This window comes from Bidens hawaiensis, unplaced genomic scaffold (assembly GCF_021521415.1).
Source record: "Bidens hawaiensis isolate Kalapana, Puna unplaced genomic scaffold, B.hawaiensis_p1.1 tig00051294_1, whole genome shotgun sequence".
Lineage (NCBI taxonomy): Eukaryota > Viridiplantae > Streptophyta > Magnoliopsida > Asterales > Asteraceae > Bidens > Bidens hawaiensis.
In genome coordinates this window covers 1-119,559 of record NW_027499183.1, presented here as the reverse complement: position 1 = coordinate 119,559, position 119,559 = coordinate 1, and the positions used below count along the sequence as shown (strand labels likewise).

The 119,559-nt window shown below is 36.3% G+C and overlaps 9 protein-coding genes and 2 pseudogenes across 9 annotated transcripts; 5 read left to right on the top strand and 6 right to left on the bottom strand.

Annotated features, from left to right (window-relative positions):
• Nucleotides 1-2,222: 2,222 nt before the first annotated feature.
• Nucleotides 2,223-12,645, bottom strand: LOC143598938 (uncharacterized; annotated as a pseudogene).
• Nucleotides 12,646-27,287: 14,642 nt separating this feature from the next.
• Nucleotides 27,288-29,219, bottom strand: LOC143598937 (chloroplastic import inner membrane translocase subunit HP30-2-like). Its single transcript, XM_077077021.1, has 5 exons — nucleotides 28,956-29,219; nucleotides 27,876-27,991; nucleotides 27,669-27,783; nucleotides 27,426-27,574; nucleotides 27,288-27,342 (listed from the first exon to the last, which is right to left on the bottom strand). Exons 1-5 carry the CDS (start codon nucleotides 29,217-29,219, stop codon nucleotides 27,288-27,290), a joined length of 699 nt encoding a protein of 232 aa, XP_076933136.1.
• A 6,244-nt stretch (nucleotides 29,220-35,463) lies between these two features.
• LOC143598936 (pathogenesis-related thaumatin-like protein 3.5 pseudogene) lies at nucleotides 35,464-36,782 on the bottom strand (annotated as a pseudogene).
• A 3,227-nt stretch (nucleotides 36,783-40,009) lies between these two features.
• On the top strand, nucleotides 40,010-43,485 carry LOC143598943 (uncharacterized). Its single transcript, XM_077077026.1, has 4 exons — nucleotides 40,010-40,254; nucleotides 41,112-41,689; nucleotides 42,527-42,613; nucleotides 43,003-43,485. Exons 1-4 carry the CDS (start codon nucleotides 40,012-40,014, stop codon nucleotides 43,244-43,246), a joined length of 1,152 nt encoding a protein of 383 aa, XP_076933141.1. The 5' UTR covers nucleotides 40,010-40,011; the 3' UTR covers nucleotides 43,247-43,485.
• A 4,299-nt stretch (nucleotides 43,486-47,784) lies between these two features.
• On the top strand, nucleotides 47,785-52,282 carry LOC143598944 (NAC domain-containing protein 91-like). The gene is made up of 6 exons (XM_077077027.1): nucleotides 47,785-48,551; nucleotides 49,783-50,066; nucleotides 50,404-50,652; nucleotides 50,742-51,107; nucleotides 51,302-51,586; nucleotides 51,949-52,282. Exons 1-6 carry the CDS (start codon nucleotides 48,386-48,388, stop codon nucleotides 52,138-52,140), a joined length of 1,542 nt encoding a protein of 513 aa, XP_076933142.1. The 5' UTR covers nucleotides 47,785-48,385; the 3' UTR covers nucleotides 52,141-52,282.
• An 8,051-nt stretch (nucleotides 52,283-60,333) lies between these two features.
• On the top strand, nucleotides 60,334-61,992 carry LOC143598942 (peroxidase 5-like). Its single transcript, XM_077077025.1, has 4 exons — nucleotides 60,334-60,555; nucleotides 60,626-60,817; nucleotides 61,348-61,510; nucleotides 61,583-61,992. The coding sequence occupies exons 1-4, from the start codon at nucleotides 60,334-60,336 to the stop codon at nucleotides 61,990-61,992; spliced, it is 987 nt and encodes a 328-aa protein (XP_076933140.1).
• Nucleotides 61,993-62,748: 756 nt separating this feature from the next.
• On the bottom strand, nucleotides 62,749-65,025 carry LOC143598941 (nascent polypeptide-associated complex subunit alpha-like protein 2). The gene is made up of 4 exons (XM_077077024.1): nucleotides 64,934-65,025; nucleotides 64,753-64,864; nucleotides 63,480-63,598; nucleotides 62,749-63,260 (listed from the first exon to the last, which is right to left on the bottom strand). The coding sequence occupies exons 1-4, from the start codon at nucleotides 64,979-64,981 to the stop codon at nucleotides 62,910-62,912; spliced, it is 630 nt and encodes a 209-aa protein (XP_076933139.1). The 5' UTR covers nucleotides 64,982-65,025; the 3' UTR covers nucleotides 62,749-62,909.
• A 1,281-nt stretch (nucleotides 65,026-66,306) lies between these two features.
• Nucleotides 66,307-68,339, bottom strand: LOC143598940 (RPM1 interacting protein 13-like). Its single transcript, XM_077077023.1, has 3 exons — nucleotides 67,969-68,339; nucleotides 67,234-67,320; nucleotides 66,307-66,580 (listed from the first exon to the last, which is right to left on the bottom strand). Exons 1-3 carry the CDS (start codon nucleotides 68,233-68,235, stop codon nucleotides 66,449-66,451), a joined length of 486 nt encoding a protein of 161 aa, XP_076933138.1. The 5' UTR covers nucleotides 68,236-68,339; the 3' UTR covers nucleotides 66,307-66,448.
• A 16,119-nt stretch (nucleotides 68,340-84,458) lies between these two features.
• LOC143598935 (uncharacterized) lies at nucleotides 84,459-84,967 on the top strand. The gene is made up of 2 exons (XM_077077019.1): nucleotides 84,459-84,635; nucleotides 84,713-84,967. The coding sequence occupies exons 1-2, from the start codon at nucleotides 84,459-84,461 to the stop codon at nucleotides 84,965-84,967; spliced, it is 432 nt and encodes a 143-aa protein (XP_076933134.1).
• Nucleotides 84,968-86,191: 1,224 nt separating this feature from the next.
• On the top strand, nucleotides 86,192-88,456 carry LOC143598934 (uncharacterized). Its single transcript, XM_077077018.1, has 3 exons — nucleotides 86,192-86,704; nucleotides 87,795-87,991; nucleotides 88,207-88,456. Exons 1-3 carry the CDS (start codon nucleotides 86,192-86,194, stop codon nucleotides 88,454-88,456), a joined length of 960 nt encoding a protein of 319 aa, XP_076933133.1.
• A 13,309-nt stretch (nucleotides 88,457-101,765) lies between these two features.
• On the bottom strand, nucleotides 101,766-110,984 carry LOC143598939 (protein DOWNY MILDEW RESISTANCE 6-like). The gene is made up of 4 exons (XM_077077022.1): nucleotides 110,672-110,984; nucleotides 110,015-110,262; nucleotides 102,135-102,459; nucleotides 101,766-102,062 (listed from the first exon to the last, which is right to left on the bottom strand). Exons 1-4 carry the CDS (start codon nucleotides 110,867-110,869, stop codon nucleotides 101,820-101,822), a joined length of 1,014 nt encoding a protein of 337 aa, XP_076933137.1. The 5' UTR covers nucleotides 110,870-110,984; the 3' UTR covers nucleotides 101,766-101,819.
• Nucleotides 110,985-119,559: the final 8,575 nt, after the last annotated feature.

Genomic DNA, 119,559 nt, shown 5'->3' with positions numbered 1-119,559 from the left:
AGGGTTTGGATTGCATACCTGCAGCGGCGAACGAAATGAAAGATGTTGAATGTGTAAACTATTTATATTATAGGTCAGGGTTTTACTATTGGGCCTTTCGGTTTATTTGTAAGACCTGGGTTTATGTGTATGAAGCCCATTTAAAATATGGTAAGTTGTTATTGGCCTAACTTATTCGCTCAGCTAAAGCCCAAGAGGTCCAAACGTTTCGCTCAACTCGGCTCGTTACATAGAGCTTGAGCTTAGCTCGATTTGAGCTCTATTTCAAAAGCTCGAACTCATGAAAATATGGTCTCCTTGGAACAAATTCATTTGAAATGCGTCTTGGCAGACGTAATTTAAAAAGCACTTTTCTCAAAAAAAATTAGAATTTGTTCGGACCAGATAAAAACAACATAAAAAAAACCGTCTGGGAAGACTGTTTTTTACCAAAATATTTAATGAAAAAATTTGTACGACACCCCCAAGATTTTTAAAAATATGGTCTGTCTTATCTGTTTTTTGTCACATGTTACCTTTTAATTGGTTTAGATATCTCGTCAGAACAAATTCCAAATGTTTGCATCAGTACAAATTTCATGGGACATTTTGGGAAACTTGAATTTTTATTGGTCTTTTTTCTCTCTTATCAAAATGGTCTTTTTGGGAATTCTCCCATGATTATAGGAGCATTAAATGGGTTTGTGTTCAAGGGTTGGCAGGCCGAACTCGTCATAGACCCACAAATTTTTTTTTCTTATTTTATTATTTTTTTTTATAACCCAATTTTCTTATTGGCTCCTTTTATATTTCATAGAAACATCCAAACGATTTACAATGAAGTGGCAGGTAAGCGGGCAACAAGCTGCGCCGCAACCCTCTTTTGGATAGCAAACCCAATCCGACTAAAAATAAAGTTTTGATTCTAATAGGCTGATACGTTACTATACACAACTTTCTGAACCCACAAATGATGATGAATATATGAAGCTAAACACAACACTAGTTTTAATGAGTTGAAACACAACCATCTTTTATTTATCTTTTTTAGATATTAATACTCTTATATTGCAAGTTAAAAAAAATGTAAGGTAGTCATGTTAAAACTACAAAACATAATGTTTGCTTCTCCTTTTTACATTTTAAAATTTAGCACAAAATATTAATTTGAGTTATAACATAAACCACATTTTTAAGTTTTTTTTAAAATAAGCAGGACACAGGACGACCCAAATACGACATATTTAGCTAAAAATATTCGTGAAATTGACTTGAACTCACCCGAATCTTGTAAAAGTAAAGCCGAACTCGTAGTTTTCGTGTTAAGTTTATATCATAAGCATGTTGATAAAGGGTATATTAATAATCAAATGGAAGGGGGCATAATACCATTCAACTAGGGGTCAGATTATTATTGTGTTATTAGTCACTTGTCACTATGAACGGCCAAGAAGACAAGATAATACATTGAACCTAGACCTTACAATGTATGCTTATAAACAACCCAACTGTTATTCTGTTAAGTGTTAACCAACAACACATCAATCCAACCTTGCACAATGGATGAACTGAAGAAGCGAAACAAAGAACTCGAAAAAGAATTAGTTAGAAGCCTCCAAAAGGAGCAAAACACGAAAGCCGAGCTGCAAAGGTTGCGTGAAAAAGTGCGTGTGGCTGAGGACGCAGAAGAGCGACTATGCGCAGAGCTCGGTGACCTTGAGGCCGAGACAGTTGATCATGCCCAACAATACCAGGCGCATTTATCGGCCTTGATGGAACAGCTTGAAGCCGCTCACAAGTTCATTGAATCCGCATCCTTTGATCCTTGAAGTTGTGTGTGATCTTTGTAAAAATGTAAACCATATAGGCATATATCAATAAAATCATCATCATCACCATCATCGTACTCAGTAAATCTCATCAATAGCAAAACTATGCTAGTGTCTGAGGTAAGATGTAGGCAGCCTTACCTCTACCCTATAGGGATAGAGAGGCTGCTTCCGGTGAGACCCCCCGGCTCGATAGTAGTTTTGCATCAACCTTGGACATAAGGTACATAACACTCAACCATCGGGACACCCCAATTGATGCGTGTATCCTTGTCTTTCGACTATCAACGCCACCCACATGATGCTTGATTAACCTTCCGACATTTTTAACTTTATTTTCACGAGATAAGTAAAATATCGTCAAAAGTAGTGCAATTTCACTTTTGCCCACCCGAGGTTCACACATGTGATACCAAAATAAGTTTGCTACCAAACAATAAGTCTTAATATTAATAGTTAATATCATAAGGTTCCTACATTTAAATCACTCTCTAGTCTCTATGCTCTCCACCATCTCTTTACCTTGTTCCTGCATAATCGAGTTTTAACGCGTTAAGAACTAATTTAAATAATGAATGTTTAACTTTTGGGAGTACCAAAACAAAATATACCTTTGGATATGATCAATAATCAAAAGTCGTGGTCCGGGTGGGATTCTTACATCTTGCAAAGCACTGATTCATATATTACAACGTTAGAATAACGAGATGTTTGACATGGCAAAATGAGTAGGCGAGCTACTTGAGCTCAGATCGATAAATAGCTCGCAAGGAGGCGAGCCCAAGCCTCAATAAAAGCCCGCTCAGTTATCGAGCCTGAACTCGAGCCGTGTGAATTTTAAGGTTCACCCTCTTTTGGACTTCTATATATTAAGTTAACACTTCACAGCCGAACTTTGGCTCGTTTGAGGTACTAAACTAGCTCGAGCCGAGCTTAGGCTCGTTTAAAGTTTTTCTCAAAATATATATATATATATAAAAAAAAGGTATACAAATATATATTAAAACTTTATACCTGTTTAACCCGTCAAGAGAGAAAAATAAGATTCTGAAGAAACACTAAGTGACCCCGAGCAGATTACGGATAATCTGTGGGTTAAATAGATGTTTCCCACGAGGGTTAGTTCCGGCAAAGATGGTTATTCTTCAGATGACCTGCAAAACAGACACCGTGAGCTCGTCACTGAGAAGGGGGGGTTCCTCCTTGTGACCACCCTCCGGCGTGAGAATCAGACTAGATTGCTTTGAATATAAGTGTATATTAAGAGAAATAGCTAGTGAAGATAAGATACCAGATAATGATACCGTTCCAAGGTGTTGGAGTATTTATAGCCGAAGGTAGGTTTCCAAGCAGGTACAGCCAGCTGTATAATATTCCTTTTCTACCAACTGTGGGCTACGCACGTGCCATGCTGGTAGTTGGTGGGTAGGCAGCGGCTGATAGTGACATGGCCGGCTGTGTACTATTCCTTTTCCGCCGGCTGTGTACTATTCCTTTTCCGCCAACTGCAGGCTATGTACGTGCCACGACAAGGGTTGGTGAGTAGGCAGCGGCTGATAGTGACATTTTGTACTAGAGCGTGCTCCTCGTACTGTTGTCGGTGAGCTGTCACCCTGTGATTGGTTCATGGGCTGCTTTGGTCAGATCTTGTCTATTTTGTCCATACCTTGGCAGGTATAGTACAAAAGATCTTCCAGAAGCGTACGGACTGGCTCATTTGGCGGGAGTATTCCCGCCTTGCTCATTCCTTCATGTGACACTGAATTATTGAGAGTTAGTGCCTTGTGCGTGTAGCCTTGCTATTAGTGCGGGTAGCCTTCCCTGATGGCTTGTATCCGCAACTGCGGGAACAGGCGGGGTACTTCACCACTGGGAGGCTTTTCCTGCGGGAACAGCTGGCGTACTGCGCGTAAGGTCTTCATCTCTGAGCATGGTTGGTCCTGCGGAACCAGTTGGTCCTTGCGCAGACGTCCCTCTTCAAGGTGAGTCTTGCGGGTCCAACTGGGCTCTGCTGGGACCTACCTCTTCAGATTCGAAATGGTAATACTCTTTTTTACGATTTACAAAACTTGCCTGTCGGTAGGCAGAGGCAAAGTAGGGTCGGTTAACAAGCCTTTCTTGAAGTTTTTCTCATACTTTTGAAGACTGAGTCTAGACAACATGGATTTAGTTTCACGGTATAACACATCTTCAGCCGACGGCTTAAGAACTTATCCCCCAACTGCAAAATGGTTATTATATGAAACTGATATCGCGACTTAAAATCATAATAATCATAAAAAATTAATAATCACCATGTGGAGTCCACCAACAGAAAGCGCACATAAAACGCCCGATGAGAAGACATCAGCAGCCGGGTTAGGACCCCCCGGGCCACTAACCAAAGAATACATAACTCCCGACCCGAAAGCCGCTACCATACTGCAATTATAGATTTTAATAATAACATCAAAAAACAAAGCATGAAATTGAGCTTTGAGCTTAAGAAACATTTACCTTGTCTGGATATCGTCCTTGCCCGTTAATCTTTTCATGACACAAAGTAAGCCCGCGTTTACACCCGTCATGACAGCAAAATTACGGGCCTTGATTAAGGGCCCGCCTGCAAGAGCCTGTAATACGGTAATTAGTTTAAGAAGATCAGTTTGGGCCAAATCGCAAACTATGGTTTTGGAAAACAAATGAACAAACCGTTTTAGCGATTTGAACCGACAATTATTTTTATTTTTTTTTTCAAAATCGAGCTTGTATTAAAAAGTTTTAAAATGATAAAACAAGATTAATGAATATATAACATCTACATAATTGCATATTACAAACAGAAAACAAAAAAAAACGAATGAAATAAAATTGAAAATGACAAAAACCTTGAATTAAAACCGCATAAATATTAAACTGTCAAAACTGGCAACTTGCTTTGAGCCGCTCATGAGCTACTCGAAATCGGATCGATAAAAAAGCTAATTTAGTTATAGAGCCTGAGTTTTAGCCTTGTATGGGAAGCTCGTTTAGGCTATTGTTAGAGCCAGCCTGATCACTCTTGTAGGTCCGATTTATTTAAAAAAAATATTATATACATATTTTAAAAAGAAAAATGCATTCTTAATGTTTAAACCCTATTACTCTATTCATTTACACCCATTTTTATAAAAACAAATTTGCACAACCAAACCCAAATCATAACCAATAAGCCCAGTTAAACATTTAATTGTTTAAGCCCAATAAAAAAATAACTTTTACTACTAAAGCCCAAATCGTTTCTCCCCTTCGGCCCAAAATTTGCACAAACAAACCCAAATCAGAACCGGGTTTTTACAACCCGTACCAGTACCCGCCCCTACCCGGAACCGGAACCGGACCCGATTTCTAATCGGCAATACCTGAAAACTGAAACCGGGTTTTTCCAATACCCGATCTATACATGAAAAGAACCTAAAAAATACCCCAAAAATGTTCAGCACCTTAACAAACCCAATCTATACCCGAAAAAAGATTTTTTTCAATATCCAGAAATAGGGCATTCAAACACTCGAGCCGAGTCATGCTCGGGTCGTTTACATTGACAACAAACTATATTTTTCAAAAAATTTATTGAAAGTAATTAGAAATTTATTAATAAACTATAAACGAGCCAAACTCGAGATTATTCGAGCTCGGCTCGTATACACCGCTGGTTTTTTTATGAATTCTTATTCTTAATAAACATTATAAGACATATCTTACAGAAAACAAATATCAAATAGATACAAGTCATAAGCCCATAACTTATAACACAATGTTGCTATCAATTCACAAACAGATCATAAAAATGTATACACAAATCTATTATAATATTCACACCAAACAACATTTTTTCACAAAATTAGGGCAAACAAAAATAATAATAATAATAAAACTATGTAACCACCCATAGTAAAAAACTATGTAACCACCCATAGCAAGCTTAAGAGTCGAACATGGGTAGAAGGACTCACAAAGACTTAATATGTTAAACCTAACCATCAAGGCAACAAAAGAGCATTTATTGGTGGCAGAAAATAATTAATTTAAAGTCTAAGTATAGTTTCATGCACAAAGTTTGTGGCACCGACAAGTGCTATTTATCTTATACAAGAAGTAGAAGGTCATATGTGACACAGATATTTTGATAACTCTATATATATATAATACACCCAATTGAATTAAGGTAATCGGTCAAAATACCCGAGACCCACCGGGTCTTTTTTCTTTCTTCGGGATTAAAGCAGCCCTAACTAAATGAAGAACCCAGATGTTGCACCGGCCTGATGGTGTAGTCAGCAAAAAAAATTACCTTTTAAACGTCCAAATATAACAAACTTATATTAAAGAAAAAAACATAAACCGCTTGTTGCGGCCGCGAACCGACGTGAATTCGATCAATATTGGCATTAATGACAATATCGGGCGCTGCGGCCGAGAACGGGCCGGTACAAACGATGTAGACACTAAATCGTCAAACAAAAAATGTCTTAAATAAACAAAATTTTAAACAAAAGAAACACAAATAAAAACAAAAAATAAAATAAATGGCTAATCAGGTGCCGCCAAGTGGACCAATTCGATACCAAAACTAAAACAATAAAAAAACTCGTATAACTTCTTATACAAAAAATGACATGTTTAAAATGAAATTTATACGGTCGGTAAAACCCAGACGTTACAGTGAGAACATATTTAAAACAACGTTTATTTGGTCGGGAAAACCTAGGCGTTGTGGCGGTGCTCGACTCGAATTTAATCGGTTAAGTTTTTTACATCACTGAAATTTTAAAAGAATTACATATTAAAAAGGAAAAAAAACAGAAAATTAATTTCAATATGTAAAAAATGTTTCATGCGCAGCAAGAAGGCAATCAAAGGAGCCTTGAGATTTACAACATCAACCAACACAACACACCACACACATCACTTGGTTAAATAGCGCCATCTCCACTTTGGTGGGATGGTAAAGGCTTAGGCCTTTGGGTGAGAGGTCAAGGTTCGATCCCTGACAATGGCGGTTTATTGTAAATAGTAGGAGGCAAGCTTAAACATTCAGAAAAAAAAAAAAAAAAAAAAAAAAAAAAAAAAAAAAAACTTGGTTAAATAGTCAATTGAGTTATTTAAATACTGAAATAAGATATTCTGAAAAAGTAGAATCAATTTGTGGCACCGACTTTTTGATAATTATCTATATAGATAATACATAGTGTATTATAAATATATTATTTGTTGAAATTAGTTTATGACAATTATTTGAGACATTTTGTTTTGATTGTAATTATTGTTGCCTTGTTGGTAATTGATTACAGGGCCGTTCAAACCGTTCGTCGCTCGCTCAGAAAATGCTCGCTCGTTTTTCGCTCGATTGAAAATGAGCCGCTCTGCTCGGTTCGGTTTGTAAACGAGCCATGCAACGAGCAAAGTTCCGCTCGATTCGGTTCGGCTCGAATATTTTTAATTTATTCTATATACAATTATATATGAACAAATATATAAATATATAGAGAAAACACATAAATATAAGCTTACAATTATTTTTTACCTCTTTATAGTTTTCATATCCCGTCAATTTTATAGTTTTATTTGTTCGTTTCAAGTGTTTAGAATATTAGAAGCTTTTTTACATGATTATTATATTTCACTTCAAACTTATTTTGAATAAAAATTTACAACCTATTACACGTTTGCCTAAAAACAACTGAATTATTTATAAAATATATTATTTACAACATTCAAATTCGTTTCTTATTGAAAATTTTAAAGTGAAAAGAAACAAATAATGCTCAAAATCGCTCAATGTTCGATCGAAAAATGTTCGATCGAAAAATGTTCGATTCGATTTTGGCTCGTTTCGGTTTTGGCTCGGTTCAAATTTCAGCCGTTCGTTCGGTTCAGTTGTAAACGAGCCAAGCAACAAGCAAGCCTTCGCTCGGTTCGGCTCGGCTCATAAACAACCCTAATCGGTTAGTTATATTTTGTCAAAACCCAAAACCCGAGAGAAACACGATGTGTTTTGGGCCAGGTAAACCCGACGAGTATTTGGTCAAAACCCGATAAGAGACCTACAACTCGGCAGGTTTTAGACGACCTTTAATAATCGGGTATAGGCTTTAGAATACCTAAATTCGACCAAACCTTGACTCATTGTCATTCCTACACCCTCAGGAGGAAACACACTCACGTGAGAAAAACCTTTGGTCCAACTTGAGCCCCCTATTTTTTGTCTCAAGTGGTACTTGAACCCAAAACCTCTGGGTAATAGTGGCAGTCCTAGCTACACGTGATGTCCCGGTCATCAGTGAAGAGTTTTACAAAATATTTTATAGTGGGAAAACTAACATGTCAATCATTATAAATTAAATTAAATATAAATAACTTAAATATTTGATTTGTTTAAGCTTGTGGGAAACAAACAATCAAGGATTTAGTGGATGACGTTTCCTACAAAACGCATGAGGCCATAACTTTAAAAGAGGGGGGGGGGGGGATAGTGTTTATACAGTTTTGAGGTGAGAAACATCCACAACAAATGATATAAAGTAACATTACATCATCTTATAAAAATGAATCATACCATCATTATATCGAACACCCTTACAAAGTGAAACTAAAAAGAGATGTCATATGTATTAATAAAATATTTTTTAATATTTGGATAATACACCATGTCATTACTCAAAAATAAGTTTGCTACTACCAAACCATAAGTCTTAATATCACAAGGTTCCTACATTTGAATCACTCTCTTTCTTCACCTTGCTCCTGCATAATCGAAAGTAAACGTGTTTAAAACTAATTTAAGTGATGAATATTAGCTTAAGAGGCAAGATTCTTACTTTTGAACATGATCAATGATCAAAAGTCGTGGTCCGGGTGGGATTCTTACATCTTGCAGAACACTGATTCATATATTACAAGACAATAAATAAAAGTTAGGATAATGAGACGTTTGATATGGCAAAATGGGCGGGTCAGACAGGTTGGGTAACGGGTATGGATCAAAACGGTTACCTTTTTAGTATTGGTTGGTTTGGGTTGGCCCAAGACATTTTTTTATTCATAATTTTGAAGTTCCAAATAAACATATAGTGTCAACTATGATTAAAATAATTACTTGAATAATAATATATTTTTCTTATAGAATAATTTAGAAAGTTTTATGCATAAAAAATGCAATTTAGACAATTTTTTACATGTTTAACCCGTTAAGAGATTAAAGATAAAATTTGAAATGTTAACACATTTTTTACGATTTAAAAAACTTGCCTGTCGGTAAGCAAAGGCAAAGTAGGGTCGGTTAACAAGCCTTTCTTGAAGTTTTTCTCATACTTCTGAAGACCGAGTCTAGACAACATGGATTTAGTTTCACAGTATAACACATCTTCAGCCTGCGGCTTTTTGAACATATCCTCAACCTGCACAACGGGTCAAAAAGTAATTTTACTTTACCCTTTGATAATATGAAACTGATATCGCGACTTCAAATCATAATAATCCTAAAAACTTGATAATCACCTTGTAGAGTCCACCACTACAGAGTGCTAAGGCAGCGCCCATCTTGAAGACATTAGCAGTCGGGTCGCCACTAACCAAAGCAAGCATCGCTCCTGAACCGAAAGCTGCAACCATACTGCAATCATACATTAATATTTATTAGGACTATTGGTTTTTATTGGTCCCAAGTATTTCATTTTTGCCGGCGCTGGTCCCAACTATCACTTTAACAGCCAACGGTCCCAACTTTCACACATGTGTCTGCCACCAGTCCACGACTAACCGAGTACTAACTCCGTTATGTTTTAGATGACGTGTCCATCCTACGTGTTAAAAAACCTTGACGTGGCTGCCTGCGTGTTAATTTCTTTATTGTCATCTTCTTCCTATTCTCATCTCACGTCGCCAGCTGTTAAACGGCTTGCTGGGCCGCCACTGAGCCGCCACCAACCTCCACCGGAAAGTCATTAATGCTTCTACTTCTCTCTTTTAATAATAAATTCATCTCTAAAACAGTAAACCAAAAGGGTCAAACCGTGAAAGAAGTTTTGATTATTATATTATAAACAAACTTATTGCATTCAATCTCACATACACCGGCACCACCGCACAACTCGTCGCATTTTTTATTGTTTAGTCGCTGCTCAATCGATGTTCAAGAAGACAAGACTTGAAAACTTAAAGGTTGTCTCGAATTGGGGAAACTGCAGCCGGAGCCTCCGTGGTGCCTTTCCGACTCGAATTAACCGATCCTAAAGCTACCGAACTTGTTCCTAATCCACCGCCATGGTTTCCGGTAACCGAACCTGAGTTATTAACATTCTGAGCTTCAGTTGGTGAAATTAAAGTGATATTTGACGTATGCTTGACGACGATGATGTTCGTATTTTGAAGCGGATGGTTTAGGTTTTGTTTTGTTATCGTATTTGGCGCAACAAGTTGTTACTAGAACGGGTGGATCTCGGATTGTTGGATCCGTCAGGAGATGAGGTATCGGATGATGATTGCATGGTGGTGCCGATGTCTGTGAGGAGTTGTACGGTGGTGGCGGTGGCGGTGTGTATTAAGAGAGACGATGGGGTGTAGGGGACCTGGGGTGAGAGAGACGATGAGAAGACATATTATTATTGTTATTATTATTATTATTAGAAAAAGCCACGTCAGCAACAAAAATGACACGTCAAGGTTTTTTAACACGTAGGATGGACACGTCATCTAAAACATAACGGAGTTAGTACTCGGTTAGTCGTGGACTGGTGGCAGACACATGTGTGAAAGTTGGGACCGTTGGCAGTTAAAGTGATAGTTGGGACCAGCGCCGGCAAAAATGAAATACTTGGGACCAATAAAAACCAATAGTCCTATTTATTAACATAAAGAAAAAGTCATCATAACTGCAATCATACATTAATATTGAACTTAATGAACATTTACTTTGTCTGGATATCATTCTTGCCTGTTAATCTTTCCATGGCACACTCTAAACCTGAGTTTACACCTATCAAAACTGCGAAAGTACGGGCCCGGATTAAGGGCCCACCTGCAAAAGCCTGTAATACAATAATGGTTAAGCCTTATTGAGTCTGAGCTCCAAATAAAGCTCGTTTAGTTATTGAGCCCAAGCTTGAGCTTTGTATGGGAATATCGTTTAAGCTCATCGAGCCTTAATGAGCCTAGTGTAATTTTTAAGTTTTAACTAGTTTGGACTTCTATGTATTAGTTTCACGCTGCACAGCCGAGCTTATGCTCATTAAGGTTTTTTCTCAAAATATATCAAATAATATAATAAAAATAATTAATAAATAATAATCAAGCCAAACTCGACCTTGAAAAAACAACGAGCCAATATCATGCTCTTGTATGTCAAATCGAGCCGAGCTCAAGCCTAGTCGAGCTTGGGCTCAGCTCACTTACACCCTTAGTTTTAGTCATGTTGGAGTTCTATTAGGCCATGTGTAGTGGGCTACAATTTTGGGCGACAAGGGACGACTAGGGGCGAGAACACCGCCCCCGGGACCGATAACATGGGCGACAAAGAGCTGGGCGACTAGTTTTTGTCGCCTGCTTGTTTGTTTGGAAATAATATTATTATATTATTGTGTGTGTGATATATATGTATATATATATATTGGGCTACAACACCATTACATCCCAAAAACAAAAACCTTTTCTTTGCTGACTGAGCGTCACATGGCACAAAGTGACAAAAACGTCCCATTTTTTAGTCCCTCCACTACACATAGCCTTATGGCTTCTTAAATAATATAAACATATCTCACAGAAAAGAAATAACAGATACAATTCATAACACAGTCTTTAACAGTTTTGCTAATAAGCCCCATGGTCAAATCACTCCATCAATCCACAAATATGTTCGTTTATGTCTTTTCGTTAAAAATCTAAACGAACAGTTCATGAACATGATTGAACAAACATAAACGAACACAAGAAAACATGAATAAACACAAACAAACATATATAAAACAAGCATTTTAGTACATGATATAATACATAGTTAAATCCGCTTGGGCTGCTTCCAGAGAGACCCTTGGCTCAAAAAACACACAACAAATAGATATACAAAACATGAGGTGTGTGGTGAAAGGCTGCATGGAAAAAATAGACAAATATAAACATCAAAAACAACCAGTAACATAGATACAAGAAGATAATAACATGATATAATGCATACCAGCAACCAAACCCGGTAAATCCCACAAATAGCAAAGCTACCAGTACGGGTCTGGCTTGGGCTGCTTTCAAAGAGACCCTCGGCTCAAAAAACACACAACAGATAGATATACAAAACATGAGGGGTGTGTGTATGTGTTTATACATGCAGCTGCCAATAATACCATATGTGGTGATTGGTGTAAGACTGCATGGTAAAAAAGACAAAGAATAACATGATATAATAATACAAACATTATTATTATTTTATATTAATACTCAAACAAACATAAACGAAGATAAATGAACGTCACTTTCGTCACGTTCGTTCGTTTATTAAACAAAGAACGTAAACCAACTTCCCACCGAAACCCTAAAACAATAATAATAACCTTGGAATTTTGCATGGCATGTGGAAGAAGGGTGGTGATGGGCCTGATGGCGTCCTCCCAAGTTGAACCCATTAACCCACCGGCAAATGCACCGTAGGCGGCGTAGCTGACGGTAACAATGGCGGTCTCAACCGGTAAAGATTGCTTAGCCAGCCAACCTTTAACCCCATTATCAAACTCTTTATACTTGGTATTCATGGGTTGTTCTTCATGAAATCTTTTGCGATTATTGTTAGTTGTTCTTGCTTTCCTTTTCCTGTCACCATTGTTAGGGGTTTTGGTTATTAATATTATTATTGAAGTTTAGTTTTTGTGTAGATAAATAAAGCTAACACGTTTTATGTTAAAATGGAAAAGTGTTGGGCTAGGGGTGTGAACGAGTCGAGCTTAATCGAGCGGATCGTGAGCCTAAACGAGTCTGTTATTTGTATAATTTTAAAATATATATTTAATAGTTATATATATATATATTTATATATATATATATATATATAATGTTATGAAAAAATAAATAAAACTAACTAAATAATATATATTATTCTAAACATAAAATTATAATAGAAAAATATATAAAAATAATTATAATTATAATTATATAAAAATAATTGATTCATAGTAAACGAGTCGAGCCCAAACCAAGCTCGAGCTTTTTAATCTACTCATGTGCCGAGCTCAAGCTTTGAAAATAGAGCTCGGAATGAGCTGAGCTCGAGCTCTATGCAAGTTAAACGAGCCGAGCTGGAGCCTGGTCGAGCTTGGGCTCGGCTCGGCTCGTTTGCACCCCTAGGCTAGCCCAGTGATTACTGTAATGACGTAATGATGATAAAAACTAGGTCTTTTTTTGTTGATTTATCATGTTTGCGTTACGCTATAGAGTTTCAACTTTTGTGGTGGGGTAACTGTTGTCAAGTGACATCATGAGAGAAGGTTCCTCTGAGGACGCAAAGAGGACCCGAGACCAGGGGATTATGCCCTTCATGAGATATTCTCTGGGGGCTCCAAACTGGGATCAACTGTAACAACCCTAAAAATAGGGCTAGATTTTTTTTTAAAAGAAAACTAATCATGAGATATCGAGTGCAATGTTGGTGGAATAGTCGAAGTGACTCGAACTCGATGGGCTTGGCAGGAACCGTCGAGATAATAAATAATGGGTGCGACTCGATGATTATTTAGAACCCAATAGAGATACGGATGAAGCAAATAATAAAACCAAATTTAAAAACATGGGCTCCGCCCCAAATTAATAAAAATGAAACCGAGGCTCGTAACCCGAACTGATAACTACAAAATTATATGAGTTAATTCGGACATATTAAATTTTACGGGGCATCCAAAACATATAACTCAAACATCGAATGGTTTCTTATATTACCGTCCGGTCACCCAACCAAACAGAAAGGAGAACCGATAAACACGATTTGTGACAAACCGGTTATTATTTAAATTTTCTAAATCTATGTTCTTATTTATTTAACCAGCCCCTAAGTAATTTGTGAGAAAGAATTAATAGAAGTTAATAAAAATGACATAGATATTATCAAAAATTTCCAAAATCAAATCCAAATCCCTCTATCAGTTTTCATGCATTTCTTCTTCACCTCACAACTTGACTCTCTCTTATTAATCCCTTTCATTTCCAATCATAATGCATAATTTCAATCTCTGCTCCCCTCTTGAAGAAATGATTTCTGTCTCAATAAACAATCTGCCTTCATGAATCGGGTAAGGTTATGTTCATACAATCAATCTCGTATTCTATAATCCCTGATCGGTCATAAAGTCTAAGCAATAAACTCTACATTCCGCAGGAGCCAACTGTTGTTAGAACCCATGCTCGCTTCCAGCAAGAGGACTCGAGGAGGTACCCAAAAACTCCCTCCGTTTCGTTCGTTTTGTTTTAATTCTAGAAACACAGGTGTTGTTCTTTTAGTGACCAACCCGATACATGAAAAGCCACATTCATGCACAGGTCATAAACCCAATCCAGAACCTTAACTTATTACCAGCTACAACTACAACTGAATATTTACAAGTTTAAAATTCTAACCGAAAACAAACGGGATACAAACTAAACCATTTAACTTGTTAAACTAACCAGAACTCGTGGAGATTATAACTGTTTTTGGAACATTAAACACCACACTGTGTGCCGCCCGAATACCGTGGCAAAATTTATGACCATTCGGTAACTCGTTTACATGTAAACTAGTTTGAAAATAAACCTGATATGCGACCATATTAACATCTGGATATTTAACATGATATACTGAAGTTAAAACATGTCTATTTAGGTCTCCAAACTTAGCAAAGACCAGCCCCAAAAGTTAATATTAAGCCGAGTAACAAAAACCATGCGAACCGACATTTTGGTGACCAGTGATAAGAAATAAGCCATGCAACCAAAGTAATAATATGAAATCTTTTTACAGCATTAAAAATAATATATTGGTGGTACATAATCTGACCCGGAACCATTTTACACGAGTCTTCTCTTTAAAACCGAACGGGCCGAAACCGGACCCCTACTTGTAACAGCAGCCCTCAATCAACTTTTTAAAACCCATTAATTGTTAAATCAACTTATTTTTATGTACTATAACAGGTCCGAACATGTTTGAAATCCAGAATCGAGTTTTGTCAAAAATTGAACATAAAGGTGCTAACGGGCCTAAACCGACCGAAGCCATTGTTTGGGTTCCGAGCACCCAAGTATCAATATAAAACTTTTAATAAGTCATTACTATGTACTATAACATGTCCAAAGCTGTTTTGTGATGAAAAACCAGATTTAAATCAATAAACGTGGCTGAGGGCATTTTTGGAACAAAAGAGAAACCGGTTACTTCTTATAAACTGAAAATGCAAGAATACACTTTTAGAACAGAAAAGTTTGAGTTAAAATGGCCATAAATTTGTTACAAAATGTTAAGGATAGGTGCATTTAGAAAAGGGGCCCGTTTACAAGCCTAAACTCGTTATTTCGTTAAAACCGATGAACGGGCCGCCTGTTAAAGACTAAAATGCTTCAAAAATAAATATGAATGTTTTTCCAGAAATTATATAAAAAAAATAATACTTTATTATTGTGTTGTAAACCATTTCAATATATACAACACCACTTTCGTAAAGATTTAGAGTTTATACGCGAATTACGGTCGAACCGACATAAACCGAACGATCTTTTTGAAAAGTAAAGAAATATGAATTTTCTGATTTTCAACAGAAAGTATAAGCTAATAAAACCATAATTTGAGTTTTTACTTATTTTATGAAAACTAGTTAAGTCTTTACCCCGATTTTTGCCGAAACGAACGTTAAAGGAAAGCATGGGGACTAACATTATACAACACCAACTTACTGAAATAATAGACCTGGAAATTAATTGTATTTATAATATGTATACCTCTGGAAAGTTTGAAGTTTAAATTACATGGGCATTCGATTATATTACTATCGTTTTGAGACATATCATTAAAAACCGACAACACTAGTGATACCGGTATTGTTAACTTTTGTAATCCCGTGATCTGATGTTTGAATCAAAAATCATTATGCTACTAATATAAATAAGTTATATTTATTCTCTGGTCATACGTTAACCCGAAACCCAACCGAAGGCCCGTACTTTCCAAAGCAGAAACTTTATCGAAACTTGACCAAGTGAATTGAGGTAACTAAAACTCTCATACATATACCTAAACACATAATGCCAATATTATAAAACTATTTAAGTGTAAACTACTCCTAAAATGAAACTTCATTAACAGGAAACCAAACACTTTAGATAACACAAAGAATCAACTAGCACACAATACCCTTAACGAATTTACATTGTTGTCCAATAACTTATTGTTGATGAATATATATTCTAGGCGTACTTGGTGGTTCCTAGCGTAGTTGCAAGCTCATAGATCTCCTTTCATATACAAATTGCATACGGACCAAGGTGAGTTTCGTGCTGCCCTTTTTACTTAAACTTTTTGGGCTGGATACATGCTGGTTTTACTTATGGTGTGATATTTATCAAGAGGTGTTTTACTGCTAAATTTTGTCCCAACTTTTACACAATCATTAGCCCGAGGGAATGGGCCGGAGGCTTGTATGGGTAGTACTATTTGGGAGACCCCCACACACAGTGACCCTATGTTGGGTAAACCACACTGAGATCTGCGGATCGTTGCGGCATATAACCTACGTGTTTGACTATTGCTTTTAGCAGGGTGATAGTCCGGGACGGTTTAACTTCTAGTATGAGTTGGGGATGCTTATGCTAGTTGAAGGTTTGATTGTGGACTTAATTGATGTGCACCATGCTTTATACTTACATACACGCAAACTTGCACGCTTTTATAATTTAACTCTTTAATGTGTATGTGAGCTAAACTCACGAACTCACCAACTTTTTAGTTGACGCTTTTTAGCATGTATTCAGGTACTATGGGGATTAGCAATTTGGATTAGCTTTGTAATGAGAATGCTTAAGGATAGAGGCGTATGCCAAACATGAACTATGAAGATTAGTAGAACCAACCTCGGGATTGTAGCAGTATCAAAGAAGAGATAGTTGTGTAGTTACACCTTGTCATATATCTTAGTGCAAACATTGTAACTAATTTTTATCAATAATATTCCGCTGCTTACACTTGGTACCAATTTGTCTTTGAAACTCCCAGGCCCCCTATTGGCAGGGTGTGACATCAACCACAAGCTAACCTGTGACCACCCAGCCATACCGTAGATGTTCTTCGTTCTAAAACATGTGGAAATGAAAAAGTGATCAATGACAATTAATATACTCAATAGTTCTATTTTTGAATATATATTTTTTTGGAGATGTTAGATGTCTCATTTGAGATTTTTTATTTCAGGTTGTTAATGGTTCGTCACTTGAGCTTTGGCCAATGGTAAGAGGTGAATCCTCTTGGGTGGATATCCAAGTTCGAACCTGGTTGGTGACAAATTGGTGTAGAATTGTAAATGATGGGGAAAAAAACTTGGTTGTTAAAAAAAAAAGATTGTCAATGGTTCGGTTTGATACGGCAAAAGTTTTGGTATCTAAAGTTATATAATTAACATCATCTTAAAATGAATAATACCATCATTATATCGAACACCCTTACCAAGTGAAACTAAAAGAGATATCATATGTATTAATAAAATATTTATAATATTTGGATAATAATAAAGCACCAAGTCATTACTCAAAAATAAGTTTGCTACTACTAAACGCGTTTAAAACTAATTTAAGTGATAAATATTAGCTTCAGAGGCAAGATTCTTACTTTTGAACATGATCAATGATCAAAAGTCGTGGTCCGGGTGGGATTCTTACATCTTACAGAACACTGATTCATATATTACAAGACAATATATAAAAGTTAGAATAACAAGACTTTTGATATGGCAAAATGGGTGGGCCAGACAGGTTGGGTAACGGGTTTGAATCAAAACATTACTTTTTTAGTATTGGTTGGGTTGGGTTGGCCCCAAGACATTTTTTTATTCATAGTTTTGAAGTTCCAAAATAAACCATATAGTCAACTATGATTAAAATAATTACTTGAATAATAATATGTTTTTCTTATAGAATAATTTAGAGAGTTTTAAGCATAAAAAAATGACCCATTTCCTTTTATACGGTGTTTCACCTATTTGCCCGGTTAGAAACATACGCGAATCGAGCCATTCATAAGTAAATGAGCCGAAGTTATAACATTCATTATTTGAAAGCTAAAAAACTGCTTAGATCAATGCAATTCGGGCAACTTTTGACCCGTTTCCTTTACACTATCATTAAAACTTTATACCTGTTTAGCCCGTTAAGAGAGAGAAAAATAAAACTCGAAATGTTAACACTCTTTTTTACGATTTAAAAAACTTTGTAAGCAGAGGCAAAGTAGGGTCGGTTAACAAGCCTTTCTTGAAGTTTTTCTCGTACTTTTGAAGACCGAGTCTAGACAACATGGATTTAATTTCACGGTATAACACATCTTCAGCTGGCGGCTTTAAGAACTTATCCCCCAACTGCACAATGGGTTAAAGGTTATTATACTTAAGCTTATTATTTTATGGAACTGATATCGCGACTTTATTTCATAATAATCATAAAAAACTAATAGTCACCTTGTAGAGTCCACCAATAGACAGGGCTAAGACAACGCCCGATATAAAGGCAATAGGACCATCCAGGCCATTAACCAAAGCAAGTGTCACTCCTGAACCGAAAGCTGCAACCATACTGCAATCATACATTAATATTTATTAACATAAAGAAAAAGCCATCATAACTGCAATCATACATTAATATTGAACTTAATGAACATTTACTTTGTCTGGATATCTTCCTTGCCTGTTAATCTTTTCATGACATACTGTAAACCCGCGTTTACACCCATCACAGCTGCGAGCTTACGGGCATGGATCAAGGGCCCGCCTTCAAAAGCCTGTAATACAATTATGCTTATTAAAGTTTTGTCTTAAAATATATCAAAATAACAGAAAAAAATAATTAACAAATAGTAAACAATCCACAAACATGTTCGTGTTTTCGTTATAAATCTAAACAAACAGTTCACGAACATGATTGAGCAAACATAAATGAACACAAGCAAACACAAATAAACACAAACAAACAAATATAAAACAACATTAAGTACATGATAATACATACCAACAACTAAATCCCACAAATAGTAAAACTATTGGTAGGGCCTGGTATAGAGAGGCTGCTTCAAGAGAGACCCTCGGCTCAAAAAACACGCAACATATAGATATACAAAACATGAGGTGTGTGTGGCGTATATGTGTGTGTATAGGCCGCTACCAATAAAAATACCATATGCGGTGATTGGTGAAAGACTGCATGGTAAAAATAAACAGATATAACATAAGACGTGTCTTGACAACCACGCTGCCTGAAACTATGGAGTTACTTAGCTGAGGTCAACGGGCCATACATAGTAATGTTATCACTACAAGATCAGCCGATATAGTTTTCAAAAGATTGAGTTTTACAATTCACAATGGGACAGCGGTGTTGCGTGTTGCCGGTTTGCCTTTTGTTTCGATGTAATCACTACTTTAGATTGAGAATCATATAACATAAAAAACAACATGTAACATAGATACAAGGTGATAGTAACATGCTATAATAATACATATAAAATACAAATAATATTATTATTTTATATTAATGCTCAAGCGTTAATGAACGTTAACAAACATAAATGAACGTCAAATAGATAACATAAACCAACTTTCCATCGAAACCCTAAACCAGCAATAAACAAATAATAATGGACTATTGGTTTTTATTGGTCCCAAGTATTTCATTTTTGCCGGCGCTGGTCCCAACTATCACTTTAACTGCCAACGGTCCCAACTTTCACACATGTGTCTGCCACCAGTCCACGACTAACCGAGTACTAACTCCGTTATGTTTTAGATGACGTGTCCATCCTACGTGTTAAAAAACCTTGACGTGGCTGCTTGCGTGTATATTAATAACAAAAAACCCTTCTCCTCTTTGAATATATAATAATATCAGCAGATGACAATTTAATACATATCCCCAAATCGATATCTCCAATCGATCGAGAACCCAATCGATCAAGAACAACCCCAAATTAAAACCCTAATTCAATCATTGAATCGATTTCACTCCTAAGCCCTAATCCTAATCACACTCTACTCGCAATGAGTTCATCATCGTCTTGTACATCTGCTAGTAAGAGAAACCCTAAAATTGTTAAAATTGATTTACAGGGCAATGTCTACTGCCACCACGATTTAATTGCAGTTTCTAGGATTGTTGGTCATAGAAGTTCTCGAAATGGGGATGAATTCTACGGCTGCCGTTTATGGCCTGTAAGTACATTGTCTAGTTTACTGTTTTCAAGTTAAATTTATTACATGAATTCCTTCTTCTGGCTAGAATCAAGACTGCAAAATGTTCATGTGGAGAAAAGATTTTGATGTCTTCTTAAAGGAATACAGTTCAAAAAGAGATCAAGAGATAAAAGAGATGCAAATAGAAAATTTAAAGCTAAAGAACATGGTGTTGGAAGAAGAGAACAAGAATTTGAAGCTTCAACTCTCATTGAAAAGGTCCAATTGGAAGAGTAATGTTGTTTTAGGTTTAGCAATTGTTGTCATAGCACTATGGTGGAATGTAAGATGTTTTCTTGGGACCCCTTGGCTATCAATTTCATGTAATTTGTATTAATGTTAATGGATGTTGTTGTTCTCCATATATAGACTTGATTTGTAATGGATTTTGTTGCTATCAAGTACATATAATCTGTAACAATGTGTTGGTAACCAAAATCAAGAAAATGTAACACTTTATGCAACCAAATCAAGAACTGATTGTTAGCATGTTATGTAACATTACTGCACAAAATGGTCAAAATTAACTTCACAATATGACCAAAATGACCTGGTTTGTGTGTTTTGTGAGCACATAAAACCCACCATGAGTGCTCATGTCTGCATAACAGATTGTGCATAAAGTCAACTGCATGACCAAAATTGCATATCAGACTATAATATGACCAAAATAAAAATATGACCAATACCACAATATGACCAAACTGACCAAAATGACCAAAATATGACCAATACCACAATATGACCAAACTGACCAAAATGACCACAATATGACCAAAATGACCCAAATGCCCAAAATAACAATATCACACTATGACCACAATATGACCAAAATGACCAAAATGCCCATAACAGATTGTGCATAATAACAAGTCTGCAACATTAACATTAACATTAACCAGTCTGCAACATTACTTAAACATAAGTTTTTGACATAGCTAACCATTAAAATACTTAAACATTCCAAAATACATTACTTAAACATTAAGAAGTCTGCAACATAATCCTTGTCATATATTAACCATAAACCATCAAGTAGCTTTCCCCTTGCCTTTGGCCTTTGTGTTTCCCCGTGGCCTTTTAGAACTTGTTGATTGTTGTGTTGGTTGACTTGACTCGTTTGTCATCCTCCGTGGCCTCTTAGAACCTGTTGACTGCTGTGTTGGTTGACTTTCTAGTGTGGCTTGAGTTGACCTTGTTGACCTTCCCCTTGCAACAGTTTCTGATGTGGCTTGATTCTTAGATGTCTTAGGCTTTGTACAAGTTCTAATGTTATGACCACTTTCTTTGCAGTTGCTGCAACTCATTTCTCCTCCATGTTTTGTCAATTTACATGGGTTCTTAGGATCTTCATGGGGATCTTTCTTTCTTTTTGTCTTGGTCTTCCAGGTTGACTTTTGATGGGAGGAGGGTCCAAAGGATAATCAACTTTTGGCCAATACCTTTCACTAGGCAAGGGTGGAATAGTGTATGAATATGATCTTAAATATGTATCCTTAAGATAACAATCACTAACAAACTGTTCAACATTTCTTCCAAGAAACCCAGCAACTGAACACACATGCTTACATGGTATACCTGTAAATACAATATTTGTTATTCACCTTTGGAAGACCTGTCATAAATAACTTAATTATTGAATTATTGAACGATAGTTAACATACCTATTAAGTCCCACTTTCTACATGAACATGTCCTGTTATTCAAGTCCACAGCAAGATCATCAGCAAAATCTTTAACTTGGAACACATTATATGCTAATGGGAACACTGTACATTTATGGGCCCACTTTTTTGCTCTATCAAGTTTTTTTTGTATCCTTGGGCACACAACCACATCTTCAGCTAACATTTCAGAATGCTTAGTAATTATCCTAGTCATTGTTGTGAGCCTAATTGATTCTAACATGTCTATAATATGCATAGCTCTTGCCTCAACTATGGTTCCATTAAAAGTCTCAGCCATGTTACTCACTATGACATCACAACATGTATTACCCTTAAGAAAGCACCTTACAAAGCAATTAGGATTATGTTTCATGAAATCATCCACTGCATCATTTGATATTGCTCTCATCTCCTTGATAGCATCATTAAAGTCAGGCTCATTATAAGCCCTACATGTCTGCCAATAATATGTCTTTAACTCTTTACCCTTAAACTTCTTTTTCCAATTTGCAAAGATGTGCCTTGCACAGTTTCTATGCTCTGCATTTTTCCAAATCAAATACACAGCATTCACTAATACCTGTCATATAAATATAGAGAAACTTTAGACATCTAGAACTTACAACTTATAACTTAGATATTAACAAAGTAAGGTCATACCTTTTGTTAGTCAGAGATAAGTGTCCAGTCCTTTCCACCATCTTGGACATCTAGGCATTTTCTTAGTTCTTCCATGAACCATTCCCAACTATCATTAGACTCACCTTCAACAACAGCCCATGCCACAGGGTACATTTGATCATTAGCATCTCTCCCAATTGCAGCCAACAACATACCACCTAAAAAGGTCTTCAAAAAACAACCATCCAAACACAAAATCTTCCTACAACCTTCCAAAAACCCCCTCTTCACCCCATCAAAACACACAAATAACTAAAAAATGTCTCCAAGTTTGAACCTGGGTCCTGGGTATTAAACCCTGGTGGAGCAGTTACCAAATTAAAGGTTGAAGTTGGATTTATTTGTTTCAAAGCTGCCAAGTAGGACCCAATTTTACTGTAGTGCTCCCTCATTGACCCGTGAAGCATCTTAAATGCACAATGCTTGGCATTGTAAGCCAACCATTTACGTATAAGAACCTTATATTTCTCTTTAACTGCATCCTGGATCTCTTTACCTTTCCATAGAGGTTTAGCTTTGAATAAAGGCAATAAGTCTTTAGCTATAAACTTAGCAGTCAATTGTCTATTCTTTACCATGTTTCTCTGACAGTTGTGCTTACTATTAACAGTCTTAACCATATAGCAACTCTTGCCCTTGTGAAATGAACAATATAGACTAAATGGACACCCTTCCACACATTTGACACCTACATGTCCCCCTCTACTCTTGTTACTTGTAGCAATGTAAACATTTCTACCATTTGTGACAGCATAATTTGAAACTGCTTCTTTGAAAGCTTCCCTAGTGGGGAACTTTATCCCAACAACCCATTTAAACTTAGACCAATTAGTTTCTTCACTTACAACTGGAACATTTTTTTTTTGTTTCTTCCCTCTTATGTCATCATCTTCACTCTCTCCAGATGTGTCACTATAAGCATCAGAATCTTCAGCACTACTAGATGCTTCTTTAATTGCATCAGCGGATTGTTTTAGACACTCTTCAAGTAACTTCTTTTTTGTTTCAAGATCTTTCTCATTCATCTCTTGTAACTTAGCAACTGAACCTATCCACTCATCATCATCTTTCTCAGATCCATCATCATCCAAATCATCAAATTTATAAGACTCATCATCAGAATCATCATCTTCTGAACTTTCTAAATCTGACCTACCACTCTCTATTTCATCTTTATTTGTGTCAATTGGTGGTGGTTTAAGTGTGGTGTCTTTAACCTTAACTGGAGATCCAAGTGATAAACTAGTAACCTTAGCTGGTGATTTAAGTGTTGAAGTTGGTGGAACTTGTTTTCTAGCTGTGAGCTTGGAGTACCTCTTAACCTTTGAACTAGGGCTCAAGCAAACTTCTGGTTGGCTAATGGGCTGGGCTTCATATATATTTTGTTGGGCTGGAGACTTAATGGGCTGGTCATCAGAGATAATGTGCTGGGCAGGAGAGTTAATTGGCTGGGCTTGAGGGTGACTAGTATCGGTTGTGGTTTTCCTTAACTTATTAGTTTGAACATATAAAACCAAACCTTGTGCAGACCTGGAACTAGAACTAATCAAAGACAACATCTCAAATACTTCTTTATCACTAACTAATAGCTTTAAACGACCATCACCAGGAATCTTGCAATACAACCAAAGACCATCTTTCGATTTGTATGAACCAAAATCCTTTGCATAATCCAATAACTCAAAGTATGAAAGTTTGTCAACATCTAACATTAATGAAGTTTTTTTTCCACCAACATACCTTAAAATCGGTGGTGCAACTTCAAATGCCCCATTAGTGTGGAAGGAAATACGTACTTGATTATCCATTGTTAAAATTAGGGCTTCTAACCTGTTCGATCGATTGAAGATGATGATTCAAATGCCCCACAACAGATTTTGTAACCTGTTCGATCGATTGGGTTCTTGATCGATTGGGTTCTCGATCGATTGGAGATATCGATTTGGGGATATGTATTAAATTGTCATCTGCTGATATTATTATATATTCAAGGAGGAGAAGGGTTTTTTGTTATTAATATACACGCAGGCAGCCACGTCAAAGTTTTTTAACACGTAGGATGGACACGTCATCTAAAACATAACGGAGTTAGTACTCGGTTAGTCGTGGACTGGTGGCAGACACATGTGTGAAAGTTGGGACCGTTGGCAGTTAAAGTGATAGTTGGGACCAGCGCCGGCAAAAATGAAATACTTGGGACCAATAAAAACCAATAGTCCGCTACCAAGGTAGGGCCTGGTATAGAGAGGCTGCTTCAAGAGAGACCCTCGGCTCAAAAAACACGCAACATATAGATATACAAAACATGAGGTTTGTGTGGCGTATATGTGTGTGTATAGGCCGCTACCAATAAAAATACCATATGCGGTGATTGGTGAAAGACTGCATGGTAAAAATAAACAGATATAACATAAGACGTGTCTTGACAACCACGCTGCCTGAAACTATGGAGTTACTTAGCTGAGGTCAACGGGTCATACATAGTAATGTTATCACTACAAGATCAGCCGATATAGTTTTCAAAAGATTGAGTTTTACAATTCACAATGGGACAGCGGTGTTGCGTTTTGCCGGTTTGCCTTTTGTTTCGATGTAATCACTACTTTAGATTGAGAATCATATAACATAAAAAACAACATGTAACATAGATACAAGGTGATAGTAACATGCTAAATAATACATATAAAATACAAATAATATTATTATTTTATATTAATGCTCAAGCGTTAATGAACGTTAACAAACATAAATGAACGTCAAATAGATAACATAAACCAACTTTCCATCGAAACCCTAAACCAGCAATAAACAAATAATAATAATAATAATAATAATAATAACCTTGGAATTTTGCATGGCCTGTAGAAAAACGGTGGTGGTGTCCTCCCAAGCTGAACCCATTAACCCACCGACGAATACACCGTAGGCGGCGTTGCTGACGATAACAATTACTTTTCAATCTCACAATTATTTATAAAAGTGTAACTTATGAACTTCTCATCTCTCAAACACCTTATTACTTTTCAATAATTTTATAAGTTAGTGAAAATAAGCAATTCCAAACACCCCCTATATTCCCCTATATTGTATTTTGGGCTAATTTGAATTACTGCCTCACCTGATAAGAATAATAATAAACCCGAACCTAATAGGAAAACCCGAAACTCAACATAATTGGTTAGGGTTTTATTATTTGTCGAAACTTATTTATGACAATTATTTGAGACATTTTATTTTGATGGTAGACATTGTTTGTAATCGATTAGTTATATTTTGTCAAAAACCGATAGAAACCCACCGTGTTTGGGCCAGGTAAACATGACGGGTATTTGGTCAAACCCAATAAGAGACCCGAAACCCGACGAGTAATTACCCGATTAAAACCTGACTGGTTTGGGATGACCTTTAATAATCGGGTATGGGTTTGAGAATACATAAATCCGACCAAAACCTGACTCATTGTCATCCCTGCACTTTAAGGAGGAAACACAACAATAGGTGAAAAAAACCCTTGGTCAACTTGAGCCCTCTATTTTTATTTTTTTTTTTGTCTCAAGTGGTGTTTAACCCAAAACCTCCAGGTAAAAGTGGCAGTCCTAGCTACACGTGACGTCCCAATCAACAATGGAGAGTTTTACAAAATATTTTATAGTGGGAAAACTAATATGTCAATTGTTATAAATTAAATTAAATATAAATAACTTAAATATTTGATTTGTTAGAGCTTGTGAGAAACAAACGTGATTGGTTGAAATATTTGGTGGGTAGCGTTTCCTGCAAAATGCTTGAGGCCAAAACTTGGGAAGGAGAGGGGGGGGGGGTAGTGTTCATACGGTTTTGGAGTTTTGAGGTGAGAAACGTCCATTACATGGTCTAAAACAACATGTATGCACTAGAATAACTAGATTAAGAGAACAAAACTAAAAAAGATGTCAAATATTTACATCATCTTAAAATAATATTTTTAATATTTGGATAATAGTAAAGCACCGTATCATTACTCAAAAATAAGTTTGCTACTACCAAACCATAAGTCTTAAAATCGTAAGGTTCTTACATTTGAATCACTCTCTAAGCTCTCCATCATTTCTTCACCTTGTTCATGCGTAATCGAAACTAAACGCGTTTAAAACTAGTTTAAGTGATGCATACTAGCTTAAGAGGCAAGATTCTTACTTTTGAACATGATCAATGATAAAAAGTCGTGGTCCGGGTGGGATTCTTACATCTTGCAGAACACTGATTCATATATTACAAGACAATAAATAAAAGTTAGAATAACAAGACGTTTGATATGGCAAAATAGGCGGGTCAGACAGGTTGGGTAATGGGTATGGATCAAAACGGCTACCTTTTTAGTATTGGTTGGGTTGGGTTGGCCCAAGACATGTTTTAATTCATTATTTTGAAGTTCCAAATAAAGATATTGTGTCAAGTACTATGATTAAAATAATTACTTAAATAATAATATGTTTTTTTATAGAATAATTTAGAAAGTTTTATGCATAAAAAAATTGCAATTTAGACAACTTTTGACCCATTTCCTTTTATATGGTGTTTCATCTATTTGCGACACATACCCGGAAATCTATTTGCGACACATACCCGGAATTGACCTATTTATAAGTAAATGAGCCGATGTTATAACATTCATTATTTGAAAACTTAAAAACAAACTATTGTCAACTATGACTAAATAACTGCTTTGACCCGTTTCCTTTTACAAGATCATTAAAACTTTTCACATGTTTAACGTGTTAAGAGATCAAAGATAAAATTCGAAATGGTAACACTCTTTTTTACGATTTAAAAAAACTTGCCTGTCGGTAAGCAGAGGCAAAGTAGGGTCGGTTAACAAGCCTTTCTTGAAGTTTTTCTCGTACTTTTGAAGACCGAGTCTAGACAACATGGATTTAGTTTCACTGTATAACAGATCTTCAGCTGACGGCTTTTTGAACATATCCTCGACCTGCACAACAGGTCAAAAAGTAAATTTACTTTTGATAATATGAAACTGATATCGCGACTTCAAACCATAATAATCATAATAAGCTAATAATTACCTTGTAGAATCCACCATGAAGAAGTGCAAACAAGACGCCCGACATGATTACATTAGGACCGTCCAGGCCATTAACCAAACCAAGCGTCACTCCTGAACCGAAAGCTGCAACCATACTGCAAGCATACTCTAATATTAATTAACATAAAGAAAAAGCCATCATAACTGCAATCATCATACATTAATATTGAACTTAATGAACATTTACTTTGTCTGGATATCATCCTTGCCTGTCAATCTTTTCATTACACACTGTAAACCCGCTTTTACACCAATAATAGCTGCGAAATTACGGGCCTGGATTAAGGGCCCACCTGCCAAAGCCTGTATTACAATAATGGTTTTGAGAAGATCTATCTTTTAAGCTCGTCGGGTCTTAATGAGCCTAGTGTATTTTTAAGTTTTAACTAGTTTGACTTCTATGAATTAGTTTCACACTGCCCATCCGAGCTTATGCTTATTAAGGTTTTGTCTTATAATATATCAAAATAACAGAAAAAAATAATTAATAAATAATAGCAATCCACAAATATGTTCGTTTATGTCTTTTCGTTATAAATCTAAACAAGCAGTTCACGAACACAAGCAAACACGAATAAACACAAACAAACAAATATAAAACAAACATTAAGTACATGATAATGCATACCAACAACTAAATCCCACAAACAGTAAAGCTATTGGTAGGGCCTCGTATAGAGAGGCTGGTTCAAGAGAGACCTCCGGCTCAAAAATCACGCAATAGATAGATTTACGAAACATGAGGTGTGTGTGTATGTGTGTATATAGGCAGCTACCAATAATAATACCATATGTGGTGATTGGTGAGAGACTGTATGGTAAAAATAGACAGATATAACATGAGAAGACGTGTCTTGACAACCACATTGCCTAAAGCTGAGGAGTTATTTAGCCAAGTTCAACGGGTCATGCAAAGTAATGCTATCACTGCATAATCAGCCAATGTAGTTTTTAAAAGATTGAGTTTGCAATTCAAAACAGGTTGTTGCCCGCTTGCCTTCTGTTTCGATATAATCACTACTTTAGATTGAGAATCATATTAATAAATATATCAAACATGTAACATAGATACAAGGTGATAATAACATGGTATAATACTACATATAAAATACAAATAATATTATTATTTTATATTAATACTCAAACATTAATGAACATTTACAAACATAAATGAACGTTTACAAACATAAATGAACGTCAAATAGATAACATAAACCAACTTTCCACCGAAACCCTAAACCATTAATAAACAAATAATAATAATAACCTTGGAATTTTGCATGGCCTGTGGAAAAACGGCGGTGATGTTCTCCCAAGCTGAACCCATTAACCCACCGACGTATACACCGTAGGCGGCGTAGCTGACGGTAACAATGGCGGTCTCAACCGGTAAAGATTGCTTAGCCAGCCAACCCTTAACCCCATTATCAAATTCTTTATACTTGGTATTAAAGTGTGTTATTGGGTTGTTCTTCATGAAATCTTTTGCGATTATTATTAGTTGTTCTTGTTTTCGTTTTCCTGTCACCATTGTTAGGGGTTTTGGTTACGGGAAAGAGAAATTATTATTGTACTTTGGTTTGTATGTAGATAAATAAAGATAACACGTTATAAGTTAAAATGGAGAAAGTGTTGGGCCAGGGGTGTAAACGAGCTGAGGTATTCGCAATCTACTCGAGATCAGCTTGTTAAAAACTCGTCCGAGCCCGGGCTCGAGCCTAAAAGTAAGCTCGTTTAATAAGCGAGTGAAGAAGCATGGATCTACTCCCCTTAACGGGTCCTAGATCCGATGAGTCAACATGGTAGGATACGGTTAACTGCTGATACGATACGCCTTGATCTTCTTCTCCGGTTGATCAGATCTGCCATGGAAAAGTGGGGGAGTGGAGGTGACTGCTAAGAGAATGAACTCTTGTTTACAGACACAAAAATATGTGGGAGCCAAGGGTCCAAGAGAAGGTCCTTTCAATGAATGATAAAGGCTCCTTATATAGGGACTCCATGGCCACCATCATGAACCCTAACCTTTATTAGGCCAGGCCCGGTTAGGGGTTACCTCCACAAACCCCTAGCCCAATGGGCCTAATTAGTAGATAATAATAATGTAATAAACATAATATATTATGTAATAAATAAAAGGTCGTACCGGGTTTGACGTACCCTACACCTACAAGTCCCCCAGTCCAGTGCTTCTCCTGGACGTGCAAGCGGTTTGGTGAAGTGCTGGACTTATAAGGAGTGCTCAGGAGCGAGGAGTAGTGCTTTTTTGACCCAATGCTTTCTATATGGACCTTTTTGCATGTGCGTCTACTTTGCTTCGGGTTGTAAAAGATTTTAAATCATGATGGCGATTTTGGCGCGTGGGCCTTTTTATCATAAGATGATTCGCAGGTCATTAATTCGGCGCGTGACCATAAGGGTTTTTTTTAAGGATTCCCAACCTTTAATTTAGCACTGGCGTTGGCATTAGCCTGTAGCCGTGGCGTTGGCATTAGCCTGTTATTTGGACGTCTTCCACCGTGCTAATGTAGTGGTGATATACCACGATAGTCCTCCAGTTCATTATTTTTTGAGAACCAACACCGTCTGATGAGGAAAGCATTCCATAAGACAAAACGTGTTCCGCGTCTCTTACGCGAGTGATGCTCTCTATAGCTGACTCCAACCTTTTTTATACTTTTAATAACCTTGAGGGGGTAAAATGTCAATTGTTCAAACCCCAACTTGGTTAACAAAATAAATATGTCATAATAGTTGAGGCACTATTATGAAAATTGAGAATTAAATCCACTTTTGTTTCCATACTTCCTCCACCACAGCACGTGTTACATGACCATTTATTATTCAAGTGTACATATGTAGTGTTTTTGTTTATTCTTGATAGAGGTCTTCGTAGAACTGTGGAGAGTAGCATGGCGAGGACGGTGAAATACAGCAGAGTGCTTGGTTCTAGTCGGGAATCGTATGTCATCCGCGGGTGACCATTTGGCACATCTAAGCGCCTGCTTGTATACGTGACCCGCATGGCAATCATGCGGTCGTGGTGGGTGGGTTAGGCTCGTGGGAGTTGAACATGTATCATCCTGTGAATCACGCCGGAACGCGGATGCAGCTGTGGAAGCGGGTGTTGACCTGCCAACGCGCGGTAAGGACCTGCAACTATTGTTGGTAAGTAAATGACCCGCGGATGACACTCATGTGGCGTATCTAAGTGTTTGCTGGGCTCGTATAAGTGACCCGCATGGCACTCATGCGGCCCGTCGGAGTCCACAATCTTTGCATGTAAGGTCGTGATTAACCTGCATGAGCATATGTTCTGCTGAAGCTTGTACGTGAGGAAACTTTGACCCGCAATAGATTGAGTTAACCCGCCAGAACGAGCAAGTGATGCACGGAATGAGTATGGATCCCGCGGATGCGGGCTGGTGCGTTTAATGCACGTATGTGGTATGCGGTGGCAAGTGTTAGTCCGTTGGTCCATTCGCATGACCCGCAATGGTCACTGATGACACCCGGGTAGTGTAAATACACCTCTCTTTATTATTGTTAATCATGCCGGAGCACGTAAGTGACCCGCCAATCCCGCATGTCACAACAGAAGTTGAAACTGATCCTCCTTAACCTGTGGTGGTCCGGGAATTACCTGCGTTGGCTGAAACTGAGCCTGCTGTAACTTTGTCCGGAGCTTTCTCATGATCCGCGAAAGTCGTGGTGTACCCGCAAGGTTTTTCTTGCCAAACTTGAATTGATCCGCGGGGTAGTTTAAACGACCCGCAGGGGCGAAGTTCATATTCTGAAACGCGTGTTACCCGCGGTGATCATGTCGGAGCTTTTACATGGCCTGCGGGAGCCGGACTTGACCCGCTGAAACTTTGCTCGTGGGTGCGGAAGCCGGATTGACCCGCCATCTCTTTGCTCAGAGCGTACACGTGATCCGCAAAAGCCGGATTTGACACGCGGAAGCTTTCTTGTTAGCCGCAGCGGAGTTTGTCCGTTGCCCGCGGGTGTTGGGTTTTGCATGCTGCTCGGAGGAGCTAAATTTTGATCTAATGGGTTTTGCAAGGAGCTAAGTATGTCCGGTGATGTAAATTTTCTCGTGGAAGGTATCTTCACACATCCCATGTGAAGAGGTAGGTCCCAGCAGAGCCCAGTTGGACCCGCAAGACTCACCTTGAAGAGGGACGTCTGCGCGAAGACCAACTGGTTCCGCAGGACCCACCATGCTCAGAGAGATGAAGACCTTACGCGCAGTAAGCCAGCTGTTCCCGCAGGAAAAGCCTCCCAATGGTAAAGTACCCCGCCTGTTCCCGCAGCTGCGGATACAAGCTATCAGGGAAGGCTACCCGCACTAATAGTAAGGCTACACGCACAAGGCACTAACTCTCAATAATTCAGTACGTGCAATATTTATAAACATACATATCATACTTGCCATATTTATAACGTTACAACCTGACAGTACGTGCAATATCCGAAGATCGTTCACGAACCATCAAGCAATCATTCATACATATCACATATATCACATATGGCTTTATAACGTTACAACCTGACAGTACGTGCAATATCCGAAGATCGTTCACGAACCATCAAGCAATCATTCATACATATCACATATATCACTTATGGCATACACTTATCACTTAGGATAAATGTATTAACAACACATCAAGTATGCACACAGCCCCGAAAACATAACAAGGAATGGGGCTAGAAACTCACCTGAATCCTGTTACGCTCGCCGTTGATCGTAATTCCTTTCTTTAACTGGGCTCGGCTAACTGTATAATATTTACACATATCAATTAACTACTACTACTCGTTTTGTATTTCCATCTATATATGACCCACAACGAACGGGGTCCAAGGGGCAGCGCCCCTGGCAGCGGGGTTCTAGGGGCGGCAGCCCCTAGCGGGGTCCAAGGGGCAGAGCCCCTGGCTGGGGTTAAGCTGCCAGGTCAGCTTGGAAAAATTTTATTTTCGATAACTGCCTTAACACATTTTCCATTAGGTTTTTAATTTATTTTATAAACGAACTTCACTTCAGGCGAAGTTAAACCTTAGGCGAACTTGGCTTCAGGCGAAGTTAAACCTTAGGCGAACTTGGCTTCAGGCGAAGTTAAACCTTAGGCGAACTTGGCTTCAGGCGAAGTTAAACCTTAGGCGAACTTGGCTTCAGGCGAAGTTAAACCTTAGGCGAATTTGGCTTCAGGCGAAGTTATACCTTAGGCGAACTTGGACGTAGGCGAAGTTATCCTTAGGCGAAGTTACGCTTGAAGGCGAAGTTCATCAGGCGAACTTAATCTTGCAGGCGAAGTTATCGCGCTGCAGATCTGTTTGCCCATAACTCCTTCGTTTCTTAGCCAAATAACTCGATTTTGGTACCCACGGAATCGTATGATCGGCGCCTACAAATCCCAACCATCAAATCGGCCTAAAATCGACGTTTTAGGGGTCCGATTTGGGCAGTTTGGGTTTCGGGTCCGGTTAACCCAACCAATCCTAACCATTTACAGTAATAATAGCTTTGTTGGATTGTTCTTACCTTACCAACTCAGATCTATCAACAAAATCTCGGGTTTCGGCTTCGAATCTTGATCGGTTAGTATGTGTGTGTTTTGAGGAGTGTGTGGAGTGTGTGTGTGTAGTTTGGTGAGAAATGAGATATTTTGGGATTTTGGGGGTATTTATATCCCTGAAATCCCATTCTCATTTATCCTATCTCAATTAATCCAAGTCCATGACCCGCTCCTACTCGATATTAATAATTAAAAAACGCGAAATCACTAAACATAACTTTCTTTATTTATAATTAAAATTTTAGGATGTTACACTGTTGGATGGAATGTAAGCGTTCGTCCAACTCGGCTTGGAATTCCTTCTGACGTGCTTCCGCACACGCTTTAACTTGTTCAAGTGTTTGGCGGGGGAGCCTCGTCTGTTGTCTTTCCACCTGGGTATCAATGAATCCCAGGGGATGATTGTTTACTGCACTTGCCCCGGCTTGGGTAACCGGGGTAGTGTTCGTAAAATTTACTGCACTTGCCCCGGCTTGGGTAACCGGGGTAGTGTTCGTAAATATTGTGTACTCGCCGGTGTTCCCCCAGTAGCTGGGGTTGTGGTTACCGGGGTTTCTTGGTCACTTGTTGGCTTTGGCAACGGAGTAACCTTAACCATCTTTTCAGAAGTTTGAAAAAAACTGAAAAAGATTCAAGTTCTAGCTTTTATGCACGGATGGCGCCAATGAAGAAACACTAATCGACCCCAGGCAGATTACGGATAATCTGGGGGTTAAATAGATGTTTCCCACGAGGGTTAGTTCCAGCAAAGATGGTTGTTCTGATGACCTGCAAAACAGACACCGTGAGCTCGTCACTGAGAAGGGGGGGGTACCTCCTTGTGACCACCCTCCGGCGTGAGAATCAGACTAGATTGCTCTTGAATATAAGTGTATATTAAGAGAAATAGCTAGAGAGAAGATATGATATTAAGATATGATACCGTTCCAAGGTGTTGGAGTATTTATAGCCGAAGGTAGGTTTCCAAGCAGGTACAGCCGGCTGAATAGTATTCCTGTTCTACCAACTGTGGGCTACGCACGTGCCCTGCTGATGGTTGGTGGGTAGGTAGCGGCTGATAGTGACCAGGCCGGCTGTGTACTATTCCTTTTCCACCAACTGCAGGCTATGCACGTGCTACGACAGGTTGGTGAGTAGGCAGCGGCTGATAGTGACATTAAGTAGTAGAGCGTGCTGCTCGTCGTACTGTTGTCAGTGAGCTGTCGTAACTTTGGTCAGATCTTTTGTCCATACCTTGGCAGGTACAGTTAAAAGATCCTCCAGTATCATACGGACTGGCTCATTTGGGCGGGAGTATTCCCGGCTTTGGGCGGGAGTGTTCCCGGCTTGCTCATTCCTTCTTCAGGTGACTACTGAATTATTTGAGAGTTAGTGCCTTGTGCGTGTAGCCTTGCTGTGCGGGTTGCCTTCCCTGATGGCTAGTATCCGTAGCTGCGGGAACAGGCGGAGTACGTCGACCATTGGGAGGCGTTTCCTGCGAGAGCAGCTTGCGTACTGCGCGTAAGGACGTCGCGTCTCTGAGCATGGTGGGTCCTGCGGATCCAGTTGGTCTTTGCGCAGACGTCCCTCTAAGGTGAGTCTTGCGGGTCCAACCGCGCAGACGTCCCTCTGAGGTGAGTCTTGCGGGTCCGACTGCGCAGACGTCTCTGTTTGAGGTGAGTCTTGCGGGTCCAACTGGGCTCTGTTGGGACCTACCTCTTCAGGGTGATATCTAAATTTTAAATAAAGTTTACATATTGTACCAAGCAAATTTAACTAGTGATGAGGTGAACATGACAAATCCATATCCATATATATATGTGTACATACATGTGTGTAACTGACTAACTGCTCTCGTGTTTTCTCTTGCTTTTGACATCTTGACACATATTTTGAGTGAAACTATGAAAAAGAAAGTAACAAACGTTACACATGTACTAAGAACAACGATAGAAATGAAGCTACAACGAGACATGTCGATATATAAACTTGTAGATTGGCGTTTGACGGTGTGGTTGTATGCATAGACCCTCCCGTTTGGCCATTTTTAATACGTGGAACTATCAATGGGTCGGGTTTGGGTGTTTCTTCCATACTGCATTGAAAAATCAACAAAAGATTCTATTTAACGAATTAGAGGTAAAACTTTAGTTCAACTTGTTAATGAATTGCGTCGATGTGTTGACTTAATAAAGACGCATAAGAGATTTGTAGAAGTTACCTGTTATTGTTGTTGTTATTGGGGCAAAAGATGATGACATATTCATACGCGTTACAAGTAAACGTGCTGGTACAGTCATCAAATGCGTAGCTATAAGCACGAGGACAAGCTCGTTTAAAGATACTAGAATAGTAAGACGGTCTACATGTGTTTGGATTTGCATAATGCCCGCTACAACAATATTGATCCATACCAAACGCACCACAAGCGCTATTGCAAGCAATAACGCCTCCTGCACCTCCACCACCATCACCACCCACCACCTGAAGCTCTTTCGGGCACCCTATAAAACAAAGTTTTAACTAGACCAAACGAATGAAAACAAACACTTAAGTGAACAACTTTTCTTGTTGGTGTTCCTTTATGTTCGATCGTTAACATGTAAGTGAACAGTTCACGAATATAAATGGACATAAATGAACATAAATGAATGATGATAAACCAACACGAGTTAAAATGTAAATGTTAATGTCTAAATTATACTTATTATTACATCAAACATTTCATATTTAAACAAATATATCTAAAAAGGTTTTAAAATATGAAAATCAACTTGTTTTCAAATTATTACTATTAATAATAAATAAATTTAAATGGATATTTAAACAGACATAAATGAACAAACAGATATAAACGAACATAAATTCGTTCACGAATGCTAATGAATAAATAGAACATTTGTTCACGTTTGTTAGTTTAACTAAATGAGCAAAAAACTATGTTTATAGTCGTTCGTTTATTAAATAAACGGACATAAATAAACTTTAGACTCACCCATGTTAATGTCCGACGCGCAGCCTGTCGCGTTACACCCACCCGATGTGGACCGTGGCACAACAATAAGTGGCAGATTGTAACCATCAACAAAACTAACATCATAATAATCTAGATTATTATACCCGCCAATCGTTATCTCGAATAGCGACGCAGGGGGCGTTGCTCCCATGCCACTACATTCCATCTTACCACCACAATCAGCGGTTTGGCATTTCCCTACACCCGTTGCATCAAACGTGCACCCGGTTCTAGCCCATACTCTCCCTGACCACTTTGGTGTCGACGTAGGGATTTGCGCGCTTTGGCCCGAGTTTAACTGGAACCCCGAAGTTGGAAGCGGGGTTGATCCTGCACCCGAGAGGGTAGCTGGCCATATTGTAAACGGGCAGTTGTTCGTTATGGTGAACACCGAAGCCGAAGAACACGCGAACAACGAAATAGTATAGGTTAAAACAATGAATCTATAGGTTGATAATGATGAATTTGATAATATTGTAAGCATGTTAAGCTATTGAATATATGTTTGTTATATTGTTTTGTGTTATAACTTATAAGAGTGGTTCATGTATATAAATAATATGGGCTATGAAACTTATGGTTGCTTTGATATAAAGGGTGTGTAATGTGGGTGGCCTTTGAAACAAGTAATTCCTTTCTTTAACACCTGAAGAGTGTGTTAATGTTGGGAAAATGTGTTATTATTATTATATTGGTAAGTTGAGTTATCCTGGAGTGGGGTATAGGTTAGAGGAAAAATAAACAACTTAAAATATGACCTAAAAAAACTTAGAAACCAGGTTTTTTATATACCCGGGTTTTTAATACCTGAATTTGTACGACCCCACCCGTAGGTTAGTAGGCATTTCAGTATGAAAAACCCGTACCCGGTAATACCTGAAAACCGGAACCGGGTTTTTTTAATACCTGAAACCGGGTTTTTCAAATACCCGATCTATAGCTGAAATTATCCAAAAAATACCCCAACAAAGTGTAACCCCTTAAAAACCCCAATCTATACCTGAAAAATAGTCGAAAAAAGCCTGTAAAACCCGAAAATATGGTTTTTTTCAATACCCAGAAATATGACATTCAAATAAAATCCGAATTTAGGGTTTTTTCAATACCCGGATATACGGTAATCAAACACCCGGTTTTAGAATACTCAGTTTTATACTCGACTCGAACCCGATGCACAAGATATGATTTTTTTGAGACAATACCGAACCCGACCCCGGTATTGCAAATACCCGATTTTTCAATACCCGTCATACACAACCCGTATCTATACTCAAACCTGGGGATTTGAAAAACCCGACCCGTATCTATCCCAAACCGTATTTGAAAAACTCGATTTCTATACCTCTAGTATAGGTAGCATAAAGATGGTTGTGAAAAGGGTAATCTAAAGATTCCTAATCCTTACATCTAAAAAAACACTATTTTGGGAAAAAAGCAAACAAAATTCGATTTTAATTTTTTTATTATTTAAACTAATAGATCTATAAAGGGTTTTATTCTTCGGCCCATCCCATGAAACCTTGGTATCAAACCATCGTGGCCAAAAATAGTGTGAACATTGCAAAAAAGAATAAGTATGAGAATAGTAATAGATACCAAAAATAGAGTGTGGTTAACTCTATCTACATGATCATGCTAGAAAGATTTTTTTAAAAGTAAAATTATTGTAAATAACTTATAGTGAAACTTATAATTGTAAAATAATTTGATTAAGGTTAATAACTTGTTTTTGAATTTACACGGTTGATCTAAAAAGAAGCTTAAAATTCAGTAGTGGAACACAATCAAGGTGTTATGCCCTTCGATTACCTCGTTGTAGTGATGATGAAGTTCTTTTGACAAAGAAAAACTCGATAAGTAGCATATAGTTCGAGCGTAAGCTAATAATTAGTTGTCCATAAAAGTGATGTTCGCATATATCTTGTTATTTCTTATAGTGAAACTCTAACTCCGACGGCTACAAAAATAAATATATGTTACATACGAAAAGAGGATTGCAAGTAGAGATAACAAAAGAGCCTCAAGGCGTTGAGAAACCCGAAACATTCTGGAAGAGTATTTGTAAAAGAGGGTTTTGTATTAGATGGTATCCATCCGACTGTGCGAATTGGTTTACACACACCAAAATCGAATATATCAAGATATTGAATAAAATTAAAAGACGTAATAACATGAACCGACACATTACAATTGTATGGAATCAAAACTTGCCTCTTAAATAAGTTGTACCAATATTACATTAACCTCAAGTGTTCTCAAGTGCACTAACAATGCAACTAAATTACCTTATGAGATTATTTACACCACGTCTATTGGTGACCATGACTTCCCTTTCATTTTTTTTGTTAATTTCTTTTTACCTGTCATTTTTACCCATATCAAGATCCAATTAAAACAATTTGCCATTTTGTTTCATTCTTAACCCGGGTCGTTGTTTCAACCATAATCGAGCAGTGATAAGGCTAAACATGTTGTGGGCGTTAAATGTGTGCCTAACACATGTCTTTGCCAAACACCAAAACAAGCTTGTGAAATTTTGGACGTGAAACCCACCGATGCCAACCCATTAATGCCCAAATTGTATCAATGAGACAACGTTCATCCCAAACCGACCAATCACAGTTTTTTTGTCAATTGTTTCCTTGTACATGTCGGCTTGGATTGGAAGACAGGGTGGTCGACGACCCCGATCACCCTGCTAGGCCCGAGTTATTAAAAAATATTTTTATTTATTTTTATGAAAAAAATATATATTTATTTTTAATGTTTCCAATTATTCAACTCATGTAAACATATTTTTAGAAACAAACTATTTTTTACATAACCTAAATCATAATCAAGTAAGTAAATTTAAAATTTTTAATTATTTAAACCCAATAAAAAACTCTTTTACTCAAGACCTAAAATTTTTTCCGTCTTCAACCCTAATTTTTTTAACGATCCTCAGAGACGGCACTGCTCATTAATCATACCACGACTCCCTAAAAGCCCTGTTCAGTGAAAACAAAAGCCTACCGGTCGCTGCTAGCACCATTTAGTGAAAACAGAAGCGACAATTTTCAAACGAACAAATGAAAACCATGAGTAAAAGAAGACTAGAATGAGTGACCCACCACCTTAACAATCCCACGACTCCCAGATAGCCCCGTTTAGTGAAAACAAAAGCCCACTAGTCACTGCTAGCTTTGCTCAGTGTAAACAGAAGTGACACTTTTCAAACGAACAAACGAAGGGCCAAACGAACAAATGAAAACCATAACGAGTAAAAGATGACTAGAACGAGGGACTCACCTCCTTAATCAGCCACGAGTCCCAGATAGCCCCCGTTTAATGAAAACAAAAGCCCACCACTCACTGCTAGCCCTGTTCAGTGAAAACAGAAGCGACACTTCTCAAACGAACAATTGTAAACCACAACGGGTAAAATAAGACCAAGATGAGGAACTCGCTTCCTTAATCATCTCATGAGTTCCTGATAACCTCGTTTAATAAAAAAGGGAGGAAATAATGTAATTATTGAATGAGAGTTGTAGACTTTTTATTATTACTTTACTTTTTACAACATTCTTTATTAATGACGGGGACGTCACGTGTCATATAACGCCCATGTACAAAAAGGGGAGCTGGAAATCCACACTAGATTCGTTTCTTTTGTAAAACGACACTCTTTCCAAAAGCAGTAATCACTAATAATAATAAACCTCCAAAACCGTTAAAAGTACCACTATTCAAAACCCTAGATTCAATTCATGATTCTGAAACGTATTCTTCTCTTCATATTCATCTTCCTCTACACCTTCTACGATAACTGGCTTCCAACACCCTCTTGCACCCTTGTTCCAGGTCCAAACGACCCACAAATCAACACCCTACAGGTTGAAGATGAGCTCAAGGTTATCATGGTTGCTGATTTGATGTTACCGGGTCGTGAAACTGGATCTGGGTACTTGGATATGCAGTTTATGGAGTTCTATTTTGCCAGGTTTTTTAAGGTGTGTTGGTTTTTGAGGTGCACACCAAGTGTTTGATGAAATGATTGTGTGAATGTTGTTATGTTTATAATTAAATATTGGGTACCCTTTTGGTTTTTGAAGTTGATTATGAAGCTGGTTATGATCTTATATTGGTTCGGTTGTTGAACTGCACAACAAGTGTTCGATAAAATGATTATATCAATGATCAGTGTTGTAGAATTTACTAGGTGCTAGTAGGTCGGTGGGGTACTGGCTAGCGATCAATCGGATTGAAATTTTTATTCAGTTACCACACACACACACACACATTTTTATATGTTATTTACGGAGTTTGGCCAGAAGTTGGCTGGCGGTTTGATCCGACTTGGCCGATTAGCTAAAAATTAATCAGTTGACCTTTGACTACCAACTAGTCGGCCATTTTTTTCCCGCTTTTTCCAACATTGTCAATGTTGATAATAATCTGATAAAAAATTGGGCACCCTTTAGGTTGATTAGCGATTGAGCTTGATTATGAAGCTGGTTATGGTTTAATTGTTGAATAACACACCAAGTGTTTGATTAAATGATTATATCGATGCTCATTATAGTCCTGATAGAAAATGGGATGCTCTTATGGTTTTTGAACTTAATTATGAAGCTAGGTCCGGATCCTATATTGGTTCATTTGTTGATAATAGTCTGATAATAAACGGGGTACCCTTTTGTTTTTTGAACTTGATTATGAAGCTAGCTGTGCATCTTATATTGGTTCAATTGTCGATCTAACTGTGCTCTAAATTTCTAATAATATTGATGTTTTCCTTTGAAGGATTCTGACATTTGAATTCTTGAAGCATCATAATCTGATCTTCACATGTTAATATTTCAACCAGAAATCATTTGAATTCTTGAAGCCTGATATGCTGATTGTATTAGGAGACTTATCTTCTCAAGGATCAAAACTGAGTCAAAGAAAATGGTCATACGTGGTGCAACAATTTCACAACTTATTGGGCCCGTTTCTTGATCTGACGTATCATGTTGTTCCTGGAGATAGAGACATTGGAGAATGCAGTAAGCTGAATGAACTATCTGCTAATAAGATAAGTAGAAGTTTTCCAGGTTTGGATTCTTCCGGTTGTGGATCGTTTGATATTGGAAATGTTAACTTTGTTTCGCTTAATTCAGTGGCGTTATTATGTGGAAACAATGATTTACGGTTTAGTGTTGAGAAGGCGCTGGAAACAGAACATTTAGAGTTGCAAACAGAAAATAAAAGAGTGACAGATGTGATTAACGAGTCTTCTGGAATCAAGATTCCTAAATATGAGTTTCATTGGAGAGAAAACACTATGTTATCTGGATCGGGTCCTGTGCTATTGCTTCACTTTCCGTTGCATCAAACAACAAACAATGTTCATGATGAAAACTTTGGAAGCACGCGCGATAAAGCAGAACCGTTGAGAAAAAGGTAGTATTAAATATCTAGAGAAAAACAGGGCTAATTGACTAATATTACGCCTGTAAACGAGCTGAACACGAATGAGTATGTTTGTGTTTGTTTAACTTAGCCGACCAACGATTGAACACGAAGAATTAAACAAACTAGGTTTTCTTGTTTGTGTTTGTGCGTTAAGAAAACGAGCGTGTTCATGCTTGTTTATATTCATTCGTTAACACTATGAATGAACTGTTCACGAATGAACATAACTGAGCTAAAACCGACTAAAAAGTAAATGTGAATGTCAAATATGTTGGGCCGAAAAAGTTATTAAAATCAGCCTAAATTGTAATGGGCCTAGAAATTTAAATGAATATATTGACGAACGAACTTAGATGAACATAGACGGACGAATTTTAATGAACGCAAATGAATGTAAACGGACGAAACGAATGTAAATAAACGTTCACGAACCAGACATGTGTTCATGTTTGTTTGTTTTAACTAAATGAAGAAAGTTTTTTGTTCATGTTTGTTCGTTCAGTAGATAAATTAACTTGTCAAATGGTCCTAAATGTCTAATTTGTTTACAGGTCTAAAAATGGTCCAATCTCACGTAGTACCCTGTCATGATATTTTAGGCCACTACCTCAAAATTTTTATTTTTATTTTTAACCCATGATGGTTTTTTCTAGGTTAAAAAGTTTGGTTACTTAGGATAGGTTTACACCAAAGTCGGTTAGCTTATCATGCAATTAGCCCTGTATTTGTCGTGGGCCAAGTGCATTACGGGTCTTTGATATTTTATACACATGTGAAATATAAACGCGTTTGATGTTTTATCTAACATAACTTGAACCTCTTTAGGCAATCGGTTGAGGATGGACCGTATGAGTTATCACAAACGCTTCCATCAAATGCTACTGAATATATATTCCATGCTCTTAAGCCCAGGTGATAGTCTTTTTTGGTTCTTGATTCTTAAAATATAGTTTCTTTGTTTTTGATTCATAAAATAACAATTTTTCGGTTCTTGATATATATATAATAGAATTTCTTTTTGTCCTTGATTTATAAAATATAACTTTTTTGGTTTTTGATTCATAAAATACATTTATTTTGGTTCTTGATTCACAAAATTTTATAAAATATTCTGTTTTGTTCTTGATTCATAAAATATAACTTTTTTGGTTCTTGATTCATAATATACAATTTTTCTGTTCCTGATTTATAAAATATTAAATTTTTTTGGTTCTTGATTCTTAACTTTTTTTTTCTTGACTCATAAAATATAATTTATTTGGTTCTTGATTCATAAAATATAATTCTTTTCTATTCTTCAGAATGATTTTCAGTGCACACACTCAAACATTTTCGGATCGCGTTCATCCAGACGGGACCCGGGAGATAGTTGTACCCGCCATGTCGTGGGATGCAGGAAAAAACCCTGCTTTTGTCGCTGTAACTTTTAGAAGAAACGGTACTGTTGCTATCGTTAGCCACTGCAGGTTAGCTGGAAAATTGCATGTAGTACTGTTATATACATCTCTTTTTGTTATCTTCATATTAACTGTCAAACATCCTTAAGAAGCTGATATCAACCTTGTTAAGGTTGTTTCTTTCATAGTATTCTGCCATAGGACTGTTTTTTTTTAACGTCGTTTGGCTTGTTCTTGGATGTTGTATACTAATCGGCTGTTTTTAAGCCGCTTATTTTTGAAGTAATTTGTTAAAAGAAAAGGGGGTTAGTGTAAATGAGATCTTGATTTTGATGTATAACTTTTTATTGATGGTTATTCAAAGAATTGCTGTTTGTTTGGTGTAATTAAATAAACAAATGAATTTAAAACATGAAAATTAGATTTTAATATTCTAAACCATGATCTATTGGCTGATGATAATTCATACTAAAAGTTTGGTTTTAGTATTGGCCATTGACAATCCTAACTTTCACTTTTCTTGTTAAGAACAATCTCATTAGCATAATCATCAATAATTTACACTTGATTTCGCTTGCGTTTTGCGAGTTGAACATATCACATATGGACTATCATTGGCCAATGGGTCATAATTTGGATTATTAGAATCTAGTATTCCTAGAAAACAATCGTTTTACTTATTCTAGCAATCTTTAACAATGAGGTTGTATGACAATCTTGTGCTTAATCATTGAGAGACCTGACTAATTAAGAGGCAACTTATGTATCATTAAACATGCATTCAAACTTACCTTAGAAGACTTCATGAACCATTAAGAGGTATCATTTAGTAAACCAAACATATTCTATCTTGATACTTCTAAGGCTCTAACTTATTCAAAGGCAGTTTTTTATTGAAATCATTAAAATGCTACTAAACAACCGTGTCTATAGACTTGATGTGCTTCAAAGCCACAAGTCAAGTTTGTTGTGATTAGATAACTAAAAGTAGGTTTGTGGATGCCATGGCATTGATGATATATAAAACATATATATATGCTGTGCACATGTGTGGGTGATTTAATTCCCAACAAGAAAACACAAAGATGAAAAAGACAGTTATACCCTTATAAGACAAATTAGGGGATTTACCACTAAGGCTGAGGGGTGCGGAGCGCGAGAAGGGGCGCGAAAGCCCTTCCGCTCGCGCCCAGGGGCGCGAGCACCACACCACCGAGGCGCGAGAGGGGCGCGAGCGCGGAAAAAGAGGCAGGCGCGGATGGGCTAGCGGCTGGGAAGAGCGTGGAGGGTTCTTGGGTTGCGTGAAAAGAGCCGTTGGGCTCGTTTTTTATTAAAAATTTTTTTTTTTTTCTCTATATAACATAAATCAAAAACAAACCAACAACAATATAACATACAATCTTTTCTCTCTATTAAACCTATATCAAACCCAAACCAACACTAATATCACATACCAATATCACATACCAATATCACATACCATACCCAAAACCCAAAATCACCCCATCTTTCAAACCTTTTTTAAAAACATGGCTGGAAATTGGTACCCAAACCTAGATTCAGATTACAGTTACGACGATTTATGGTCGGCACCGGACCAAGCGATGTTTTATTCGGGGTCGCAACAATCAACCGGCTTTCAACCATCCAACATACAACCGTCTCCTAACTTTGTAGTTCCGGAGACACAAGAACCAGAAGGTGAAGCTGCGGGACAAAGAAGACGCGTCCACCGGAAAAAACAAGTTGCAATGGACGGGTCGGGTTCGGGTTCGACTGGAAGGACGAAACGGAAAACCACTCCGTGGTCATCGGATGAGAAGGAAGCCCTGTGTCGGGCTTGGATAGTCATTTCTGAGGATCGGCGTTGCGGTAATTGTTTTAACGTTTTTAAAAATGATTTTTAATAAAAAAGTTAAATAAAAAAGTTAAATGACTTACAAATTTATTTATGCATTTTGCAGCGGACTACCAAAAGAGCAAGGTCTTTTGGACAAAGGTTAGGGAGACGTTCTATTCGCTCGTTGGGAGTACAGAGCGGACCGCCGATATGATTTCGGGTCGGTGGACCGAAATCAGAAAATTTGTCGGCTTGTTTACTAATCTGTTCAACAGGAACGCCGGTCGTATGAGACCAAGTGGCAGTGACGATTTGGCGGTTTATAATTTCATTGTCGAAGAGTGGAAGCAGGAGTGCCTGCGGAGGTATGGGACGGTGAAGACGTGGGACGGTGTAAAGGTGTGGGAGAGGTTGAGAAGGTGTTCTAAGTGGGTTGAGCTGGTGGCGCCGGACCTTGATGCGGAAGTAGGGCCGAAACGGACTAAAACTAGTTCGTCTGGAGCGTATAGCACTTCCGCCGGGTCGGATTGCCGGGTTGGATTCGACCTAAACGTTGCGGGGGAGGAAACGTCTTCACCGCCGAGGAGGCGGCCATTGGGAAGGGACGCCAGGGGCAAAAAACCGGCTGAGGGGGAAGCCGTAAATATCAACGATCTTGTTGAATCCCTCAATAAATTCAACAAAACCATGGAGGTGGTCTCTAATGACAAAAAGGAAAAAAAAAGAATGAGAGATTTGGAATTCCTTACAAGAGACTTCAGTAACCTAAATCCGGTCGACCAAATGCTGATGGAAAAACAAAAGGAACGTATCCGGAAGAGGTTGATCGAAGAAGACCAAGCCGAAGAATAAGAATAATGTTTTTTTTAGTACTTTAATTTTTTTTTAGATATTAATGTGTTTTTTTAATTAATGTGTGTTTTTTTAAATAATTTATGAGTTTTTTTAATAATACGTTTTTTTAATACATTTATAAAAAAATAAAAAAAAAACCGCTCGCGCCCCCTCTCGCGCCCCTCCACACCATGTCCCGGGGCGCGAGCACCACAACCAACACCCATCTTATCAAGTTTCTCTCTCTGCCACACGTCACAATATTATTGGCTGGCGCCCCCACTCGCGCCCCCTCTCGCGCCCCACACACCCCTCAGCCTAATGTAAATTATGGTCATAGTAAGAGCCAAAACTATTACAAAGTCTCAAAAGTCAAAACTAAAGAAAATTAAGTAATTTGTAATACTTAAAAGATTAATTTTTTAAAAATAATTCATGATGCTTGTAGTTTTTCTCAGGATGTTCATGATGTTTGATAGTTTTTTAGAAGTTAAAACAAAGCGTAAGCCAAAGGTTAGTAACGATTTTGTTAAGTATAAACTAAATTATAGTTTTGACTAATATTTGTTTTCACCGCCTTTTTTTTGGTTTTCTAACTATATTTTTCTCCTATATGGGACTAAATGAACCGATTATATACCAAAGGGCATTTGACCTAATGGTTATTGGTGCATCATAACTCATAAGGAGCTTCCTATTTTTAACGTTAAAGGTTTGAAACCCATGCTAGAAATATTGGTGTAATATTATCAGGAGTAGATTATATTGCCGTCTAAATAAAAAAATGACCGATAGATACTACGAAGCGGGAAATGGCCGAGAAATGCCATCATTGTTTTCTTCTCAAGCAAACTCTCCCAATATTGCTATGATTTCAATATGCTTTTGATACTACAATTAAAATTAATAAAGACTTATCCTCACGATCACTCATGGTTAGGTAAACACGCATGAAAAAATAGTTAGATATTTATTTAATTTGCAAGCCCTAAGATTGTACAAATAAGAGAACATTAAAAAGTATCCGAAGCACTACCGGAAATAGCCTAACTAGTGTAAGTTAAAAAAAAAGTAAAGAATCATAAAGCCTATTATCTTATAATCGGGTTTTTTGCTATCAATTTTTGATCAGAACTGATAGTTCACTTTAAAATTTTAAGTTTTAAGTTGATAGACTAAAAATTATAATAAAGGCTAACCACAAAATAAAAGAACAAAATTTTAATAACAAAAATTGTGTCTTTATGGGGTTTGAGACTTCTAGCACATATTTATTACTTCATATATATTAATTATCAGGATTGTATATTGTATATATATTCTATTTTAAAAGAATAGTTGTAGAGATATGATCCAGATTTATGGGTAAAACCTAACCCATATTATATTCGTGGATCACAAAAAGACAAAAAGAATATTTATCTTCATCCAATAAAATGCATAGTGTCACTAATTCACTATCACGTTCTGTGAGACCGTTCGCCGTGTGGGGACGCCAACAGTGACATTAACCCTAATTCACCTAGCTACATAGTAAAGACGAAGAACTCATGTATGCTCTCACTCTCACTAGTATTCATGCTCATACTCAAGTACAAACACAATTTATGTTTCTCTAAACAACCAGATACTTATTTCACGTCAAGTGGTGGTCCCCATCCTATGAAGAGGACACTCATCAAGAACACGCTCAATTATAACAGAGTTTTGAACACTGTTTATCTCATATTATGAATTCTTCCTTTTTCAATAACAAAATTATACAAATTCTTTGTAATTCTTTTTTATCTATGATTAAGTCAATAGTATTTTTCTTATCTTCCACATTTTTAATTCTCATCATAAAATATCGAACTTCAACCTATGAAATAGTGAAATAAAATAATACATAGATTAATCTTAACTTCAATAAACATTTTTAATTTTCACAAAAAAAAATCATTTTCTAAAAAATTGTGTGATCATCCATACCCGTGTTGACGTGTCGCAATCTCATTGGCATTATGACTTTTCCTCTATATCTTCCCCATTAAGCCTTGATAAACCCTCTCCCCATTTTACCCCTACCCACCTTCTCCCACAGCTCCAAACCACCAGTGGCAAAACCGTAATTAAACCCTTAAATCTGCCCATTTGATTCACGCGGTATATACACAGAATTATAACAGTCTTTCTCTCTCTTTTTGAAACCCACTACCCACTTTCCTCTTTATCAATTTCAGCTGACGTTTTCACTCTCATATAACATCATAAATCCAATCTTTTTCACAAACCCATCAATAATATCCCAAGATTTCCAAAACCCATGTTTTATTTTCCTCAATAATCACTTTTTTCATCACAAATTCTGAATCTTTTTGGTCAAAAGTTGGTTAAAAATCCAGTCTTTTCACAAACCCATCAATATTATTCCAAGATTTCCAAAACCCATGTTTTATTTTCCTCAATAATCACTTTCTTGATCACAAATTTTGAATCTTTTGGTTAAAAATTGGTCAAAATTGGTTAAAAATCCAATCTTTTTCATAAACCCATTAATATTATTCCAAGATTTCGAAAACCCATGTTTTAATTTCTCTCATAATCACAAAGTTTGAATCTTTTTGATAAAAAATGGAGGTTTTGCCTGTGAAATCGCTGCCGGTGGGTTACCGGTTCAGACCCACTGATGAGGAGCTTGTGAATCATTACTTGAGGTTGAAGATCAATGGATTTGATAAGGAAGTTAGTTGTATTCGTGAAGTTGATGTTTGCAAGAAAGAGCCTTGGGATTTACCCGGTCTGTGTTTTTATTTAATAATATTAATTATTATTATCTTTTTTTGGGTGTTTCAAGATTTGGAATCTTGATAATTTGGGGATGGTTTTGGAATTGATTATTATAAAGGTATTTAATTAGATTGACTGCAGATCTGTGTTGCAGAACTTGCTAGACCTCAGTACGGTTGGGTACTGACTAGCGATTAATCGGATAAATCGGATTGGAATTTTATGTAATTTATATAATATTTGTATATATGAATATATGTGAGGGATCATGAGACCTAGAAAACTCCATAGAATATATTGCATATATGCAGTACTATATGATGCATATATGTGGTATATGCTGCATATATACAGAATATTTTACTTCACATATGTAAGTACTATGCAATACATATATGTGGTATATGCTGCATATATACAGAATATATTACTTCTTCATCATCATCATCGTACTCAGTATATCCCACTAATAGCAAAGCTATGGTAGGGTCTGAGGAGGGTAAGATGTAGACAGCCTTACCTCTACCCCACAAGGATAGAGAGGCTGCTTCCGGTGAGACCCCCGGCTCGATAGTAGTTTAATACATATATGTGGTATATGCTGCATATATACAGAATATATTACTTCTTCATCATCATCATCGTACTCAGTATATCCCACTAATAGCAAAGCTATGGTAGGGTCTGAGGAGGGTAAGATGTAGACAGCCTTACCTCTACCCCACAAGGATAGAGAGGCTGCTTCCGGTGAGACCCCCGGCTCGATAGTAGTTTTGCATCAAGCCTTGGACATAAAGGCACATAACACTCAACCATCCGGACACCGGCTGATTGGTGCATGTACCCTTGTCTTTCGGCTATCAGCGCCACCACATGATGCCTGATTAACCTTCCGTCACTTTTAACGTTATTTTCACGAGATTAGTAAAATAACGTCAAAATTAGTGCAATTTCACTTTTGCCCACCCGAGGGTTCTGTGGTTCACACATATACATTACATGCGCGCACCGCAAGCAGGGCTAACAGAATATATTACTTCATATATGTAATATGAAAGTTCTTTAGTTCTCTTACAAAGAATGAGTTTTTTCATGATTCTTTTCATATAAACCATGATCCGATTGCCTTTCGGAAAGTAATAATAATAATAATGTTAAAAAAAATTTGATTTTTGACCGATTAATGTCACCGATTAGCTGCAGACTAATTCTTCTTCTTTTTTTTTATGAAAATGTTGCAGATTTGTCGGTGATTGAGTCGATAGACAACGAGTGGTTCTTCTTTTGCCCGAAGGATCGAAAGTACCAGAACGGACAGCGATCTAATCGCGCTACGGAGTCTGGGTACTGGAAGGCTACTGGAAAAGATCGAACAATCAAGACGAGCAGGGGGAATAATGTGATCGGGAAGAAGAAAACGCTTGTGTTTTACACCGGACGAGCCCCTAAAGGCGTGAGAACTCATTGGGTTATTCATGAGTATTGTGCTACTGAAAAAGAACTTGATGGTACTCATCCTGGACAGGTGTGTATTATGTTGATATTGTGATTATTATTCAAAGTTTGAAGCTTTAGTTATTAATAATGTTCTTGTTAACTATAAAGTTTGAAGCTTTGGTTATTAAAATGTTCTTATTAAGTGGTTTTTTATATATAAATTTTGAAGTTTTGGATAATAAACATGTTCTTGTTGATTGTGATTTTGTATAAAGTTGAAGCTTTGATTATTAACATGTTGTTAATTGGGATTTTTTTTTAAAAGTTTGAAGCTTTTGATTGTTAAATATATACTTGCTAGTTATTTTTATATAAAGTTTGAAGCTTTTATGCATAAAGTAATGGAATTTGTTGTGAATTTGCAGAGCCCATACGTGCTTTGTCGTTTGTTCAGGAAGAATGATGGTGAAAATGGTGACGGTGTTGATGTTGATCGTTGTGATGCATCACCTCTTTCTGCTGTGAAATCTTCTACTGAAGATGGTCCATCAGAGCTTGTAACTCCGGTTTTGACCGGTCAACCGAACCAGCAACCTTCAAGCGTTCCGCCTTTGAAAATGGAAGATTTTGAGAAAAACGATGCCTTTCTATATAATCTCCCAAAATATCAAATGGTATGTCATGAGTACTTCAGTTATTTACTTATCTTGTTTATATGTTCTTGATTTCTTGATTTTGACTTTGGCTTTGAATATGTTTTTAGTCGGAAGACTTTGATCTCGAAGAAGCTCTAAAAACTTTCTGTGACGAGTCGCCGGTACATTTCGATTCAAAAATGTTCTCGCCTATGCATCCGCAGATGCAATTTGCAGAACTTGGTCCTGCGTATTTTAATAACCATGGAATTATGAACTCTGGAAATGAAATAAATGGAATGCACAGTCAACCGGAGAAGGATGATATTGATTTCTGGAGCAGTATGTTAGTTGAATCAGATCAGCTTTCTTTGAACGAGTCTGGTTACAATGGTGGGTCGGTTGGTCAAGCTTCAGTTCCTGTTAAAGAAAATGAATATAGTGGCGAATCAGACGGTGAAGTCATGCAAATACGAGGAATCATGTCAATGCAGGTACATTATTAATATTCATTGCATGCACATAAAATGTTGTTTAGTTACTAAGTTAACCATGTGCTATATTTTTTTAAGCAAGTATGGTTAATTGTTATGACAAAAATATGAAAACTTGTTACATATTTAGTTACAACACGCTCATAAGATGTCGTTTAGTTACTAAGTAAACCTTGGTTACATGTGTTTTGTAGCCGATAAGTAGAGGTTTTACTTTCCAGCCTGAAGTTTTTGAAACTGAGGTTGGTCAAAATATCGCGGTCAAAGCCGATTCTTGCAGCAGCACCAACAGCGAACATAATTACGATACAGGAATCAAAATAAGAAGCCGCTCGACACAGAGTGGTGATAATGGTGCAACCTTTAACATTCAAGGAACTGCACCGAGAAGATTTCGTTTGCAGACGAAGCTACAAGCTGGCCCAGTCACCACTCGTTGTACTGATAACAAAAAAGAACTTGAGCAGAATCCAGTTAAGGTAGTTTTCAAATTTTCAACATCTTATCAAGTTTTGAAAATGTTATCAAACTTTTAGATTATATTAAATTTTCAAGATTTTAACTCTGCGATGAAAAAGTTTTGATTTTGAAACTGGGGTTTGCAGGAGAAAGAAAACCCTTTTAAGGATTTATCAAATTTTCAAAATTTTATTAAATTTTCAAGATTTTAATTCTCCAATGAAAAAGTTTTGATTTGAAACTGGGATTTGCATGAAAAAGAAAACCCTTTATGAATTTATCAAATTTTCAAGATTTTAGCAATTTTTTTTAGATTTTATATGATTTTCAAGATTTTAACACTCCCATGAAAAAGTTTTGATTTTGAAACCGGGATTTGCAGGAAAAAGAAAACCCAACTGCTAGTGATGCTGTTTCCACAATTCATGGAGAATGTGATCAAGATTTGGTTTCACATGTGAAGCCAAAAGCGGATTTTGTTCTCGGGATTCGCGTGCATATGCATATGGTGCTTGTGGTTCTGGGCTTGTGTGTAGCAAGTGTAGGGATTGTTAGTTTGTGGAAGTGTTTTTAACATATTATGGAGTTTTGTAGGTTGATAATGTGACTGATTATTGTGAATTAGTAGGCTTTGTTATGTTTAGAGGACGTATTTACCTTTTTCCGACTTTATTATATGTTGGTGGTTTGTAAATGAGTTGAGTCCAAGCTTTTTTAGTCTGGTTTTCTTAGTTTATGTGTTAAACCTGGCCTTTTTTGGTCAATTCTAATAAAGTTATAACTATATTTATATAGTTATGAGATCGTTTAGACTCATGAATCTGTTTAAAAAATTAGAACATTTTACGCTTGACTGACGTAGACTAAATATTGATTTTTGTTTGAATGATAAAATGATACAATGATCATGTGACTGATTATTGTGAACTAGAAGGCTTTGCTGTGTTTATGAACTTATTTACTTTTTCCGACTTTATTATATGTTGGTGGTTTGTAAATGAGTTGAGCCTGAGGCATGATTTTCTTGGTTTGTGAATCTTAAGCTTGCCTTTTTTTATTTCTATAAATTTTTGTCAATTCTAATAAAGTTCTAATAAAGTTATGACTTATGAGGTTGTTTAGACTCGTGAATCTGCTAAAAAAAAGTTGAAACTCTTACTAGTCGGGCCCGGTCATTATACATTTATGAGTAGCTTGGCGCCTTACATAGCTTATAGCTATACTCCAATAGTGTTTTTTGTTTAAATGATGAAGATATGTGATCTATCTCTTCTAATAAAAGACTACCACTTTTGCCACTTGTCAATACCATAGTCCTTCTCACCTTTTTTTAACCAGTTTTCATATATGATCCTTGTCTTTTAAGTCATTTCAGTATATGACATTAAAATTATTGGTTTATTCCAACTAAATTCGTTACCACATATAATAAGTATTCTCTATATGGATTGACAAGAGACAATTAGTCATAAGTGTTTATTATGGTTTATATTCAAAATAATAAACAATAAACATTCGATTCATAATATGTGGAATGAGAACAATCAACTTGGACTAAATCATGATAACGTCAGCGGCTAAGGCTTAGCCTTTAATACCTAAAAATACATATGATTTTAAAACTAAAAGTTTTCAGGTCGACCAGAAACCTAGAATTCAGACCCAAGAGCCAACCCGAATTACTTCGGTTCAGGTTCTGGTTAGTATTTTCTTGGGTTCGAGTTTCTCGGGTCAGGTTAGTTTGGGTTCAGGTACGGGTTTTCTTGGGTTGGGTTGTATGTTACGGGTAAAAGTGACAGCCATACTTTCAACAATTATATATAAGAATCACTACATTCACTTTATCAACTTTAAATCTTATAATATTCTTCTAACTCAGAATAATCACTATTATTTGAACATGGTTTTAATGTTAGTATGTATTTTTCATTTTCCTGGCAATTACATTCATATGAAACAAACAAACAAATCATTTTGTTATATTTAAATTTTTGGTTTTTATTTTGTTTGATTAATTAATTTTTAATTGTAAAATATACGAATATAAAGTTAATTAAAACATTTGTCATACACAGAATATTAATAACAACAAATTTATCATGATCAATCAATTTCAAATCGTAAAGATTCTAAGGATGATTATATCATCAAAGTTCAGGTATATGGTTTTGAGATAATCATGTTTCTTTTATAAACATGAGCAGATATTCTCAAATGACATGATATTTTATGTGTATGAATATTTTTTTATTAGTATCATAGATATATATTATCATTCATCTAGAGTTAGTATTTACTTGGAGAACTTTTTTTGTCACACGGACAACTATATATAGCTATATCAAAAGTTATAAGCAGGCATATATGTTACTTTATTAATAGCTACAAGCAGACATGGACTAAGATTTTGATTTTTGATAAACAATGTATATCTGCTAATACAATCACAAATGTAGTGTAAAAGGAAGTTTTTACCTATTTGTAACATATTTGTGTAATCTTAGTTATGTAATTTATGTAATTTTAATTTAATTGTAATTGTATTAACAATATATAATCAATTTCTTGAATGTATTTCACTTAATAATCAATGTTTAAAATTTTTAACAATTACCCGTGTAATACATGGGCCTCAACCTAGTTGCTTATATATGTTTATATGACGTTATATCTTTTAGTAATTTATAAATGAGCTGTGCCCGAGCTTTTTATGCTAAGAGGTCTGGTTTTCTTGTTTTATATGTCTTAAACTCGGTTTGTTTGTCAATTCTAATAAAGTTGTAACTATATTTAAATAGTTATGAGAACGTTTAGACTCGTGAATCTATTTAAAAATTTTTTTACTAGTCGAGCCCGATCATTATACATTCATGAATCATGAGTAGCCTGGCTTATGCAAACTAGATATTGTTCTTTGTTTGAATGATAAAGATATAAAGATATAAAGATATGTGACTGATTATTGTGAATTATAAAGCTTTGTTATGTACTTATGTTTATATGACATATTTACCTTTTTCCGACTTTATTATCTGTCGGTGGTTTGTAAATGAGTGGAGCCTGAACTTTGCATAAAAGGTCTGGTTTTCTTGTTATATATATATATATATATATATATATATATATATATATATATATATATCCTAAACTCGGTTTGTTTGTCAGTTCTAATAAAGTTGTAACTATACTTATATAGACTTATATAGTTGTGAAGTCGTTTGAGCTCATGAGTCAGGTTAAAAGTTTGAAACTTTTTACGAGTCCGGTCCGGCCATTATAATGAGTAGCTTGGCTTACATAGTTACACCTAGGTGTATCTTTGTTTGAATGATATTATGATAATTGATAAAGATATAAAGATATGCACTTTTGTAAAGATTAGATTAGGCAAAAAGCTTTAAAAGGCAACACAATTATCAAATCCTATAAAGATGGTCCATTTATTGATATTGTCACATCACGTGCCATTTTATCTTTATTCCGTGAATATTCTAAATTACAATTTCAAAGTCCAAAACTCACATGATATTGTAAAGTGGTTGCTAAATTTAGCCAAAAAAGAAGTTTACTGGTAAAAAAGACAATAACACATGGAGCCTAAATATAATATAATATACTTTTGTTTTGTTGTCACATGAGTGCCAAATAATTGAAAAGTTTATATTCATGTTAAAATATGTTAGTTAAAATAACATGAAAAGGGTTAAATGATGGTGAGTGCTAATTTGAAATGTTGTATTTTCATGTACAAAGATGCAATGTCAAATATGAGTGAGAAAATAAAACATTTCTCTGGATTTTATTTGATTCAGACATGTTCTAAAAAGTCGAAATATTTCGAATTGTTTATTGACATGAAAGGTTGTGATCATTGCTCGAAGGAGGACTTATCTAATAGTTACTAATTTTATTCGGTGTGTAATTGTGTAGAGTTTATTTTAATAAGAAGACATATCATTTAGGATATTTTGAATACGGAACACCTTGTGAGTTAGGTGTTTTTTTTGTGTTTTAATCTTGTACTGTGTTATATGTTTACTATGTTATGGTTTCATAACATCTATTAACTTGATTTATAGATTTAGGCAAGGTCGTTTTTCGTTGTCTTCAATTGAATTTTAATTTTGTTATCTCGTGTTATGATGGATTATTGTTATTAGCTAGTGGAATAATAATGTTTCGAATATGAATATTTTCTATGGTTAATCGTAATTGAACTTCTTGAATCGGTTATGGCTTGCGATGGACATACCCGAAGACGAGCCAATCGCTATGGCAAACCTAGTGGTTGTGGCACTTATAGGATAAAAATCGAGTTGTGAAACACACAATTATTGTAAAAAGTCGAATTGTAGAAAAAAAAATAATAAAAATAGAAAATAAAAAAACACATGGGAAAGTTAAGATAAATCATTTTTGTTAATATTATTTATGAGTTCCATGGGAAAAGAGACCAAAGTGGTGGGGCAATCATCAATTTTCTTTTCATCCTCTCTACTAATTTAATATATTATTTATTGGTCAAGGCACAAAAAAAAATAAATAAAAAGAAAACTATTAAAATAGGTATAGATGAATTTTTGATTCTTTTGAATCCACCAAGGAATAATTATGATAAATCACCTTTGTTTTCATTTTCCACCAAGTTTTTATGAGGGTCGTTTTCTTTAGAAAAGATTAGGATCAATCAAAATCTCATACCCTACTCTCTATATGAAACATTGAAACACAAAAATAAACAGTCACATTTCTAACTATCTACTTTTGTCATTGTCGTATGAGAATTGAGAGTTATCTAGACCTTTATATTTGTTGATTTAGAGTTAATTCTGGTTTCAACGACTTTTCACCGTTTGAGGTATTTTGTGTTACTTGTATAGCATACAAGTGATTTCGTATATAATCATGTAACACAAACTTGTGTTCTGGGATCAAGAGTGAGCATGGGTTTTTCTTATGAATTAAGGTTTCATGTGACGCATAGCTGGAGAAAGAAAATAAGAATAGAGAAATTATTCACAAATAAGAAGAAAATTACTAAATTCTAAATGTTCAAAAAGATTACAATTGTGTCATTATAAGGGGGTTTTCTAAATTTACATGTTTGCCAAAATTTCGAAATTACAAAACAATCTTGGAAAGCTGAAATCAAGACATTATATAAGGACGTAAATAAGCCAGAATACATATAGAGCGAAATTTGGAAAATTTTGAAGCTTGCGAGAATTGGCTAATAGTCTTCTTTGGTGAAACTGGAGCTCCAAATGTTGGAAGTTGAGTCTGACAGCGGGAACAAATCTCCTATGGCCATTTGCCACATGGTTCGGTTCATCGAGAAATCTTCATCTACTAGTAAAGTAGTAAGTAGTAACGGCCCCATAATTCCACAGGTAGCCCAAATTATGCCCATTTGAGTTTGGGCTTTTTCTGCATGTTTTCTCGCTTGATGAGCCTTGGCCTTGATCCATGTAATAGTCTCCTAACTCTTGAATCAATTTCTCATCATTATGTCTAGAAAAGAGTAATGAAGTTATTTGTTTGTTTTTTTCGTGTGTGTGTGTGTGAGACAGGGGCTAAATCTTGGGACTCTTAATTCTTATTATCGTTAAGTTAAAACGATCGATTTGCGTGGATTAATCATATCTTCCGAGTTCACTATAACTTATAAGAACTTCTTAAACCTTTTTGTATCGTAACAAGTTCCTTCAACGATGAGCTCTTGTGTTAGATAGGGATTAACTGCCCGTTATATGGATAATGGATATTTGGTATATAAGCAAGACTTTCTCTTTATTCGTTATTTGTTTAGCTATTTTCTTGTCTATTTGCTGGAACGTGTACTAGGATGCGGGATTAAACGATTTAAAAGCCCGAATAATCAAATACATGTGTTGTTCGTGTTACATTTTGTGTTAACTATTATAGTTAACTATCTTGGAGCCTTCATTATACTTGACTAATTGACTTGTTAAGTTTATGAATCGTTGCATTTATTATTAGGGACGGAAATTGTTGACATGGCCCAAACCTGACCAAAAAGAAAGGTCTTGAGTCGACTAACACGACTCATTAAAAAAGAAAAAAATGGGCCAGGTTCAGGTTGACTTGAACAAAGTGGCTTGACTCAGTAACCTGTTTAAGTATTATGAAAATTAATTATATTTTTATTTCTCTATTCTCCGTTTCCTATTTCTCTTAAGATACACTTGCAATTTCCAATTTATTTTCAAGCTTCTTAATATTTTTCAAAAAAACTATTTATATTAGACTCTAAATTATATCAGTTTTGTTGGTGTGCGGGTTTGAAACCTTTTACACAAATAATAATATGGGTCGCGTTTGGATTGCACATTTCAATCTGTCAACCCGCCAACTCGCAACCGTTATCCTGTCAACCGACACGATCGACACCTCTGGCATTTACTACTAGTTATTTATGATATTCTTGTTAATAATATCAAAGGTACCCATGTTTTAAGTCATTTAGATATTGCATTGTTCCATTTCTTATTGTATTTTATTATAAAAAATTGTTTATGTATGTATATATATTATGCCCCATCACTCCATACTACACTTAATACACACAAGAGCAGACAAGATGTTGAGAGTTGGTGCCATGTTAAATACTCTTGAAGAACTGCAGATGATAATGGTTATTATCACACAACAATTGTTACCCGCGCTTAAGTGTAACGATCACTTCCTCGTCTTCATCATCGTCATCATCAACATCTTCCACAGATTCTTCGCTTTTTCTTGTTTTCTTTTGATCACTTATTATCTGTAGTGTTTAATGACACTCTACCTGAGAAAGATGTGATTATGCGGATATAATATAACTATATTATGTGCTATATTACTTGTTACTTGTACGTAGTGTTAACTAAGTGTTTATACAATTCTTACAGATCACTTGTTAAAGTTGGTCCTTATTAATATTATGTAAATGAATTTATGTAAGCATGAAGAGCGGTTCACTTCCGAGCAATGAAAACATTTTTTTCCTTTGTATTGTTTTTTGTTTTAGCCTGGCTATAGATGAGATTATACTGGTTATGGTTGTAATATTATTTTTCATAATGTTGGGATATATTCTACACTAAAAATCAAAGGCCCTTTAATGACGGATTTATTCGTCAGAAATCAGTCGACGAAGGGGGAACCCGTCACACATCCAAAATCGCACCATTAAGATTTCTGACGTGTCATCGATGGCACATCTGTCACGTATATAATAAACTCAGGGACACGTCTGAAAAGCCTTGAATGAAATCTTATCTGAAACCTAATCCTTGAAATCAGTCAGTGATTCGTCAGTAATCGCCAATGGGTTACCGAAGATCAATGTGAAAGATGATTGTTATTAATGCAACTAAGTCAATCATGTGATGGATGTAAAAAAGTTATTTTTTTAACTATTTGGTGATTACTAATGGAATCAATTTTTGTTTAGTAGTAATAGTTATTAGATGATTTGAAAGTAGAGAATACATGTGCACAAGTGATGTTTCAATTTGAAGCAAACAAAAACATGTTTGAAGGTGTCCAGGTGAAGGCAATAACATAAGCTGATAATGTATAAAAATGCGAAGTGACATGAATCTATGTAAACTGACACTTAATATGGTGACATGCTGACCCATCTTTGTCTTCTACCCTTCAACTCTAATATAGAGGATCTCGAACCGGTCCGGCCCAATGTAGAGGTGTATAATTAAACCAGATTTTGGGTCAAAACGGGTTGGTTTTAATCAGTTGAAACCGGATGAAAAAACGGTAATTTTTAGTTTTGAAATCATTAAAAAAATAGTGATTTGCGTTTGTAAGAGAGATCTTCGTCGCCGATTTTTGGAGTTTAGCCACCGTTAACGTTGTTGTGTAGATCTTCGTAAGCTAGTTCTTGCGTGGTAAGTGGGACCGACAAACCCATTGTTATTTCTTCCTCGTGTATTTCTTGTTCGATTTACATGACAATCATGCGGTTGAAAATTTTCTTGTGATGAGATTTGTCAAACGCGAGTTATTACTAGTTGAAAGGTTTTAACCGAAAAGTCGGCTCATTTGGATTCATTTAAATTATAAAAATGAGTTTGGATCAAAACAAGTTTTTGACCAAAATGAACTTGTGTTGAAATGAGTCGTTTCAGTGCAAAAGTACTAAAATAGGTTCACCAGCCTTTTTTCCAGCTAGTGGTGACGGGTGTAGATGGCGGTAACACATCGATGACGATACACAAGGAGGTGGTTCTTATGGTGGGCCCAAATTGACCTAACATATAATTTAGGCCCACTATAAGCACCACCTACTGCCACCTACACCTGTCACCACTAGCGAACCCGTTTCAGTACTTTTTCCATTGAAACGACTCATTTCAACACATGTTGGTCAAACTTGTTTTGATCCAAACATGGTTGACCCGGACCCATTTTGACATGTTATCCAACGCATTCGTTAGCCGCCTTAGGTTAGACACAATGTCAATCTCATGGCTAACAACTTCTCTTGGATTTAATGCAAAATGTCACATTCAATCAATTACAAGACACTATCTACTACTACTAAATCTCAACCTCTACAATATTCAAAATTCATAGGCCCTGACCCAGTTTTCCTGATTATATGCATGTTGACCAAGTCAAAGCCCATCATTTAAGCATTTTGCTGATGCATTATTGCATGCTCTTAAAACAAATATTACAATAACACTAATATTGCATTATAAATAAGCTCAAAACTCATTACCATTAGTCTATCATACTAAACATGAGTTTCATAATATTGTCACATATATTTACAATAATAATAATATTGGTTTCATTAGAATATTTTATTCACTCAGAAGCCCAACTTCAAATCGGGTTCTATTCGGGCTCATGCTCTGCGGCTGAGTATATCGTCAAAGAGGAAGTGAGTAAAGCCTACTTGCAAGACAAGGGCCTTGCTGCGGGCCTCGTGAGAATGCATTTTCACGATTGTTTTGTGAGGGTAAGTCTGGTTTGAGCACGTTGTGTAACAAGTTAAAACGGCCTGATACAAATTATTTTATTGTTGACAGGGTTGTGATGGATCGGTGTTGATAGATTCGACTCCTTCAAACCAAGCGGAGAAGGATTCACCCGCAAATAACCCGAGCCTACGTGGGTTTAATGTTATTGATAATGCAAAAGCTAGACTTGAAGCATTATGTCCCGGGATTGTTTCGTGTGCTGATATAATTGCATTCGCGGCTAGAGATAGCTTCCAAATAGTAAGGAAAATGAAAACTTCATGGCCCGAAAGCCCGGCCCTGAAAACTTTAGACCTAGGCCGGTAGGCCCGGTTCCACAATTTGATCCAATAACAAAACCAATACGGCACTTTTGGTCTCAACCGAGCCAAAATAACGTGCATGAAACTGAAATAACCGAGCGATCACTGAAACATGATTTATTAACTGAATAAAAAATGTAACACAATTCAAAAGTTTTTTTTTTATAAAAAAATTTAGCGCGATTACGGTTTTGCTATCAACAAAATAACTGAAAAAACCAAATTGAACCGAAAAACCAATTAAGTGATTTTAAAAACTAATTAGTTAATAGCTCAAATTCACTATTTTGGGCCATTTTCCAGCCCACAACTTTCAAGCCCAATTGGTAAAACCGAGAAAACCGAACCCATAATAAAACCAAAATCCAAAGCTTAACAACGGGTTTACTGGGATTTTGGTTTTGAGTTCGGTCGATCCCAAAACCGACTCATGCACACCCCTAATCATACTTATAAATGTTATTGCAGACTGGCGGGCTCGGGTATGATGTCCCTTCTGGGAGAAGAGACGGTAGAGTATCACAAGTATCCGACACGCAAGCATTGCCACCCGCAACATCTAACCTAGCCCAACTCACTCAATCATTTTCAACCCACGGGTTGTCCCAAGAAGAAATGGTTACTCTATCCGGTAAGACATCAACCTTAACCTCAGCCCGTTTCGACACACTCCCTAATGGCTAATATCACATATTTATTACAGGCGCGCATACTATCGGCCGATCACATTGTACATCCTTTACAAGCAGGCTATACAACTTTAACTCTACAGTAAACACCGACCCGAGTTTGAACCCGTTATACGCTAGCAAGTTAAAACAAGAATGTCCGAAAAACAGTAATGCGAATTTGGTGGTACCCATGAACCCGAGTTCACCAACCGTAAGTGACACGGCTTATTATGTTGATGTGTTGAATAATAGAGGATTATTCACATCCGACCATTCGCTACTCACGAGCACGTCGACTGCAAACCAAGTGCACGAACATGCTATGAACCCGTTGGGATGGAAGAGTAAGTTTGCGGATGCAATGGTGAAGATGGGAAAGATCGGTGTTATTACGGGTGAACAAGGCGAGATTCGGTTAAACTGTCGAGTGATAAATAAATAAAAGAAAGACCAAGAGGCCGATTGTGTGAATTATGATAATAAACTATAATTTTCCTTTTAAGTGCAAAATAAATTTGCAGAATAATCAAGAAAATGTTGGATTATGTGCATAAAAACCAGTGCTGTAAACGAACGAAACTAAATGAAACCTTGTTCGTGCTCACTCGTTATAAATTTACCAGACAATAAACAGTTCACGAACACATACCGAATGATGTTTTTTGTTGGCGTTCTTTCGATAAAAAAATGAAGTTCATGTTCATTTGTGTTCGTTAATTTCTTAAACAAATACACGATAACACAGAGACAAAACACAACCCACATTAATGAATAATGAACACAAATAAACTTAAAAAAAACTTGAAAATAAAAAACAATTTTAACCCAAAACATAACACATAACCAGCCAAAGCATAAATCAAGTTAAAAACTTGTAACTATTTAAACAAACATAAACAAACGAACGTTCACGAACACTACTCAATGAAACGGAATATTTTGTGCATTTGATTAATCAAACAGACTTCCTTGTTCATGTTCGTTCATTTATTAAACCAACAAACAGAAACAATAACAAAAACAAAAACGTTCAGTTCGTTTTCAGCCTTATAAAAATTCAAGATTCTTGAACAGTATTTAAATATTATAACCAAAACGTCTAAAATCCTATCGGGTCAAAAGTTAAGAAACATAAAAACTAAAAAAGTAATAGACTTTATCATCTAATCCTTAGATTAATCAAGTCTTTCATAGTAGGTGCAAAAACAAAACTTGCTTACATTAAAAAAGCAAAACACATAACAATAACAATTCAGATCAAATAGCTAGAAGTTTTAATAATATAATCTTCCAATTAAAATACTGAATAACAATAATAACCAAACTCATTCAAAAACCACAAATCAAAACATTCTCTACCTAATTGGTGAGCTCCATGATCGCGCTAACAATGTCACCGCTGTGAGCCTTGAGAGCCTTGACCGCCTTGGGCCTAGTCACACCGGCTTGAGTCATCACAAGATCAATGTCACGTGGCTCCACTCCCGCCTCGTCAACCTCCTCTTCTTCCTCATCAGCCTGGGCTGCGGCTGCTGCAGCTGAAATCTCGGGCTTGTTCATAACCGAACCCATGTCGGGCATTCTGAACTGTTGAGCAGCTTGAGTCTGCAGCTGTGAGCTCAGGTCCTCGATCTTTGCTTCACCGAATATGACGTAGGTTTCTGAGTTTGGGCTTTTGAATACGTCAGGCTTCGAGATGAAAAACATGATCTGCGTTGTTTCAAACCAAAAATTTATTATTATTATTATTATTATTATTATTAAAATAAAATTCAAAGAATAAACTTGATCTGCGTTGTTTCAAACCAAAAATTTACTATTATTATTATTAATATAAAAATCAAAGAATAAACATGATCTGCATTGTTTCAAACCAAAAATTGATAATTATAAATTATTATTAATAAAATAAAATTTAAAGAATATTACATTCTTGGCTCTTTTGATGGTGACCCTGCTAACACCAAGAATTGGTTTCATTCCGAGTTTCAACATCGCCTTTCGGCTCTTCTTCTCACTCCTGCTTTGCTTGGAACTCTCGCTTCCACCTGGATATTATTTCAATTAGTAATAAAGAAAACAAAAATGAAATAAAATATCAAAACTTTAAACAAGAAGATTCAAGACATAAAAAATGAATCCAATGGTATTTGAATGTGGGATTTAAAATTGAGTATCAAATAAAGAACATCAAAACACGATAAAAAGATTACAACTTTTATCAATTAACTGAAGATTCAAAACACTTGAAATAAATAAAATAATGTTTGGATGTTGGATTCAGAATTGGTTATAAAATAAAGAACATCAAAAAAGGGATAAAATATTACAACTAACATCAATTACTTGAAAATTCAATACTACAGACATAAATCAAAGGTGCTATTGAAAACTGGATGAGAGTTTAAAACTAGCTATAAAATCTTTAATATCCAAAAATAACATTAGAAACTATTTGAAAATATTAATAAGTTACAAATCAAAATCCAAAAACTTTCATGCAAACAACAAAAGGAAATACAAAAAACTAGAGGTGCAAACGAGCCAAGAGGCTCACAAGCTACTCGAGATCAGCTTGCGAAAATGCTTGATCAAGCAGAGATTAAACAAGCCTGAGCTAAACAAGTATGTCATTAAAATAATTTTTAAAATATATATTTAGCTTCAACTGTTAACAATTAATATATATAATGATAAAATAAATAAAAAATAAATAGTATGTTATAAACAAAATTAAAATTAAAAAATTAACATAACAATAATTATAAGCATATAAAAATGAATTTATGCATAGTAAACAAGCCGACCTTGAGCTTTATATAAAGTTCAAAAAGATTCAAGCTCGAGCCAAGTAAAGCTTGGGCTCGGCTCGGCTCGTTTACACCCCTCTACAAAACCCTAAAACAAGGTTAACTAAACAAACTACCTTAAGAACCAACATATTGCAAATTTAATCAATTAATTAAAAATTCCAAAAAACTAAAATGAATCCAATGGTATTTAGATGCAACTTTAATTAATCATAAAAATCTAAACATCCAAAATAACATATAATTGAGTTTGGACATAACTCCTTTCCAAATCTCAAATCCAAACACACCACAAACGTGAATTTAATAAAACCCTAACTAATAATAATAATAATAATAATAATAATAATAATAATAATAATAATAATAATAATAATAATAAAAACTACTACCTTGAGCACCATCTTCCTTATCATCCTCATCATCATCAGAATCATCATCTTCATTGTGGTCATCTTCTTCCTTAACATCCTCAACCACTCCTTCAGCCACTTGAACCTCTTCCTGCAACCAAAACAATCATAAAAATTAAATCTTTATTCATAAAAATTGAATCTTGAATCTTGAAATTACCAGGGTTTGCTTCTCTGATTCAATTTCTTCAACAACTGGTCCTGGCATCTTTAATTGATGGTGTTGGAGTGTAGAGGATGAGTGTGGATAATAATAATCTTGGATAGAAACGAAATGGTGTGAGGTGATAATGTGATATAGAGATGCGGGTTTTGCTCTTTAGGGTTTTGTGGCTATTGGGCTTTTGAGTATTGGGCTTGAGTGTGGGCCTGGCCCAAATTGTCATCAGATGGTTTAAGAGATTGGTTGGTTGTTAAGTGTTTATAGTTTGTTAAAAGTTCACTACACAAAGTGACAAAAGCATTCCTAAGAGGCTTAGTGTGTGGCATTGTAAATGAACGGAACGATCGGGGAATTGTTAGTAAACTGTTCGGCGGGAAGTTCATTAGTTTCGTAGGAGAACATGAACAAGAATTTGTTCGATTGACTAAATGAGCGAATATGAAAAGATGCCTTGTTCATTAATGTTCGATTATGTGTTTGTTTATGGGTTTTAATGTTTGTTAAAATGTTTTTTTATGACTTTTATATTTATAATTGTGTTGATCACTTTTAAAAATGTGTTGGTCAATAAAGGGCCCATCTATAAGTGTTTGTGTTTTTTTTATTATATGGCAGGTATTTTCATAGCTAAATATTATTTACATGACTTAAAAGTCTTAAATTTGAGTAGAAAAAATGTGATATGAGAGATGCGGGGCTTACTCTTTAAAAATGGCGTACGTAACATTTGGGTAACCACACTGATTGATCTCACGGTCACGAACAACATGAGAGAGGTAAATCACGTGCCATAGAGTAAATCAGCTTTACTCTTTACTTCTTTAGGTTCATTGCTTGGTGGGTTTTTGGTCCTTAATGTAGGCCTGATCCAAATGATCATCAAATGGTTAATAAGAGATTTGTTGGATACTAGTTAAAACTTCAGAATTAAACCATAAAATTGTTGGATGGATGAGGCTATGATATGTTTATTAATCGAGTTAGACAAGTCAATCAAACACGGTCCATACATAAAACGGCTTTAGCTACATAACCTTTAAACTTTATTATTTTCGTCACGTGTTCGTATCATGCTTCAAGTCACATTAGACATAAAAAATTGTGAGTTATGAAGACCAAAAGAAACAAAAGAGAAGCAGATTCCATCACATTTAAGGGGGTGTTTGGGATTCTTTATTTTCGCCTCCTTATGTTAAAAAGGTGTTTGGGTTTGCTTAATACGTGAGAGGAAAAGTTCCAATACTTGTGACCCGCTAAACAAGAGACTATTTATACACTTTTGAAGACAAAAGAAGCTCATTTTCTTATCTTTAATAATCTTACTTAACCATCATTCATTTAGTTGATCACAAAGATAAAAAAACACTGCCCACAAGTAAACCTTGCATAAACCTTTTAATCACTTTTTCACTATCCAAAACCGGGCCACCGAGATTTGGCCGGGTAACTAAGAGCATATAAACACAAAACAAGAACATAAGTATGATAAAAAAAGCCAGTGTCATTTGTTCTTCAATTTGTTCTACCCTTTCGCAACGACTTCCTAGCAGCCTTCCAACCTTCATTGTCTATAGCATGACAATGGCCAGCATACCCGGACCATGACTTGCAAGGTGCAGCAACATCACACACAAAACAGTAGCACTGCAATCAAACAATCAGTAACATTAGTCAAGCGGTAGGGTACCGACTAGCAACTAAGCGGTGGGGTACTAACTAACTATACACGAAAGTTTTCAAAATTTATTTGTAATTTTACAAACTTCTTAATCAGATTGGATTAATAATACTTAGATTTTGATCCATTTTTGGCTTGTTTTGATCAAAATCTGACTGATTTCAGCCAACTTTGACAAAAGTCGACTGGTTAAATTTCAGTCAGAATCGGTCATACTTCGGTTAAAATCGAACAAAATATGGTACAAATCCTTTTAAGTATTTGAAAAACTAAACTTATTAATCCAGTATAATTAATAAGTTTGAAAAACTATATATAGTGTTAGGATCAAATACAAATAGCTCTTAACTTAACATGAGAAACGCACAAATAACTAGAGTAATTATATTAACATTAGAGTATTTACTAGTTTACTATACTTTATAAACTCTAGCGTTAGCATAATTACTTTAGTTATTAGTATCCTTCTCATGTTTGATATATTTATAACGAAACCCACCCTATATACAAATAATTTTGAAAAAACACATATCATATTCCCCACCGCTCGACTAGCGAGTTCCACAACACCGCCTAAACCCGACACATTTCAATCAAAACTAAAAAAATACCAAATTACCAATTTACAGTAACTCTCATGTGACGTCTTCTCAAACGGATTCTTCACGCACAAATGCCTCGAATGAGGGTAATCTCTACACGCCACCTGTGCCCACACAAACCCCACATTTCAAACCCTAAACCCGCTAGCAAAAGTTTGTAATATAAATAATAACTCAACTTATAAATCAAAAACAAAAAAAAAACTAAAATGTTTCCTCCGTTGTCCTCATCTAAAAAAAAATACCCGAAACCCGTTTCAACCAACCCGAAACAGGTTGAACCAAAACAACCGTTTTTTAATTAACCCATTCTGACGCTAACCCAATTCGACCTATGACCCGTTTCAACCGACACGAACCGAAACCCGTTCCGACCCGAACCCATTGACCCTGACCCTTTTCCCACCCGAACCAAAAAAACCCTTTTTTATTTAACCCATTCCGACACTAACCCATTTCCACCCACGACCCGTTTCAACCGGCCCGAAACCCATTCCAACCCGAACCCATTGACCCTGACCCGTTCCAACCCGAACCACAACAACCCTTTTTTAATTAACCCATTCCGACGCTAACCCATTTCGACCCATGACCCTTTCAACCGACCCGAAATCCAATCCAACCCAAACCCATTGACCCTAACCCGTTCCAGCCCGAACCAAAACAACCCTTTTTTAATTAACCCATGACCCGTTTCAACCGACCCGACCTGACCCGTTTGCCACCCTTAAAACTTTACATATAAATCTCACCTGACCCTTTTCAGCCACCATACAAATATCCGGCGAAGAATCTTGCAAACCCAGATCACATTTCAACGTATCTTCTTCTTCTGGGTTGAAATCAAGAATGAAACAGTCTTCTTTGTCGTCAAACTCTTTAATGGCGGACTTACGTTTTAAACAGAATATGGGTCGTACCGGCGAATCGTCATCAATATCAGTATCAGATAAGCATTGAATTGGTGGGGTTTTGCGTTTGCGTTTGGGTGTTGAGAGTACTTGAATTGAATCTGCCATTGATTGATTAATTGATTGAAACCCTAAGCAAAAGATTTGTGAATAGAGTGAGTAATAATAATAATAACGGCTTCAAATTTGAAAACCAGATGAAACGTTTTAAATAATATTATTATAATGATAATAAATTGGGCCTAGTGAAATTGGGCTTTGTTGAAATAATGGAATAATATCATTTTGGAAAATATTGGTTTCTCATTTTAAGCATGTTTAATTTTGAAATAAGGTTTTTGTTTCACCGTATGTTTCGTTTGAGAGTTCGGCTCTTATGCCGACAGAATATTGTTAGGGGTAGTCAACGGTATGGTTTTCCGGAGAAACGCCGAAGCCAGACGCTGAAGTTAGCGTGAGTACGGTTAAGACAGCATAGTTTGATACGAGTGGGACAAACATACTCTCCAGTTTGGGGAGTGTAGTAGTCTAACACAATGTTTTAAAAACCGGCGCGTAATGGCCGGTTGAACCGGATTTTCGTAAGGTAACCGGTATTTAGAGCCCGATATTATTGGGCAGTTTGCTAGAACATCGTACCGTCGGATTTTTTAAAAATACCGATTTAAACCGGCAAACTGGTTTTAAATCTAGGAGATTTTTGATAATTTTTGTGACCCATATTTTTAAAAAGTTACTTTCAACATAGAGGGATAATATTGAAACGAGTAAACATGGTAAACAACGATTCGTTAATCAACCAACTTTTTATCATGCAAGTCAAATGTTGGTTCATTTACATCTTTTGTAATTGACTAATTTCATATAAAAAATACAAACTTTCTATCTGGCTCGACCATTGTTCATGTGTGATATTTGGTACAAGTGTGATGTTTATTAATGTAATTATGGGTTATTTTTTGAGTTGAAATTGTATTTATATGGAATTACAAGGTAAATTATTCAACCCGGTTGAACCTCCCAGTATATTCCGGTTCAACCGGTTGTACCATTTTTAAATTAAATCCGGTACGAGTAAAATACTGGTTTTTAAAACATTGGTCTAACAGACAAGAAATTCATCGTTCCGAAGGTGAAAAAAAATATGAAACGTTTAAATAATATTAAGACTAATAATGCTTTGTGAATTGAGCATTTCATTTTAGAAAAAAGATTTTTATGTTTGTTTATTATAGTATGTTTATATTAGTTTGGAAAAATTTAGTTTCTCATTTTAAGCATGTTTAATTTTGAAAATATTGAAAAGATTTGGTTAAGTGGTAATACTAACAACTTATGGAATGATAAACTTTGGATACGTAAGTAGTTGGTTCTTAAAACTCCATATAAGGATATGTGATATGGGCATCGCCTCGCCATCACAGGGTTGTGTTTGGAAAGGAGATATCGTCGCACACTGGTGTGGATGCAGTGGTGAGGCAACGACGTCCACATGCTTGTCAAGCATGGTTGTCGAAGTGCTAGAAAGGAACAAATCTCTTGAATCGTAAACTTTTCCATCTTATCATGGATCACGTATAACTCGAAATTCTAAAGGTTGTCATCATTCAACATTTGGGTCAGAGATTATAAGGTAAAAAATAGCTATTTATATTCGAAAACCGGATCTCAAACACCAAATTTAACGATAATATTCACGAACTTGTACTATTGAACGGTCATTTGTGGGTTGTCAAAATGTGTCTTGGTTTGTTGTACATTTGGCAAACGTTCATATGAGTTTTTTCTCCTTATGATTATTGGGCTTGTAGTTCACATTTGAGGTACTTACACTATACCATAATGTAACTAATCCACTATTTCTAGGTGAGTGGATAAAGACAAAGTTTTTTACATTGGGTTTAAACTTTAAACTAACCAGGATACAACATTCTACCTAGAGGTGCAAAAAAAAAACCTCGAAACTGGAACCGAATCCGAAATAAAACTTGGAACCGGGTTTTTAATACCCGAACCCGTACATGACCCTACCCGTATATGGTATGCATTTCGGTACTAAAACCCGAACTGGATTCGATTTGTACCCGGTAATACCCGAAAACCCGAACCAGTTCCATACCTGGAACTAGGTTTTTCCAATACCCGAAAAATACCCTAAATAGTGCAACCTTTTAAAAAATCCAATCTATGCCCGAAAAAATCCCGGTAAAAAAGCCCAAAAAACCTGAAGATATGATTTTTTTTCAATACCCGAAAAGAGGGCATTCAAATACCAGGTTTTATAATACCTGGTTCTATACCCGGTCCGAACCCGATGATCATGGTATGTTTTTAGAGACAATACTCAGACCCGAACCCGGCCCGGTTATTACCAATACCTGATTTTTCAATAGCCAGTCGTACCCGAACCCGGATATTTGAAAAACCCGATTCGTGCGCCTCTAATTCTACCTTCTTATTATTTCACTGTGTTGGGCCGCTAGTGTGACCCGAATCATAATCGGCCCACTATTGTGAAGGTTGTCCACAAAACCGCATGTCATTTTCGTACTAGGATTTTTTTTATATTTTGTACATTTACGAAACACTATAGCAACACATGCAACTTGGAATGTCATGTCACCCTCTTTCACTGTAAAGCCTTTTACGCCACTCATTCTTACCATTTTTACATGCATTCAGAATTTTCCTTTATTCACTACTTTTTTCGCTGTCTATACTTTCATTTGTCACACGTCTTTCAATCTTCGGCTATGTGTAGTGAAGAGGCTACAAAATAGGCGTTTTACGTCTTCTGGTGCCCAATAAGCAAATTGTAGGTTTTGTTTTTAGGTTATAATGGTGTTGTAGCCCCTATATATATGCGTTTGTGTGTATATATATATATATAAGACACATAATAATAATAATAATAATAATAAAAGAAAAGGAAGAATGAGCAACATCTGCTTCCACCCCCCCCCCCCTCACCACAAATCGCCCATTTGTAGCCCGGGGCCGATGTAGCCCATTTTCGCCCCAAAACCTCCATTTTGTAGCCCCACTACACTTGCCCTAACTGTCTTTCAATTTCTCACATTTGAAACGCGATTTGGGTCTTAACACCTCTAAAATATCGGACAAAGTACTTGATATTTAAAACTGTGGGATGTCTTTCTTTGTATAGTAATAATAATTTTCATTTAGCATCTAGTGCTTGTACAAATTTGACTAGCATCCAAATAAGTGGAGTTAAGAGACTATTCTTCTCTTTTGTTCAAACTTACATAATGTTCTTCTTTACAATGCTGGTTTAGGCTAATGAAAGATAATTTAGGATGTAACTGTGTGTTATGTGTGTAAAACGCGTGAACCAAGAGGAAGAAGATTTCTAGCAGAAATCAAAAGCTCGAAACTAACACCTAGGCTTAGTTAAAGGTGTGCATTTTCGGCTTTTTCTCACACCAGTTCGGGTTGGAACCGGTTTTAGTTTGGGTCAACAAAAGTCAAAACTGATTTAATGTGGAATCCTTTTGAGAAAATCAAACAATAGTTGCAAAGTTAGGATTGAATAATGTTATGTAACTAAATCAACTATTTAATTACACGTGTTCTTGTTGATTTTTGACCAAGGTTGAAACATTATGAGAATTTTATGTGAAATTGTGTTATAGCCATCACTATGTGAGAGGATATTTTATAATTAACATTGAAATCTATGGGGGTGTTAATTTATATTTCAATTATAAAGAATGATCTTAATTGATTTGTGATTTTGAATTGCGAATAAATATTGTTCTTTAGCCAAACCATTTATGCAAGACAAACTTTCGAAAAATCAAATTCCGTCACAAGATAGATTATTCTTTTGGTGTAATTTAGAAGTATAAAGTAGATAGGTTTGTGAGTCTTTGTTTAAAAAATATATAAATAAATAAAGCATGATTCAAGACAAGACAAAACACTACAAAACTGTACAAAGTCCTTATGAGCGATAGAACAATGACAAGAAATTAATCAATTTAAAGCATACGTGATATCAATATACTCATAGCATGAGGTTGGAAGCAGCTCGTCTATTTGAACAACAAAACACGAGATATTTGAACAACTTGTTCGTCTCTTTTCATTATTTATATAAAGAATAAAATCGCACAAAAAAACAATGACCGTGCATCTTTGTTACTACCATTAACACGTTTCCTACTCCAACTCAAATTCTTAATAATACACATGCACATAATTAATAAATTATCTCTCTTTAACTATAGTAGTTATATCCTAACAAGTAACAACAAATTAACCATTCAATTTAAACTCTTAAGATTTATCTTTGAACTCTTTATTTCATTTCACCTACTGAACTTCTCGGTTGTTTATACTTAACCCTCACTTATATGTGAAATCAATGATATATTCTTTACATGATTACTCAATTTGTGTGAATAAGTGGGAATGCAAGTAAAGAGTGATATAAAGCCATCGAAGACATAGTTGTATGTGGAGGCCCGTTCTTTGGTGATCTTCAGTGGCGACTTGCATCTTTACCGATGCGCTTAGGGGGTTTAGGCCTTCTTTCGGCTCATGATGTTGGGGTTTACGCTTTTGTAGCGTCGAAGGCTCAGTCTTGGAAGCTACAGAATCACATCTTAAGGAATAGTGGAGTTGTCGACCTGGACCCAGACTACGTGCAGACCCTGGAACGCCTAAATGGCTCTCCCAGACTTTGACATTGGCGGTTTCTCTAATATGGACACCGCCCCACCAAAGCCTCAAAAAACTTTGGCGAATGCCCTTTTTGGAAAAATCGCTCAGAGCCTGGGAGAAGTTTTTGGATTGTCCCCCCGACAGAAGGCGGTTATTGAATGCTTACAAGGTCCTCATGCCCAAGATTTTCTGACCGTCATCCCGATTGATGGCTTGGGTCAAAGCATGTCTGCGGTCGAGTATAGGGCAATTCTTAAGTACCGTTTGATGGTCCCAATGTACCCAGAAGACGAAACATGTCCGATCTGCCGTAAGGCTTGCCTGGATAAATTCGGAGAGCATGCGGTTCAATGCAAGGAGATGCCTGGGTTCAAATACCGACATGATCGGGTGCGGGACGTTCTTTGGGACATCTTAAGGCGAGCTGGGATATCAGCTAAAAAGGAAGCCCCTGTAAACTTCCTTACAGACCCCACGGAAGGGAGATCCACTCTACGACCGGCAGATTTGCTCGTCTTTGGTTGGGCCGGGGGAAAACACGCTTGTGTTGACCTCACAGGAGTATCTTCCTTAGCTGGTTTGAGGGATAATGGGTTTGTAGCTGGGCAAGCAATGAAAAGGGCTGAAACGAAGAAGGTGGAGAAACATGCTAAAGCCTGCGAAGAGAACCAACATGTTTTTGTCCCTCTGGCTTTTGATACATTTGGCTCCTTGGCACCGGAAGCTATCCGTTTTCTAACCAGGGTCCAACAGGTTGTGCATAGCAATGTGTCGACTCCAAATGGGCAGGGGTATGTCTTTAGCAGGTTAGGGTTTGCAATTTAGAAAGGGGTGGCGGCGCAGCTTGTTGCCCGCCTACCTGCTATGTTGATGTAATATCTATGTTTCTACATATTGGAATGGAATCTTTATAAAAAAAAAAAAAAAAAAAAAAACCTATACAATAAAAAAAAGTGATATAAAAGTAAAGTTCAAGTTCAATGGTGTGAAGTAACTATTTGTCATCTCAAACCAATAGAAAGAACACACAATAGTTTCAATCATTTATTACATAGGTGACTACTTCTATAACAACGTAAGAAACACTCTTAGTTACGGATTAGTTTCTTGCTAGTTTATGCTGTTAGATTGTGCGTAGTGGAGGGAGGTGGAAGCGCCCCCTCCCTTTTCTCTATTGGCCCACTTGCAAATAGTCCCACCATCAAAAGTTTTGAGACGTTTTGTACAAAGCGATGAAAGATGATTTGAAGCTCAAAGTGTTACATAACGCCCCGGAGGTGGTGTTTCCTCCATGATGTCCACTAGGCCACTACACATGGTCCTAATAATATACTGCTAAAAAAACATATGTTTCAAAATCCAAACTAAACCATATGTTATTCAAAAAAGGTATGAAGTATTCTAGAAAAGTATTTATGCCTTCAAAATTTGAATACATATGGTATACACAAATCAATGCATTCGATTCAAACACTATACATAAGCAAACAAAGAAAAACAGAACGTCGGTATTGACTAATTCAAACAATTAGAGAAATATAAACTGGTGGCTACCGCTATCAATGGTCCGGCAAACTTTAAAGACTTTGTACAACACAATGTGTAGTGATTTACTAAAAAGTAAAAAAAAAAACGTTATGCCACACCACTACCATGTAGACACGGTGGTTCTCGCTAACTTTTCACTAAAGACATGTAGTACTTTAACTGCACACACAATTATTATTTACTATTTTGAAAAAAAAGAAAAATAAATTTTAATAATCTCACTTCTCTCAACTAGCCGATATTAATCCCATTTAAAAAATTCTTGCCACCTGTCCAAACGTTCGCCCTATTTTTTCTCATTGGACCCCTATTTAAAAAACGTTAAAAAAAATTAACGTAGTTTGAATTCCGAATTTTTGTTGTAGGTATTTTGATCGAAAGGAAGATATGTGTTGATTGATGTAAAACGTATCTCAAAACGGAGCTATAAACGAAGAACGGTGATTCAATTTGGGTGTTTAAACTTTCAATTAATAAAAATCAGTATGTCTGGAACACCTTTTCGAGATAAGTTTTACATCAATCAACTCGTATCTTCCTTTCGACAATAGCCCTAATACATCAATTTGAATACGAGGACCAACAAGAAACAATATGGCGAAAAGTGGAACTTGTGGCAAGAATTTTTTGTGGTGAGATTATTATCGACCAACTGCAAAAAAATGTGATTATTAAAACCCAGTTTGCCTTAATAAAAATGTGAATGGGTGAAATTGATTGGTAAAAGGTAATCATATTTCCAGTTTAAATCTCGATCGTATTATTAATTGTTATGATTAACTTGATTAAAAAATATTTATTTATAACCTTCTAATCCTTAACCCATACAATTCCTTATTAAATTCGAACTAGGAGAAAATCTAACAAAAAAAACCTCTAGGTTTGTATATACGACGTTAACCCCTCGTACTTATACAAGATTTACACTAACAATTGGTTGTAAAAAGCTTTAGCCCCTCCGCGCGTTAACCTGTTACCGGCAAAGGGGCTTCTTCCATTTTGACACACATGTTTAACAATGGTAAAATGGTTTGGCGGGTGAATTGTTGGTGAGGTGGTAGGGGCGTCACCCCACTACATTGTTTACTCTAAATTAATTAATTATCCTTGACATATTTTATATCTAAATTGTGTCCCACATAAGTTATTGATCATAATTGATGTCAACGAGCTTGAAAATTGTGGATTAACTTGCCAATTCATGGTCTTAGGTTTAAAGAGGCTGCGGATTAGGACCGGCTGCTTATTAATCTATAAGTGGGTCAAAGAAATTGAAATAACGACAATATAAGTGGACATATGCAACAAAGTAATGGTTGCAAATTGATGTTTTGGTATCCCACTAGCACATTGACACATGACTAGGATGGTAGTGATCTGGTTGTTTTGGTCATCTAGGTGATGTATATATGTTTCCTAATACTTATCATAGGTACGCGTTATCGGATATATCTGTTTATAGTCTTATGTGGCTAAATGTAACCCAATGGATGTTAAAAACCAACTTTAGATATCAAATGCTAAATATAATTGTGATTTTTTTAGATATTATCACATAATATCATACTTATCCTAAACGCTCAAAATATTTAAAACAAATGTTATACCCAAATACGCTTCTCAAACGTTACATGCTTTTATGATAATCAAGTTGTTTGGAGAATCAACACTTGTTTATCCCCTTTGCTTTTGACACTTTTGGTTTCTTAGCTTCGGATGTCGTGGGCCTTTTAAACAGAGTTCAGAAAGTCGTGCATTGTAACTTATCGAGCCATAAAAACCGAAACGTTGTTTTTAGTAGGATTGAGTTTGCTATCCAAAGGGGGTTGCGGCTCAGCTTGTTACCCGCTTACCTGCCACTGCATTGTAAATCGTTTGGATGTTTTTAAATGAATATTAAAAATTTAATATCCTTAAAAACAATTAATGATGATTAATTTTCAAGGTACACCCATTTTTAGTGGATGATATGGGTTTGCATTAAAACATGATATTTATTTATTACTAGTTTGACCCTCCTGTGTTACGGGAGTTTATTCAAGTTTTGTTTTAATTGTTTTGCTATTTTCTAATGAATTATTTTATTTTTTAACATAGTTTTGTTTTAATATAATACATATATATTTGTTTGTTATTATATTTTTTAGCGTTTGAGTTTTTTCAATTGAGATGTGTAGGTTTTTTAAATTTTTAACGAACAAACATAAACGAACACGAGTTGATTTTTTTAAATGAACAAACATGAACACAAATATTTGTATAATGAAAAAGAGGACGTTTATGTAGTTGACAATGGTGGGTAGTATTGAAAGTTAACCGACGATGAAGATGACAGACCAGCAACAGAGAACATGTAAAGGAGATAAATTAAATTATGGTTTAATGATGAAAATGTTTACCAATAAATGAGAACTTATAACCCATTTGAGGGCTATTAGGGTATGGTAAGACCCATAACCCGTGAAAATTATTCTTTGATGATTAAGGGCTTATTTCACAAATAAATGAGATGTTATAACCCGTTTAGGAGTTATCCGGTTTGGTGAGACCCATGACCCACAAAAATTATTATTTGATTATGAAAGAGTTTCATAAATAAATGAGATGTTATAACCCATTTAAAGACTATTCGGGTTTGGTGTGACCCAAACCCGCGAATTCGGGTCTAATGCATGAGAAGCCTCCATTTAGAAATCAAGCAATTTGGTGGCTCTAGAGAATGGGGGAACAACCTGAGAGCGACACATAGGATTTTATGGTAGACAATTATACAGGTAGTTAGATTATACGAAATAAATAGTCCACTAAAATTCATAAGTCAGCTCGACTTCTAACTCTACAAATTTTACAAGGTGCACATTTTGGTTTATAACCCTAAACCAGTTTGGGTGGAACTGAACCGTTTCTTGGTAAACAAAGTAAAAAATCGGTTTGGGATAGAAACCGGCTAACCGGTTTGAAGGGGCATGAAACAGGAACCTATGGGATCGGTTAGGTTTGGTTCAGGACCGGTTCGTATAGAAATCGATTTGCAACCGCTTTTTATAAAGAACAAAATTTTATAAATATAAAAAAAAATAAAAACAATATATATTTATTTATTAGTAGTTTTAGAAATTCCCAAAACATATACGATAAAAAAAACATAATTTTAGAAATTACGATATATAATACATTATTTTTTTAATTCTTAGTTCAACATAGGCGTCCTCGCCTAAACATCTTCTTATTGTTGGTTCTTCTCCTAGCCCATGAATATCGATTAGTCATATGCAAGTTCTTCATCGGATAGTGGATGCGATCGTCCGCTTGATACCTCTATATTGTGTATTTGTTCCTTGATCGGATGCTTGTCTTCGAGAGTTGAAATGTTTTGAATGTGGTTCACCGTGTCCAAGTTATTGTTCAAGTAAATGCACACTTCATTAATGTAGTGGGAGCAAGTCTTGTTCTTTTAATTGATTAACTAATCAAAACATGTTATAATAATATAACATATTCAACTATTATGAATAGAATTGTGAATCTTATGTAAAAAATCTTTATGCACATGTTATGATGCCATGTTTGAGTAGTAAAAGTTAGTACTTGAATCTCTATGCACAGAATGATATATAAACTTGGGTTAAAGTAACTTTATAATAACAAACAAATTAATATATATTGTGATGAATTCATAATGTACTATCTAAAAGGTTATGAAAATAAAATAATTTTTGGCCTTAACAATATGAGAGTTTTATCACATTTGAGTTTATTAGTTAATAAAATAATATAACAAACATAAATATGTCGAATCAAAGAGAATGATTCAAACCAAAGTAGAAAACACACAAATATAGTATATCTATATTGTATACATACAAGTAACTCTTGTACAAGGACGTGTGTTGTGGAGGCGTCACTTATGCAATATGGAAATGATGGCGTCCTCCACACAACGTTGGGCTATTACAATAAAAGCGCCATGGACACTCTCTTCGCTTTTTGGTCTACGAATTAATTATATGCACCAATCAATAAAATCCACATCACCCCACTAAACTACTTTTTTATTTTTGTTTTAATTTTCTATATTTTAATTATTATTATTTTAATGAGAGTAATTGCTAGTTAATTTTGACAGAAACAGAAGATACTTGGTATTGGATATTAGAGGAGGATGGTAATTTCACAACTAAGTCATGTCGTTTAAACTCCAAAGCCATATCGAACAGCCGGTATTCACTATGGAATGGAATAAGTTGGTTCCTTTAAAGGTTAATCTTTTCGGATGGAAGGTGGAAATGGGTAGATTTGCAACTTCGGACGCGCTTTGTAAAAGGAAGGTTCTTAATGAAACTAATTGGTGTCCGCTTTGTGAAGGAGAAAGGGAGTCGGCTGAACACATTCTTCTATCTTGTTATGTGGCTTCGGAAATATGGCAATTTATTAGTAGTTGGTGTGGAATCCCTCCGATTTATGCGTTCGAAATTCGTGATCTTCTAAAAATACATCTCCTTGGTGACCACCACGGAAAAATAAAAGAAAAGCAATCCATTCGGTGATCCTCACGGCGTGTTGGTGTGTTTGGAAGGCTCGAAATGAAGCCCTCTTCAATAAAAAAAAGGTTTCGATGGGTAGACTTATAGAAGACATTAAAAGACTTAGTTTTCTTTGGGTGAAAAACAGGGGGAACTTAGTGGGGGTAGATTGGGAAACTTAGTGTTCCTTTTCTTTTTGTTTATAATCGTGTACTCGGGAGTTTTGGTGTTTGGTTGGCTAGTTTCATGCTAGTTCTTGGCTTTCAATAAAATTGGCTGTTCAAAAAAAAAGTTAACCCATGTCGTGATAGTAGCCTTGCTGCTTTTGCTAGTCATCCCACGACAGCACTAACTCAACGATCAAATGCATCTATTTTTTCAAAATCCAATATCAAACCATAAAAGTAACTGCCAACTAGTATATTCACAAAATCAAAATATATAACGTTTTAATAAACCTCACACTAGATGATTCAAAATAAAACAATGGCATACTGAATTAAGAAGATTAACAACAATTTAAACATGTTTGCTCATACCATTTTGTCACATGCTTAATAAATAAATAACACGAGCCAAGATAGTAAACTTTGATGATCATGAGTTGCACTTTATGCATCAAGTAATCTAAACATACTTTGGTTTGTTCATGTGTTTTAATACCATTTCATATGTCACATGCGAACATAACCAATCGATCACGAGTTAAGATACATGTTGCTCTTATTACACACAACACATTGTATGATCCCATCACATCCATCTTCTAAAAATAATAACTGATATCATTTATTATGTAGGTCATCCTTTGTTTAAAGTCCATCTAACAACTAAAATTATTAATGATATAGCTAAAGGTGTCCAAACAAGGAGTACTAGTTAGGCTATAATGTTGGGATAGGAATAGCAATGCATATTAGCCAGCCAATCCATGCCTAACAACACGCTATCAGCAGTGCACGATCGGTGGTGAAAGTTGTCCACGTAGCGGTCAGTGTGCACCACAAGTCCACAACCATGAGTACCGGGAGTCTTATGATCACCTGGAGTCTCTTAGATTATATGTTGCCTACATTTAATAATATAAATGGCCAGAAAGATATAGATACATGACAAACCTTCTGATATCAAATTGTTTAATCAAAGTGTACATAGCATATGATAAACTTTATAATTTATATCAAGTTTGTCTTTGTCTAAAGAATTGTCAGAATAAAGCATTTCACCACCACCACCACCATCATCATCATCATCGCCATGTCTCAGTGATCCTAATGAACTCGACGTCCTCTAAAACACGCTTGTCATGAGCCTACAAGTTCTTAAATATGGTAAATGGGTAGCAGTTAAGCCATAACCTAATGTGTTTGTCATAAACATTGACAACCGACTAGAGGTGCCAGGGCCGGCTCCGAAAAGACGAAATTTTTTTTGGGCCAAAGGCGAATTTTTTTTTGGGCCTTAATTGAAAGGAACATTTTATTGAGTTTAAACAATTTGATTTTAAATGGGCTTACTTGGTTATGATTCGAGTTGTTTAAAAAAAAATTGTATAAAAATAAACTTAAAAATATCTCAGATGAGATTAGAACTCACAACCTCTTAGTCAGATCTCATATCTCTTTGCCAGTAGACCAAGCTAGTATTATGTAATTGTATTGAAAAATTGATTATACATATTTTTTTTCATAAAAATATATATAAATTATTTTTTTTTAAAAATTTCGGGCCTAGCGGGGTGTCGGGCCTATAGCCGTCGACTACCCTGCCTCCCCTCCTAGCCGTCTCTGAGAGGTGCCTAGCATTTTTGTGATTTGTGTCATGATGAGCAAAATCGAAGGCAGAATTACAAATTTTGTCCTTTAAAAAAAGTCAAATTACGGTTCGTGTCCTTTTCTTAGTTTCCTTGCAGGCGGTATCCTTTAAACTTTTTTTTCCTACACGTTATGTCCTTTACGCTAACTGGGTTAGAAAAACTCTGTTAAATCCCATCACGTGAGAAGCATGTGAGGGCATATTGGTCTTTTTGCCTACCCTGCAACTTCTTCTTCTTCTTCTTCTTCTTCTTCTTCTTCTTCTTCATTTTGCAGATCTTAATTAGATTCATCAATTAACAATCTATGGTTTCACCAATGGATCCCACCATCCCAATTTCTTCTCCGATTCCCTCTGTCTTCGAGCTGGAAACCCGTTCACGCGTATATTCTCCCTATATAATCTCAACCCCACCTTTCGCTTTGTTAGTTGTACCATCTGAACCGAAGCGTAAACAACCCCTGTCAACCAACCAAAAGTACAACAACAAAGTTGCAGGCAGCACTGCCATCAACAACATCATAAAACCACATGTCCAAAATCACACGTTGACAAAGTCAACATAGCAATAAGCATCAACAACAATACACCACAGTTTACAACAATCGCCCATACCTTGAAGGGTGAAATACAAAGATAGACATCAGACAAGACCAGGCATCAGGCCTCAATCCAACAACAATGGCATTCAATGTAATTACCAAATAGGTCCCAAACCCCCACCTCACTCAACGTTAGGGACAATCTAGGGTTTATGTCACAAACCCTATCCACCATTCTAGGTCTGCGCCGCCATTGACAACCCATTGACAAGCTATTTGGAGCGTACATGAGGGAAGAATAAGGTGGGGTTGAGATTATATAGGGAGAATATACGCGTGAACGGGTTTCCAGCTCGAAGACAGAGGGAATCGGAGATGGAGCGGTGGCTGGTGGCGGAGCTATGGTGGCGGTGGTGATGGTGTTTGAGGAGTGGTTATGGTGATGGTGTGGTAGAACATAGAGAGAGAAGTGAGATGAGGCAGCTGGCGGCGATTGGGCGGAGGGTGGTGGTCCAGTGGCGGAAGAGGAGGAAGTGGGCGGAGGAGTAGATGGTTAAGAAGATGAAGAAGAGTGGGAGGTATGGTGATGAAATTGGGATGGTGGGATCCATTGGTGAAACCCTAGATTGTTAATTGATGAATCTAATTAAGATCTGCAAAATGAAGAAGAAGAAAAAGACCAATATGCCCTCACATGCTTCTCACGTGATGGGATTTAACAGAGTTTTTCTAACCCAGTTAGCGTAAAGGACATAACGTGTAGGAAAAAAAAGTTTAAAGCAGGGGCGGATCCAGCATACAAACGGGTGGTTCCCCGGAACCACCCGAGTTTCGAAATAATAGTGTACGGATATATAGAAGACGCGTAGGAACCACCTTATAAATTAAGAGGGAACCACCTAAAAAAAATTCCTGGATCCGCCACTGGTTTAAAGGATACCGCCTGCAAGGAAACTAAGAAAATGACACGAACCGTAATTTGGCTTTTTTTAAAGGACAAAATTTGTAATTCTGTCAAAATCGAATGCTACCTAGCTTATTGTTTTTCTTAATAGGCGGCGAGTAATCATGAATACAATAGTGTCTGGCACCGAGCCCTCACCAACTCTAACCAACCAACAATGTCAATAGCTACATTTATATGTCGTTGTAGTGACTTTGTCCTCAACACTCCTAACGAACTAATAAAAGACGGATCAACATGTGTTTTCAAAGAGTATACATATACCAACTACTATAAGAAGTTTCGAATCAAAATCTTGACCAAAAACATTTGCAATGTCCTATGATGTTTTTAGTTATCTATAAACATTAGTTCTATATTTAAATGTGGTATTTAAAGTAAATAAAGGAATTAATTTAAGCTTTAACGGTGAAAGTTTGCCATCTTATCTTAGAGACTTAAACTTAAAACCTCCTAACCATTTAGTTTTAACACTGAAATTTTGTCATCTTATCTAAGAGACTTAAACTTAAAACCTGCTAACCATTTGATGTATCACAAGTTTTATCTTTATTAACGGATCACTAACCGTATAAGAAGCAAAAGTAAGATTATTTATGTTTTTGTTGGTTTGCAACCATGTCAACTTTCCACCCCCACATAAAGTAAAAAGCCGAAGATAAAAGATTTTTGTCGGATTTGTCGTCGTAGGAATCTTTTTTATATAATAAACAGTTTAAAGTTTGACCTTTAACTGATTGATGTCACCCACTAATATATATTTCATATCTTTTTAAGAGAGTTCCTTAATTTAAGGGGGAGAGGGGTATTTTCGGTAAAGTGAAATCGGGTACTCGTGCTCATTAGGTAACACCACTGCCTTCACTGACAACTACCCGATGGAGTCACACAGCGCAAAGAGAATGAAGAGAATGTGTGTATGAGAGAAAGAGAGAGTTGAGCTAGATGAGTGTGGTGTTATCTATGGTTTTAAGTGGTTTAGGAATTAGGATAGGGTCCTTCTAACCACACCTCACATCCCATCAGACGCTGCGTTTAGTCCTTACCGTGGCGGTTTATTCGACGTGATTGATTTGACGACGTCGATGGATGATTTGATTGGTGAAGTCTGTCGTTGTCCTAAAACACGCCGCTTTTAGACCTTAATGTTGCGTTTACAACCATCAATTATTTAGGTTGATTCCTAGACTTGTGGTGGTATACAATAGCTACATTACATACAAAGTTAAACATACAAAGTATACATTAGCTAGCATGCAAAACATAAATTATTTGCTACATTACATACAAAGTGTCCAAATTCCCAACTCAAGAAAATGTCTTGGATGTTTGACGGTTATTTTCCGAGCCCGCCGAGGACAAACGACGAGGCAAGTATTCCGGATTTGAATCTTGCGCCGCCGGAGTTTGTAGATTATGACGGGGGCGGCATTACCAAATTTGAACCAGGTATCGTCACATGTTTATTTGGGTTACCCGTCATCATTAATTTCTGAAATTAGATTTGTTAACAATATATTTTGTTAGGAATATTTTGTGCACGATCAACTGGATTGGTATTTGGGCCTAGCAGCAGTTCGTACTTTTCACATCCTGAGCATGATTACGGTCAGCAGTCATACCATTTATCAGATGACCCGCATTACGTTGCCCAGCCTTCGTACCATTTTAATACCGAGGAGCCGTATTCATGTAGTCAACGTTCGTACCCATTACCAGTAGGTGATGCGCATCGGTCACAACCAGAACCAGACCATATTCTTAAAACCCCCCACGAGAATGTTGATGAAGATTACGGCAGACATAATTCTGACGACGTTGGTGATAATTACATTCGCGAGGCTAGGGTGTCATATAAAACGGATATCGTACGAGCCAATTTGTTTTGTTTAATAAAAATATTTTGTAATTAGTAGTTGGCTTGAACTTGTTTTAAATTTGACGTTAATATTTTTCAGTTATTTTCTTCCCGTGAGGAGCTGGAGGAGTGGGCGAAGAAAAGAGGTCGGGAGCATGGGTGTGTTGTTGTTGTCCAACGGTCTAGGCCAAGAGCCGTGGATCTTGGATGCAATCGCGGCGGCGAACCAAAACTCACCGCCACAATCAGGCGTACAGACAGTATAAAGAAGGGCTATCCGTTTAAGCTAAAGAAGACACAACCGTGTTGGTAATTTTTGGAAGCTTGAGGTCGTAAACGAGACGCACAACCACGACCCGTTCGTCTTTAAGGAGGGTCATGCGTATCTAAGGAGAATGACCGACGAGATGGTTGATATGGTTGCGAGGTTACACGCGGATGGCTTGAAGACATCAAAAATAGGTCCACTGTTACGAAGACAGTTTCCCGAAGCCTGCGATATTGACAAGGACATACACAATCTTATAGAGAGCTGGAGAAGAGAAAATACAGTTGGCGATACCCCAATGCAGGTTCACGTTTTTGAATTTGATTTGTTGCAATGGATGTTCAAAAAATATATATTAACGTCAAATAAAACCGGTTGCAGGTATTTGAAAGCTTCCTGATTAATAACGGGTTCGTTTATCACACACGGGAGAACCCTGCCACAAACCGCGTAGAGGACGTATTCTTTTGTCATGACACGTCGCATAAAATGTGGCGTGCGTTCCCCCATTTGCTGCTGATTGACACCACTTACAACACAAACATGTACAAGTGGCCGTTTGTTCAGTTTCTTGGCGTGACGTCGACGTCGAAGTCGTTCTGTATCGCGCACGCGGTGCTACTTAGGGAACGCTAGACGGATTTCACATAGGCCCTCAAACACCTGAAAGGTATGCTCGAGGATTCTAATGAGCCACGCGTCATAGTCACCGACAGAGACTCGGCCCTGATGAATTCTTGTAAACAAGTATTCCCGAATGCTACCAGAAACCTGTGCCGGTGGCACATACGTGAGAATATAAAGAAAAAGTGGAAGGGTATCTATGACAGCGAGGCAAGAAAAGATTTCGCTCTATTATGGACGGTCTTGTGTGAGTCTCCCATGTTCGATGAATACGAATATAACTGCTTAAAGTTGCAAGGAATGTTATTCAAAATTGGGAAAGAAAGTAAGTCGTTCTGATTATTAATATACAATAAGTGTTAATCTAGTAGTACATTTGATAAGTTTAGTTTTCTTTCGTTTTCAGAGGTATGGGAGTATATCCATGATAGCTGGCTCTCACGAGACAACGAAAAGTTTGTATCTTGCTGGATGGCCAATCGGTTAAACTTCGGCGAGAGTACAACAAACCGAGTCGAGAGTCAGCACGCGAACTTGAAAAGGCACCTTAACGGGGCCAACAACACCCTCCACGCACTTGCGGCTTATACCCATGAGCTTATAGAAGCCCAGAAGATTGAAATCAGAGCAACGTTTGAAAAATCTCGGATTACGTTGAAGAGAGACCATAACCTTCAGGTTTTTTACAGGCTACATTATAAAGTGTCGATCAAGGCTCTTACACTACTAGAAAAGGAGTACAGAAAGCTTGACAAAATGATCGAGTCGGGACATACGTGCCGACACCAGTTGCGAACGTCTATGGGGTTGCCATGTGCTTGTGAGGTGGAGCGTCACCTTGATACTTTGGTACCTATTCCACTAAAATCGATAGACCCGTTCTGGAGGAAGCTTGACTTCGATCCAGTGGTCCCGCAGGTAGAAGAAGAAGAAGACTTCGAGGCAGAAATGGAAGAGCTTAAACAGACGGTTTTGATATGTAAAGATCGAAAACAGAAAAGAAGTCTTTTATCGAAGATTTGGTCCGTTCTTCCCGGCAACTCAAATAAAAAAGAGCCAGAGAAACGGGAGGACCCTCGCGGGCGCCCAAACCTAAACCAGCAAACAAAAAAGGTCGAGGCGGCCAGGCACAGCTCTTATATCCCTTCCTCGTACCCCACTTCGTCCTCACAGAACACTGACCAGACCCCCTCATTCTTGTAGCGTTCGCGGTTGCAGTCCCATTCACAGCTTAAGATGCCCCCTCCTAAACCTTCAAAACGGTCGTCTAAGAAAAAGGAGACTGGAGCTGCCATAGGTTTTCCTTTAGTTGTTTATCCGGAAGATGTTGCAGCGGTAAATCGGTATAAGGGCCTTTTTCCAAGCTGGAGTTACCCTTACATCTCAAGGATCATAGACGTAAAGCCTGACGGTAACTGCGGTTTTCGGGCAATTGCGGAGGGTTTAGGAATGGGTCAAAATTGTTGGAGGGAGGTTAGGGTTGCCATGAAGAACGAGATGGATAGGAACCCAGATTGGTGGAGGGAAAGATTAAATACGGAGCACCCGGAGTTTTTTGAGACGACCCGTAGCCGGTTAGAATTTTTAGAAACGGTTCAAGATGCGCCCCGCAACCGTTGGTTTCAGTTACCCGCCCATGGATACGTCGTTGCTCAAGCATTTAATTGCGTTCTGATTCTCATGGAGCCGCATAGCAGCCAGACCTTTTTCCCGATGAGAGAGGGACCAGATTTGTTTCGTGGTCATCCGGTACTGGCCATTGCTAATGTTACAGATACTCATTGGCTATATATACCTTGAAGGGGATTTCCCGGTGCCTTTGCCGGTTACTACTTGGGCGAGATTTGCAAAAGAAGAGGCTTACGGCTGGAGGGCCTTGTATGAAAATCGTATAAACGACTACCTTAGAATCATGTCAAGTTGGCGAGTCGAATGTGATACAGTTGATTTAACCGCTTGATTGAATATTTAAATCGATGTATCACAGCCACATATTATACGCACTGTGCGATTAAGTTAACATAAAAATATGTAATTTTATGTACTAATCGAATATCATTAAATATGAAGAACAATCGAACACGATGACACAGTTGTCCAAAATAGCATCCACACGTCCACCATTAGTAGTCTTCGCACCCGTTTTCTTGTAACATTCACACCTAGTTTATTTGAAAACGTTTGGTATTTGTTTTGGTGAAACTTGTTGAATGAGTTTGGGAGAGAGGTGTCATACGATGTTGTTTTTGGTGATATATGGTTTATGAGGTGGTGGGGGTGGGGGGGAGAGGTTGTTCAGATGCTTTAAATGTATTGGCTTTGTAAACTGGAAAAAAAATCTCTATCCGCCACGTTAAGAGGTATACGTGACGGTTTTATCCCATTATTTTCCGACCTGTCATGTCGGTGCAGTACCAATAACCCTACGTATAGTCCTTGACGTGGCGTTAGTGTTCCACTATTTTTAGCCTGTCAAATATTGTTTCCCCCTCTTTCAGTCTATATTTCTTGTTTAGCCGACCGATTCCCCTCTTCCCCGTATTATTCCATCTTCCGGCTACTGTTTGAGGGATGTCTCAATCCAAGTCTAGTCAACACTCCTCTGGGTCATCTTCGAAGCCTTCCCGTGCAGATTACCTTTGTGTGAGATGTCCATGTGGAGCCGCCACATGTTACCGGATATCCAGGACCGATGCAAACCCGGTCGTCGATTCCTGTGCTGTGTAAGTCTTTAATTACTAACGAATTAGGGTTTATGTCTGTTAATCTACGCTGATTCCTTTAATTTGGCTTAGGTCAAATTTAGTTGTTAGTGTTCTTAGTCTGTTAATCGAATTAGGGGTTTTTGTTTGTTGATATATTAAGTCCATTACAGAAGGGGAATTGTGGATGGCTAAAATGGGCCGATGATCCCACATGCCCTAGTTGTGAAAAGGTAATTCAAGCAATGGTGAATATGATGAACAAGAAAGATGAGTTTGCAAGAATGAAAACCAAAGAAGTAATAAGGTTGAAGATGTTGCTAGCTATTAGTTGGTTTTTGTTCTTTGTTTATGTTTGTGTTTATTGACTAGCTGATAACATCGTATTTATAGTATGGGATACTGTAATCTTTGTTGTTGTTGTTTAATGTTTAGAGTTTCATGTTTCATCTATTTACTTTCCACATTATCAGTCATGTTGCAGCCATGATGAAAATGATAAGGATCAAATTGAGAATGTTGTGAATGTAGTTCAGTTTGACAATGAAGCAAGTCAAATGGAAACAAAGAATGTCAATTGGGAGAAGATGAGTTGATTGCTTCTTTGGTGCAAGCGGATGAATTATTTAGACCAAATGAGGAGCATGAAATAGATCCAGGTGATGATTATGACCCTGAGGTTTTGAAAGCAGCTTTCGACTACACCGGTGAGCCGGAGGAAGATTACTATCATGATCCATATGAAAATGATCCGGTGTGGGATTCTGACTGGTCAAACGATGATTGTCATTGGAAGTAGTATTGTACTTGGTTTGTGATGCTTTATGTACTGTAATGTGTTACTTAAATTTTGCACGATTAAATGTGTTGTAATGTTTGTATGATTTTCTAGGTATCGTATTTATATTAAAATAATCATCAACCGTTTGCAAACAGGGTATAGAGAAACGAAGTGGCCGTGAGAAAAAAAGGAATTTATAATTTTTAATTAATAATGATTTTTTGTCTTTTAATCCACGTGACGAATGTTATTGTGTAATCATCTCTAAGTTGAATCTATTGCGTTGATGAAAATAAAGATGGATGTTGTTGCTACGGAGGTCATTTATAACTATCCACTATGATGATCATTTATCACAACCGGTTGCAAGGTGACATAAAATGACAAAAAAATATTTTAATTAAATAATTGGAAATTCTTTTTTGTCCACAACCGGTTGCAACCTAGGTTGTTCTAGCAACCCAAGTTTGCAACCAAACTTTTATATCAACTTGGTTTTTCCATGAAAATTACAACTTTTAACCTTTTCAAAAAAAATGTAACAACATGGTTTTATTTATAAAAAATATTTAACATTTTAATATAAATTTGATAAAAAAATGAAGCATATTTTTTTTAATAAAATATTGGTTTGGATTGGGTTGTGATAGTGAGTGAAATATTAGATTGGGTTGGGTTGTATAGGTTGAAGAGAGAGAAATTAGTTTTTTAATAAATGGTTGGGTTGGTTTGGGTTGTGATAGTGGATAGTCGACCATTCTCGTTCGTGAACCTTTTAGTAGTTTGGTTGGCACATGTACTTAAATTAAAATTAAAAATTATTGTTTGGCAATAATTTTTTATATTTCACCTATAAATTGATATTTTGTCTATAATTAATAATATTTAACATTTCTAAAAAATCTGAATATACAGTTTTGTTTTATATTTCTTATATGAGATAAAAACTAATCATATTACATATAGGTATAATAAAAAATAATTAGTTGGGTTGGTTTGTGAATGAGTATGAAAATTTGAGTACCTGGTAACATATACCCGATTAGTTGGGTTGGTTTGGGATAGACTTTCATAACCGGGTATGGGTTTGGGAATACCAAAACCCGACCCATTGCCAATCCTAACTTGGGTTTTAAATTGTTAACCACCACGGTAATATCTTCAAGGACCGTATAATGGTAACGTGGATCTCTAGAAACTGTGATAAGCCTGTAAAAGCCTTTGCATGCAATATTGTCGGCCTTTACCTCTGCGTAAAGCTCTTACCTTTGCGTATATTGATTGCCTAAATATCTGTAACCGGTGCATTAAGAACTTAACGTCCCATTTTTAGGTAAGGGGCAAATCTACAAACTCTGAAAAGCCTGTAACTCACCTATTCACTTTGAAGAGAAACCCTGTGTTTGCATGTGGAAAATAATGTAGGTCTTAACCGTCCTGTTTAGGCATAAACGCGGGGTGAAATAATAATAAAATTTTTGACCCCTATAAAAAGTTTCAAAGAAAGATATTTTTCTAAAGTTGTAGTTCAGATTTGATGACAATGGAGACAATATAGGTTGTCGAGTTCTGTCTTTAAAAATATGTATGACAACATATTATTTCGAATATGATATTTGTTGGGTATTTTTAACCCTATTTTTATCGATATCGTTCATTGTTAATGCGATATATATATATATATATACATTGTATTCCAATAATAAATGCCAATAAGCATGACCTCGTTTGAAGATGCCACTTTTACGTAATATATAACGATGCTGTAATCTATAGAATACTCCCATTATCAAACTTTGAGTAGTTTGTTTCACTATGTGAATAAAAAAAATTAAAAAAACAATGAAATTGAAGCAAACGGGTAGGTGGTGCAAACTAGTTTTCAAACAAACTAAACATTGAGATATACATTGCAGTAACAAAATAGCATCTACACATGACGGAGACAAACAACAATTTCTTAAATTTCGAAATCCGCTTGCAAATTTCTAGTCAACAGGTAATGGTAATATCAGACACCAGTCTCTCATAGCTGGCCTTGGATGTTAGATACCCTCATTTGATTTCCTTTTTGGGGTTTTGGGGCACTTTTGTGAATTATAAAGGGGCCATCTAGGCATCTTCATCCCCTACTTTTATATTAATATTAATAAAGACTCCAAAATAGCATCTACACAGCTACCGATATCTGCTGGACACCCGGCGTAAAGTTAACCGACGAGACCGTATTATATATTAATGATAATGTACTCCAAAATAGCATCCACACATCCACAATTTTATCGTTTATTTCACGCCGAAATTTCTGTGGCTGCGTAGAAGCAATTTTTGGGCTACATTGTTATTATTTTGCAGGGTAATATATTGTTGAATGGGTGGAGTGGTGTTGAGGACTAACCATTTATTGTGGTATTGAGCCATAGATTATCGGTTGTTATATAGTTGGTCTCTGAGTCCCTTATCCGCCACGTTAAGGCCTTAACGTGAAGTATGAGGGTAACTCGATATCGACAAAGTCTGAAAAGGCTGCAGCAGGAGCGTGTTACCGGCAGCGGTAAGCTATTAACTCGGCGTTTAACGCTTACTCCAATATTGAATAGAACGGGCTCGGCAAAAACATTTGTTTTAAATTTCTAAACGATTACATTAGAAAATACTATTGTTAAAAATTTATATATCATAACGGCATAAAAAAACATCATAATCGTTGCTTAAAATTTACAAACGATTACAATAGACAAAACTAGTACAACAAGATATTAAAAATATTGTAGTTTAAAATAGCATCTACGCAGCCTTGTCCCGCCACTTTCTTTCCTTGATAATCTAATGGCACGTCATTTACGCGGTCGTGGCAATGCACTCTCTCTTTTCTTCTTTTCTTGTTGTTCTTCCAACTTAATGCCAACACCCCACTGTTGATCTTAATGACAGCTTCTATCCCAAAGAAGAATAACTAGACCAAAATAACATCTACAAGGCCAACGTTCTCTTTTTCGGTTGACACTTATTTTCCTCTTAATCATTGAAATTAGAGTTGGGGTCATCATAATAATTATCTATGTGTTGGATGGATAGAGGCTTAGTGAGGTTTCGGGCTTAATTTATAATGGATTTTTTTTTTGAAACAAAGGCGCGTATAGTCCTCAAAGCGGCGTATTAAGATAACAAAGTACATATAAAATCTGCCAACATGTAGTCACCTGTCGTCCTAAACCGCCAGGTTTCGTACCTAACGTGACGTATACAACCTCCAAATTTTGTCTACAAAAGCCTCTCCGAATTACCATTCGTTCAACCACACCCTCATTTATGTTTTCAATAACGCCTTTCACATTGTTTCATGGGGTCGGTTACTATTAAAACTTATTGTTGGTTGTGTAGATGTTATTTTGGAGTGACACGCAGGGGTGGGGTTGTCGTTGCCCGATCGGAATGTTAGGTTTCCCTCGTCATAAATCTCAACAGCGCCTTTTACAGGCACTGTGGCCGCCATTAAAAGATGGAGGGAAGAGTTTGGGCATTTCTACAGACGGGTTCCAATGAACATCTAAAAGAACCACCCGAGAAGCGCCATAAAGATGAGTGAATTCCTTTAAAAGAACATTTTCGTATATGTCAACAACATCTATAAATGTAATATTATGTTGTGTAAATGCTATTTTTTGAATGTAATATTTGTATTGTGTTGTAAATTAAGAGTGTTCATAAGGTCCTGTACCTTTATAACTGAGAGTTGATGACAGTGAAGACGATGATGGTTGTCGTGACTTCACTTTTAAAATATGTATGAAAGAATTGCGTTTGATAAGAAAATATTTTTGTGTTCTTGTGTAATGTGTTATGATTTTTAAATCTAATATTTAAAATATTTAAATTACAAGATTTAATAAAAGTGTTATGATAAACAAGTAAATGGGAATTAACAACTTCAAAATAGCATCAACACAAATTTGATGACAACGGCCACTGCTCGAACATCGAAATCAACGTGCCACATATTTTCCTTAGGGACTACCAATTTTTCGAGTTGCATATATGTTTATATGTTGAGTTGCTGATTTACATTAAATTATAAAATATAGTTAACCGCTACGTATAGAACATAACATTGCGTATATTTGGTCCACTGGTATCCGACATGTCAGGAATCTTCCAGTACTGAAAGCCTGTCTGATGTACGTTTAACCCCACGGTATGTTTCTAAAGGGACGTATAGTTTGTTAACATACTTTGTGCACCCCGACTTTTTTGTGTAACATATATACCAACATGCCCATTACATCCAACACACCAAAAAACCGCAAAATATGGAGAAAAATAACGACGGGTTTTTCTGTTCTCAACCGACTCCAAAATCTGCAAAAATCACGGACAAAATTTGGAGGCGTGTAAGGAGGCCGTCTATCGTAGACGTTTCAGGCACGTCGTCATGTACTCATTCGGGAGGTCCAGAAGAAGTACATCCTGTCGAACGCCCCCAACAAACAAAGATATTTGTGGTTGAAGTTGAAGGGTCTAGGAACTGGTCGAAGGATGCCGTTGATTTTTATAACAACGGGGATGCACCGTTTTGCCGTACTCGTTTCATCACCAAACCTTTAGATCGTAACTTTTGGGGTGCCCTGCTAGGTTTCGAGTCCAACGGGTGTTTGTCATCTCTTGTGAGTGACTATTTAAATTTAAATTATATTACAACAAATTATATAGACCATGTATTATTGTTACGTATTATTTTTATATCACGAAATTGTACAGCATGTTGAAGCGTGGACACTTAGAATGATGCGTGTTAGACAGTCAAGGCTATTAAAATATCCAAGCGAAGAACAACGTTGGACACTGTTGCCTCCTGATTTCTACGTTCATATGAAAGATGCGAACTCGTTAGCCAATAGGGAGATGGCCGGTGAAAAAGAACCATACCCTCCATTTTGGGAGGTTGATTACGTTTATCTCCCATTATGGATTCAACAATTGGACTGGCTCCTCGTTCGTATTGATTTGCGGACCATGGTAATTACTCAATATTGGACCCACACGAGGTAGAGGAATGAAAAAAAACGTTATGTTGCGTACTACATTGAGATGATAACTTTGTTTTTCGCGTGGTTTCTTGATGCTACTCACTATTGGGCCAGGTCTACTTACCACATGAAGTATGAAATGTCTATTGGTTTGGTTGAGATAGATGTTCCTCAGGATAACGGTAATGTTTCTACTGCCGGGGTTCTTGTTTGCATGATGATGAAAAACCTTGTTAGAAACAAATCTCTGCTGATAGAAGATGACGTTGAAGAGGCTTGTGTTAGATACCGTCATCACATGGCAAACCAACTTTATAGATGGCGTTGTATTTGATTGTAGTATTATGTTCACATTTTATTGACTTATGTTTACCACCCCCATTTTATTGACGTTGTATTTGATTGTAGCTTGTTCAATTGTTTTTTATTAATAATTGTTGTGTTTTTTTAAGAGTGTTTAACAATATAAAAAATAATTTCTTTATTTAAAATTTAAACAATACAGATCTAATCTTTAAATTACAAAATATTTTAAAAGTGTTACAGTAAACAACTAAATGAGAATTATGAACGACTTCAAAACAGCATCTACACAAATTTGAAGACAACGGCCACTGCTCCAATTTCGAAATCGACGTACACACCAATCGACGCTCCTCGCTAACCGAGAATGTTCTCAGCATGCCTTCAATCTCAGTCTCGGGGCTATAAATGACGAACAAACATGTTCATCATGTCTGTGTTTGAAGAAAGGCTTCAAAATAACATCTACACAGCCACCAATATCCGCTGGACCAACCGAGCTATATTGAGCAACGAAAGCATATTCTGTATTATTTTTGGCATGGTATTATGTCTAGGATAAGGAATTAAATCGTGTTGTATGGGTGTGGTGATGTATGGGATTGACTAGTTTTGCACTTAGCTTGTAGTTTATTAAATCTTTTATAGATGGTTTTTATCGGCCTTTACCTTTGCGTTAAGATCTCACCTCGGCGTATATGTGTAACATGGAAATCTACAAAGTGTCGGAAGTGTATTCAACCTCTCTGCAAAGCATGCAAAAAATTAAAGTCGGTCTCACCGCTACGTTAAGGCATTACCGCGACGTATATGGCCTGACAAGCCTGAAAAGCCTGCGCAAATAATGCCGGTGACAACAGCTGCGTTATGTCACAGCCGTGGCGTAGAATGTTTTTGTCGGTAGGTCACAACCGTTAGGCAACAATTGTAATTTTATAGTCAACTTTATTTAAGTGTTTTTGGTGAATATAATTATTTTGATATTAAATATATATTTTTTATTTTTAAATAAAGAAGTTTTTTTTATATTTCTAAACACTTTAAATAATTAAAACAACTATTATTAATAAAAAAACAATTATAAAATTATATTTATTTAATAAAAAGTACTGGAATGACAAATAATCTGAGATTGTGCAAACTTACGGCGCATATATACATCCCATTATGGTGTTAACGTGGCGTTTTGTGAACCAAAATTGTTGTCTACAAAAACCCCACTAGGTTTCACCATTTTTTCAAACACTAAACATTTTTGTCTGCAAACACACCCTCCAATTCACTATTTTTTCTAACACAAAACATAAACATAAAACACACCATACTCCATGTTTATCATAAACCCCTCCTCCATGTTTCCTCTATACATTTCTGTCAGCACACCAAAATTGTTCATTACACCTTCATGTTTATCTCATGAAGTCGGTTACTATTAAAGGCAGATGTTGGCCGTGTAGACGCTATTTTGTAGTTACATGTGGTGGTGAGGGTTGTTGTGGCCTAACGTAGCAGACAAATTGTGGTCGTTGTAGATCTCAACTAGTAATGCTACCAACGGAGGAGACTTGTCTATCATACTTCTCCTCCTCAGTCGTGCTAGAGCAACATTACTACTGTTGTGATAGACAGGTCAACGGAGGGGACCTGTCTAACGTACTTCTCCTCCTCGGTGGTTCCAGCAGTCATCTACTAGTGTTTCGAGAGACAGGTAAACGGAAGAAAACCAGTCTATCGTACTTCTCCTCCTCGGTCTTGTTTGCCGTCAGCTATGTGTGTTCCGACATACTGGTCAACGGAGGAGACATGTCTGTCATACTTCTCCTCCTCTACTAGTGTTCCAATAGACGTTTTCCACACAACATTCTAAAGAACCACCCGAAAAGATAGAAGAACCTTTCGTAGATGTCAACAACAATTTTATAAATTTTTTTAATGTAATATATTTATAATTTAAACTTACAGTTATGTATTCGAAACCGATCATCATGTAATGTATTATAATTATAATTAAATCTTTAAATTAAAAAATATAATAAAGGTGTTACAGTAAACAACTAAATTTAATCATAATTTAATCTTTAGATTAATAGTAATGTGGTACACACCAATCCTCGATCCTCGTTGACCGAGAATGTTATCAACATGCCTTTAATCTCACTCGGACTATCAATTACATTTACTTATTCGAAACCGATCATCATGTAATGTGTTATAATCATAATTTAATCTTTAAATTACAAATACAATAAAATTGTTACGACCACTGCTAATAGTAATGTGGTACACACCAATCGTCGCTCCTCGTTGACCGAGATCTTTTTTAAACATCCCTTTGATCTCAGTCTCGGGGCTATAAATGACGAACAAACATGTTCATCATGTCCGCGTTTGAAGAAAGGCTCCAAAATAACATCTACACAGCCACCAATATCCGCTGGACCAACCGAGCTATATTGAGCAACGAAACCATATTCTGTATTATTTTTGGCATGGTATTATGTCTAGGATAAGGAATTAAATCGTGTTGCATGGGTGTGGTGATGTATGGGATTGACTAGTTTTGCACCTAGCTTGTAGTTTATTAAATCTTTTATAGATGGTTTCTATCGGCCTTTACCTCTGCGTTAAGATCTCACCTCGGCGTATATGGGTAACATGGAAATCTACAAAGTGTCAGAAGTGTATTCAACCTCTCTTCAAAGCATGCAAAAAATTAAAGTCGGTGTTACCGCTACGTTGAGGCATTACCGCGGCGTATATGGCCTGACAAGCCTGAAAAGCCTGTAACAACTATGACGACTGAAGCAACTTATAAAGTGTCTGCAAATCATGCAAAAATAATGTCGGTGTTAACCTCTGCGTTAAGTCACAACCGCGACGTATAACGATATCATCGGTAACACTTACCGTCCCTTAAAGACCTTAACGCGCCGACTAACTTTTGGCTATAAAAACTACTACATCAACCATTTACACAAACACTTTAGTCTACCATATCCCCATAAAAAATGTTTCTTACCAACGATATTTCCTTCTCGACCTACAATTTATTCAAAAATCATCGACCATGTTTAAATTATTCAAGCCAATATTCTTAAAACCATATAGTGGTTGTGTAGAAGCTATTTTGTGGTGACATGTAGTTATAGGGGTAGCCGTGGTAAGGCGGAAGTCTTAATTAGTCCACCTTCATATATCCCATCAGTGCCGATTACAGGCACATTAAACTCCATCTACCATGGAGTGGGGAACACCACGCACGGACCAGCTCAAACTACCTACTACTTCATAAAGATGGACCGATGCTTTTAATGAATTCGGTGCCACCTCAAAAATACATGCATGAAATGATCTCACATGGAATGCTACCATCTTACAAGTGGGATATATGTTGGGTGATTTTTTTTATAAAACACGCAGTGACGTACGGATTGCAATGTCAAACTACCTACTACTTATCTGCAGCGCCTTATTTTTTTATTTCCAGTTTTTTCCTTTTTTTTTACCAAGCACGTTAGGTTATTTATTTTTACCCAGCAATAACAAACAAAAACATCACACAACTTCCCTTCCCCACCACAACTGCAGGTCAAACCCTAACCCCCCACCACCGCTGCAGTCCACCGCCGACCGTCTCTCTTTCAGCCACACCGTCCGCAACCTTCCTTTCCATCCCTATTATCCATCTCTCCTTCACTCCAGTCTTCACCAATAAGGTATGTTTTAATGTTTTGGTTCAATTATTATTTTTTTGCTTACTAAAATTACAATTAGTAACAATGATTATGTTGAAGTTTGTTAAATGATTATGTTGAAGTTTGTATGGGTTCACTCTCGTATATATTAGAGTATTTAATCGGGTTAGGGTTTGATAATCAAGTTATATAGGTTTACTTGAGCGGGTTATTTAACGGTTTGGTAATCAGGTTATATAGGTTTGATAATCATGACTGTGTTGACCTTGTTAGACGACTCAACTCGGGGTGTTCAAGACCCGGTTTTGACGGTTTTCGGGTCAAACCGAAGCCAAACGGTTTGGCATTAACCAAAACTAATAACCCAAGAGTTGAGATTTAAAACCGAACCAAACCGAACGATTATTAACGGTTTGGTTCCGGTTTGGTTTCATGGTTTGGGGTTTATACAATGCACCTTTTTTTTAATAAACTTAAAGAAATACTATATATTATGAAATATTAAACAGTTAATATATATGATTAAATCTTTCGTCTAGTACGGTTTTATACCGTCGGTTTGAAAATTTGAAACAAAAATCTTATTTGTTTCAAATATCCATCAACAGTTGTGTTTATTGAGAAAACTAAAATGTGGCTTTTAATATATATATATGATAAACAGATGGACATCGTAGAGGAAGACATCATCTACCAGCAGGACGAGGAGGAGGAGAAGGCTGAGCAGCGGCCAAGACGGAGACGGCGGAGAGAATAGCCGCCAAAACCTATTGAAGGGGATGATGTGTTAGTGAATTACCCACACACCCAGTTTGTTCTCGGGACACTCGAGCACGACCGGTACATCCAGCTCCGATTGATGAACCCTATGCCGAATACCATTTTAAGCCTCAGTTTTATGGAGTCAGTTGGCGAGGACAAAAGGATGTTAGAGTTTGTCGGCAAAGACACGCCGTGGATGAGGATGTTTACGATGAACTACCCCGCACACCGGGAGCTTACGCTAGAGGTTTATTCAACATTCCGTTTCAGGTGTTTTTCTTTTTACTTTAACTTTGTTTACCACCTACCATTACTTTAATATATTCAAAACAAATTGTTTATTTTATTTCAGGCCACAGGAGGCGGGGAGGCCAAAGGTGCCGATGAGAGATCAGAACCCAGAGGGTCGGGCGTGGGAAGTTTCGTTCAAGATGTTTGGGGTCGACCGGTACTTTTCATTGGAGGAGTTCGCCGTGGCGATCTGCTTTTACACCGAGGAGGAGGTCCGGCAGCCGATCTACACCGCGAGCGTCCGCAGGGCCGCGGACGATTATCTGCGCGTTTGGTGGCGCGCGATTGCGAGTAAGCCTTTCCCTAAAGGTAGCCAAACAAAAGCCTCTTGCATCATTGACCTGTTGTACAGGTACGTGAACCTATGTTACTTTACATTACGTTACATTGTAATATATTACGTTACATTATATTATATTTACCTTATATTATATTTCGTTGTGCAGGTACCTACACATGCTGATAGCCTCGTCAGTACAAGGTCGACATCAAGGTGCTGACCACTGCAAAACTCTCAGACTTGTTCTTTCTGCGGTGCCTATTGACGAAGATCGATTGCAACCTCGCCCATGGCTTCGCCTACTACATCGCCACATACCCGCACAGGCAGGGAAGAGGATCGTTGCTCGGTGGCCCCTACGTGACGCTCATCGCGCATTATTTGGGACTTGAAACACAGCTACCTACCCTTACGATCCCGACAGTATCCCCCCGCGAGCTCACCCGTGCTAAAGCCCAGGGCATGCGTATTGTTCTCAAGTTTAGGGACCCCGACGGGACAGGAAGAGACCGTCTCGTCACGGACTTCGGTATGCCACCGTACATACCGGTGCCATTAGTCGAGCCTCCACCATTGATTGCCCCGGAGGTGCACGTCGACGACAACCACGAAGAGCAATCGGGGGACGAGGACATAGGGGAGGGGGAGGATGAGGCGGCGGATGGAACGGAGAAGGTTCATGTTACTTTTATAACTCGTTTACATTTATTTGTTTATGTCTAAATATTAACGTTTAATTCTCATTTTAATGTCCGCCACGGGTGCTGCAGCACGCACCGCGCACCTATCGCGCTGTGCGTTTAGACCATGCCATGGATGCACGCTTACGGAGAGTCGAGGCCGCGGTGCTACGGATGCAACGTCAAATGGATTGGATGATGGAGAGGAGGATAGCCGACAGCGCGGTGAGGATTACACATTACCTCCCCCACGCTTTGATCACGAGGCTAGCACATCAAGGGCCGGCGCCGGCGCCGGCGCCTCAACCGACGGGGACGAAGACGGGGACACGGTAGTGTAAATATTGGTTTACACTATTTTTTAATATTCTATCAAACTTTAATATTTTGTATGTTATGAAGTTTTTATGAACTTATTATGAACTTTTATAACAAGTTCAAATTTTGTATGAACGGGAACTTGTTATGAACTTTTATATTTTGTATCACATGGTTTTATGTTTTTTATGCTTTCTAATATTGAAAGGTAAATCCAACCAAGTAGTAACATAAACATGATCATAATATTAGTTTAACTACATTAACAAAAAAGAAAACGACGAAAGCTTTGATTCCAAAACACCAAAAATCAAAGCAAAATGAAGATGTATATTTCATTTAATATTTTTTTAAACAAATAGCCAACACCTAATATTATAGACTAAAATCACTTATTTTATATTTATTTAAATATATATCATTTTTTATCATAATAATCATAATCATATAAATAAAACAAATTTATATATAAATCAAATTCTTATAATTATCAACTTAGGTTAATATTAGTAATATTAATATTAATGATAATAATATGTTGATTTAAAATGGTGAGATGATAGTTGATTTGATTGATTGACCACACTGCCGCGTTTACTCCTTACCGTCGCGTCTTGTGCGGTTTTCTAACCACACCAGCAGTGTGGTTAGAATTGCCCATTAGGATAATGTATAGGGTAAATGACGTGTCATTATAAGATTGGTAGAAGATTGGGTAGTTTAGTGGAGCACCCATCTCGCCCTAATAAGATAATTTTTAATTCGTTTCTGGATCATTCTATATCATGGGTAGATTTACATAGGAGGAAAGGATTTACTAGAACCTGAGTTTCAAAATTTTATTAGAAACGTGTATAAAAAACTGAAGTGAACCTTTTTCTCAACGACATATTAATTTAATAACTCAGCAGATTGGACAAGTTATGGAGTGGTTTTATAACCAGGTTCAAACCCTTTACCTTTCATTTTTCTCCAATCCAGGTAGTTAATTAAATTACCTTTTCCTTTTATTAATTCTTAAATATTATTGTATTTATATTATGTGGTTTTTAATTTCTAGCGATTATTTTTTTTATTGTATTGTATTTTTATTATAACTTTTCCTAACTCAACTTTTATATATAACACTATAAAATTGAAACATCTAAAAATAATAAACCTTTTTTAAAAAAATTTCTGATATGCCACTCATTATTCTAGTACTACAAGCCAAACTTTGTTTAATATATAAAAGCTTATTAGATGGTTTATATATAATACTTAAGGCGGCATCCGACAGAGTAATCTAACTTAGGCTCTTTTCAACTATATGTACTCATGTAGGGTGAAGGTTGACATGGTTGCAAACCAACAAAAACATAAATCAAACTTTCAGTTTCCGTTCAAACAAATAGAAAAAAAAGATGATGATAGTAACATTATAATAATAATAAGTAAATAAAATAACGTTCGGTTGTCAATCTTTTCAAAATGGAGGTGTTCACCCTTCCAAAAATAAATGTGTTAGAGTTCAAATTCTTACAAGTACAAGGTTATATGGATTTTGATGGAAATAAATTTGCTGTTAAAAAAAATATTTTCAACCTTCAATCCATTCCTTTATTTTCTTTGATTACCATGTGAATATAAGAGAAAACATTGTAAATAGTAACTAAATTTTTTAGTTTTTCTATTTATGTTATTCACATACTTTTTTTTGTCTTAATTATGTCACTTAACTTTCAATTTGTGTCAATTAGATCATATTACTTTCAATTTGTGTTTAAAACGATGGGGCAACTACTATATTATCATAAGTGATATATTTAATGATAAAAGATTAAATAAAATGTTGGTTTTGATGATGTTTTATTTATTTATGTACAGATAATAAGGAGGAAAAAAACAGTATTGGAACACTCATTTCATAAATAATCGAAAGCATTATTGATCAACATATTTATCAATCTCAAGTTTATTATAAACTAACAAATTAGGACGTAAGGTTGACAACATATTGGGATGGATGGTGTGAAGAAAATATAGCTAGTTCTTGAAGAATTCTAAACAATGTTCTTGGTCTAGATTTCGACTCCAAAACTTCTTGTAGTAGTCCGTGTACGTATAGTCTCTGAAAACACGCCTTGATCCATCTTTTATTAATTCTTTAGGAGCGCTGAGAATAGAGTCATTACATGGACATAAAAACGAAGCTATTGACATTCTTGGTTGGTCTGAATTAACTACGGCCCGGTGCCACACGCTCTTGTATTCACCATTGCTTATAGACTACAAGAAAAAAAAAACTAGTTAGCATTCAAATTTACTCAACCCGACCAAAATCACAAAAATGTAAACCACCTCTAGTTGGTCGCCAATGTTGATGACAAACGCGTTAGGGCATGGTTTAACAGCTACCCATTTACCATCCTTTTGAACTTGTAAACCTGACACAAGCGAGTCTTGAAGAAGAATAGTTAGTGCATTAGGATCAGTGTGACCAGGCAACCCGTATGTCAACTCAGGCTCAGGACACACCGGATAATGGTTGATGGCCATGTGTTGTCCTTGCTCACCTAATATCATATTTATTCGTTCCTTTTCTAACTCTAAACTTTCGGATATAAACTCAAGTATCCTCATTCCCAATTCACGTACCGCCGTACAATAATTCCCAACATATTCCCTACAAAAATAAATTTATTTATAACAAAGACAACGATTAGCCAACTAACAAAATATTCATATATCAAATTCAATCATAACTCTCCATCTAAACATAAAATATATGAGATGAATAAATAATATATGGTTTTGTGGAGAGTGACTAGAAGCAAACATGACTTTTGAAGCAATGAAGCCTATAGGATTTAATAAACAAAAATATATAATTTTATATAAATATAAAATTATAATAATAATATGATGAGGGTGATGTCAAGACGTGTCTTGTTGTCTTACGTCGGCATACCGTGTGGGGTGTTGTCAATACACGAAGTTGACCAAATTGATTGAAAGTAATGTATTTTTGCGACGATTAATATGGTCACAAAATACAAAATAGTCTAATCCAACGGTTGTAATTAAAAGTGTCACAAAGGCAGTGACCGACTAATAAATGAGTGATTTAGTTGGCTCGTTCATATGGAATGATGGTGGTGGATTAATGGAGTCGGCTCCTAGCCACTCGTATAACAATAATAATATTATATTAACGCGGGTGTGACACGTGTATTTTGACATGAATACTTACATTCGTATAATTTACTTATCATAAATTCATAATAAAAAATAGAGGTGTGGGTAAGCTGAGGCGAGGCGAGCCTGAGCTTGGGGTGTTAAGAGTCATTGAAGCTTGAGATTGAGTTCAGCTCGGTTCATGTCAACTTTTAGGAACCATAGCGACCATAGCTCGACTCGTATACAAATATAAGGGATAGGGCTTGGCTCGATCTTATTTGCTAAAGAGTTTAAATGAGCCATGTCTCGGCTTTAGCTTGTTTGCAAAAAGCATAAACTAGCCAAAACTTGACTGGTGAGCTCATGTAGTTCGTACGGTTTTTCAGCTTAACAGGTAGCATCCCACCAAGTAATACACACGCACGCTCGCACACACATGTATATGGAGTATTATGTGTGATTACGTAACATATAATTATGCATAATTAGAATCGACAATAAATTGGCGTTTTTTAAATTTTGTATAATAACACTATACCCAAATTAAAAGATGATAAAATTCTCTATTTTAAATTATATTTAATTAGCAAGTTGACAAAGTATAAAAAAATATTTTTGAAGTATAGTTAAGGTGGAACTATTTTTTTTATATAAAAATAAATGATTAAGGTTTTTATCTATATAAAACTTTTTTGGCCGTTATTAGAGCATTCACATCATATTCTATTTTTTAAGTGGGGTTTTTATAATACATGAAATAGTTTAGGATATCAATAGTGAAAGAGAGAAAATATTATTTAATTAAAAATAAAAGAAAACAAACAATGAATTTTAATATAATTTTAAATTTAAAGATAAAAGAAAAAATAAAAACCCACTTACTTCATATAATTTATAATTTTACTACTAATCATATCAAGCTATCTTATGTGGCTTATGCAATGTCGCTAAGGTGGCAGTGAAAGCCGAAACGACACCGCCCAACGGCGTGAGACAGTGATGGTTTATTTACTTATTTTTTATTATTAAATAAGATTATTAACTTCACCTCATCATACCACCCCATCGTCCATTTCACCTCACTATAATGCACGTGCTAGAAACAACCCACACTAGCTCGCTCCTTACAAGGTGGGTGCCTTGATCACACTTATATTATTAGTTAGAAACACATAGCTTGTTCTTTCTCTGCTGGATGATAAAGGCTCTTTTAGCTTTTGAATAATTCTACGGTTAAAATCCTAGTTTGGTTAAAGAAAGAACGACTATAAGAGATTTGTGTATTTCAAAGTTATTCGTACACATCAGAAATATAAAATAGAATGTTGGGTGTATGGAAAAGCAAAGGAGTAGTACTCTAGCGGTGCCCACATGACTTTTTTTGGAAAGCACTGTTCAAGTCTCATTTGTGACAAAACGCCATGTGCGACCCATATGTTTTACCATAGTGGCCTTCGGGCGATTGGTTTACCATGACATTGGTGGCGGGCCAGGTTACCACCGATGTATGTGAACGCGGATGTGATTGGTCTTTTGCCAATAAGTGTACCCGAGTGACCGGATTTTATAGTTCGTTAATAAAAGGTGTACGGGAATAGACGAGGCTAACCCGAGGTTGCCCTGGACAACCTTATAGGATAAAAAGGACTGGACAACCTTATAGGATAAAAGGACTAAATCTTGACTTACATAATACAAATAAATTTAAATAACATATTAGATGGGACTTGGCACCCCCATGACAAGTATTAAACCTCTTGTGGTAACATGGTTGCCACCTAACATGGCTTCAAATATATGTTTAGACATTTGTCATTTAATCAATCTATGTTTATATTGTGTGTAATTAAATTAAACAAAATAATTTCGGGTATTTATGGATAGGTTTTGTCAATAATTTTGTGGTTTATGAGTAGTTAAGGGTATAAATAAAGTGATATTATAAGATTAGGGTAGAAAGTAACCATGAGTGTCTAGTTAGTAGTTCCCTAAAAAATATCCATAATATATATAAATAAAAACTTTGAAATTTATCATAATACACTTTAACCACTCTCATTTATGATTAAGTGGGTTCCACATGAACGTGTCTGTGTTTTCCATCGTTCGTTTTTCTTTTTATATTTAAATGCCATGTGCTCATATTTAATGCTAATTATTTGGTTTTTATTAAAGATTTTGATTAAAAAAAGCCCTATTTTTATTTTTCTTATAATAAACGATTTTAATTGGTTTGTTTTAATAAAATCACAAGTTGAAATGTAGAATTAATAAAAATTGTATAAGAGCTTTAAGAATAGGTGTGTGTTTATCATGTATTTTTCTACCAAACACCTATTTATCAGAGGACTTCTCTTTCTTACATATTCATACTCCTGAAAAACTCATCTCTCTCTTCCTCTCTCCTCTCTTTCAACTCCCCTCAACTAAGGCTGAGGGGTGTGGGGGGTTCTAATGGGGGCTTTAGTGGGGGCTCCAGCCAATAATATTATGACGTGTGGCAGAGAGAGAAACTGGATAAGGGGGTTGTTGGAGCCCCCGTTGGAGCCCTGACCCCTGGTGTGGAGGGGCTCCAGCGAAAAAATTTTTTTTTTATTTTTTTATAAATATATTCAAACAACGTATTATTAAAAAAACTTATAAATTATTAAAAAAACACACATTAATAAAAAAACACATTAATATCTAAAATTCAAATTACAAAAAAAACATACTAAAAATTAAACAAACAATAATACTTAATAATAACACTAATCTAATACAAGATCATCGGGTCGCCTCGTCCACAAATGTTCAACCAACTCATGTCGAAGATCCCCGTGTATCTCACGGCTCTTGATATTTGCTATGTTATGAAGTCTTTGTTGATCACTGATTGTCGACGGTTGTGGCGGAATGTCACCTTGGTAGTTTTGGCAGATAGCTTTGCCCTCGTCTTCTAACGTCATGTTGTGTAGGATCAGACACGTGTAGACGACGTCCGATATCCTCTCCCGAGTCCAATAACGTATCGGGTTCGCCAGTACATAATATTGTTTTTTCAGAGCTCCAAAAGCTCTTTCAATATCTTTTCTAGCAGACTCTTGCTTCTTCGTAAAATACTTCCGTTTGTCGGCGATTGGATCTGTAAAAGCTTGAACTAACAAAGCCCATTCGTTGTAAATACCATCGACCAGATAGTACCCGTACTTGAAGAGTTCTCCATTTGCAACAAAAGATTGAGGTGGTTCAACCCCGTCGATAAGGTCGTTGATCAAATGTGACTGATCGATAACATTAAGGTCGTTATTTGACCCAGCAACACCAAAAAAAGCATTCCAAAACCAAAGATCCTGTGACACCGCCGCCTCAAGTATAAGGGTCGGCCCTTCATGATCACCACGGTGGAACTGACCTCGCCAGGCCGTTGGACACGTAGCCCATCCAACATGCGTACAATCGATGCTACCTAGCATCCCAGGAAAACCATGTTTTTCTGCGTGCACCTCATATATGCGTTGGATGTCATACATTGTAGGTTTACGCAGATATCTCCGAGCGTAAATCGATATGACTCCTACGTATATAAAATAATCTATAAACATATAATATATATTACAAAATGTAATAAATATTTAAAAAAAACTAAAATTAATGTTTTTTACCTTGGCAGAAAAAATGAAGGGATTCACGTGCAACCCTTTTCGACATCTGTAAATACTCATCCAAAGCGTCCGACGAGATGCCGTACGCTAATTGACGGATAGCAGCCGTGCATTTTTGAAGAGATGTAAAACCGGGGAGACCCCTAGCATCCTCCCTTTGTTGAAAAAAAGGATACCGTGCCTCTGAATCACTTACTATACGCGTGAACAATTGTCTGCTCATTCGGAAACGAGTTCGAAAATCCGACTCCTCGTATACCGGTTGAGAGCTAAAATAATGCCTAATCAAAGTATCGTTAGCACCCGATCGATCACGATCACGAGGTGGTGCTCTAACCCTCGGGACTCGAGGTTGATGGGCTTGATTTTGCAAGAGATCGACCACGGTTGCGGTCAAAACTCCCCCTACATGAAGAAGCAAATCATCCTCTTCGGAGGAGTCGGAATCAGACGAGTACCACGACATTTTTTTTTTTAAAAGTTGAGAAGATGAATTGATTTTGGGTGAAGGCTTGAAGTTGTGGTATAAAAATGGGATGAAATGGGGTATTATATAGGGAAAAACGTTTTTATTTTTTAATTAAATAAGAGCCAACGGCTCTTTGAAACACTACCAACGGCTCTTTGTCCCTTCCCAAGGCTACTTTACGCTCTCCTCTGCCGCTAACCCCATCACGCCTGCTTTGTTTTTCGTGCTCGCGCCCCGCTAGCGCCTGGTGGTGTGGTGGTCGCGCCTGGGGGCGCGAGCGGAGGGGCTCTAGCGCCTCCGTTGAAGCCCCACACCCCTCAGCCTAATAGGTTTTAGAAGTTCTTATCTAAGACTATCGAGTATGGGCACCGCTCACCACATCACCTTAGTTGCTTATCGATTCACTGTCGTTGCCTTCACATCATTCATCTTCTTTTGGAGCTGTTTGGTAGCCTCTTAATCTGAATTAATCAGATGTAGGTGTACCTGGTTAAGATATGACACCTCTGAATGATGCATGAAGTCTATTAATAGGTAAGTATTATAAACATGTTGACTGATTCACATGCTACTTCTTCTTCTTCATATCACAACCTTCACTTCTATTTGAAGCTAAAAAGGGTGAGGACTGCCTTCTATTTAAGTGGTGTACGAATATAGCAGGAAGAAATAGATAAATATATAAACCATATGTACTTTGAATTTGAAAGTTATAATATATTAAAACAGAATTTAAAAACTAAAGCTTATATGACATCATAACTAAAAAGTCTTCTGACGTCACATGCTCCAAAAATATTCAATAAAAAAATTAAAAAATATAACTTTATCTTGATCTCCAACTGTCAGAATTTGCCACAAACTTTAGATCAGGCAACATGTAGACTTGGTCAAATTTGAAACCATAAATTTTTATCCAAGTATTTTACTATGTTAATTCTACCAAATAAAAGGTAAAAAAAAAGTAATTTACAGTCTTTAAAAATATAACAAAAAACACACACACATATACATACACATATATTATACAACTTTTTTTTTATCAATCTTACTAATAATAATGTGAAAAGTCTTAGAAATATACAAATGTAATACGCCAGATTTAGGAAGTTATTTCGCATATTTAATAATTATAAGCATGCAACTTAGTTTGGCATGCATGCTTTTTGCCGTTCTAAAGTTGGCGGCCATTTGATAAAGACAGTCTGTTAAACACTCAAAAATACTTAGTTCAAGTCTCAGAAAAATGAAGAAAAAAAATCTTTATAAAATGAATTTTAGCATAATTATATTGTCAAAATGTATTAAGCGGAATTCATTATGTTATTACTGTTATACATATATCAATTAACTAGTTTTTATCTCCCGTATTACGGGGGTTGTTTTATATTATTTGTTTTTAATATTTATTAATTTTTTAAATTATTATTTTTTTTATTGTATGAAAGTTAATAATATACTTATGGGTTGATGATAAATTGTTTCACAAATAAATGAGATGTTATAACCCGTTTTAAAAGCTATATGGATTTGATGAGACCAAAAACCCGTTTATTTTTTTTACTATAAAATTAGTTTTTAATTATAAATAATATATATCTTTTTTAAATAAATCAGATATTAATATTTAGTATATCTCTACTTTATAGGATTTTTATATCAAATATTTGATGAGATTAGTTTTTATTTTATTGAGATCTTGTAACCTTTTAAGAAATATATGGGTTTGATGAGACCCATACCCGTGAATTCGGGTCAAATGCATGAGAAACCTCCATTTAAAAATCAAGCAAATCTGGTGACTCTAAAAAAAATGGGAGCGACCATATCGCGACACCTAGGATTTTTATGTCTTCGTTTTTATATATTATTATAGATTAATTATTATATAATAAGATACAAATCACATAGACAAACTTTTACGTAAAAGGTCTATATTCTTTGCTTCCTCTTTTTGTCCAATTTTTCATGGACCCAACAATTTTAAGATTTAAATGTTTAACCAAACAATTTTATTTAATTGTTCAAATAAACAAGTAAAATAATAATAATAATAACAACAATAATAATAATAATCTATAACTTATATTTTTGTTTCTTACTGTTTTATCAACATTATCTTCTCATCTAGTCATGTATGAGTGTTATAAGTGTTAATGGTGTGTTACTACCAATCTCATTAATTTACTAATATACTTCTAAAACCCCAATGCATACATATAGATGTGAATTGACACATAGTTGACCTAAAAGTTGTCAAACTTATAAATAAACCAATCAGATAAAGTTCGAGAGACTAGAAAATGTCGAATATATTAAATGGAGTAACTTTTTCTCTCTCTCTTTTTATGTTATAGTGACTCTAAGATACGTTGACACGTATAAATAAACCAACCAGATAAAGTTCGAGAGATTAGAAAGTGTCGTATATATATTAAATGGAGAGTAACTTTTTCTTTCTCTTTTTAAAGTTACAGTGACTCTAAGATACGTTGACAAATGTCACCGAAAATTTGTCATTCTAACTCTTGAACTCAAATTCTTTCATTTGAAGCGTCGATTTTGAATCTAATATTTATCTCTAATATAGTAATCGTCCCGCTCTTAGTACAACTTAATGCTAGATTTCATTAATTCACGTTTAGTTTTGTGTGTATACAAAGTGTTTATATAAAATACAAATGACTTTTATCATGATTAAAAAGTGTACAAATAACTAGAGTAATTTTGTTATAACAATAATGTAATTCTTATTATTTTATAACTTTTGAACTAGAGTAATTTTTCACTATTTTATTTTTTGTAACATAATTACTTTATTTTAAATTGTAATTACTCTTTATTATTTGTACGTTTAGTTGTCTATTCAAAACTATATATATATATATAGAGGTGTGTGTGTATTTATAATTTATATTTATTTGTGTAGAGAGAGTAAGAGTAATTACTTAAAATAAGAAGGATTGGAAGGCCATTCAGGAGAGTACTTCTCCAAAGGATAACAGTGAAGCCTAAGATAATCTCTCCAGTTATGAACTTGTTCTTTCTGGACATTAAAACTCGTCGAAAGCCTCACCGTCTTTGTCGGATCCTCAGAGTACAGCTTCATCTTCTCTTCCACTGGCAGCTGGAAGAATTCTCTTCCTACTTGTTCCATTTTCTTCACTAATTCATCCGGGACACCGTGGTTTATTACCTGATATTAATTAATATACAGTCAAAAGTTAATTACTGGTATCAAGGAGTTAGATAAAACTTTGATTTTTTTTTAAACGGACAACGAATCCTACAAGTGATGTAATAATAATAATAATAATATAAAGTCAGAAAGAGTTAAATAATAATTTAGTATTACACCGTGATTTATTATATGATAATAATTAACAAACAGTGAAAAAGTTAACTGCTGATATCAAAGAGTTAGATAAGACTTTGTTTCTTTTTAAACAGTGAACAAATTTTACAAGTGATGTAAAAAGTAAATAAATAAAGTACAAAAGTCAGAAAGTTTATTTTTGTTAGGGTGGTTAGGTGGTTAAGACGTGAAATACGAGATCATGGGTTCAAACTCTATAGAGTGCAAAAATTTAGTCGTTAGAAAAAACCTGGAAAAAGCCATAGTGGCGACAAGCGTCGCCAATTTGTTGGCTAATCCGGTGTCTGTCTTCCCCGCCGATGTCAATAACTGGCACGTTGTCGCATTCGGACACATGAGATAGGTTCGGCCTGTCGTTGACCGGGCGAACATAGCTTTCGGGTAAAGTGGTGTAGTGAAAACCACTGGAGATGACTTTTCCCGCCATGGGTGGACGGAGGAAGGTGGTGGTACCGGTTGTGAGATTTGTGGGACCGATGTGAAGATTCTGAGGAAGTGAAGGAAATTGCAAGGAAATTGTGTAGCATGTGACATGTATATATAAGGTTGGGGAGTTGACTCTTAACGTTTATTTAAAAGTGTGTGTATTTTTTAATAGTCTTGGTTTCTATATTAATATTAACTAGATGAGTGTTTATGTGATACAACGGGTATTTGAACATAGACTCTAATAATCACATAATAATTGTGGGTGTTGACGGTTCGGTGAAAGGCAATATTGAAACGTATTAAAACAAACCGGAACTAAACTGTTGGTAATGGTTCGGTTTCAATTTTCAACGGATTAGTTTTGGTTTTGATGATAAAAAATTGTTACTAATGGTTGCGCTCACACGTTAAACATAAAACCGACCGTGAATAGCCATACGTAACATATCTATCTTTTTAGTTGAAAAAATATAGCAATAACATACTCGAATTAAAATGAATAAAATACGTATCTTTATTGTGCAACTTTTTTACAAAAATATTGATGTATGAAAAAGTTTTGTCCGTTTAAAATTCTTGGGATAGTTAGTTTAAAATTGAAATTAAAAATAATATGTGGTTAAAGATGTGAGGGTAAACTTTTACATATTATTTATTTTATCAAACGTTGGTTAAAGTTGAAAATAGAAAATTGTAAATATTTTATGAAGAATTGAAAGTTAACGTGTAAATTGTGTTTAACAGACAAGTTTACCCATTTTTATATGAATTAAATTATGTAAAACTCTTAAAATTAAGTGTCTTAATTTATTATTGTTTCATGTATGATATATATATCTAACTACCTATATAATTGTCTACCATGAAATCCTACGTGTCACTCTTAGATTGCTCCCCTCATTCTCTAGAGCCACCAGATTGCTTGATTTTTAAATGGAGGCTTCTCATGCATTTGACCCGAATTCACGGGTATAGTTCTTACCAAACCCGGATAGTATTTAAATGGGTTATAACATCTCATTTATTTGTGAAACTCTTTCATAATCAAACAATAAATTTTGTGGGTCATGGGTCTCACCAACCCGGATAACCCTTAAACGGGTTATAACATCTCATTTATTTGTAAAATAAGTCCTTAATCATTAAAGAATAATTTTCACGGGTTATAGGTCTTACCAAACCCTAATAGCCCTTAAATGGGTTATAAGATCTCATTTATTGGTAAACACTTTCATCTTTAAACCCTAATTTAATTTATCTCTTTTACATGTTCTCCGTTGTTGATCTATCATCTCTTTCGCCGGTTAACTTCCGATACTACCCACCATCGTCAACTACATCAACGTCTCATTTTTCATTAGACAAATATTTGTGTTGATATTTGTTCATTTAAAAAAATCAAAATGCCCGTTTTCGTTTATGTTTGTTCGTTAAAAAACTAAAAAACATATACATCTCAATTGAAAAAACGAAAACGCTAAAAAATATAACAAACTAATATATACGTATTAAATTAAAACAAATATGATGTTGTTTGAGATTTTAATTTCTGTCTGACATCAATTGCTCAACTTTTGAGATTAAATTGTGGATATGGACAATGGGTTTGATTGATGAACATCATATTTGTTGTTTTCTTATTATGCTTATAACTTATTTGGAATTTTCTTTTCTACAGGCTGTGAAATTGAAGAATAAAATGGGCACTTTATCTCCAAGTCTGTTTCGAAGGAATTATCAATTTGTTGGTATCTTTAGATGTATTAAATTATCAATTTGTAGCGGGAATAAGCTGTCAATGGAACTGGAGGTTGGGAAATTTTAGGGAGAGAATCATGAGAGAACTTCATTTTATGGAGAAAACTAGAGAATTAATAATGAAGTATTTTTAATTTAATTAAAAAAATATTTTTTAAATTTTTTTTCTTTCATCCTTCTTAGATGTTGTTATTCTTCACCACAAAAAAATATAAAAATGAAAAAAAAATAAAAAAAATTAACGAGTAATGCATATATGCAATACACCGATTTTTTTATAATGCATATGTGCAATAGTGTACATTTTGATATTTGAAATAGCGTTGAATAGCATATATATAGTTGTTTGTATTGTATATTTGCAATAGTGTTATATTATATACAAAAATTAAAAAAATCGATATAGTGCATATGTGCATTAGTGTTGTATTACATATATGCGATAATGTGTTTTGTATACAATTATTAGTGTCGTATTTGCATATATTCAATAGTATGTATTGGTTAATGCAATTGTGTTGTATTATATGCAATAAAACACTATTGTATATATGAAATAGGCAGTAGTGCACATATGCACTACAGTACTACATCGACAAGGTTTTTTTTTTTTTTTAGTATCAATATCATCTTATTAGAAGGAGGAAAGAAAAAAAATCACAAAATATTTTATTAAAAATAGTTATAAATAATTCTTTAGTATTTCTCTAATTCTCTCTTTAAGAGCAGTTATCTCTAGATCCCACCCCTATATATATATATATATAGGGGAGAGTTATCCTAAACATAAGTAGTTTACTAAGGTGCTGTTTGTTTTTGCAGACATAAACTGTCTGCAAGCTGATTTCATCTGTTTTCATGTCTGCAACTGAAGATGTGGTCTGAAGATCTGCAAGCTGAAAATATAAGACTGTTTGTTTTTATAAGCTGATACTGTCTGCATAACTGTCAAACTTATCTCACAAGATAGAAGTCATTTATTCAAGTTACATCTAGTTTTTAGTCTTTGCTTGCCATGCCGATTTGGTTTTGGTGGGTGGTGGAAGGTGGTGGTGGTGGATGGTGGTAGTGGCGGCGGACGGTGGGTAGTGGCGGTGGATGGTGGTGGTGGATAATGGGTGGTGGTGATGGATGGTTTTGGTTGGTGGTGGACGGTGGTGGTGATGGATGGTGGTGGTGGTGGGTGATGGATGGTGGTGGTGGCGGTGATGGATGGTGGTGGTGGTGATGGATGGTGGGTGGTGGACGGTGGTGGTGATGGATGGTGGTGGTGGTGGCGGACGGTGGTGGTGATGGATGGTGGGTGGTGGACGGTGGTGGTGATGGATGGTGGGTGGTGGACGGTGGTGGTGGTGATGGATGGTGGTGGTGGTGGCGGTGATGGATGGTGGTGGTGGTGGGTGATGGATGGTGGTGGTGGCGGTGATGGATGGTGGTGGTGGTGGCGGACGGTGGTGGTGATGGATGGTGGGTGGTGGACGGTGGTGGTGATGGATGGTGGGTGGTGGACGGTGGTGGTGGCGGTGGATGGTGGTGGACGGTGGCGGCGGGGTACGGGGGTGGTGGTGGCGGCGTACGGTGGGTGGTGGTGTTGGCGGACGGTGGTAGGAGCAGTGGATGAGAGGGTGGCTGCAAAGGGAGAAGAGTAGGGTTTTTTTGTGAAGATGTTTTAAGCAAGATTTCCTTGCTTTTCTTTTAAGATGAAAGAAGATAACTTCAGATCTGTTTTAAGAAAAAAAACAAACAGTCTTCAAGGGTAATGTCTGCGCGCCTGCAGACATTAGCTCCCTTGAAGATGTTTGAAGAAAAAACAAACACCCCCTAAGAAGACTAGGAATAAATCATTGTCATTTGATCATTCTAATCAATGGTTGAGATTTAAAATTACTAATAACCGACATAGTTTCCTAGAATTACTTCATCACTATAACCGACATAGTTTCCTAGAATTGTTTGTTCACCATAATTTGTAATGCTAAATGTCAAAAATTTGTTGGTCCTTATCATTCTTATGAAACTCCTTTTTATTTAAACCCTTTTCTATTGGTTCTTATCATTATTATGAAACTCCTTATTCTTATTTGAACCATTTTCTAGAAAAGGGTTTAAATAAAAAGAAGGAGTTTCATAAGAATGGTAAGAACTAATAGAATTTTGACATTTGGCATTAAAACCTATGGTGAAAGAATAATTTTAGGAAACTGTGTCGGTTATAAAGATGAAATAGTAATTCTAGGAAACTATGACGGTTTTTGATAATTTTAAATCTCAACCATTGATTGGTATGAGATATCCTTAGTCTTCCTAGGAAACTACTTGTTTTTAGGTTAACCATCCCCCATTTTCTATATATATATATATATAAAGAAAAGAGTTCAAATAAGAATAAGGAGTTTCATAGGAATGGTAAGAACCAACAATTTTTTGACATTTGGCATCACAAATGATGGTGAAAGTTCAATTCTAGGAAACTATGGCGGTTATAATGATGAAAGATTAATTGTAGGAAACTATGTCGGTTATTGGTAATTTTAAATCTCAACCATTGATTAACATGATCCAATGGTTATGTTTTATTACTAGTCTTCCTAGGAAACTACTTATTTTTAGGATAACTCTCCCCTATATATAAATAATATTTTATATATTATTTATTTTAATATTTTTCATATTATATTTTTATAGACACTTGAAGAAACACGGATCTACTCCCCTTGATGGGTCCTAGATGCAATGAATCAACAGGGTACGGTATGGTTAACTGCCAATACGATATGAACCTAATTCCCAAAGTCCAGTGAGGAGAACCTGCAAAACAGACACCGTGAGCTCGTTACGGGAAGGACAAGAGGGGGGTCTTCCCGTAACCACCCTCCGGCGTGAGAATAAGTACAATTCCAATGAAGATAAAATACTTAAGTAAATTGAGAGAGTACAGTGGGAGTGAATGAATACCTCATGATGATCGAGATGGTATTTATAGCCGAAGGGTGTGGGAAGGTGATTGGGCCAACTGTCCTTTTAGAAGATGCCTGGACACGTGTCCCCATATGATAGGCTTAGCTTATATGTTGCATGTGCATGTATAACAACCTGGACACGCGTCTCTCTGATATTGGCCGATAGATAACACTGGCCATGTACACGATTATAACGGCCTTGCCAGGTGTCGCTAATTGGTTGGTCGAAGGATCACGTATTGCCCATGAAAGCATCTTGATAGATCTTCTAGAAGGTAATTAGTTATTGACAGCTGTCCCGGGGCTTACCTCGTAGTTACTTACGCGAGCGGATGTTATGTCCTGCGGATGACTTTTAAGGGTGCCAGGAAGTTCCGCATGCCTTGCGGGGATGTTTCTCCTTCCAATAGTTATGCGGGTGGTTCATATGTCCCGCGGGTGTCTTATGAGGAATTTCTGGTTAACTCGCGGGTAACACTTAAAGGTATTTTGGTCTTTTTGTACCCTAACTCTATAACACTATAAAATGCAAGTAACCATTCCTATCATTGCCATGTGTCATTTTCAATTTTTTTATATTGTAAGTGTCACTATAGTATTGACAATATACAAGTTTAACTTTTCTCAAATAATTTATATTTGTTATTTAAAAGAAACAAATTACGCATCGGTGATATTTTATTGTCTACCTTCTGATATTAATTCAATTAAAAAGTGGAGTTGCAATAAAAATAAAACATACTTAAATTAGCATAAATTATACGCGGTGTTGGCACCGTATCGATACTGTTACGAATCAAACTAGCACCGGTGTCGGTATTATCAGGACCGGTACTTGTTTTTATTTTTATGATTTCGTTCTGATATCTTTTAGGGCACATCCAAGACTTTATTTTCTATGTTACACGAGACAATATTGTGTAAATTTTTTGGTTTTTTGGCATGCCACGACCTTAAGTTCGGAGATATTCATTTGCTTCCTCTTTTTCTTCAACAAAGCATTATGTTATCTATTGAAAAATATTCTATTTGATTAAGATGTTATCTTATATAACACAAGAGTTAAACACCTGTTATCGTTTACAAAACATTTCTTGTTTTAAAAAACATAATTTACATATCTCAAAATATCTAAGCCTTTATATGGCATTCAATGACTATATCTTCAATCCTCTAATTTTATTTTCCTTACTGATTACCTGAAAATGCTTTGAAAAATAAGTCAACATAAATGCCAATGAATACAATGACTAGTCATAAAACATTTTATTACGTTTAATAGAATTTAAACTTTAACTCAAAACAACTAAACAAACAACGTTCGAGGACAAGCAACTATTTATATACATGTGACGACTCCCCTAATGACTTACTCATCTCCAAACTTCGCGGGCAAGGGAATGACTAGGAGTGGCGCGGTGTGCCCACCGTCTAACCACATGTGTAAGGATCTAGGCAAATATATACTATAGCCTTACTGCTAACAATTACTTTGTTTATAAAGTTTAATGGATCTATAATCCCATGTAAACTTTTGACTCGATTAAATAGTTTAAAAGAGTGAGGGTGAATTCATGTTTATGTATATATATCAGTTCTCAACTAATTTGTCTTTTTGATTATCTCGAACCTATAACTCAAAATAATTTTATATTAATTATCTAGATCATCTTGGGATCTAGCTTCAAACTCATGCAGTATGTGTAACATCCTAAAAATTTTAATGATGAATAAAGGAAGTTATGTTTAGTGATTTCGCGTAATTAATTAATATCGGGTAGGGAGCGGGTCTTGGACGTGGATTAATTGAGATGGGTTAAACGAGAATGGGATTTCAGGGATATAAATACCCCCAAAATCCCAAAATATCTTCATTTTCACCAAACTCCCTAACACCCCAAAACACACACACACACCACACGCATACCGCCGCCGGCCGGCCGAGCCAAGGGAAGAGTCGGGCAGGTCCGAGAGAGAGCGATTAGTGTACTAGCAAGTAAACGAGATCCAAACAAGCCCAAAAAGGTATGATTCTTGATCTTTGAAGATTAAAGATCCAAGCTTTTTTAGTGTATAAGCGACCGAAAATGGTCGGGAAGCGTAGTGAGTGATATTGAACCATAGCAAGGGTGTTAAAATCGCTCAAAATGCTGGAAAGAAACCGAACAGCGGCTGTCTGGGCAACTTCGCCTGCAAGCTAAGTTCGCCTGATGACAACTTCGCCTAAAGCCAAGTTCGCCTGATGACAACTTCGCCTAAAGCTAAGTTCGCCTAAGGTTTAACTTCGCCTAAAGCTAAGTTCGCCTAAGGTTTAACTTCGCCTAAAGCTAAGTTCGCCTAAGGTTTAACTTCGCCTAAAGCCAAGTTCGATTAGGAAGTAAACTAAAAATCTAATGAAAAATGTGTTAAGACAGTTAATGGAAATAAAATTTTTCCAAGCTGACCTGGCAGCTCGACCCCAGCCAGGGGCTCTGCCCCTTGGACCCTGCTAGGGGCTGCCGCCCCTAGACCCCGCTGCCAGGGGCGCTGCCCCCGGACCCCCGTTCGTTGTGGGTCATATAAAGATAGACATGCATTATGAGAAGTGATAGTTAATTGATACGTATACTTGTTATACAGTCAGCCGTGCACAACTGAAGAAAGGAATTACGATTAACGGTGAACGTAACCGTGTTCAGGTGAGTTTCTAGCCCCATTCCTTGTTATGTTTTTGGGGCTGTGTGCATACTTGATGTGTTGTTAATACATTTATCCTAAGTGATAAGTGTATGCCCTATGTGATATATGTGTTATGTAAGAATGATTGCTTGATGGTACGTGAACGATCTTCGGATATTGCACGTACTGTCAGGTTGTAATGCTATGTATAAGGTAAGTATAATATGAATGCTTATGCGTATGAACGTGATAGAGATAATAAAAGAAGGAAATAATGATGTATGGTCGTATGGTTACGAAAAGGGGTACCGAGCCCTAATAATACTCGAGGTATGATGTATGGTTGTATGGTTACGAAAAGGGTACCGAGCCCTAATAATACTCGAGGTATGATGTATGGTTGTATGGTTACGAAAAGGGTACCGAGCCCTAAAAATACTCGGGGTATAATGTATGGAACGAAGAGGGAATCGAACCCTACTAATATTCGAAAACTAGGGACCAGACCCTTATAATATCTGTGATGTTAGGGACCAGACCCTTATAATATCTGTGATGTTAGGGAATCGAACCCTTCTAATATTCGAAACTAGGGACCAGACCCTTATAATATCTGTGATGGTAGGGACCAGACCCTTATAATATCTGTGATGTTAGGGAATCGAACCCTTCTAATATTCGAAAACTAGGGACCAGACCCTTATAATATCTGTGAGGTTATAGGGCGAAAGGCTCTTTAAAAACGTATGATTATGTATGTAAAGAAAGTATGAAGGTAAAAATGAAAGTAAAAGCACTTAAGTGTGTATGAAAGAAAGTTAAGAGGTTAAGTATGAAGTGTAAAGAATGTATTGTATGATTATGTGATTAACTAGAACTCACTCAGCGTAGCTGACTTTTAGTATGCACGCAGGTGAGTAGGATGAGACAGCTGGCTTGAGCGGGGACACATGGCAGAAGAATAAGAGCCTGGCATCTGAAGACTTACGATGTTTTAATTTTAATGTTTTAATGTGAAAGACAAAGGACGTTTTGAGACAAGTTATGAAATATTGTAATGTTTTATGAAAGTTTTATATTCCGCGTAAATGTTTTAATTAACTCTGATATTTAGAACTGTGTTTATGAGTAAATCCAACACGAAAGTAGGGTTACCGGTAACGTGGCCTTACAGTATGGCACTATAGTTTCAAACCTTGTTTAAACGTGTTAAATTCTATTATCATATTTAAAACTTAATTCCATTAAAATGAAAAATTTTGGCTTTCAAAGGATCGTCTGATTTGTTTGACGATCTGCCAAACCATTGGTT

Excerpts from the sequence above, each read along its gene's own strand:
- LOC143598937 (XM_077077021.1), bottom strand. The coding sequence starts at position 29,219 with ATGGTGACAGGAAAACGAAAACAAGAACAACTAATAATAATCGCAAAA. Across the intron at positions 27,575-27,668 it reads TTCATGGTGGATTCTACAAG|GTCGAGGATATGTTCAAAAA; the intron begins GTAATTATTAGC and ends CCTGTTGTGCAG. Across the intron at positions 27,343-27,425 it reads TTGCCTCTGCTTACCGACAG|TTTTAATGATCTTGTAAAAG; the intron begins GCAAGTTTTTTT and ends ACATGTGAAAAG.
- LOC143598943 (XM_077077026.1), top strand. The coding sequence starts at position 40,012 with ATGATTCTGAAACGTATTCTTCTCTTCATATTCATCTTCCTCTACACC. Across the intron at positions 41,690-42,526 it reads GCAGAACCGTTGAGAAAAAG|GCAATCGGTTGAGGATGGAC; the intron begins GTAGTATTAAAT and ends GAACCTCTTTAG. Across the intron at positions 42,614-43,002 it reads TTCCATGCTCTTAAGCCCAG|AATGATTTTCAGTGCACACA; the intron begins GTGATAGTCTTT and ends TCTATTCTTCAG.
- LOC143598944 (XM_077077027.1), top strand. The coding sequence starts at position 48,386 with ATGGAGGTTTTGCCTGTGAAATCGCTGCCGGTGGGTTACCGGTTCAGA. Across the intron at positions 48,552-49,782 it reads AGAGCCTTGGGATTTACCCG|ATTTGTCGGTGATTGAGTCG; the intron begins GTCTGTGTTTTT and ends AAAATGTTGCAG. Across the intron at positions 51,108-51,301 it reads GAGGAATCATGTCAATGCAG|CCGATAAGTAGAGGTTTTAC; the intron begins GTACATTATTAA and ends TGTGTTTTGTAG.
- LOC143598942 (XM_077077025.1), top strand. The coding sequence starts at position 60,334 with ATGAGTTTCATAATATTGTCACATATATTTACAATAATAATAATATTG. Across the intron at positions 60,556-60,625 it reads TTCACGATTGTTTTGTGAGG|GGTTGTGATGGATCGGTGTT; the intron begins GTAAGTCTGGTT and ends TATTGTTGACAG. Across the intron at positions 61,511-61,582 it reads AGAAATGGTTACTCTATCCG|GCGCGCATACTATCGGCCGA; the intron begins GTAAGACATCAA and ends TATTTATTACAG.
- LOC143598941 (XM_077077024.1), bottom strand. The coding sequence starts at position 64,981 with ATGCCAGGACCAGTTGTTGAAGAAATTGAATCAGAGAAGCAAACCCTG. Across the intron at positions 64,865-64,933 it reads AATCAGAGAAGCAAACCCTG|GAAGAGGTTCAAGTGGCTGA; the intron begins GTAATTTCAAGA and ends TTTTGGTTGCAG. Across the intron at positions 63,599-64,752 it reads TAAGGAAGATGGTGCTCAAG|GTGGAAGCGAGAGTTCCAAG; the intron begins GTAGTAGTTTTT and ends AATAATATCCAG.
- LOC143598940 (XM_077077023.1), bottom strand. The coding sequence starts at position 68,235 with ATGGCAGATTCAATTCAAGTACTCTCAACACCCAAACGCAAACGCAAA. Across the intron at positions 67,321-67,968 it reads TGGTGGCTGAAAAGGGTCAG|GTGGCGTGTAGAGATTACCC; the intron begins GTGAGATTTATA and ends GTGTGGGCACAG. Across the intron at positions 66,581-67,233 it reads ATGAGAGTTACTGTAAATTG|TGCTACTGTTTTGTGTGTGA; the intron begins GTAATTTGGTAT and ends GTTTGATTGCAG.
- LOC143598935 (XM_077077019.1), top strand. The coding sequence starts at position 84,459 with ATGACCGACGAGATGGTTGATATGGTTGCGAGGTTACACGCGGATGGC. Across the intron at positions 84,636-84,712 it reads TTGGCGATACCCCAATGCAG|GTATTTGAAAGCTTCCTGAT; the intron begins GTTCACGTTTTT and ends AACCGGTTGCAG.
- LOC143598934 (XM_077077018.1), top strand. The coding sequence starts at position 86,192 with ATGCCCCCTCCTAAACCTTCAAAACGGTCGTCTAAGAAAAAGGAGACT. Across the intron at positions 86,705-87,794 it reads ATTTGTTTCGTGGTCATCCG|GGGTTTTTGTTTGTTGATAT; the intron begins GTACTGGCCATT and ends TAATCGAATTAG. Across the intron at positions 87,992-88,206 it reads ATGTTGCTAGCTATTAGTTG|CAAGTCAAATGGAAACAAAG; the intron begins GTTTTTGTTCTT and ends TTGACAATGAAG.
- LOC143598939 (XM_077077022.1), bottom strand. The coding sequence starts at position 110,869 with ATGGCGGGAAAAGTCATCTCCAGTGGTTTTCACTACACCACTTTACCC. Across the intron at positions 110,263-110,671 it reads GCCACTATGGCTTTTTCCAG|GTAATAAACCACGGTGTCCC; the intron begins GTTTTTTCTAAC and ends AATTAATATCAG. Across the intron at positions 102,460-110,014 it reads TCCAATCCTTCTTATTTTAA|GGAATATGTTGGGAATTATT; the intron begins GTAATTACTCTT and ends TTATTTTTGTAG.